The 142,033-nt window shown below is 40.5% G+C and overlaps 3 protein-coding genes across 6 annotated transcripts; 2 read left to right on the top strand and 1 right to left on the bottom strand.

Annotated features, from left to right (window-relative positions):
* Positions 1-24,552: 24,552 nt before the first annotated feature.
* On the bottom strand, positions 24,553-47,723 carry pamr1b (peptidase domain containing associated with muscle regeneration 1b). Its single transcript, XM_067589340.1, has 14 exons — positions 47,498-47,723; positions 39,373-39,549; positions 38,116-38,241; positions 37,420-37,534; positions 34,536-34,753; positions 33,629-33,736; positions 30,941-31,111; positions 30,578-30,769; positions 29,436-30,323; positions 29,173-29,349; positions 28,226-28,292; positions 27,737-27,966; positions 25,819-26,177; positions 24,553-25,602 (listed from the first exon to the last, which is right to left on the bottom strand). The coding sequence occupies exons 1-14, from the start codon at positions 47,655-47,657 to the stop codon at positions 25,033-25,035; spliced, it is 3,558 nt and encodes a 1,185-aa protein (XP_067445441.1). The 5' UTR covers positions 47,658-47,723; the 3' UTR covers positions 24,553-25,032.
* Positions 47,724-67,028: 19,305 nt separating this feature from the next.
* On the top strand, positions 67,029-72,684 carry fjx1 (four-jointed box kinase 1). The gene has a single exon (XM_067589339.1). The coding sequence runs from the start codon at positions 67,498-67,500 to the stop codon at positions 68,773-68,775; it is 1,278 nt and encodes a 425-aa protein (XP_067445440.1). The 5' UTR covers positions 67,029-67,497; the 3' UTR covers positions 68,776-72,684.
* Positions 72,685-93,272: 20,588 nt separating this feature from the next.
* On the top strand, positions 93,273-141,465 carry trim44 (tripartite motif containing 44). 4 transcript variants are annotated; one of them, XM_067589334.1, is made up of 6 exons: positions 93,273-93,381; positions 94,587-95,254; positions 96,759-96,836; positions 105,261-105,551; positions 112,820-112,842; positions 140,002-141,465. In XM_067589334.1, exons 1-6 carry the CDS (start codon positions 93,315-93,317, stop codon positions 140,084-140,086), a joined length of 1,212 nt encoding a protein of 403 aa, XP_067445435.1. In that variant the 5' UTR covers positions 93,273-93,314; the 3' UTR covers positions 140,087-141,465. The 4 variants fall into 4 exon arrangements, with proteins under 4 accessions (XP_067445435.1, XP_067445438.1, XP_067445436.1 ...); XM_067589337.1 differs by having other exon boundaries at positions 93,332-93,381; positions 94,566-95,254; XM_067589335.1 differs by lacking the exon at positions 93,273-93,381 and adding an exon at positions 93,391-93,892.
* The last annotated feature ends 568 nt before the right edge of the window (positions 141,466-142,033 follow it).

Genomic DNA, 142,033 nt, shown 5'->3' with positions numbered 1-142,033 from the left:
CCTGCCTCAGAGGCCCATTACGCACTTAATTGAGGATTTGTGGAATAGTAAAAGGGGGCAAAGGAAGAGGAAGGTGGGTGAGACGGGGAGGGGTAGTGGATGAAGTGGGCAATGACACTTGTTTATTTAAATTTCAACTATTTTAAATATTATTTCAGTCTCTAATTTTTTTCTGTGTTACCAGTCAGCTTAGACCTCAGCTGAAGCAGCAGGAGAATCAAATGTGAAAAAGATATCTAGCCACATCTCTGTCACCATATGGAAACTCTAGGCATCATCAAATCCTTTTTTTTCTCTCTATTTATCCCCTTCCTCTTTATTCCCCATTCGCTGATCCTCGCATTATCCTCATTATGAAATGGTCATAAAAGCAATACTCTAGAAAAGGACATGAGGAGAAAAGCAGCAAGAGCAACTCCTGCAGGATACAATTATTTTTTCAAAAAGCTCAAAAGAGGTTAAAACAGACACTATCCTTATTTACATATTTTAAGTATGTTTTGAATGCTCTTTTGATCCAGTGAGGCCACATGGTCCCGTATTTAAAACTGTCAAACATCTACATTTTTTTTATTTTTATTGAATTATCTCCCTCAAATTCTAGTGTAAGTATTTTATTGTTATATTGTTTTATATTTGTGTCTGTGTGTTAAAACAAAGTTCACAGAGCAGTGACATAAACCAAAGATATCTCCATCTGACCACCAGTGTGAATCTGTCAGACTGCATCTTGGGGCAATTGTTCAGATGAAGTCTTCTATTTGTTTTGAGCGAATCACTTAATGTGCTTTAATTATGATTCTTTTGTTGCTGCACAATGGGCTGATTGTTCTCAGTGGCATGGTCTCTGGTGCCAAGAGAAAAACACAAAACAAGACCCCCCCTGTCCAGCCCCCTTCCCTTTACCAATCACTCTCTGAGCAATTTCGTGACTACCCCTGCTGACCTGAATTCTGATGGAGCAGGTGCCAATGGGATGTGGGTGGCTCAGGGGGTTTTGGGGAGGAGGACAGTGGTGAAGTGGTGGGTGGGATGGGGCCCTCACTGTACCACAGTAAACACTGACTCAACCCTCTCTGTGGCCTTCCACCCAGAATGCAATTGTTAATGTTTGATATTAATTATGAGATTCTGTTGAGTCATATTGAAAAGTTTGAATGAAATCTATAGATTTAAGAAGAGAAACTGTACAGTATGTCTATGTAGAGTCTATATTTCAGGATGTTTTGGCCTATAACCCCCTTATCTTCCTTTGCTTAGCTATGGCAATTTATCCAGGTTGTGTACTGTATTTGGCAGGCTATCAGTAAGCGTGTGAGAATCCTGACCTGTGTCTACCAGATGAGACCAAACTAAAACTTCCCACATGGTCTTTGCACTGGCCTTACAGTTATTTGTAATCTCTTGTTTTGCTTACACTGTTACATGTGCTGCTTCGGTTTCACACGAAAACTAGTAGAAATCACATCTTATTACAGAAAATTTTGTTTTTTGAAATTCAGAAAATTTTTAGTCACAAGAATAAATGTAATGGAATCTGACAACTTACAAACATGGCAAATGACAATCAAGAACGTTTTTAGCTCATTGCCTTCTTTGTAATTGTTTATGGTATTTTGCACTTTATAATATGTTTATTCAACTCTTGAATTGTAAAACTTTGGACCCTTAATGTCTATTTTGTTTTGAGTGTATAGTAGTTTTGTGTTTTTCAGTATATTTTATTCATATAATCGGTTTTATTAGTATGCTGTGTTAGATGATGTCATGTCTGCCAGGCACTACAAGACTACAAGACTTCTTAACATTTGTTGTTACGGCAATAAAGTTAACTCAGCTCAACTGGATGTTCATCTCTATTCACTGTAGTTTTGTCACATGACAGCTGCCAGGTGGCTTTCTTAACTTGTGCTGTGGGGAAATAATAGAAAATCAAATTTCCACACCATGCAGGATAATTCTCAGATGAAATACAAGTTGAAAATGGGATTAATCTTCATCTTAAGCAAACAAGTTGTTACTGAAAAGCGACAACCTAGGAATCAATGGGGTTTATATTCCTTTCCTTACACATCAACACATAGTATTTGGGCGGTTTAATGGTTGCTGCTATCTCATAGCAAAACTGAAGAAGTGCCTTGACCATGGTCAGTGGAGATCTATCGTTTTGCCGCCTAACAGCAGACTCGCTGGTGAATGCTTGTGTTTCTGTTCCTGTGCAGTCATACAGAAGTGAAGAGAGCCAGGCTCTTTGTTTGGTCAACCCATGGGAAAGGCCTCACTCTGTTCAGCTCTCTGAGAACCGAAACACTGATTCTATAGGCAGGACTACAAGAGCGAAAAAGAGGGCATGAATCCCTCATATTGGGAAGATTCACACCAGTTATACAGTTGATGAGAAGATGAATCGCAATTTAAGGCCCCAAAAGCAAAGAACAGGCAAAGGAATGCAGGAAAAAATCAAGTGCAGAAACAAATTGGGTGATATTAAGGTAATTAAGAGGGACTTAAATGAAAGGAACAGCTAAGGGAAGAAAAAGAGGAGTATTGAGAAAGTGAGAAAAAGAAAGACAGAGATAGACGAGCATGAGGGTGGTAAAGAGTGAAAAGAGGAGCTGGATGGCACTTTGGCAGCTTCAGCATGTTCCCAGGAGGATTACTCAAGCACTAGATGCCACAGACTGCCAGCAAGACCACAGAGAAGCTCCATGAATGGATACACACACACATGGACACACGTCTCTGTAGATGTGTCATTGCTGTATTCCGGTGTCTATTTCACCTGTTTCCTCTCCTCCCTCTTTTATCTAGATCTACTGTCCATTTCTCTTCTTTTTACTTTCATTCCTTTACTTTTCCCAGCTTGTTCTCCGCCTCCCCTTTCTCACTCTCACTCTCTGTCTTCATCACTTTCTCTCTTATTCACTCTGCAGGCTTTTCAAGCAGCAGTGAGAGTAGAGGCTGGACTTGGCAAGCCACAGGCAGGTAACATATGCTGCATCTTCAGTCTGCTTGTGCTGCCCTTTTGCTTCTTCATGGGCAGAGCTCTCTGTACACAGAAAAATGACAGGGAGGGGAAACAACCTCACCTTCTAACCTGCTCACTCACTCCATCCTTTGGCCATTTATCTCGTTTCAACTAAAGAGAGAGTTCTATAATTTACTGCCTTTTTTTCTATTTCTGTCACTCCCACATATTAAAGTTACTCTCCCACTCTATCTTGCACCTCTGGCAGTGTAAAATCTCAGTTTGTCTGGCAGAAACAAAAGTGTTTCCACATTGTTCTTTGGTTTTATTATTTTTCTCAGATGCTAAACTTTACTGAAGAACAGTATGGAGCAGTGTACTAATTATGAAGAAAGGAGGGAAAACACTGTCTGCTTTCTACATTGTCTGGTTGCATAAAAATAGAGTTTTTTTAAAAAGTATTTCTCACAATATAAACAAGGCCATATTATCGCATTCTATCTATTACACATTTGAACTTCTTATAGGATTCAATTAATCTTTCGGCTTACTCTGCAGTGTCAATGCAATTTTCTTTTAATCAGTTCATGCCAGCTCACTGGTGATGGCTCATTTGCCGTCTGGCCTACCATTCCAAGGCAACCAATTCCAGTCAAATCCATCCAGTGGATTCTTCTTTTAATCATTCTCAAGCACAACAGATTACTATGATCAATCCATAAAACTGTTGAGATCAATTGGTCAAATTTAATTTCCCCTGTAGAGCACAGTCAATGAAGAAGCTATCAGTTAGTGGGCATATTGATTTTTTTCTTTTTACCAGTGTGCTGTTACTTCCATTTCCTTTCCATATTATTTACCCCTGGCTTGCATACCTCAAGAACTACCCTCCCCCTATTTGTGTGTGTCCCTTACAGTAGAACAGCAAAAGCACACTCACAAACACACATGTTCATGTGAACATCTACTCTGCCCTGAGAACCCTGAGCAATGTCTACCCTAATTAAAGCAGCATCTTCACAGATGGTTAGCATGACAGTTTCTGAGAAATACAATTTTGACTCGTTTCACTTCGAGTAGGAGATCAGCGATGCTGCAGGGCCTTGTCTGGGCATGTGAGTGCCTCTGTATGGTGTGCATGTATGTATGCATTAACTACTTGGATGTATTTTTGCTCAGAGGGGTTGGTACATTTCTGATCATTGAGTCTTGTTTATTCAAAAAACAGTAAAAAAAGAAAAAAACTGTCATCTATATTAATCTTGCTGTAACAAATGTAAATAAATGCTGATATCACACAATTAATTTAAAAGACTTTATTTAAAGACTTAGATGTCTTATTGTGTCTATTAAGACAGAATTCAATATAATTTTGCATTTATTTAGATTGATCCAGTCCATTTAATAAACAGCATGAACTTGAAATCTGTGAACTTATTTGAGCTGATCACTACATAAAATCAAAAAGAGAATGTTGAATAATATATATTTCCTAGAATAGCATATGGAAAAAAAAGCATAAACACAGTGGAAATCATTTGTTTTATGTTATTTTATAACAAATGCAGGTAAGAAGGATTAATGGAGCTACCCCGGATTAAACCCACTGCATAAATTCTCTTACACTGATGATGTTATTCTCTGTAAACAAATGCTAAATATATGCATAATGTGCCCAAACAGACTTCCATTGATGTCGATGTGAAATCTCATTAAGTGAATTGGTTGTTATGGTTGCCTTTCACAGCATGTAACCTCTCACATAATAGACATATACGCTCATAAAAAAAAAAATAAATAAATAATAAAAAAAAATTCCAAGTCCCCCCCCCCCCCCCCTACAAATTCAGGACATACAATTATATATTAAATGACTCATCCTGCCTTTCAGCATTGTGAGCTTGCCTTGAATGTCTGTTGTGTTCATTCATGTAAGGCAGTGAATGCCACAGTACAGTAGTTTGGAGAGCCGCCTCTGGGAAAAGGACAAAACGCATTAGCTGCATGGACACTTTCCTTTACAGATTCTCCCAGCAATTACACTGAAGGCCAAGCCCTCTTCAGATCCCATCCGTGTGACACAATGTACATGGGACAGCCAGTTTCTCTCACCAGGACCACCAGAGGAAGATAACATGTCCAGGAGAAGCACTGCCTCCTCCTCACCAGGTTGCATCCATCAACATGCTGTTGACAGAAGCATCCACAAACACACCCTGTAGCTACACGTTTTTTTTCAAATGACAAGCCAAGAGTAGTGCTGAAGGCGATCAACTGTGGGTGCCAAGAGAGTTGGTTTCCATGGTGACATTGATGGAGCTATTGGGAAAATGTGTGTATGTGTGTGTTTCTGTGTGCGTGTGCTCAATATGAAAGAGGGAAAGGGCTGCAACGATTGGCTCAAGAGGTGGGTGGTGATAGTAAGGTAATAAGCATTCAGTTTTTCCTTCCGGGAGCATTTTCTCATTCTGTACAAAAGTAAAATGCTTCCCTGATGTAAAGCTTTCATGTGTGTGGGGGGGTGTTATGGACACATAGTGGTGCCATGGATTATTCGCTCTCACTTTGATATACAACATGCTGAAAATAAACTAAAGAAAACACTGCAAGTAATCAGAGTAAGCAAGTATAATCATGTATCTACATAATGAATTTGTCAGAGCAAGCCCCAAACAAATTTATCAAAGCAAAGCCACTTTGTGACCTCTAAGCAACTTGTTGACTAATTTATCATCAAAATCACTATATGCAGAAGCAGGTGGTAACTGTTAAGCAATTAACACACAGTCGCACCTGGCTGCCAAGATTTATTACACTCATTGTGTTGCCACGAAAAGACAATGGCTATTTTTAAATTGAGCAATTGAGCTGATAACCAAATTTTTCCCATGGATAGGTTCCTAAAGTTGAACACCACAGGCTAAACGAATTAAGCTCAAAGCAACTTTTCTTTTCATTGAAACAGCCAACACTTGGAAGAGAAAGGGACCGTTGCGCTCTACCAAAGCAAAGGGTTTAGAGAAGGCTGCTTTAGGCACGATTAAACACACAACAACCAGAGAAGAAAATGTTTCTCCCGGAGTTTACATCTACAATACTGACACCAAAGTGTTGCCTAGGGCAGCTGTCTCTACAAATGTGCACAGAGACGCATTTTGATTGTTCCCCATGATGTGATCTGACGGGGCATTAAGGTTGACTTGCATCATTAAATGAACAGCAAATGACTTTAACTTGATGCACGCATGTCTAAGTATATAAGCATAATTTGTGAAAAGAAAGATGTGAGAGAATGCAGCTCTTTTGTTCAACCGTGTAATGTAATGTGCAGCGCGAGCTCATTGTTGATCGTCTACTCTCCGGGACTTTTCGCTGCAGGTTGTCACTCATTTTCATCTATGTGTGTATCTATGGGATGTGAATATTGCACAAAGAATAAACTAAAATTGTATTTAAGGGAGATCAACAAACTGCTGTTTTCAATTTGTATTTGAAATAGTTTGCTTACAAATATTCACTCCAGGTGCACCTGCAGTCATTTCTCGATGATAGCAATTATTTTAATTTAGGCTACCTGTAACTTGTTGGGATAAAGAACAAATTAAACCACGTCATGATCAAGACACACCGTCTATCTGCACATCATCTCCACCGTTTGCGCGTGTAGGCTGTTTATCCTGTTTGCAAGTTAAAATAAAAACAAAACCGCATCTTACCTTTGTTCCAAACCACGATGAAAAAAGTTTTTGGTGCTGTCCCTTTGCAGGGTCTTGTCTCATCCGCTTCAGAGAGGCTCAGCCACAGCGAGCTGCAGAGCGCACTGCGGTCCAGGACAGGAGCGCTTCACAGACCAAACGGAGGGATTTTCTGTTAGTAAAATCCGAGGAGCTCCGCAGCTCAACGATCCCACTGAATGAGCTCTGCCTCACCTCACTCTTCGGAGCTCTACTCCCCCACCCACCTCCGCCTGCTCCCCCTTCTTTGTCTCCTCTGCATGGGAATGCCAACCCCCGTTGGTTGAAGATGCAGCCTACACCTACCTCCCCTTCTCTCTCTCTCTCTCACCCTTTCTTTCACACACCCTGGTTTGCAAATACCGTCAAAGTTGACACAAAATCTGTCCATAAGGAGGTGCAGCGCCATAGAGCTATGCCCTTTCTTTTCTGAAATATTTACCCAGTTGCACGACGCCATAACAAAATACGAAACTATGAACTAAACCATGCAATTAACATGCAAATGGGTTACTGCCGGTTCTCTGAGCCTCTGAACCGTTTCCCTTATTTTCCAATTTGGTGTTGATAGGTTTGTGTAGCCTTCTTCAACTGATTTCATTTCATTTTCATGTCTTGAATAGCATCCAGTATCTCTAATCAGTATATCCTGTACTGCAGGCATAACTTTTATCAGTGCAGTTCTACAGAAAATCACATCTTATACTGAAGTACAAATTTCTTTGAGAATTTTTACATTTCATTTCACTTGCTATAGCCTCTGTCAATCCCTGTAAAACGTCATGAGTGAATGAAAGGCAAGACAAGTTTATTTGTATGGCACATTTCAGCAACAAGGCAATTCAAAGCGCTTTACATAAAACATAAAAGGCATTAAGAAAAGAAACACGATGCAATATAAAAAAAGACATAAAATAGGATTTAAAAGCAGTTAAATAAAATAGAAGATAAATAAGGTAAAATAGAATAAAACAGATTAAACAGGAGAATAAAAATGACAGTGTAGCTACAGTGCAGTGTGAGATATGAATAAACAGTCCAAAAGAAAATTTAATAAAAGGGAGAGGCAAACAGAAAAATCTCAAGCCTTGATTTAAAAGAAGTTCTCCAGATATGTGTTTCCACTTATCCATGTCTAGTTTTAACTCAGGGGACAGAAAGAAGACCTGTTCCTGACAACCTGAGAGGTCTAGACGTTTCATTATATAGCAGCAGATCAGAAATGTATTTTGGTCCTAAACCATTCAATGCTTTATAAACCAACAGTGGCTACTATATTTTAAAATCAATTCTTTAACACACAGGAAGCTAGTGCAAAGATCGGAGAACTGATCCACTTTCTTGGTGGGGACACAAGCAGCAGCGTTATGCATCAGCTGCAAATGTCAGATGTCTGATCAACTTTTTACAGAATCCTGTAAAAAACAACAAGTCCTCCAAATTAAAAGACCACTGTAGGTCGTTTGTACCTGTACTCCAGAACAACCGACTGAAGTGTTTTCAGAATGACCCACTGCAGTGTAATATGCCACTTTCCGCTTTTCCAAAACCATTACAAATCACTGTTAAAGAAAATAATTATGTTTTATAATGTGACAACACTGTGATTAAGGTCTGGTTAGATTTAGGCACAAAAACCACTTGGTTGGGGTTGGGAAAGATCATGGTTTCGGTTAAAATGTTCACTTGAAATGTGGTTACTGCTTCCTTAAAGTCATGCAACCTTTGTCATCATGACAACAGTACACACCATGTTTCGTTTTTTAAAAAAGTGCCCCGACTCACAGTCGGAAATAGAAAGCGAACACTGGTCTCTTGCAGCAATGTCCACATTTTGTTGCTAACTAACTATATACTCATCCACTCAACCCACCACCCACCTCCTAATAAGGAAGTCACCTTATACAGACATCATCTGAACTGCGTTACTTCTCTGAGTCATAACTACTACAGTCACTAAATGGCATCTGTCACTTAAACGTGACTATAGGTTGTTTCTGGCAACTGAATTTACACGCTATAGGGTCGTTTTTCTTGGAAGCACAGGCTCAAGCCCTTTAATTCTCGATATATTCTATGACTAAACCAAGATTTCTGGCTTGGTTTTAACATTACCAATTAAAGCTGAGCACTGACTTTAAGTTGTTCTTTTTCAGCTCCGAAAACATTATCTCTGTCTTATCTTTGTTTAGGAAATTGATTTGTTCGACGCGCTTACTCTTCAGGTACCTGTCAGGTGCGCTCCGCAAGGGAAACAATCAAAAGTCAAAAAGCTATCACACTCTGAAAAATGTCACCTGAGATGCTTTCTTCAGTTTAGCATGTGGATGTTAGAAAGAAGAGTAAGAAATTGCTGTTATTTTACATCGAAATGTCAACAGTATAATCCTGTTATCTTTAAATGCAGTACATTACCATTAATTCAGGTCGATAAAATGGCTCATTTGAAAGATGACGGTGTTTCACAGTATTGAGTGTTTGGAGGAAAGAAAGTACTTAACAGCAGAAAAGCGGCACACATGTGACTTCACAGTGGAGTTTGTCACCCATCTTCATCCAGCAAATTAATAGGTGAGTTCCTTTTTGCTTTTCTTGGTAACAAAATACATTACATTTCCAATCAACTTGAAGTGTACTATATGATTATGATTGGATACTTTTCCGATCTGATGACAACATCCAAGAAAATAATATTTTACTTGTATATATTTCTATCAAGATTCTTTGAGATTCTCTCTGACTTACACTTATTTTTATCTTGATGTTTTGGATTGTCTTTGCTCAAATTTACTCAAAGTTTTCTTGAAATGCATTGTATTCTGACTGAATGTGAAACGCGTGGGACTTGAATTAAGTCTTGTCAGCTACCTACATCTATGCTGTACAAGTATGTCTTGTGCATGGATGTATGACACCGTGGCAGGCATTGACTATTGCACAAAAAATCCATTGTTCAAATTTGCACAGTAAAGTTATTTTCATTTTTAACAATTACTGTTATTTTATTATTTATTTTTTAACTCTCATATCAGTGGCAAGACAGCATGTTTAACACCACATAGTGGAGCTGGACTTCTGATTCTGATGCTCCAAATTACATGATGAGTTTCATTTTACCTACCTCATCTACTACTATGCTAATGTCTCCAAGTGACTTAAATTTATTTAAATAACATCCCATTGCTGTCTGTGTAGTAGTGTGTACCACTCTGTTGCTGCTGAGATTGTTTTCTTTCATGCCTGTCAGCATGTTTCCATGTCAGATACAGTATGTGGACATCAATCTAACACTACAGTGGCCTATGTGAAACACATGAGAATTCACAGAAATATCCGTAACTTAGTCTTTTGCATCCCTGGATGGATGCAACACTGAAGGATGGATATGATACATAAATTAAGTATTATTAATATTATCTTAATGAATAAACATTTTTCACACTCTTGTTTTTCAGGTAGTTCATAAGGATAAACTCTGCGAGAAGCACCACAGCAGGACGGGACAAAGTCCTGTAACAGAAGACCAAGATAGTCACCCAGAAAAAGATGACATCAGTCAATCCTCGTGTCTCCAGTCCACTAAGAAACTGATGGACTTTGAGTGGGACTTCACATAAGTCAGTGAACCAACTAACTCATTAACTCATTCACTCAGAGTGACTGTCACTCACTCAGTCACTTCCTCAGTCATTCACTTCTCAGTCATACACACTTATAACTTGGACAATTTGGTTACAGTATGCATTAGAGGAGCACATCAGTATTTTGATAATGTTTTATGTCTTTAGTTGTGTGCAATGTTTAAATAGATTGCACTACTTGTTTAAGTATTTACTTTTAAAATGACTGAATTTTAAGTTGAATTACCTGAACGAGCTCTATGCTTTGTTTTTTCTATTACTTTCTAATTTTGTACAAATGTTTTGAGCAACTTCAGTCAAAATGTTAATAAAGTGAGACATGGTTTGACCAAAGCAGCTGAAGGTGTATCATTTCTCTTAACATTTTGAGTCACATTTCCAATGGCTATATTTATTTACTGTTGTTTCGATGGCAACACAGTCAAAGAGTAATTTATGAAGTCAAAAGGTTCAGATATTTTTTTTTAATTAACAAAACTCCATGTCGTCCTCATTGTTAGTCAATTACACAGTGGTGTAGCAGTATGTATTGCATCTTACAGTAAAAATCTGTAAGTATACCTCTTGTGAAAAAAGCACAAATTAACAGTAATAAACTGCTAACCCTTTTGGTAGTATAAAAGTAGAAAAAAATAGTTTCATGCTGTATTTATAAAAGCAGTAGCAAACTGTTAATTCTAGCAACAGCAAGACACAGTTACTTTTACAGAAACTTGCTGGCAACTCTGCTGCCAGTTATTTGTTGTTTTTTGATGGAAAAATATTTAACATTGCAGAATGGATTCTTAGGGAACTCCATATGTAATTTTTGTACACTCAGATATATAGAAAGTAGTCCCTGTCCTTTAAATAGGCTTCAAACCAGTTTAGCACTGTGCAGTTTAACACTGCCAGAAAGTCCCACCCAGTTTACCAGTCTGTCTAGCCATCCAGAGATCCAATAATACCGAGACTGAAATTTTGCCACTGTGTGCAAGTCATTTATGACCTTAACAAGAGCAGACTGAGTACTGTGGTGTGATTGGAATCCTGACTGGAAAACGTTTTTTCAGTGCCAAGAAAAAACAGCCTTCTCAATAATTTCACCTAAAATGGGAGGTTTGATATGGGCCTATAATCAGTTCATTAGTGAGGTGTCTAGATTTTTCTGTCTCAAGAGTTTCATGAGACGGAAATTTAATGTGACCACATATCTATGGTGGAGGTGGGTGCCAAGGCGAGAGAAAATGGGAATGAGTGGGGGAAGGGGGGAAGTTTGGTCCTAGGAGTAACCAGCTCTTTAATCTGGTCAGTGAAGTCCAGGAGGTGGTAGGAGGGTGACTGGAGAAGATGGTCACCTGGATAGGGTTCGGGGTGGTGAAGAAGGTGAATCCTCACAGGTAGTACAGTAGTTGCCATGTAGGATGGAGAATCTTCTTCTTGGTTCTGATGTCCCTCATGTTTTAAGCTTTCTTCAGACAGGGAGTGAGGTGATTCTCTTTCAAGGTTTCTGCTGTATTGTGTCATGTGTTCTTGTTGTTTTGGTTCCACTTGTCTCTTCTCCTTGGCAGAAGGAACAGACAGGTGACAGAGAAAGTAAAATAGGTTAAACAAATTTTACTCCTAACTTGTTAATCTGAATCTCTCAACTCTTCTTCTGACTGATGGTAGAGGGTCACTGATAACTGCTTCAGTATCTGCGGAACTAAGAGTTCAACAAATCAATTGAATCAAAGTGGGATTCTTTCTGTCTTGTCAGAGACCATATCCTTGGAAAAGCAGTATATTTTCGTGTTACTGCTCATGCCTCTAACATCTTTTACAACAAAGTCACCCACAATCAGAGTTTGAGGCCCAGTTATTAGCTTTCTCTGTAGCCTTTTCTCTCTCAGACTTACTGTCTGTCCTCACATTGCTGTGTAAAGATGAGAGGTTATCCAGGTCATCTGATGGAGACCGGGGGTCCTGAAACAGTGGAGCAAATCTGTTTTCAAGTTGTGTACTTGGTTGTTGTAGAGGTTTGTTGCCAGTTCTCCCTTGTGCAGCTGCCCACGGCTGTTTCCTACTACACACAGGGGTTGATGAAGCACTCTGCCTGGATGGTAATGCAGGTCAGCCAGTAGCATCACAAATCTCAGAGCGCTGTGCTCTGACTGTCACTCTTCCTCCCATTTCCCAGGGAAATTATTTACTCTTAGGCTTTGCACCAACAGAGTTCCAGGGAAGGCTACTACTATTTATTACCTGACAGACAGGACAGTCCTGCTGTTTCTTGGTAGTCTTGTTTGTGATAATATTATATATTTATAGATTTTAAACCATTTATAATGCTTATGAGGTGGTGTAAGACCCCTATTTGGAAAGCAATGGAGACACCAACTTCAAAATTCAGAGTTGCTAATGTAAAACACTGAAATATATCAACAACAGCTGAAATTTAGATTCATGCACATAGTTTTATATCAATCATCAGAATGACAAAAGGAAAAAGGGAAGGACAGAACAAAAGTATAAGATGGCAGGTTGGCGGGTCATTTTTCCAGAGACAGGGTGATATTTCTAAGATGCTGAGCGATACTGCCTGGTTGACAATTAATTTTACCAGATGGAGGGATATTTTGTCACTTGAAGGTGACCCTGGTCACTGTTCTCACAAGAAAAATAATGGCATCTGTTGTTTGTTCAAATACCTAAAACAACTACAGTATACAGTTTCCATTAACTTGATAAAGACCTCTAGTGGATGTGTGAATCTTGACAGTTGTCTGTCAGGGTCAGTGTGCCTCATCCAAGGTGCTTTTTGGCTCAAACCCGACAATGTAGGCAGAATGTGAACATTTCTCTTCAGGTCTCTTTTCCTTCTTCACATTATTTCCATCACTTCTTATGTTTACAACCAAATGTAAAACCATTCATGTTTTTGATGATTATTGGGGACTGTCAACAATTGTGCACCATTACTACCATTTGAACGACTGTTGTGCCTCGCCCCATCTACTGCATAACGACAGCCTTTTCACCTCACCTTCAAATGTGGCCATTCTGAACAGCAACAAACACTTTCGCTTTCAGATGTGGTCAGACAACTCATTCTGCAAACAGTTTGTTCCAAGCTGGTCTGTATTAACATTGTCACAGATCCACAAAATCTCAAAGGGAGTGGTCAGAGTGAATGGATTTGTCATCAAATATTGTGACATTGCCATGGGAGACTGCTGTTTTCAATGTGTTGTCTCAAAGAAACCAACTTCCCAAAACCCATAAGCTGATGTGTTAGGAAAGAGCTCTTTTGAGTGGGGGAGACTTCACCTGATAGTGATGTAGCAGCACTCCAGGTCACCCACCTTCACTATATTGCAAGTATAGCTCATCAGACCACTCACGAGAGTAGGTAAAACTTTATTGTTATTGCAGTTATGTTAAAGTCAGTGCTCTGTATGCCTTTAAAGCATATTGGGAAGTGAATTAGTGGATGGAGAGTAATAACAGCAACTGCTCCAAGACGTAGAGTCAGACACTAACTAAGCCAAGTGAATGGTGGAGCACCTATTCAACTGAGTTTATATTCCACTAAGTTTGCATCTTTGGATCAAACCCAACTGTTCTAACACTTGGGTGAATGGTTCGGTGCACTTACAGGCTGCACTGACGGCTGTGTGGCAGTATTTGTGAACCACACTAATTAAAGGCTTTACTAATTCTAGTTGCAGCCTTGCCACCATCAACGAGGAACAGGGGAAAGTAAAGGCTATAATTGCAGGTATGTAAAGTGACATCACAGAAAGAAAGTTTTATTGACTACATCTGTTTAATATATCAATCTTGAGTGGTTCAAATGAAAAACTTACCTCTAGATACAGGTCAAGCTGTGGATTAAAAAGAATAGTGATCTAGTGGTAAATTCAGCACACATTAGAAAATTGTTTTACAAGGCCATTTAAGTAACAGCTCCTGCAGCAGCTGCATTCCCATCAGATACAGGAATGAGTCTCTCCAAGGATACCTACATCTCTGTCTGATACTGAGATGTTGAGAGACATTACATTGACAAGATTGAGCAGACAAGGAAAACGCTTGTAGTGGGCAGTGACTGAGCAGGAGTCTTGGATGGAGCAGAACGAGCAGGTATGGACAGGATGATACAGAAGCTGTCCTATTAGGGAGGAACTCCCACAAGAGGGAAACATGACACCAGGAAAAGATAAGTTGTCTGACTGGAATAGCTTGCAGGTGTCTTTTCATTTATCATTATCTTTTATAAAGTTGTATGTTGGATTTTTTTAATTATGATCACTTTAAACCATCACTACATGTTTTTATTAGGACATTAAAACACAGGACACCCCACCTAAACCTAGACACCTTCTGACGTACTACCAGCCATCAATGGCTGATAAGTAATGAACAACCGAAATTTACTGAAGGGCTGCTAAATTAATGAAAACTACTTGAATGCTTTTGGCAATGTGTGCATTGCTATCAGTGGTAACATTATGACTAAAATAAACCCAATTATGCTCGAATAAGAGGTGGTTTATGTAATTTAGTGTCACCTATGTTTCTCTGATAAAGAAATAACTCTATTAGTTTACTTTGTAGTCGTCACCTTCCTAAAATTAGCGTTAGGATATTAAATCACAGCGACAAACAGTAATAACAGAGAAATTATATCCCCACACAAAACTGCCACTTAAACATAGTAACCACAGACAACAGAAGCCTATGTTTGAAATTACTGGATGAGTAAAACAGATGAGATCTTTGAGTCAGTTTGGAAATGCCGTTGTTTCTTTTCTTCTTTCCATCATGTCATTGTTGGACCAAGGATTAATCTTGTCTTAATCCATCCTTTGTCACTTCCTTTTTGGTCTGCTGACCCTCTGCCATAAATACTTTCTTCTGCTTTGTAACAGTCAGTTACGGTAGATAGGCTGTTGCAGTTCCTATAAAATGTTTGTTGTGGTTTCCTACCTTCCTGATCTTATAATGTTTTATGGTGGCTGGCAAACAGTGAAGTGATGCACTTCAGCCATCCTCTGCTATGCAATGTATCATTGGTGTCTTGGCTTTTCCCCCAGAATCTTTGTTTACTCCATGTTTCTTAGGAACAGGTGTGATCGTACTTTCAGCCAGGACATCTGGTCGCACCCAACCATTTAAAAGTAAACTGTATCGGCCAAAACAGAAGTTACATCATTTCACTTTAACTGAGCTGTACTAGTCAGCTAAACTGGTTCAAGTTACCGTAGCTGGTGTTGCAGGCATCTTTCTTGTAAGTGTTTATGAAATTTGACTATAAAGGAAAGTTCCAGTTTATTACATCAGGTTGAAATAAACCGGAATTTTCCTTTAAGAACTTTTGTAGCTCCTGTCATAGGCATCTGAGCAATGGAGCAAGTGGAGCAAATGCATCCCCATTATTCAATTAGGGGGAGCAAAGTTGTGGTTTTGCTACCCTGTTTTTTGTCTTGTTAAAAATAAACTTATCATCTTACAGTCCCCGCAATCAGGTGTTTATATTTTAGCAGTTATATCAATGATCATTTTCCAATTTTCAGCAACTGACAAAAACAAGTAATAAAAAAATCTGATGTTTTCGGACTATCCTTTGAGTTGGTTCAGTCCAACTCATCGTGAGAGACAGACAGACATACAGACAGATATACAGACAGACAGACAGACAGACAGAGCAGAGCTTTCCCTCACAGCTCCAAAGTGTCTGAATTAACAAACAGTCAAATGTTCAGTGGTGGAAAGTACTTGTTTATACTTCAACAGAGCACTCTGCTTCAGTTTCGGTTTTAGTCAGACTTTGGATGGAATTATTTTTTAATATGATGACACATCGCTCCATGTAATGATCTCTCATCCGGCTGCTCTGCCCTGTGCTTTCATTATGATTATTCTCTCATTTTCTCTTACAGGGTAAATGAGAGCTGCAAGTTTACTCTAAGGGGAAGTAAGGTTTAGTCCTCAACTAAAATGGCCCTTTTAAGTCTTGAGGAGCAAAAATCACCCTCTGAGCTGTGCATTAAAATAGTCCTTGATTTGAGATAATGTAGGTTTAAGTAAACTGCTTTTGAAGTTATGATTATTCATTCCTGAATAACATTACAAGTACACCAGCTAGTGGTGCTAATAGCTACCACTAGAATCTGTGTCTGGAATTGGAATTAGATAGTTGTTTTGAGGCCATTTCATTCATCCAAATTGTTTGTATGTTGTTGCAGTTGTTAGACTTTGAAGATGTCTCGTGAGTATCGAGAATAGCAACCCTCAGGTTTAACATTGTTTAACCAGGTTTAATTATACAAATCATATTGTGATGTGTTGTAAGACTATTTCATTTTTATAAATTGTCCTTGTTTAACTTTGAAGATGGCCTAGTAGCCTGCAACCTACTACCATTTTAGTCTACACAGTGTTTTTATGAACATAATTTCAAATATGAAATAGTCATTCTTCTAATAATCATTTCCTGCCCTGATCCACCCGATTATACACTGTTCTTGATGCATTCCTGGTTTTCATAGCACCCTCAATCTAACCAATCTAGACTAATGCAGATGGCTGTTTCTTCACTTTCTTGAATCCAAGAGGTTAGGTGGTGTAGTAATGCAGGAAGTGTGTTTTAAATTACTTTTTTTTCTGGGGGAGGACCCCCAGACATCCCCACCAATTATGTATCAAGTTTGCTCCCCCATTTTAATACATAACAGGTGCCTATGGCTCCCATTTAACATAGTCACTTACTTTCAGAGGAATGATGATGATGATGTGAAAATCTTTCCCTCTGCTAGCCCCTGCCTTGTCATTCTTTTGCTTACTCTTACTCTTTTTCTCCTCTCTCCTCAGATGAAGTACTGAAAATACAAACCCTCATGCATATGTAAATGATGAGCATGTTCTAATTGATATGGTTCCATTTGGTTTAGTTGCTCTCATGTTCACGGTGTGTGTTTCAGGTGTTCATTCAGTGTCTTGTCCAAGGTCCTTGATGAAGTGTTCCCTGCAATTGTTACATGTGATTTTATATACCAAAATAACCCAGGTAGGCTACAGAAGCGAATCCCATTGATATAGCGGTGTCTCCTAACCATACTGTAACTCCCTCTCTAGCTTCCTCCCGGCTGACAAGATGTTCTGCACTGTGTAGGGGGGTCTTTACTTACAGATATCTCCATTAAAACCTGTTACCTTAGCCCATACTTTGAGTGTGATTTGAGAGAATTTGTGATAGGATATGGGTGTTTTGGGGAACCTACCAAAAAATGAAGTAAACTTAAAATGCAAAAGTACATTCAATTTAACATTCATACTTTTAGTAAACACATAGAAGAAACCTGCTCTTTGACAGAAGCTTACAGCTAGTTACACAGGCTGCATAACAAGTTGCAGTTCACTTACACTTTAAGTGCAACCTGAAACATCTTATTAGGCTTCAAATCAATTTTCTTCTGTGGTCTGTTGGTTCTTCTGTCTGTCAAAAGAGTCCTAAAAAATGCATGTTACCTCACAGCAGTACTGTGACTGTGGCCTCTTGTGTTTATCTCCTGATCCCTGTAATATTGTCTCATTTTAATGCTAAGTGTAGTCTATTGTTCGGTCAGTGTAGTGTAGTCTAATGTCAGGTATTGTTAGGTTTTTTTGCAGTACTTTATCAAAAAAAAACCCTCCATGCTCTAAGATAAAATAACAGGAATGAACAAAATCACAACAAGTATTATAGCAAGTATTCTAGGTGACAAAAGACAATATTCAAATAACATTCTTTGCTTGTTCAGTCCTGTGCAGTATGTTGCCCAAGGCAGCCTGTTAAGTTATGCCTATATTGCGGCTCAATGTTGGTGCGCTCCAGTGTGTTTCAGTACTGGAAGATCAAATGTGAGCTACTGTAGGTCTAGCCCCATCTGTATATGGCTTCCAGATTTGGCTCACTTTTGGGAGTGATTAGTTTTTTGTGCTAATCTCTCCTAAAAATAAGCGGTTTTCAATTCATTTGAGCGCCAGCTCTGCTTTGCACTTGGACTAGCCAGTATCACCCAGTGAAATTGATTCTGATGCATCTGGCATGACACCAGCAAACTGATTTAGACGGCTGTTGGGCATTGCATCTTCCCTTTGAAGATAGAGGCACTTCCCACATGTGATGTATGTAAAATATATCATTTCTGTTGTGTAGGGCAGTAGGATGACAAGAGGGTCACATAATTGCACAGTCACACCTTTGGCACCAACAGTTTATATGTGGATATTGTTTGGATTTGAATACAATTATTATATAAGATATTGAGCATGGCATTAGTCATAATTTGTTTATTGTTTTACAATTACTTTGATCCTTGGTACAATTTGCTAGGTAGCAGGAACTGTGCACTATGGCTAGGACTGTTGCACTGGGTCATTGGCTACACACTGCTGCAATTAAGCCCTCCTTAGAGTTCAAGGGAATAGCCAACCATGCCTTGGATTTGGCTTGCCCATGAGACAAGGACAATCATCTGGGCCCCAAGTTCATTATACCAGACTGCACTGTAAAGGATAAACATGGACATGCCAGGATTTTCTTCTATATACAAAGCAGCAGGGAACCCATCTGGGTATTTATTCCCCACCTATTTTGCAATTACTGTAATTTTCTCAGCAATGTCGGCTAATAGAAAACAAACAATGATGCCAAAGATACAACTTCTTGTTATGACTAAAGTAAGCTGAATAATAATAAACATTATTTATATAGCACCCCAGCACCTTTCAGAGCCGTTACAGCAGAGTTACAAAGTGCTTTACATAGGAAAACAATTTTGAAACAAATCAGCACTAAAATTAAATAAATACAGCAAATAAATGTACAGAGAGCATTTGTACAGATGTGAGTTTTAGCAAGTCATTTAAAAGATGTTACTGATACTGCAAACCTCAGATCTTCAGGCAGGGATTTATTTCAACTTCTCATTATCTATGCCTTCCCAATAATGCCAAAAGCCACAGATAAGAATTGGGCAGCAAATGGCCCAAATCAACCAACATGCTCAATGCCATTCATAGGATTTATAAATTTCTGCCATTCAGGCCCATTTTCACCTCAGTCTGTCCTCTCTGTACAGATACTATAATTCGGGAACTGCTCATAAATAATGGTGGAGATTTTCATGAAACTATACTACCTAACAATACAACAGTATGATTTATCTTTTAAAATCTGTTTAGGTAAGATACAATTATATACAGCATTCTGTATATAATTTTGGCCTGCCCTAGTTTAAAAGCTACACTAACCCTAAAGGGCATAGGCTCGTGGTGATGGCCTCTCAGGAGCAATCAGAGAACCTCAAAAAGTGGTACCAGAATGTCTGAGGGTAATAAAGCCAGCAGGTCTTCAGAGATACCCCAGGGAGGTGGGGAGGGTCCTTGGGGGAAGAGGTTAATGCAAGTATTGAACCGTGTGCTAAGCCTTGTAAATTTGAAAGATTGTCTTCAGTGGTGGTGAACGGGATAAATGTTTACAAGAACAGCTAAACCAAAAGAATGTCATGGCCCCCCCGAACAAAGGAACCATACCTGTCCTCATATATACATACTGTATATATACAGTATATATGTATATCTTGCTATCTCTGTATTCACTTTCTCCTTCTCTGCCTTCCCTATCTCTCGCACACTTTCTCAGTTCAGTAGCAGCAGCCAGAATTCATGCAGCCTTTCTGCAGCCGCTGTAGGAGTCAAACAATCAGAGCTATAATAAATCATATTGCCACTTCTGGCTGTGCAATTCAGTCACACACCTGCATATGGATGAAAATAGAGCCAGGGCTTTACATCAGTACCACAAAATTGCTTTGTGTGTTGAAATACGAGTGTGTTGTATATTTATTCAGGGCTGTTGAATGAATAGTTATCCTCCATTTTATAGAGCCATATATGGCAGGTAATGAAGGAATAATTCTTTGATCATTGGTTCATACTGTGTATTAGAGGGCAGAGGGGGATAGAATAGCAATGGCTCTGTGAGTAGCATGATGAGTTGCTCAGGGCATGGGGAGAAAATGGTAGAGGCATAATAGCAGAGGGCAGTAAATACATTACTGCTCAAGGAATAGTGCTAGTTGTCCTCTATATCTTTCTTATTTCTTAAGACCAAAACCAGCAATTAATTGATCCTGCCAACAAGCAGTACGGCCAAAGTCTGATAAAGGCTACATTCACATTACATGCAGAAGTGGCCCAAATCCAATTTTTTTTTGCCTCCATGTGACTCAGATCTGATTTTTTACGGAAGTATGAACAAACCCAATCTGATTTTTTCATATCAGATGTGGGCCACTTGCATATGTGGTCCTAGATCATATCCTATCTCTGACTATCCGACTATCGTTATCATTCAGTGTCGGCACTTCACAGCCCGCTAAAAATAAACATGGAGGATAGCAACAACAGCGATGGGGGTCAATGGAGAGACGAGGAAGTTCCAAATTTATTGGACATGTATGGAGAAGCTTCTATTCAAGCCAAACTGGAAGGAACTTAGCCAAATTTGTAACCGAATACTAGCACAGCCATATCATCCATGTTTATGATTTCACTGTTGCATAAATGACATTATTGTTGTTATTCTTGTACGCTTGCAGCTCACATTTCAGTTAAATCTGCACATGTGTGGCAGTTTAGGACCTCAGTGTTCACACCAGAGCCGGATACATGTCACTAACAAACATGAATGTGAACCATCAACACAGAAAGATCAGATCTGACGATAAAATCGGATTTGAGCATTAAGGTCTTTAATATAAATTTAGCCATAGTTTATTAATCTGCTCCATACACCTTCATTAAAAACACAAATAAGCACACTGTTGTAGTGGGTGACATGTTTATCCATTGCAATGAATTTGGGAATGCAGTTTATATTGAGTTAATCCTGTTCTGGTGCTGTAAGTACTCACTAGTGAAACATATAGTACGTCTCAAACCATGGGTGAAAACATTCTTCAGCAAATGCAGCATTTACTCCTGTTTGAGTAACATTTACTGAAAACTACCATGTCCAATTTACTTATACATTTGTGACCACTTTTGAAGAGTTAGAGGAACGAAGAGGCTTAGGGCTGAGTGATACAAAAAGGATATAGAAGTCAGAAATCTATTGAGAGACAGACTAATGGATAGTTGGCTTTGGTCTTTCGTGGAAGTTGCTGACAATAAGAAGAAAATAGAGCCAAACTTATCCCTTAAATGTAAATGAAAGGACATTAGCATTCCCACATTGTTGCGTTTGACTAGAATACTAACAACAGAGCTGTGTGTGGACCTTTAGTGCCAAAATATTTCATTTCAAAGGGTTCCTCTCCTCATGCTGAGAGCAAAGCACAGGGGGCCTACCAGCCTAACTGGGAAACTGGACTGAAATTTAAACATTTTGTGTAAGTCTGGTGTTAAGTATTTTGCCCCTCCGCCTCTCCACTGTTAACTATGGAGTTCTCATGGTAGCATTTTTTTTTATTATTATCCAGGCACTTTGCGCAGGGTTACATCTCTGTTCCCAGGCCAGTCAGGTTTTGGTTAAGTGTTGCCCATGGTTCTATTGATGATGCCCTGTGAGCTAACCAGGGCCTGTGAACAGACTGTCTCCCAGCCCCAAGTGGACAGGACTCTCCTCTGGGAAACATGGGACTATGCTAAGCTGTTGTTCAACTTCAGTAAATGGGTGGAAGAAAGACAGGAAGTCTTTTATTGATGTTGTTCATGTGGAGTGAAAAAAGGGCACTGTAGCAGCTTTGCATTCCAATTATGATCTTATTAATATAAAGTGTATAAAGTGTTATGAATTGGTTAATATATATTATTTTCAATAATAGGAAGACAAAGAAAAACAAAGAAGTATATTGTAAGGTACTTTTCGAAACAGCACTAAAAAATTATAGTAGTATATAACAATATTACCAGCTTTATAACAATGATAAAATAACAATGATAGATTGGAGGAAAGAAAATAAAAACTAATAAATCATTACAGAGTCCCATCCTAAAATCTGAGTCATTACATATTCCCCCTACACTGCAGATTTATGGCCCTGACAGCACAGACTGCCTCCGGTCAGAAAATTAGACCTGGGAAGAATAAGAAGCAAAATTGCTCTGATGACCTCAGGCTATGTTCAGGCTCATAAGGTGTTGGAAAATCTATTATATATTCTGGACCCAGTCCAAATCATACTTTAAAGTAATAAACAAAAATTTGAAATTGAGTAGAATATTTATGAGAGTAAAATAAAGCCAAGACAGGTGTTATGCAATCCCTTTTTAGCACTTTTCAAGTCTGGCAGCTTTGTTACAGACTGGTTGGGCAGAAAAAGAAGGAATTGCAGTAAAAGAAACAAAGGTAATCTTTACTGTGTCAGTGAAAGACAAGTGTCTGATAGATAACCTCATAACCTCAGTGTACTTTATATTTGCTGTTCTATATTATCATGTGACTATGATTAGTGATGTTTCTTTCCAGTTTTGAGAATCAAGGAATAAATTGTAAAGGAGTTTATCCCTAGAGAATCCTAGAGGATAAACTGATATGGACAGAGAGCACTTCCAGACATTACTTAAGACTAAAAGCTTTAGTTGGAGTCTAAGCACAACCCATCTTTAAAAAAAGACAAGGGGAAATGCATGCTAACTGTAATGAGTTTTAAAAATTTTCACACCAACAGTCTTTGGTGCCAGCAGATTAAAATCTGAGTTTGTTTAATAATACTGCTCAAAGAAGAAGGATTTGAAAATTGTTACATCCACTGGTGGTCATTTTATGAATCAAGATGCAGGGCAGAAGCAGCAGTGATTTTGACGAGCAGCTCCACCAGTTATGACAAAATATGTGACCAACACAAGACAGTGAATTTTGATACAAAAATTGCAGTCTATCACTACAATATTTTGCAACCCCTTTACATGCACCGAGATGAAGCCCCAACCGTCTTATGCTTCCCCTAGAAAACTGCTATTTTTGTTGGCTTCTCCATCATTTACGGTCCTATCATGGGTTTCTTAACAACCACTTCCCTCTATTTTCTTCCTTACAGCACTTTATTTGGTTCTTTTTTTCATCCGGAATCTGTATCCACTCCACAGAACAGTCTTTTCTCCCTGTCTGCATGTCTCAAACCTGCAGCCAGAAACATAATATAATTTTTCACAGTGACCACTCATCTGATGCTTCCTAAATCTAAAAAATATCTTAAAAATTAGGTCTTTTCAGTTTAAGACCTTTAAAAGTCATACAGTACATGCTTTCATGTTATCACACTCAGATTATTGCAATCCCTTATATTCAAGGTTAAACCAAAGATTATCTTTCAGCCTTAAGCTGATATGTAGCTGCCTACTAGGCTGTAAAAAAGTAAATAGAAATAAAAAATAAAAAATAAATCAAACATACTGCAGTAGATCCTTTCACCCATGTACTTGCCTCTCTTCACTGATTACAAATAAGTTTCAGAGTTGATTTCAATGCTGCACCTGCTCTGCAGTTAGTCTCTCTCTTTATAGTCATTGCAGCTCCTTCTTTTGATTTTCTGTAACACAAACTCTGCTCTCATTTACCTTAAAGCCCAGTTCAAGACTAAATGAACAGGCTTTCAGTCAGGGCCCCTCAGCTCTGGAACTTCCTGCCTGAGGCTTGTAGACTCACTCACATCGTTAAAATTGCCTTTCTTTTTTTCTTTTCTTTTCTTTTTCTTTTTTAAAAAAAAAAAAGGATTTTCTTGTGTGTTTTCTTTCATTTCATTTTCTTCAAAGTATTATTTTGAAATTACCAAATGAACCAGCAACCACAGGCATGCTCTTCTATTGCTGTTCCTGAACACAGAATAATGCATTTTTTTTATTGCCCCCTTTTGGAGGGCAAACTAAGCTGCTTCTCCTCCATCTATGTAAACTCTCTTCTGAATAATGGAGGAGGGTCAGAATGGAAGTAATTGATTTAATTTGAGCACAGAGGAGGGAATTGATCTGTGAATAACATGCTCCGTTTATGGTTGTGAAAATGATGCTGCTCTGACCTGGATTCATTTGCTTCACAGCACAAAACTGACTGTGTGCTTCACAGAGCAAGCAGAAGGTGTTTCGTCTCATACCATCTCAATTTAATGTTTAATTTAATTCTGTACTGTAAGTATGGATTCACGTAGAAATATACTGACTGAGTTTTACACTGTGACGAATAATAATCACATTGACAAGCTTTACCACACCCACATTTCCTTTAATTAAAAACGTCATGATTTTTTCTGTCTTTCAATACAATATATACATCTCTTGCATCATATGAATTGATAGAATAATTCAGTACATTACAACATATATACATAGCAATGAGTACAATACCATTACAAAACCATTAACAGCCAGAGACTTTGAATGGTTTTCTGGTCATTTTCAAGTCTGTAACCTCAGGTTGAGGGACCTGAACACTGAATGATGTAAGGTTGAGGTCCGACACATGTAATGTGTTAGCACCCCCTTCAGTTAGAGCACTGTGTTGTCCAGTGTTGCTTCTGCAGTTAGTAAGAAAATGCCCTTGTGCATGAGAAAAAAAGATAAGATTAGAGAGGATGAATAGACTGAAAAGCAGACAAACATAAGGGAGAGGACAGTAGAATATAAAGGCATTTAAATATTTTAGAAGCACTGTGGGAATAGGGTGAGTCATACAGTAGGATTTTTATTTCATATTACTCTCTATCCAGTTTTTGAAGTTAGCTACATGTGTGTAGACCGTGTAGAGGTCTGGATCACACTCCCCTTGGTCATAGCCAAAGCTCACCAGTCCCAAAAGTCTCCACAGCCCTTTGCTCTCCCCCTGCACCTGTGTAAAAGTGAGAGAAGGCATCTGGTTGTTCTCAGAGAGGGCAGGGAGGACAAGGATTCCCCCAGTGTCAGAGGGACATATGTTAGAGGGTCCATAGTCAGGCTTCTGGCTAGCACAGAGCATATTTTCTGTGACGCTGACCGGCACGCCATTACGAGCATACTGCCGCTCACATGGGACTACATCAGCAAGTTCAACAAGCCCAACCCTTGCCCTCTCATCAGCACCTAAACTTGAATCGGGCAGTGGAGACCAGCCTGTCACAAGTCCTTGCCCAGAGGTCACCTCTTCTCCCTGGTTGTCTAAAAGGCAGAGTGGAAGCACTTTCTCCCCAATCCTTGCTTTGTCTAGTAACTTGACGACAGCAATGTCCGAGTCAAGAATATGGGGGTCATAGTTTGGATGAACTGCAATGGAGGCCACCTTAAGGAGAAAAAGACAAACTTATTGTGCAAGTTTTGTTGAAAAGGATCATTAGAAGAAACATAAAAGAGATGGGGGAAAGCTAATCGTTTAAAGATTCAATGTGTTACACAGAATGGATACTATGGGGAATATAATTGTAAAAACAAAACAAGAAGCTCAGCGTTAATCACTAAACTAAAATGGAGAATATAAAGGAGATCTCCAATAGCTTACCCTCAGGTGTTGAAGACCTTTATTTTCCCTTTGATCATCACGATAATGCTTCCCCACCACCACCTTGATCTTGGCTGCATCTAGAGGATACACCTTCCCCAGGTCTGTCACACAGTGGGCTGCAACCACTATACTCCTTTGGTTCACCAGAGCCCCACTGCACACCAGCTGCCAGTCAGAGGCCTGATTTGGGTTGCCAGTTCCTGCTCCGCCATCCTCCTTCAGAGACCCTGCCTGGCTGTCTGCCTTGGTCACCTTGGTCGCAACTCCATTGGTGGAGCGGCGGTAGATGGCTGCCAGCCAAGGCCAGTGAGTCTCTGCTGGCCTCTTTGGGTCAAAGGTCGGATGCTTCCCACACACTGCCAAAGAGGAGGTGACAAGATGAGAGGGCGAAGAGGGAAAGACCATGATCAAGGGGAAGGGAGGGGGAAAAGGAAGACAGGAAGAAATTAGACTTACATTGAGGCTGTGTCAACACAGCGCTGTGGGACCTTCGTTAAATTGTGTTTCCCTTCTGAAGGCTTTTATTTTACACATGCTCAGAAGACTGCTATTTTGAAGACTGTTTGTCAAAATGTAAAGTAGTGCCATAGATGAGGCAACAAATGAATCACTTAAAAGTCACACAGACATGTGAAATATGAGTCTCTGACTCATGAAAGGAGCCTTAGAGTATTGAATCTTTTAAATGAAAACAATAGTCTCTGAACATAGATGTATATCTATTCCACTTACCCCTACAAAATGTTCAGTGCACTCCAGGGGATTCATTCAAACATACCCTTTATGATCAGCCAAGGAATAAATGAACAAACTTAAGACAAAGACTTCAGGCATAAGTTTTTAGACTTTTGAGCTGAGTTTGCTCTTTTGTTCCACAATACTTTGATCAGCTCCCTAAAATAAAATAATCTACTTCCAGTGTTTGTTGACATTGTTACAGATGTGTGCAGAGCTATTTTATTAAAGTTGCTCACAGAGCCATAAAGAGCAGTCCATTGTGCAATTGCTACAAATACTGATTAAAACACCTGACCCAGTGTGCCTCTCTTCAACACTGCACAGAGAAGGAGGCCTGGAGGGTGTAATGAAGAACATGAAGAACTCTCATCAAAGTCTCTTTCCTTGAGTGATTAAATGTGGACGTGAAAGCCTGAAAGAGTACAACTCTATGTCAAAAAAGGAAGAAGGGAAACCATTTATATTATGGTATCAGAATTGTGTAGCTTATATTTTACTCAAAACAACCTAGGACATTATTTCAGCATTATCAATGAATGGAAAGTTTACAACAATTTGATATTAACAGGAAGGTTAGGTGGGAATGCATCTACAGTGCAACAAGACTGTCCCATCTTCTGAATATACTGGATGAAGATGACCAAACTGTCTCAACTTTGCAAGAGTTAAAGCCAAATCATCAGTAGCAAAATGGACACGTGCTCCGCTACTGTGGGGGCTGGTCTGACTTCCAACTAAACTCAACCTGTTACTGAATCTTTGCAATGCATGAATGACTGTTATGTATACCAGAGCCTTTATGTGATCTAACTTTTTTTACATGAGTTGTTTACAAGTCATTTTAATCAAAGATGCTGGTGTTTTAAACTCTCAATGCATATATCACAGTTGTTAGCTTTTGGCGTCTCTACTTAGTAGCTTAGGGAATGCTCACTGACTAGTAATGAGGGCCCTAGAGGTGACAAGAATGCCTAAGAGATGGTTGAAGAAGCCCAAGGTATTGCTCAATGTCATCAATTAGAGGCAACCACTATACTTTTAGAAAGTGCAGCAGTTGTCCATAGTGGACTTATTCAACTCGGTGTCAGTGTATTTTTCCTGTGTGACAGTGAAGGTTATTTCCAGTAGTGAAGCGTTAGAGTGGTATAGATAACTAGTGGTCCTCTGCTGCCCTCACCTGGTGAACAGGAGACATGACGCCCACTCCATTTCCCAGTCTTCAAGCAAGTACGGCGAGAACTGCCAGAGTGTTGGTAGAAAGGAGAAGCACACTCATACTCTATATGTGTGTAAAGGTGATGGAAGCCCTGGGGCAACTGGGAAAGCACTGGAGGGCTACTAGTGGGACCGTCAGACTGGAGCTTTCGGCCCAGCCCAGAGGAATAGAGCTTGTGCACAGGTGTCTTTCTGAAGGGAGAAGAGGCCAAGGGTATGATTTTAGAAAAAATGTCTGACTGTATGACATGAGAGCTATTGCTTCTTTTCTATCTTTCTCCTCAGTTAAGTTTGATATGCACCATACCAGTATATATAGTATAGTATAATAATGGATGTTAAGTTTGGTATGCGCCATACCAGTATATATAGTATAGTATACTAATGGATGTCAAGCTTTTAATGCTAACAATCATATTTGTTATATTGGATAATGCATTGATAAACATACCTGGATGGTGTCTGAGGTGGAAGAATTCTCTGTCTAACCAATTCTGAAACTTTGGGCTCCCGACAGGCTGCAAATACACACACAGACACACATAACACATAAAATACACACACCAAAGTCCCATTAACATCTGCTGTGAGCCAGCTGCTGTGATTTGTATAGCACTAATGTAACTGGACCAATGACTGGGCTGTAAGTGTTAATAGTTCAGCGTTGTGGGAAATACGCTTACTCACTCTCTTGCTGAGAGTTAGATGAGAAGATTGATTCTAATGTCTGCCAGCAGTCAGTTAGCTTAGCTTAGCACAAAGACTGGAAATATGGTGAAACATACAGTATATCTGACTCTGTCCAAAAGAAACAAAATCCACCTACCTGCACCTCTAAAACTCACTGCTAAACACATTGTATTTTGTTTGTTTAATACATATGAAAAAGTGTTCAAATGTGTGCTTTAGAGCTTTAGAGATGCAGATGGATTTTCCTCCAACAACCTTTTGTTACCTAAAATGTTGATCAATGTTTTTACTAAAATGCAAGATGGAAAGTAAAATAAAACAAAAAAACAACCTGGTTTGTCTCATTTTGAATTTACAGTTGCAGATTTGTTTGATCTTTATACTGGAAAAACCCATTACTTACTATTAACCCATTACATACCTTTATTTACTAGCACTTAAAGCTACTAGCTTGATGACATGTTATAAAGTTTGGAACCCATGACCCTTTATTAATTACTTACTCTCTTTCTAATTTAATTCTGAGTCTGCAGTACCGCATGTTAGGACTTATGAACCCTTTAGAAAGGACCTCGTCATAAGGTGGCAGGCCAACCTATTCATCATTGCAGCAATCAGAAAAAAAATGCTGCACATGGCTACAGAAATGTATACTTTTATTTACTGACCATCAGTAAATAAGCAAATTTAAAAAACAGATGACAGTACCTCTAACACAGTGGGGTTGTTTGCCACTCCAGGTACCATTTGGCTGGCAGCTACGTCGGGCGTCACCACTGAGAGCATAGGAGTGGTTACACATGAACTCCACTGTCTCAGTCTCTACCCCTGGCACCAGCTGTTGATAGCCATGGTAGAGGCGAGGTAGAGGCGGGCAACTCTTCTCTGGAGGAGTGTAACAGTTAATATATGAGGGGAAAGTGAAGGCCAAAGAAAATGTGAAATATGATTTATTTAAATGAATCTCTTACCGGTGAAGCTTTGGTTGACTTCTCTCTCTTTTTCTTTTTCTTTCTCCTCCCTTTCCTTATCCAATTCCTCCTTTGTTTTCTCAGCAGAATTCTTCTCTGTGCTGCCCTCTTTAATTGTTGGTTTTTCCTTTGGTTTCCCACTTTCCTCACCTCCTGCTCTGTACATGGTATACTGTGTAATATTGACTCTGGTGGGAATGATTTTCCTCCCCGGCTCTGGGGAACCTATTGTATTGTTTTCTTTCTTCATGTCATTGACATCATATGTAAATGTGTTATTCTTTGTCATTTCCAGTTCAAATATCTCCACTGTGTTTCCTCCCTCAGATATAACCGTCGGGAATTTGGTGTCATTGGGGCCGACTTTGCCTGGATCTTTTTTTCCATTCACCTGCTCCTCTTTCCTCTCCTTCTCTTCTTGTCCTTTGTCTTTTATCACCACTATTTCTGTGATATCTGTCTTTCCTGTCTCCAAGTTCGTGTCTGTGCTGCCTTTTTTTTTCTCAGGGGGCATTACGACCTCAGGTTCTTTCTTTTCAACCGTGTTGAGGCTGTTGTCTGGGTCTTTGGTATCCACTTTATCTTTGCTACCTTCAGTAGATTTTTCTGACCCAGTATTTCTTTCCTCTGGCTTTCCATCATTCGTATCCTCAGCCACAGTTTTCTCTGGAACAGTACCATTATATTTATCTTCTCTGTTGACAGCTGTTGTATTCCCGTGGCCAGTGTTTATATCTTTCCCTCTAACACTTTCTTTTTCTCCAGTTGTGTTCACTTGACCTTTCTCTTTAGTTTTGCTGATATCTTTGTCAGTGTATATTTCTGTTTCTTTTTCTTCCTCTTTTGCCTTGTATTTGTCCTTATCTGCTTCAGTGAGTGTGTTATTCACTGTGGATAAAAAAAAACATTTACAAAGATTGTTACTCAATCGTCAGTTAGCACTTGATTGCAAATGTTTTTGTTTTAAGTTGTTTCGTCATGCCGGGTGGCTCTAGACACTGACTCATTTTTTCTGATTCATTTAGACTGTTATTCTGGTAAAAAATAAAGCAAAATGAACTCTACATCCCTCACGCTATTTCCTCATGACTGCATCATCCATTTTAGCTCTAATCCCAATTATTTAACACACTTTGTCTGACCTTTGGTACAAACAGGAGGAGTCCCACTCCAGGTGTTGTTAGGCAGACAGGTTCTCTGGGAGCCCCCACTGAGCTCATAGGGGTGGTAGCATAGGTACTGTAGAGCAATGAGCACATCGTTGGGTCCATAAACCAAGATGTGGTCACCATGTGTTGGCTTGGCTGGTAGAGGACAGACTCTTTCCACTGGCACTGGAGACAGCAAAAAGACTTATAGAAGCTGCAAATAAGTGTTTTCCACAATCTTCATCATCTCTGGGCAATATGTTAGGCATTCAGAGACAAGCCAATAATATACATAGTTTTCCCTGAATAAAAATTGTAATTATTTGGCAGGGAAAACAAGTCACATCATTGTCTTACCACACTGTGGGGCAGGCGCACTCCATGTGCCATCAGTCAGGCAGATGGCAGTTCGATGTCCCCGCAGCTTAAAGCCAGAGTCACAACGGAAAGTGATGCGTGCACCCGAGTGATGAAACACACCCTCTGTGGATCCATGGGTGGGCACCGGAGGCCTGCGGCATCCCACCACTGAGTGGAAATACAGGTATGCACAGTTTATTTATGAACACATGTTGTCTTATGCTACTTTTCTTAACTAAATGCTGGCTCATCAAAAATGAAGATGTGTTTAGGGAGCATCTACAGCATTCCTCAAACATCAGTTCATTGCACCTTCCTGCTGTAAAAGACCACACAAATAGAACTTCAGTGCCGTCTGGTGTTGGCAGGTCAGACAGGTAGTCCACAAAAAACAAAGTCTCAGCTCTCAGACTCATTACTCTTAATTTAAGAATGTCCAGAGCTTTAATAGCCCACTACCTTAGAGGCTCATTAATGAATTATTTCACTCATTGTGGTAAAGTGTGAACAGTTCACAGTAAGGCTTTAACACAATGTCTAGTAAATGAGGAAGAAATAGATGCAATAAAAGGGTTTTAGTCAAACTGTTAATTTTTCCAGTGTTGTAAAAGTGGATTTTATGAAGTGAGGTAGTAGAGATTGGTAATGTCATTTTGGTATACTGTATGTAACTCCTTTATATGACAACCTACTATCCATACCATAAATATGGAAATAATTGTGTAAGTCCTCTCACAATGTGTGATGTGCTGTTTCTTTGTGAATAAAGTATCCATTTCTTTCCTCTGTAATTTTCAAATGAGCACACAAATGTTGCAGCGCAGGCCTGCACCACCCACAAGTGAGTCCACAAAAACTCAAACACACATGTTAGTACTACAGCTATCATACCATTACAGCACTCTCTGTGAGATGATCTCTCAGGAGGTTTGCTGTTCTGTTGACTTTAAGATGGGTCAGATTCATGAAATGCACTGACTGTGGTTTTATTGCTCCAAACCAAGGAACCCTCCCTATAATCTGGGAGTTTTTGCCTTACGGCATTTCCAACCGTCAGTCCCCTGGGGGATGGAGAATGTTGTTGGCTAACCAAAAGTGGAAAACTAAACTGTAGTTGACCTCCTTTGAATAGTTTGTTGATTTTTTTTAAAAAAAAGATGAACACCCTGAGGTGCTGTGGGCATTGCTGTATTTTGCTAAAATGATCCATCTTCCAGAGACATGATGGGATGAGTCTGGAGTTATTAGGGTGGAATGCTAACATAACGATGCACACTGTAAGTAAATCATCATTCCTTTCGTTAATGCCTTGGAAACTATGTTTAACACTCCAAAACAGATCCAGACTCAAGAATATATTAAACTGTACCAGAGAGTGAAAAGAAAAGGAAGAGAAATTATTTCCTATCTGGGGTTTCTATGATAGCATGTCAGATTCTCTCATACAGAATGAGTTTTAACTCAGCCTTATAGGATATGACAGGTTGATTATTGGAGATAAAATATGTCTGATGTCAGATTCAAACTTAAAATTCTCCATATGACTCCAGGACAGAAGTGTAGACGACATTTCCTCTACAAAATGTCAGACATTAGCGTTATTCCAGCTCTCTTTCATTAAAATTAACAGCTGAGGAGTCCTCTTGGGAGTACAGATGAATGCACACTGTGTGAAATGAAACGCCTGCCTGTTTTTTACAGGTGTCTCCTCCAATGGAAAAGCTGGCTCATGTTATAGAAGTAGAATTGTTTCACCATTAGTTTTATAGACTCAAACTTAACCCCTGAAAACCACACTGCAAGAAAAAAGCTAGCGGGATTCAGGAACTCTGTTTTTGCAGGTTCTTAAGGGAGGTTTATTAGGTACAAAAACACAAGTTAGGGTCCAGACACCCATAAATAAAAGGCCTAATAGGGCCAAAATGATGAACCACACCCTGAGTGAACACTAGTCCACATGACCAAGTGGAGCTCTGCCACAGTGTTGGTGAAAAGGACAAAGAGTGTGTATCTTCAGAAACTATACCAAATTACCAAACCCTAAGAAATACAGTCTACTTTTCTTCTCCTCATTCTTGATACTTTTATCTGATTGTTTTCCTTTCAGTTTGTCCCAAATTACATCAGTCTGTTTCTTTGCCACTCAGCCTATCTGCAGCAATATGGGTTCATGCATTAGTTGATTCAATGCTCCTTAATTCATGCAGACATATAAATTAGGTGACCAGTTGTATTTGCAATACATCTGTTAAAGCTTATTTTATATTTCTTAAAAATCTAATTGGCCAAAACCATATATGGGACTGACACAGAAAGGGAAGGCAGCTGGCCTGAACCCAGTCCAAACCACAGACGTCTCCCTTGTGACAGTGAATCACTGCCTCTCTCTGGGCAACAACAATGGCAGAAGAAAAAACAAGTCAATTCCTGATAAATTTTCTGTAACTAGGTGTGTCGGATTTCCGATCTAAAGTACTCAAATAATTCTGGGATTCCATAAGCCTAAATACAGTATGCACATGTCTTTCAAATGCCTCATGAGATAGAAAATTCAAGTCATGCCTACAGCATGCCGCAAAGACTGGTTTATGCTGATTTTCTTGTTTCTCCACTTTTCTTTTCAAATATCAGCATTTTTACAAGCATGACCATACTGTGGGGAATTCCGTTATGCTACAGACTCACCACTTTCACACCTCTTTCCTGTGTATCCAGCCAGACAGGCACAATGGTAAGTGTAAGAACTGTCCAGGATACAAGTCCCATCATGCAGGCAAGGGGAGGAGCTGCAAGCTGTACGCAGACAAATACAACAAAAGGGAACAAAAATAAATATTGTATTCATTAACAGAGTAGAGATATATTATGTGCACAAAAAGAAACACCAAGCTACATCAAGGGGTTTATAGTAACAGCCGGCACTATTTCAATGTCATTTTCACTTTCCATTTATAAATGTGTGTAGGCTTTTCTAAACAGAAAGCCTGTGTTTACTTTTATTAGATCTGGCTTTGCAGCTTGGAACTTACTTGTATGTGTGTGTCTATTTTTGAGCTTTAGACCTTGTGAATGAGGATATTTCTGGGACAATTTGGTTTGATACTTTCTCAACAGGCTGTTAGCAGGCTCAACACCCTGACTAAGTCCTTTGCCAAATCACATAGGTGTCAGTCATGCACCATTTAAGGTTTTTTCTTACACTTAGGACTCCAACTGTGTCTTGAAGAATTCTTTCTTGTTTGCTTTTGTTGTGGTCCATGACTCCAAAGAGCAGCTTTGTCCATTGAGTATGACTTTTAAAGTTACTTTTTATTTAGTGTCCATAAAGAAAGGACAGACTCTCTCCTTTTTTGAAGGTGGGGGGTAGTCATAGGACTAAAGTCTTATTTTAGGTTTAAGGCTGAAATTAGGTTTAGGTCAGGGTAAGGGGGGGATGGTTAGTGCATTTCCTTGCACTTGTACCATTATCACATGTACTTTATCAGGTGTTGTTCTTCATGTATTCCTCTCTTATTATTAATAGTAGTAGGACTATGTATTATTAGTAGTAATATTCACTTAGATGATGGTGGTATTTGACCTTTTGACCTACCTGAGCTCTCCTGAAAAGTGGCAAAGAAACCATCAAAATTCTTGTAACCATCGGACACAAAGAGGACGTGTAGACTGTTGCCCGAGCTCTGAATTGGATCAGGTCGATTGTTCCCACAGAATCGACCTATTACACGAGAGTTGATGCTGTCACCATCTCGGACTTCCACGTAGTCATAACGACAAGAATGGTGCGTCTCCAGACTCAGCATCATGAACCTGATGGTAGGAAGACCGGTATTAAAAAAAAAGCAGGCAAACAAACACAAGGCAAGGAAGTTCTGCTGTGTTCCTGTTATAATCATGTTTTCCTGGATTAGAAGAGCACCTGTGTTCCCTGGCGGCACCACACCAGCTGGCATCCTGGTACTGACGCTTTAAAATCTTCAGCCAGAAAACAAGTAATGAGCAATAATGGTACTGAATACTTTAACCGCTGGCTGCAGAAGGTGATTTCCCTCACCGTTACATGGCTTACTGCTCTTAATAGTGTGTGAGATATGTGTCTCATTTTTACCGGGTACCACAGCAGTTAAAACATTTAGATTTATGTTTTGTTTTGACTTTATAAGTGCAACAAAGATGAATAGGGTTAGGAATTTAATTGTTCACGGCTATAAAGATTAAAGGAAAGGAGTCACCTGAGATCATGACTTTGACAAGTCGGTGCATTATAACTTTATGCACCTACTTTGAACCGATATCATATGAGCTAAGATGAAATACTTGAGATAAAACACAGTCATTACACATTAAGCCAAAAACTGATGCCTATCTTTGGCTTTGTGGCTTTAGCAAGCTTTGGGAATGTCTTAAGAACCTTTTCACCCCTATGTTTAATACATCATTTACCATAAACACTCATTTTGTGCCCATTAAACAATTGAAGTGCACATATAAATGCCATTAAATTTATGCATTTGGCATTAAGTACTTCTGATAAACAGGATCACCATCACAGTCTAAATAAGCATCTTGTTATTTCTGATCCATGGCTGTTAAATGTCTGTAAAATATATCCATGAATCCCAAATAAAAATTTTGATTGCACAACATTATTTCAAAAACAAGTAGCAGTAATAAGATTTAGTGATTAATGGTACGAAATTTATAGGTAATGTTTTTGCATTTTCAAAACTTGGTGTGTTTTAATACATTCAGGTCATCCAGAAGGAGTGGCTTTAGGGCCTGTTTAAATGTGAATTTAAGTAACTATGTTAACTGTTCGGAGAAATCTACAAAGCTCTAAATTCATGAGCTGTTTGGTTCCTTTGCAGTGAGACTGGGACATTGAGACAACTGCCAGCTGGATTAGGAAAAACACACAGGAGTCTCCTTTCTTAGTGATTTCAGATGTAATCTCCTTGGAACAGACACGAAGGACTGATAAACTTTATACAAGGCACTGGCATACTCTCAAATTCTCAAATGAGATATACAGTAATGGTAAATGTTAGCCTGCAGCAGCTCCCACACAAATGCCAGTTGTAATGCGGTAAATATGTTGCCTGTGATGTGAGTGTACTAAGAGCTACCATAGCTAGGACAAAGAAATACAGAAAATCCTGTTTATAATTCCCAAGGTGCTCGGGGATAAACATAACTTTCCCTTAGTGTATATTTGACATAAGGACATAAATATATGACATGGAAATATTAATCATGCCTATGTCTCACAGTGAATTCAGCCTCACAATCTATGCATATCACAGTTCACATAACAGAAAAAAGGCTTGGAATCATTAAATGTCTTATATGCACCACAATAAACAGTTGCCATATGTCAGCTACTGCACGCTTAGCCTGAATCTAACTGTATGGAGATTTTGTTCTGTAAAAACTCTGAACAAATGCCTGCCTGTAAATGGCTGTGTGTGTAATGGAGAAAATGACAGAAATAGGAAGTTATCACGGGACTGAAATGTAATAACTTTCCAGAAAAAAGGGGTGTTGTGGTTTCCAAACTTTGCTGTAAACTTGCCATCCATCCATGACATACATCTTGCAGAAATATCTGAACCGGGTGGAAATTTGACTTAAGCAGGTCAGATATTAATAACTATTACAGATGGACAATGAAAATCCCCCCCAAAAAAACAGGTGGTTCAATGCCAGATGAAACTGTGGCAGTGTGTGATTTTAACCTTATTGACACAAAGGTTTGCTATATTCTTCAGTTTCCTAATGGCACATATTTAAGCTATGGTCATTATATCCATATCAACTGGTATGCAACCTAACAGACTTGTCCATAGTTTTTTAGGGATTTTTCAGCAGAAAGTTGCTCCAATTCAAACTGTTGACAGTGAGGTCTGTGGATTATTCAGAATAACTGGGACACTTTTTTGCTTTTTAATCTTTTAATGTTATTGTAAGCAATGTTAGCGGCGTGGCTCTAAGGAAGGAAATGTCAGTCTGTCGCTCAATCACTTTGGTCCAGACTGAAATATGTCAACAACTGTTGGGTGGATTGTCATAAAAGTTCATCCATGGTCATCAGAGGATGAATCATACTGGCCTTGGTGATCCCTCACTTTTCTATTCATGTCTCCCTCAGAATGATTTGTAATAAATTTTACTAAATGATTTCCCTGACTTTGGCATGCTAATGTTAGCATTTAGATCAAAGTGCCACTGTGCATAAGTACAGCTTGAAGAAGCTGCAAACATGGCTGTGAACTCTGAGTCTTGTTTGAAATTCCAACTGACAGAAAACACAAACAATGTAACTTGTAGCTGTATCCATCATGCTTTGTGATAGGCAAAATACACTACATTATGACCTTGCTGATGTATCCTAAATAATATTATATCCAAAATTTGCCCTGATAGCACAGGCAGATAAATAAACAATAAACAACTAAGCAGAAGACTTTTGTTCATACCTGAGATCTATTGTAAAGGGACGGTCCACCTGTATGGTCCACTCACACCGAGCATTGTTGGGATAACTCTCCAGCACCAAGTGGCCCTGTCGTTTACGGATCACTCCCCCACACTCTGAAAAACACACAGGACAGAATTCCATTTTGTAAGTTGTGTAGAAACTAGAGTGCTATATAAATTTCAGAGGCTGTTAATTGCAGCTTAACTATTATTTTGAGGGTCCATATTCAGCTGTTTTGGTTGCCATTCAACCCAAAGTAATTGCATTTGACATACCAAAGCCACTGTAAAAGGCCTGGTATGCAACGTAAAGAAGCATAAACACGATACACACAGGGGCAACAAAAGCATTCATTAGCCTTTACAGGTTTCTGTTTTTAATTAAATGTATGCTTGTTCTGCCTTGTGGCAGAGTATTTGCATATTGGCAAAAGCTATGGCGTCTAAATTTTACATGATGCGTTGTATTATGCTACTCCTGAATGTTTACTTTGACTTTGTCATTCAGCGCCTCATGGAAAACCTCCTGGGCATATGGCAGCATTCCAAGCTGGCATAGTCTTCCCAAATGAAGATAAATTTGCAGGGAAGGAAAGCGCATAGAGTTCATGGTATTCATTTCGCTTATAGAAAAAAAAAATTGTTTACAGTAAAGACATGCAGGATCTGCTAATTAAGAGAATGATGAGACTTACTCATGCAATCTCCACCAGACCAGCCAGGGCGGCACTCAGCACAGTATTTGCCATTGACGAAAAAGTTATCCCTTGGACCCCATGTTCCATTGTTGCAGCGCTTACAGTTCTCAAATATACTGCAGCCTGAAAGAAGGAGAGCAAAAAATCAGAGAGATGGAAACAAAATCACAGTAAAGCAGGAGTCAGACTGACAAGACAGAACACAAAAGGGACTAATCATTTTGTGAACACTTTCCCTTGAGCTTGAGCTTGAGCTGTGCCACCCATCTTTACTAGACCTTTGCCATATTTCCTTTAAATCAGCTCTGCTAAACTCATTATGCTCAACTTTCACTACAGCAGTATGCGCAAACATATTGCTGACCTCTGAAATAGAAATCTGGAGAAAAACCTCTGAAATGGTTTCCTGGGAGGATGGATTTTCACTTAAGAGGCTGCTCTGTCCGTGGGGGGGTGAAAAGCAACATCCAACCTGAGGACAGGTATGAATTTTAACAGCAAATGGGCTGGTGATGTACACATGGGGATTTATGATTGTACACTGGGCTTGGTGTACATTTTTTAGAGTTTTACAGTAAAACATGAGGTAGAGGTATCCATTTAATTCTGAACAGCTGTTTTTCCCCATAAAGGAAAAACATAAGCATGTTCAAGCTGTGAAGAAAACATGACATACTCCCATAGGTGAACTGCATGTAGGCAGAAAACAAGAGTGTGGATGCATAAGCTGCAACACATGTGCAGACATCCCCAGGCGATTATATCCTCATGTACTGTCATGCCTTTGTTTCTTACATAGAAAATGACATGCTCATCTCTGATTATAAACATACACCGATTTACTCCCATTTCATTCATAAAGTAAAGTGTGATCACTCCCGTACGCTGCCAATTCAAGAGGGCTCTGCCAGTAAATCAAGAGAAGCAGCCAATGTGCGGTTGGCCTGGAAACAAATGAAATCAGACACAAATACAGAAGTTGTTTTCAGAACATTTTGTCATGCTGCAATGCAAATAGCTTAACAGCTGTTAGACAGCACTTGGTGTTGCATGAAGTACATGACAGATATTAGAGAAAGTTTCATTTCAAGGACGTATTTATGGGCTGACAACAGATTTATACTTTTTAAAACTCTGCCAACTTTTTATTCTGTTCAAGGTAACGATAACTGCAGCGTCAAATCATAGTACTCGCATCAAGTCAACTGAAACACTCATATCTAAATATGGATATTCACAGAAGGTCTACTGTACCTGGATGGATGATGCAGGGGTCACACTCGTTGATGGCATTGCGGCAGCAGGGCACAGCATAGCCCACCGGAGTCCCCTGGATGGGGCACTTACAGCGGATCACATCATACTCACAACAGCCTCTGCACAAAACGTTCCACTCTGGGCCCGGGCAGTGGTTGTACAAATACCTGTAATCTAAAGAAGGTAACACCTCAGGGTCAAAGATGTAATTTAAACAAACACATAGGAAACATTCATGTATGTAAGCATTCCTTTGTGAGTACAGAAATAGAAAGGAAGATGAGTCAAACACAGAGCGAATATGTCAGATGCAATAGTTGTGGGAAAATGCGAGCAGACATGGGTTCTGGTCAGCAGAGGGCTTGAGCAGCAGCAGTGGAAGGATTCTGGTGTGTTTACTGCCTGTGTGTTTATCGGTGCTGCTGCTCTGCACTGCCATATGGTTGCAAGCTCCTCTTTATGGGGACCACAAGTCTCTCAGTGGACCACAAGTCTCTTACCTCCTCTGTGTGTTTGAATACTATAATACATCAGACATTGCCAACTCCGCAACATGCCACAATGGTAAAGTTACGTCATGAAAAACAACCAAATCATTAATGAGAGTGTGCCTTATGAGTGTGAATGTAAACGCCAACCTTCTTCTTTGTAAAGTTTTTACCCAATAAATGCAATGTTTAATTGGATTAGAAACCAGCGATTCAAGGACCTTTGAGCCTGTGTGGTTGTTATTATGTAACAGTGGATTTACAAGCTGAAACAGACAAGTGGAAATTCTCTTGTGGCAGATGAGAACTAACAGAAGCTGCACTTTAAACTTGGCACGGTGTTGTTGCAACATTTGGTACATACTCCCTCCCAGGCCTGCAATCATAACTTCTCTGCCCACGAACCTAGACTTATTCTTCCTGATACTCCCCCACCTAAAAACACACAGACATACTTGCATACTGGTTTCATCTGTGAAGCCGTAGTTGCAGACTAGGTTTATCACATGTTTTTTGGAACCTAGAGATAATCCAGTAGACACTCTTAAGACACAAATGAACGACAAATGGAAAAAAAACAACCATAAGTGATCAATATCTTCGTGGTTGTTTGCAGACGGTCAGCTAGAGAAGAGAAGCACAGATGTCTTGGAATGCTGCGAGTCGTCCCTGCTGCCCTTCTACATTAATGATATCATAAATTGTATCTCAGTCCAGCTGGCCTTCTCCTCAGTTATTTGTCCTCCACTGTAGAAGACATAATGAGGTATGTCATCCACTCACACTAATCAAACAGATTAAACAAATGAATCAGTCTTAAATCTGAAAGTCATGAACCACAGGGACCTCCATCTCTGGTGTAAAGGAATATACAAATACAATGACTTGGCAATAAATCGAGATATTTATTGAACTACCAAGGGATAGGGATGAAAGGGATGAACAGGGAACAGCTAAGCATATACACATATATACAACTAGAATGAATGAATGAATGAATGAAAGACTGAATGGATTAAATTAAATTAACAAGTTTTTGTCAACAGATGGAATTGAGAGCCATCAAAAATGAGTCAAAAGTGCAATGAGGGGGCCAAGAGTTTAACTAAAGCCAATAAAAAAATTTAGAATCTAGCTCTTTTGCATCAACTCTCAGACAGAACGTATGACAGATGGTTATTTTCCTACTGTTTCCGTGGTGATGGATGGATGATGATGAGCTGAACTTCCTTAAGCATGGCGAAGCAGACTCAGTGATCCTCGAACTGCTGCAGGTTCAGTTAAGCACTTTGGTTCAGTGCTTCCCAAGCAGATTGAATCCAATGCTGGACAGTCTAAACTGAGGCCACACAGCCAACACATAGCATAGGTGCGTGTTCCAGTCTTGATGCGTTCAGTTGCAGGCTGCAAAGTTCGATGATGAAGCTAACAACAAGGGCCCTTGGAAAACTTTAAAAAAAATTTAACTATACAATAAAAATAGGAGATTACAAAAATAATTAATATTTAAAAGGCAAAAGGCATGCATCGGCTAAAGTGATACTTGGCTTGTGACTAAAGACATCTTTGCAGTCTTTTGTCTTAGTTTACAGCTTCTTTCTGGGGCCTTCAGTCCTCAGGAAAAATTTGAAAAAGACAACGCCCGAAACCCAATAAATGGGCCATAATGGCTGACAAGGCCAAGAGAAAACCGAAGAAGCTGTGCAATGCCACTCAGTCAATCTTAATGCAGGTTTTCTAAGAACAGAGTTTGCACTGTTGCAGTCGTCTGGCTGTTTAATGATTCCTGTCTGTTCCTAGGGTCATTTATTGTTTTCATAACACAAGCTCAGTTCAATTTGTGTATTAACCTCAAAAGTGTGTTCAGCAAGTCTGTGACACTATGGAGTCAGTCTGCTCTCCCTATGCATCACTGGTACGGCATGTGATAGATCTCTATTGGACGATATATATAGGACTGTTCCTCAATTGTTTTGGACCATTGCGTGCATACACACTAGTGCCTTACGCAACATCCATGTGGTCACACTAACCAGCAGTAATGGTTTCTTGCGGAGGCAACATATGTAAACATACAAACCTTCCACTTTGTTTTTCAATTAAAGCTGGCATTCTTGCATTGTCTTCTTTTGTTTAACTTGGTATCCATCCCAAGAGACAAAAAAAAGAAGCTCATAGTTTCTGTTCAGATTGTCATTTTTGTGGATTTCGTTTTGTTCAAGTACGAGAACCACAAACATCCATGGCATGGGAATGTCTGGCGTGTTTGGACGAAGATGGCACGGTGCAAGGGCTGGGATTAAGGTACCAATATGCATTTTGACAGTGAAACAGACTTTCTTTTTCATCCACAGCAAGTAAAAAGCTATGTTTGGTTGGAATACTATCATTCTACACAATATATTTCTGTAAAATCAGTTTCAAAGACACAATAACACCACCAGTCCATGCTTTTAATCTGGCATTTGACCAAAAAAAAATGGAACAAGTGATGTACTGAGTCTGCTAATTGTTTGATTACTGTAGCCTGACTTTGTTCAGTGTCTGCACACCAGGAGTCCATCTAACTCTTGTCTGCATCCCTGATGTACATTAAAAAACAGTTTGAACCAACAACATTTCAAACAACTATGACCGTTATTATATTTGTAATATGATTACAAATTACATAAATCAGGGGCTGGGTATTGTCAAAAGGACTTTGGATGGACCAAAACCATTTTGAACTGTGTTGCTGGCCAATTTCACCATTAAACCACTGGCAATAGCTACCCTGAAATGCAGACTGTTAGTACAGGATGAAAACAGTGTTTAAAAGGTGTGATGCCTGCCACATGGGGAGTGGGAAGTGTTGACACCATCTCCTCTCCTCATGGGACAGCTTTGCCGCTTCCTCACTGAGGTTTGTAAACTGGCCTGAGAGACTGTGAAACCTGATTTATAGGATATACATGTGAAAGGGTCAAAAGACTTTATGAGCTGACCTGGTAATGTCATTACATAGATCTCTGCTGTGTGTCTTGTCCCTTGACAGAAAAATGACACCCTGTGGTTGCTGCTGCCCTCAGTTCACTCATAGAAGACATTATGAGTGTGAGTGTATGACTGTAGAATAGAAAAAATACAACTGAATAACTTTTTTGCTCAACCAGGGCTGGAAATTCATCTTCAGTCTCACCTCCGACAGTTAGTGACATACATGTGATGGGATTAGTTTCCTTTCCAAATTTCCACAAGCTGTTTTCTTAATGCTCCTCCTTGAGCTTAATAAACACAGGCAGCAGTGTTTTCAGTGTTTATACAACTTGTGCAGATTTAGTTCATTGACCTCTGGCTTTCTGATAAGGCTGTTGTGTTTTTCTCCAAAGCGTGACTCTGAGGTCCCCACCCTTCTCGGTGCTGGACGCATGCTGGAATGTATCTTTTTCTGGACTGGTATCCCCCTTCTCTAATAAGTGTTTACTGATTCCAAACACTGGAGATCATTTTTACATAATTGTGTTCTGGCGCGCACCCTGGCAATCACAATTTATTCATTTCAGCAATAAACTTGCTGCCTTGTAAAAACACATCTGTGAGGCTTCCAGGTCCTCACCTGCAGGCAACTACAGACTGGACAGTAACAGTTTCATGTGTGATTTTACGACAGTTTAGGAGGGTCTGAACAGGTGTGGAAGTGCACATGTGCAAGATTAGGCCCTTCAAGCGAGAGGGCATTTGTGCAAGCATTATAGTGCATGCGTGAGTTGGCCTTCAGGGTTTGAGCTTTAGGTTTATGAAAAGCAATGTTATTTCTTTGCATTGTATTTTAGTGAGACAATGTGTGCGAATGTGTGGAGAAAATAGCACCAACATGCAAATTTCATTCTGTTTATCATTACGCTTTGTTCCTCATACCTGGAATTTAACCCAAGACAGTGGGTGCTGTGTATGCTGTGTGCCACTGGCTAATATTTACTTAATCACAAACTGGCAGTGTTGACAGTTGTCAGAGAGTTGTCAGTAACTAGAAAGAGATTCATTTTATAACAGAGTTTGTTTCTCTTGTTGTGCCTCATAGCTTTTCAGCACCCTTTCCATTTAAACTGTCTGATATTTATGTGTGGTTTCTCAGTATTTCCCTAGTTCAAACATAACTATTATTTGTGTGAGAAGACACTGGCACCAAGCCATAGAAACACAATTTAACAGCAGATCACCAAAGTTTTTTGTTTTTTTTCCACTTCATTCCTGCAGCTAAGCGTGAGGATTTTTGTGTGGGTTGTTTGGCTTTTCTGGTCTTATGTAAGTGGTATCTGCTTTTTCCATTCCAGATGTTGAGCTCCTAAATGTACTCCTCAACATGGATGTCAAGAAGCCATAGAAAAGAAATTAGCAATATCACAGGCGTCATGACAGACATTATGTCGCCTGGTGGAGACCTCCATATGTCACACAGTGCTCCCACCCATTCAGAAGCTTCAAAGGCCCACGTTGTTAGGTGCTGTGGCTCAGCTGCACACCTTTGATGTGGATCCAGAGACTGACATCATTATTACCAAGGGCAGAGGACTGGTCACGGAAATTCAGCCACTTTCCTCCACGGATCACATGAGTCCTGTGACCCTGCATCTAAGCTTACTGCCCTGTTGCCCCAATAACCTGCAAACCCTGACCTCTGTCAAGGACAAACATTGTCACATTATTGTTCAGTTTTGTATAATTTTCACCCAACAAGCCCAAGGTCAGTGTCTGTCTTTTTATTTGCTGTGTTTTAGTTTAGTTTATTGAATGTATTTATATCAGGGACCATGTGCAAAATGCATTAATCTCAAACAAAGAGAAAAGATGCTTTGTACCAGATTTAACTACTAGCTAATTTCCATTTATAGTCCCTGGGCAGAGAAGAAACCTATCATCCCCACACCAGACCAACAACCAATTGACATCCATGCAGGCATACGCACACACAAAATAACACATCTCATAGCTAGAGACACAAAACAAAGTACAAACATTAAAATATTACATACATATATCCAGAGTTACAAAAATAGGTCATCAAGATGCCAAATTAATGCTGGCAAGATCGGTTATTTAAAATCCATTTTTTAACTTCACAGGAGAAAATATGGAAATCTGCTGTCTGTACTGCTATCTGTGTCTAATTTGTCTTTCTCTTGCTCACTGCTCAGAAACAGCATCTTATCAACTTCAGTCTTGTCTTGTCTTGTAAGCTATATTTAACTCCAAACAAAGCCAGACAGCTACATGATACGATGCAGAGGGTTTTAGCATAGACCAGTGAGAACTTTAGGATGAGTTCAACATGCTTATCAAATAGAGCACAGTGTTGTGGTTGTCACCTCTGTTAGACATGTTATATCTCAGGTTTGTCCTCATAACTAGTTTATGTCAGTTCACACAATTTTTTTAAGTTTATTGAGTGTGCAGTAACCAGGACATTGCTTCTGGACATTTTTCAGTGTTTTGAGCACCACAAAAGAAATTCCATTCACCTCCATTAAATTGGGGTGTCAGCAGAGATCTCAGAGACAGTTATCTCAAAACCAAAGCAAATAAAATTACTTAATACCACACTGGGTAAGTGAGAAAATATGTTTCCCTGAAACTTATTTGTAATTTGGGTGAACCAACCCTTTATTAATTGATTATGCTGCTTAGCACAATCCTTGCCAAAACATTTTTAAGTCATACTTGTTCCCTGCCATAATTAAGTAAAGACTTGTGTCAGAAGTAGATAACGTAAGATTACATTATAGCCTATATCCACAACTGAATAAATAGTTTCCTCTTGACAGAATGGTGCTTATTTAATCATGATGTAGGAAAAATAGTTGTTTTTATAGCAACTGAGAGTGCACGTGTGTGCACGTGCAAGTGTATAATTCCTTTTGCCTACTGCCCAGAGCAGCTGTCTGGTATTTTGAGGTCGGAGTGATTTAGCTATCATGGAACAAGGAAAGTCCCACGGGAGCTCTGTAAGCATTGCGTATGTGAATGTAGCCTGATCCCAAGCACTGATCCCAGTGGTCATCCTGTAGATTGCTTTAAATAAACTTCCCTCCGCCAGGAAACCACAAACCCAATGAAGTATCCTATCACTCTATTATCCACTTTGCTGAAATAGTATGTACACACACCACTCCAATATGTAGGTCATACAGGAGTCTGAGATGTGCACATTTGTTTTCAGCATTTAGCTCATAAACCTGGAATGAACCTTTCTGTCTGATACGCTATTTTTCCAAATGTTCAATCAGAAGCCACGTTTTTCTTCTTGTAACTGAATCTCTGTGCCAAGATTTCCCTTTCTCCACTCTGATATGGATTTTTTTTTTACATCTAGCTTTGGTCTTTATTTCCTACTGCCCACAACCCAGTATTCCCAACAGCTTCCCTGAGGACATTACTTAAACACACTATAAGGATTGACATGACAGAGGGAAGCGTGTCAGAAGAAAAGAATATCTCAGGGTTTAGGTGGGTGGGGAATTGTGAAAAGGAAGCCTTACATTGATCAAAAAAAGCCTTGCTGATGTCTCTTTCAGATGGGGACTCTTAAAACATGCAGAAACAGACATAACCACAGGCACACGCATGTACACACTCACATAAACAGACATGTCCTCAAAGTCAGGATTTGCATGTAAAAACCTCCGCTCTGCTTTTTACAATTTCACAATGTTCAATAGAAAGCATCAATCATCAGCAGATTATACACAATTATGAAACAAGCTTCGCTGGAAGACACTCAGCTAACAATAACATAAGCAGGTAAAGTCTGTTAGAGGGACCCAGCTGTGCTCTTCCCAGCGCTTTGCCACAATCACCACCATTACAAATAAAAGGCAGTATTTTACTGCCTGTTGGCTGCGTGCGCTTGCAAAGAGGAATCAGACAGAGGGCAGAGGTTTGGTTAAGAGTCTTGGAGACGGTGTACACATTACCAGAGCCAACGTGATTGACTCAAACATGACTCATGTCTTCCTGCCGCAGTTCAAGTGGTCACCAAGGGTAAACAGGCAGAGCTGATTTCAATCCCTGAGAGAACTCACCCACAACACACTTAAGTATTTAAAGAGACGCTCTCGCACAAAAGAGAACGAGTGCCAAGTCTGAACAGCCCTATTAGGACTCGCACTGCCTCACTTTACCTCAAGGAATGTGTGGCAACCTCCAACTGCTTTTTTATTATTATTATTTTAAAGCAGAAAAACAATCTCACTTTTATTTTGCTGACAGAACAACAATGAGTAGAAAGGAGCATGATGACCACAGTCTTCTTTTTAATAGCACAATAAATAAAGCCATACAGGACAATCCCTCACTCTGTATCTCATACTAAGAGTTGTAAAAGACAAAGATTGCACAAACTTGTCAGTGTTGTTTTTCTTTGCTGCCTCTGTAAAAGCTGGTCTTTACATCATTGTCTACTGTGGGTGTTCTTTTAAAAGTCTGGCTGAATGCTGCTCTGCTATTAAAGAATAGAAGGAAAGAGGGGATGGAGAGAGTGCTGATGCCGGCTTTTTGAGAACAAAGAACACAAACCAGGAGGCTGTGCCAAACATAGAGATATAGAGAGAGGGAGAAAAAGAAGAGCGGTGAAGCTAAAGTCTTTGCCAGTCTCTTACCGTAGGGCCATGATGTCCCTTGGGGTAAGGAAATGAAGATGAAGAGGGAGATGAAGAGGAGCCAGCCCTCTGTCCCACAGATAAAGGTGCTGGTCCAGGGGATTGTGAGGGTGCCCCCGTGGGTTTGCCCCAGCTGCAGTCCCCGTCCCGCAGACAGCATGCTGCAGTGTGGAACTCTGTTTACTTTCTGAACTCAGCTGACATCACCTTCTTTCGGCCCTTCAGTCCTTCCCTCCCCCTCCCTCCATTTCCCTCTCTCTCTCCCTCCCTCTCTCTCTTGCTTTATCCCTCAGTTTCTCCCTCTGTGTCTCTCTCTCACTTCTCTTTGGCTTCAGGTTACAGCTCAGCCTCGCAAGGAGTTCCACTTGCAGCAGTCTCCCAAAAGCTCCGCTCAGAGGACGACGTCACTACTCTTGAATGAATGCAGGTTCCAGTGTTTTATGCTTAACTCATTATGGTGTCACACAGGGCTGCACATACACACACACACACACACACACAGTGAGGGGAAGATCATAGAACAAATATGAGCCTGTCACGGTGTCAAGACAAATGTGGTGATGATGTGAATTTATGTCTGCTTGACTGCTTATGTGATCATGTCTAAAAAATCTTGAGGTCAGTGTTACTCAAGTTCACACAAGTTCACACCTTCCTAAGCCTGAAAACAGCAGCTGTATGTAGTCACAGAGCACAGCATCTGTTAAAAAGCATTTAGTCAGTGATTTTTGTAAGATTAACAACAACTGCACAGCAATACGCACGTACATCATGTGTATCATCAAAAGAGCTCTTTTGGCCATGCTAGTGGCAGCAAGTAACCTATGCTGGGTGGTCGATCAGTTGATCCACCACTTTGGTTCAGACTACAATATCTCAACAACTATTGGATGGATTGGCATGAAATTTTGTACAGCTATGCATGGTTCCCAGATGATGTATTCCAGTGACATTGGTGACCCCCTGACTTTTCCTTTAGCGCCACCATCTGGTGGACATTTGTGGTTTTGAATGAAATATCTTGACAACTAGTAGGGGAGAACGGGGTAAATAGAGCTAGTGGGTAAAATGAGCCACCCCCTTTATCTAGGTAACCATAAGCAAAAGTAATCATGTGATCACAAATTAAGAAAGTACAGTTCACATTACTCAATCTTGGACTCAAGCACATGGAGAGAGTGGTCAGCAAAACAGAGCAAAAAAAAAGATTTTTGTCATGCTAAGTGAATTCATCATGTCACTAAAGTTATCTGTCTTGTATCTTAATTAAAAAAGATACGTTTTGGACATTATTACATGTTAATTTAAGTCAGTGTAAGCTACAAAACAAGGTCATAAACTTAGCATAACTGTGGATCTGAGCCACTGTGTGAAACAGTTTTGTCAAAATGAAGGTAGTGGGGTAAAACGTGCCAGTGACATTGGGGCAAGTTGAGTCAATGGATCAATTTACCGCCAATAATTATTTTCTGATATTCTAAAGACTAGAGACCCTGTTCATGTTAATGTTTGATCACTGTTACAAGTATTACAATGTTGATGAATAAATACCTAATTGTTGACTGATGTTAGGTTTAAGCCACACACAAACATGCTGTACACACAGACTGGTGACAAATTAAAGGAAAAGCCAACATAAAGTGTCTTAGTAAGGAGTTGGGCCACCAGAACAGCATCAATACACCTTGGCATTGATTCTACAAGTCTCTGAACTCTTCTAGAGAGATGAACACCATTCATCCAAAACATTTTCCCTCATTTGATGTTTTGATGATGGTGGTGCAGAACGCTGTCGACACATCGGTTCAAAATCTCCCATATATGTTCAAATAGGTTGAGATCTGGTGACTGTGAAGGCCAGGGCATATGATTCATATCATTTTCATACTCATCAAACCATTCAGTGACCCCTCGTGCCCTATGGATGGGGGCATTGTCATTGAAATGGAAACATATACACTTATGTTATTGTCTTAAGATTATGTTACACTGCCTTATAGTCAAAAGCTCATTGTAAGACTTAATGATCTCTGCTTCCCGTGTGAAAATGTTCCTAACAGGTACTATCAAAAGTGAGGTGTGGGACTCGGTCACTGTAACTTTAGAGAGAATGTCCGGGTAGAAATGTTTGATCACAGGATAAAGGTGATCACCCAGAACAACTTTGTATTAATTCACAGTGACCCTTCCCTCTAAGGAGACAAGTGGACCCAAACCATGCCAGCAAAAGGCCCCCCAAAGCATAACAAAGCCACCAGATCCCCTCACTGTAGGGGTCAAGCATTCAGACCTGGACCAGTTTTTCCTTTAATTTGTCATCTGTCTGTATGCACAAAAGCACATTTACACACACATTCTTTCTGTGGCTAACGCACAAAGATCACAGATTAATCTTTACTGAAAGTGTTTAGGTAACATGTTGAATAACAGGACACAAACATATAATTTTACTGAAAAGTATGAGTTTTTGCCTTTTTTAAATTGATGGCATTAATAAAGTTCAAAATTATCCCCAATTTTGTGTAATTTTTATATCAGTATTTAATGGTAACACTATTTACCCATAGAGCGCTCAATTTACCCCATCCCCATGCTCATTTTACCCCTACCTTGGGGTAAGTTGTGCCATAGGACTAACTTTGATGGGTCATTGTTCTAAAACCATAATAATTAGGTAACTTGTTTTAATTTCCATGGGTACACAACAACCTGAGGTATATATAGCTACAATTATTTGAAACAAATACATTTTCATTTTGCAGTAAAATCATCAAATGTAAAAAGTGGCTCATGTTACTTCATTCTCCCCTACTATTGGATGGATTTCTATGAAATTTGGTACAGACATCAATGTCTGTCTTAGGATAAACTCTATTAACTTAACCCTTGACTTAATGTCTAGCACCATCATCAGGTCAATATGTCAGTTTTACTTAAGTTTAGGACCAAATACCTACAAAAGTTACTACATTACCATCAGTCTTGGCTGCACTATGTTTACCACTAATTAGCAAATGTTAGCGTGCTGACACACTAAGATGGTGAAAATGCAGACATTATACTTGCTAATCAGCATGTTAGCATTGTCATAATGAGCGTGTTAGCATACTGATGTTAGCATTTAGCTCAAAGCACTGCTGTGGTGAAGTACAGCCTCACAGCGTGGCTCTGGACTCTGCACCTTATAATTCTACAAGCTATTAGAAATTCATACACTTCAAAAACTTTTATACATAGGCCCTCTACAACACAATGACTAGTGTCTCATAACTAAAAAAGGGGATGGGGGGGGGGGGCTTTATTTTATTCTGCAAAACTGTGACAACAGAAAGGTAGCCAGTGAAAATAAGTTGCTTTTTTGGGGGGTTGCTATTTTGTACAATCTCCTCTGTGTGTTATATTTCAGCTGGATGCAGCACTGGAATTAATTCATTTGTTGTTCTTTGCCCACTGGGACTCCAAGCTGCATGCAAGAGCCTACAGGGAATACAGATCAAACGACTTAGCAGGAGAATCAAATATCCTTAGCAGTTTCCTAAAACAACAGGATTTAGATCATAGAATGAGCACATGAGAAGCACTCTAGTCTGTGTATGTGTGTGTTATGTGTGTGTGTGGTAGGGAAACAGAAAAACAGAGAGAAATAGAGAGAGTTTATGAAGAAAATACAGGGATGAGGACAGCGGGATATGGACGGAGAGAGCATGAAAAAATGGAAAATCAAGGAAGAGAGGGGGGAAAAGGAAATATTGTCTGCCTCGCTGCGCTTTCTATCCACCTTTCAGCACCTCTCTACTGTTTATCCAGATGCCTAATAGTTTATTATGTGAAACTCAAGACTTTCAGGTTAATACTGGTTTTGCATTTTTTTGAGAGACTACAGCTGCAAAGTCTACTTTATGTATCAGAACACAGAGTAGATTTTGTGCTATACATCTTTTTTGTATTTTTATATAGAAAACATATACACTTTTTGATGATTTTTAGTTTAACATTTCATGATTGTGTACATACAGCCTTTCTATGTGTCCCTAAACAACAATCTACCAAATTTATAAAAGAACTGTGTCTCTCATTTTATCATATAATATATAGTGACAGAGGATTTTCTTAAAAATTGTTAATTTTTTCACTTTCACAGTTGACAATAACTGTGAGCACTGGTGGTGGATACAACCTCCAGGAGGCAAATAATGTCTGACAATGGAGGCCACATGGTAACTTCATCATAAAATTCAATTATACACTCATCCTGTCTGTTTTGTCCACTGGCCGACATTGTAGTGGACTGTTATTTGGTCACCTTGCCAGACAAACAGAAGCCTGCTGATACCTTCATTCATCATGTTACTGTAGTAGAAGGGAAACATTTTCTCATGACCCACAGATCATGCTCATCCTGAGCGATTCAGCTTTGCTTGCTGGGCTGCATTATAGAAACTTCTCAGTTGGCACCACAGTGACTGTGGTTGGTCAAAGAGAATGGGCCCCCTGCCCAAAGCGCACAGTAAAATCTCATTAACAAGTACATGAAGGATGTGGTGCAGTCGGCACAACAAATTACCTAGGAGCCATTACACTTAATGACAGGCAGTGAGAAATCCACTGTTGACTACACATTCATTACAGAAGGTTTTTCAGAGGCTATTTGTAAAAGTAAGCACAGTCCCAAAATGTTGTCTGATTTGTTCAATATTAATAGCTTTAGGTTTTATTTTGTTTGTGTTGTGTTAGAGGTCCCAGGTTTTTAACAGGGTCAGACAAGATGAAGGTGTCTGTCATGGAGCCATGTGGTTTTAATATTAAGGAATCATCATGGCATTACATTCATCCCATTTCTATGGTTACACAGTGTATGCAGAGTTAACACAGGCACCTTTTTTCCAACATTTAATGGTCTTACCCTATTATGGCATGACCTGCTGTCTCCATTAGAAACGATGAATGGAAACTAGGCCGACTGCCTCACAGGTAAGGTAAGATGCCTGCAGCAGCTTTTCAGCAAAACCAGCAACAACTGTTGCCAGGAGCAGAGTGCCATGACGAGGTGCGGTTTAGTAACTTAATAGCGCAGGACAGTGTCAAGCTGGACGCCAAATATCATTTATGTGCTGCACACCACTTATGAAGACAGCTTGTTTTTATGAACTCTTTTAAGGTTAACTGCTCACTCTGCCCAGCCACTGTGTTTATGGATAATTATCTGTCCTGAAAGAGGAGCAATGCCATGTCTGTCCTTTTACCTCACCATGTCACGATTCCTGCCTTAGTCCTGTGTCTCCCTACCTGATGACACTTCCCCAGTGACTCTCTCCCTGTGTGTGTGTGATAGATTGAGTGGAGACAGGTGTGTTGAAGAGCAGAGCCCCACCAGCTGCAACTCATTCCATAATCAAGACCTCTACTTATACTCAGCAATGCCAGATCGTAGTCCCTGCACCAGTCAGTCTTTGCTTCAAGCCATTTCTTCTGCAATTATCCTGTTATCTTGTTGTTGCCTGTTTTCCTGATCTAACCCTGTCTCCTGTTCCCTGCAGTCCTGTCTGCTCTGGCTCCGGTCCCTGTCTTCTGTCCCTCGTCCTGTCTGCTTTGTATCCAGTTCCTGTCTTCTGTCCCACGTCTCATCAGCCCTACTTCCCTGCCCTGGACCCTTATTCTACTCTGCTTTCCCTGCACGGATTCCACTCCAGACCTGCTCCCCTTACCCCAGCTTGCCTAACCCCAAGGTTCCCGGCTACCAGCCTCACCCCCACGTTCCCAGCTACCAGTCCAAGCTTCCCCAAGCTGCATAATGCATTTTCCAATGCTCCCTTTTCCTTGCTTTAAAATAAATACCTTGTTCCTACCTCATCCCTGTCTTCTCGCCTGTGTCTGCCCTTGGGTTCACCTGCTCTGCCTCATGTAACATAAGGCCAAAGACATAAACCCAGCAGACATTTACCTGCTCAGACTGCCAGGTACCTGGGGGGCTTTTGGTGTGCCTAGAGACATTCTCCATGATGAAGAGCCAGATTTTTTTAGGCTCCTCACTGTCATCTGGAAGAAGGATCCTGAGTTTACCCTGGGAGTGGCTTCCTCCAGGTGGAAAGTCATTTTAACCCTGTTCCTCTCAGGCCCACCATTCCAGCCTCCTGTATTTTCCCAGAGTCTCCCAACTCCTCCCTGGAGCTGCCAAGCAGTTCTTCAGCTAGCTGCAATGTGTCTTGTGGGGTTAGCTTCCGTCTTGGCGGTATCCAGCTTGCTAGCCATCAGCCTTCCAGTCTGCTAGCTTTTGGCCTGCTAGCCACCAATCTGTCTACAGGTCTGCTAGCCTCCAGTCTCCCTCTGCCCCAAAGTCATCTAGCCTCCTGCCTGATTCTGCCCCTGAACACCCCCAACATTACCCTTTCTATGGGTATAGCCTCACCATTTTCCCTGGGTAATGGGAAAGAAGAAAGTGTTGTCTCAATGGTTCCCCAGGCTGTCAGCTTTCTTGCCCAGCTCCACTCTGCTGCCCAGCACCACAGAGTTGGCAGCACCACAGTCTCTGCTGCCCAGGACCACAGACTTTCCACTGCCCAGCACCACAGAGCCTCCACTGTCCAGTGCCACAGAGTCTTCACTGCTCAGTGCCACTACTGAGACCCAGCCTGTTCCAGTTCCTGAGCCATTGGCCACCCCTGCCAACGCTCAGCCTGTTCAAGCTCCCGAGTCATCTGCTGCCACTGCCAACGCTCAGCGTGTTTCAGTTCCTGAGCCATCAGCCACCCAAGCCATCGGCCACACCTGCCGATGCCCTGCCAGACCTCCAGCCATCGGCTAGTGGACCTTCAGCAGTCAGCCATCTATGCTGACCTCCAGCCTCTTGGCCGCCCTTCTGGGTGGCTTCACCAATGCCTCAAGGTCTCTGCCCTGAACATCTCTGTCGACCTCCAGAGTGGTCCCAGCTACATTGTTGACCTCCAGAGCAGCTCCGCCCATCTGTCCTGCCGTCTGGTTGACCACCTGAGTGGTTCCTCCCATCTCTCCTGCCTTCCTGTCGCTCTCCCAAGCAACTCCGCTCATCTTTCCTGTCTTCCAGTCGACCTCCTAATTGACTCCACCCATCTGCCCTGTCCTGTAGTCATAGTTTTCAGCCCCTGGTCCATCCGCCTGAGGGTCCTTGCTCTGCCCCTGTTCTGTCCTCAGGCCATCAACCTCCAGTGCCTTGGTTGTGCTCCCTGTCTCCAGTCCCTGTCTCCTGTTCCTCATCTTGTTAACCTCACCTCTGTGTCCTGGACCCTTATTCTACTCTGCTTTCCCCCCATGGATTCCGCTTCAGACCTGCTCCCCTTGCCCCAGCTTGCCTCTGCCCCAGGTTCCCGGCTACCAGCCCAAACTCCAGTTTCCCAGCTACTAGCCTCAGCCCCTGGTTCCCAGCTACCACTCCAAGCTTCCCCAGGCCTGCATTCCCTTTTCCTCGCTTTAAAATAAATACCTTGTTCCCACCTTATTCTGGTCTCCTCACCTGTGTCTGCACTGCAGTTCACCTGCTCCACCCCACTTAACACACCAGTTATTTTCCTTTATTATGTGGTTAAAGAGGAACAAAAAGAGGCAAGATAGGCTTGGTGATGATTACATAATTCTAGATGACACAATATGAAAAAGAAAATGAGGCAAAATTAGCACCAATATACTGGAAGAACATAAACAGTAAATATTTGTATGTGCTTCAGGATATCTGCTGATCCTGTTTACATATGGAACTCATACCCCTGCATGCTTATGATTCTCATTTAGACATTTCATACATGCCCATAGGTATGTCATTCTGATTAAGAGAGATACTTTGCTTCAAGAATTATATTTCACATTACTACCGCTGCCAATCCAAGTCCAGATATTTCAAAGCATTCTCAGTGCTTGAAATTCATATTATATTCATAGTTTTGGTTCACATGTACTCACTTTTTGCTTTTAAGTCACAATCCAAATTGACCCTGCCTGGCTTTGATTTATCTGATCTGATTTATCTATAAGTCAGGTCAAATACATTTCCACATAACTTTGTATGAAGCTCTAAATCTCTCATCCTGAATCTCCACCCAGTGAAGCTATGCAGCAATGGCTGCCCTGGCTGGAAATGACAAAGACTCTGATTTCACATCCCATTACACCCTGTTAATCCCACAGCAAAAGCTCCATCTGCAGGAGATTGCAACAGCAGGGCACCACATTAAAGTAAAGATTATTATAGCATCCTCAAGGGCAACTATAGATAGGATGCTAGAGATATACAGCGCATATCTGAGCATATGCACATGCATGTGTGACTTGGTGAGCTCCACACCCATATAATATCCAGCATGGAGTGTGAACTCTTCCATATGTACCGCCAGGGAGATGCTATACAGTCTAGTTGGTCTCTATTGCATGTACAGTAGTCACAGTTTAAATGTAATGTAAACCTTCTGAAAACCTGTAATCAGGAACTTTTAAGAGAAATGTGGGCTTTTTTCTCTCAATCAGAACACAGTTGATCCTTACTAGCAAAAAAGGTTTTAATGGGAAACAACTTATTTTAATATGAAAGATCTTCATCCAAATTACACCACATGCAAAATATCTGCAAGCCTCAGCTTTTCATGCTTATCCATGCATGTCCAAATACAATATCTACCAGTTTGTGCAAACATTACACATACTCCTTCTGTCTCTAACTGATTAGGATTTGAAAGTTTGAATCTTATTTTAAATATTGTCCAATAAACAGAAGACCCCCCCCCCCCCCCCCCCCCCGGAAATAACTTAGTGTGAGTAGGATTTGTCTAAGAATAGTCTCATGCCAAACGGTGCTGATGATCATAAATCTTGCCTAGCCCATCCGAGTTTATGGGACAACTGTAGACTCATACTGAAGCAGAGTGTAGCTACAAAACATTGAAATTTTCATTGTTGAAGGGGAATAGTGTCCAGAGCTGGTAGCAGTAACACTTGAAGCTCCTTCAGTGGCAGGATTGCTGACCAAGCTCCCTGCTTGGAAGACAGCAACACGCTGGGAGAATGAAAAAAATGTCCCTCTAATGGAAACCTCAGAAAGACATGGAAGAAACAGAGAATGAAAGTATGCATTCAAGGGGAAAGAGGAGACTTTCCATCAGCCCTGGCCACAGGTTCCAGCAGGGTGTCATGAGGTCTCTGACATGAGACACAGTGTCCTCTAGACCTGGCTCGGTTTTTGTTTATTAGACAATTACATTTCCTTTCCTTTGTCTTTGTTTCATGAAAAAGTGACCCTTGTGTCATTGCTACCAAAGAATAGCCACGCAGGCAATGAACCATGCAGACAACTGTCTCACGTCTCACACGGAGAGTTTGTTTTGGTGCACCATGGCAACTAGGTTTCTGTTTTGGACGTCGTTTTTTTGTTGTTTTTTTTTTGTATCCCCTTCCTGTCACCATATCTGGAGCATCAATGCTGCACCATTATGGTGGAAATAATTCAGTTAGAGAGGGTGGGAGAAAGAAAAAATAGAGAGTGTGTTAGAAAAAACATTTGAGGTCAGTGTGACAGACCAGAATTAGAACCAGTAAGCTACTTTAAAGTGGAAAACAGCCACAAAAAGTCCATTAACAGAAACGTTTACAGAAAATTTTACAGCACATCACCTCTGCGCTCCAACGCTCTTATTCCTTTCCAACTTTTCTGCTGGTGAGCAGTTTCTCTTCTCTGTGTTTTGTTATGCGTTTCTACTGGTTATAGTTCCTGAGGAGTCTCCTGACAGAAGCCAGTGATCTCGATATGTTCTCAGTGACATAAGTGGCATTTTGTGTGAGGAATGGAAAACTTGACAGGAGGAATTCACAGTTTTATAGAACAAAGCCACTTAATGAGGCTTCACATGCAAAGCAAACAAGAGAGAAATCATGCTCATTGTGCAAGATGTCAGCATGCAGGGTGTGGATGTAAGGCTCCATCCTCTCGATACTTGATCCCTTGTGTGTATTTATAGTGACATTAATATTGGATTTAGTTTTATGGGAGGGTTTGTTGCTCCGCAGCCGCCACAATAATGTTGGATCCAGGGTGGTATCCTTTTCTGCCGTGCCAAATATTAAGTCTGATGATGTAGTATGCCTCAGTGCAATTAAATGGGATATGGTTTAGGAAAAAAGCAAATATTGGGATCATGTGGACTATATAAACAATATCACGAAATATGTATTAGTGAAAGGAAATACATCATTATTACCCTGCTGTTGTTCGCAAAACCTTTTGAGTTGTTGCTTTTGTAGCAGCTGACCCATATGAAACTACATACAATACCAGTCAAAAGTTTGTACACACTTTCTTATTCAAGTGAATGTGAAGACCATTGGAAATTTAAAGTAACAGTTTAGATCATGCTTTTACTAACTGGCTTTTAACTGGCTTCTGTTTTCACTGTGCACGTGACTATGTGAGGGGTAAGTGCCTTTTTTTAGATTTTATTTTTGTCTCTCAGTATCCTGTGCAGCACTTTAGGTCAATAGTTTTGTGTTTAAATGGCTAATAAATTAAGTTAAGGTAATCTCTCTTAACTAGCAAATAATGACAATGTATAATGTAATACAGACTGTGTGCAAATGGAGACAATCCCTCTCATTTTTTGCTGTGGGTAGTCTTTCTTTATCTTCCCTCTTCTTTCCTTTCTTTCATTTTAGCCCCAAGTCTTAACCTTTATCTGTGCTCATACTTGAAGTCTGAGCAAAAAGAGCAGCAGCAGACTACATAAAAACAGCTCAAGCACAGTGCTCTGTCAGCCAAAGTTCTACAGAAGAAAGATGACATGTGCACAGCAGCCTCTTGTGGTAAAGCATGGAAATGCATAAACTTTTGGATCAATGGGCCAAGGTCTTGACCTTACAACAAACCACAAGGCAATGTGTACATCAGGGCGGTCTCATTACATAAATCCCAGAGGTTTAAGGCACCCAAAACCTCTTGGACTGGTACAGTTTGGCTGTGGTGGAGAAGGAAAATCTGTGTACATCAAAACTACAGACTAGCCTACTTAAACTCTCAAATTCTCAGATTTCATAATTTCTCAAATGAGACATTATGTTTCAAGGCATTTTTGCACAGCAGTATGTTTCATTTATGTTACAGTTATGAATTCTGTGTGAATCAAATTTTGTACATCTAAGAAAATATTTCTGCCATGTTACTTAGTTCATCAGCACCATATTTAAAATAAAACGTACAGCAGCCTTTGGGACATAGGTGTCCCTGTTCAGAAATAGGCACATATAAAGTATCTGGATTTGTGATAGAATTTACATAATGGAATGAGAGGGACTGTGTAAGTGTATGTGTGTGTGTGTGTGTGTGTGTCCATAAGAGACGGAGGCAGACTGAGAAGAAGAGGGAGCAATTAAGTTTTTAAAAAAACACCATAAATTAAACTAAACAAGAACAGAGAGTGTGGGAGCTCTTTTAAATTGTTAACAATTTCTGAAAAATGACTACAGACTCTCACTATCAACATTGTCGGCTCTGCATTTGTAATTTCGCTGGCATTCAACTGCTTTGTCTGAGATAAAGTTAATTTCAAAAGCCTTTGATCCTCACAAATTCACAGCTCTTGTTCCAAACCTTGTAGAGTAAAAGCCGTGGTATTGAAAGGCCTGGACTTAATTAGTAGAATGTCAAAGAGAGGAGCATTTATCTTGGATCAATCCTCAAGTAACATAACCATGAATTTAGAAAATAATCTGATCTTGGATCAAAACATGTTTTTCCAAGATATATAAGACGTTTTGCCAGAAATAGCACCATGCTCTCAAGTAACTGATAAATCCTCCTGATAGCTGAGGATGTGCTTCTGTCTCCAATAAATTTACCCTTACAGAAGTGTTACATCATGCATTACTCACACTGATGTCTAACCTCCTACATCGTTGGCAGCAGAAGATGTAACACATAGCGTGGTGTAGGTTGTGTGACTGTGTTAGGTACATGTATCCTCTCTTCAGTGAGTGCAATGTGTGAGTAAATGTGCAAATTTGGTCTTGACTATAAGAGGGACATTGTAGACTGCATGAATGAATAAGTTTGCTATCCTAACTGTTAAGTACAAATGCAGGTGTGGGTGGATTTAATGGTGGAATATTTAAAGTAAAGATCAGTGAACAATTCATTGAAATTCATTCATCATCCTAATTTGGAACAAGAAGCCAAGGCTGGACATCAATTGTCAAGCTGTCAACTAATGTAAATAAAAGAGTACTTTGAATTTTCTGCAATATGCAGTAGCAGTTTATGTCCTTTCATGTCATCACTGAAAATAAATTTGGTGTAAACTGCTAGGAATTTAAATATTTTAAGAGAGTGGGAGTGTTAAGAAGAAGAAGCATGTTGTTGTTTTTCTTCTGTTGTTAATCTTTACTCCCTCTAGAGGGAGTCAGACCCCACAAATCTATGAAAACGCCTTTCAAGGAAAGCATGAGAGGAATCCAAAGTAGCCTTTAAAGACTCATAAGGCAGCCTAATGTGGAAGAAATCTCTTTTTTTTCTCTGGTCTTCTGCAGCCAGATCACAAACACCTGCACAGATGAAGGTGAAAAGAAAAAAGAGAACCATGTGCTGCAGCACATCACTTTCTAGGATTTCACATGAAGTGCTTCCCATTGTTCTTACCTACATCTGTTATGGAACGTATTGATTTGCCGTTGCAAGCTCAAAGTGGAATCGAGATGTCCACAGCTAGAATCTCAGTGAGAGAGGAATGTGAGTAGTAGGCACCGGACTGGAACAGGGTACCACAACTAATCACTCTGATCTCATTTTATTATTTATATTCCCACAGCTGGGTGAGGGCTGTTTGATCAATTCTCTAGTCCCTTCTTTTATCAGCAACGAGCCACTGCCACTACCCACTACGCTAAATTATTCAATTGGGCCTGCTTTGTTGTTAATAGGAGTGATCATTCTTGCTTAAACGGCATAATGTATGCACTGACAGCCAACAGTGATACAAACTTGTCCCAGGGGACACAAATCTATCAGTGGCAAGCGTCTATCTGCCATATTAGAGATTCCAGGCACCAGTGAAGCATAGGCAAGTAAAATACACTCAACATCAAGGCCTACGGAAAAAGCCTCGTTCCACAAGGCCGAAGCTATAAATGATCAGGGCTCTATCCGCTCTGCAGCCAACTTCCAGTGAAATAAAGCCGATATCAAATGGCCAGAGTGTTGAGCCTCCTCTCTGGGGAGGGGGAGGGTGGGGGGTTATATGATGGAAAAGCTTTTTCTTATCCAGTTTTACTGATTTTAGGCACAGAAAGACAAGCAGGATGTTGTTTTTATGCTTCGCAGTTCAGGGAAATAAACAAAGATTAAAAGATAAGAGGGATTATTCCTGATTTAGACACTATGTGCTGAGAACATGAAACAGTGCAACTTGATAGATAGCAACTTGATTTTATATTTTTTCATAACAAGATTCACCTAACTCAAACAGTCCATATTGCATGTTAATTTGGAGCAAGAGGCTGTGTGAGAAAGGCTTTCCGTATTTTTGTTTTGCTTGCAGCGGTTGCCTGGAAGACTTTTCCATGTGGCTCGTTTGTTTATTTATCCTCCCCCCTGTCAACACTACCAGCCTTGCGGGTAGAAAAAGGTCGAAATGGCAAGGGGTCACTCATGTGTCTAGGATTCTGGTCTGTTCTTCTCCTTAACCCACTAACACTGTTATTAGTATCGCTAGGAGACGATAAACAGAAAAAGGGGATGCAGGTGCGAGGAAGACATATCGAGAAAATTTTCTGGCTTTCATTTCAAGGATGCAACAGAAGCATTTCAGACGCTGCTGGGTGATAAATGTTTTATTTACGTCATTAAAATGCAATTTAAGGTGTGGTCAACCGTAATAAATTTAACCAACATGTCTACATATTATAGGATATCTTAGATCCTTACATCACTGGTTGCTAATGGCAATGGACTTTTTTTTTTTTTGCATTTAGTCACAGCACATGTTTATGCCCCATGCATATAGCAAATAAATAACCTACTGCACAGGCCTGGAAATTTAGACTGTAAATTTAGCCATTTGAAATATGGACTGTGTTTTTTTCTCCTATCTTTATTCTTACTACTAACATTATGATCTACAGAGCAAAATGCCCCCAAGTCAATTTAGCTTTGCCGTTAACAACGCTGAGCATGGTGCAGAAAGAAGAAAGAATGGCTTATCCGGTGATTATCTGAAGATTCTTTTAAAATAAATCATGCTGATATGCATCTTTATCCATCTGTTCAAAAGAATGTGACTGAATTCCCTCTACACTCTGTGTAAGATAGGGCCATATGCTGAAAAGGCTAAATGTTTTCCATTAGTGGTTGCTTAAACTGGTTTGAAATCTGGGGAGGAGTTGAGAGAGAAAGTGCATGCAAACCGCAGCACTCCTCCCTCACATACACGGAAGATTTATTCCAATGTGATATGATGAGACCAAGCACTTCACACGCTGTTCGCCCATTAAACTTGAAGCTGCTAAATGTTTCACTGAAATGTTAGGAGGACATTCAACCACCATCTCTAATCTTAACTGACCGTGTGACCCTCAGAGAGCTGGAGCAAAACCATATCACACAGTGCATTACATTTCAAAAAAAAAAAAAAAAAATACACCAAGGCTTTGAATGTCATGACTCTCCTAATAATGATCAGATGTTCTTAAGCTCTCGCTTTAGCCAATTTAAAGGCGAGCCTCGCCACAAAGCATTGAGCAGTCTTGAGTCAATAAGCCAGTTAGCAGAAGGGAAAATAAAAAGAATTCAATTCTTGACTTATTTAATAGGGGATTTGGCAAGGCAGGTCAAGGGGTGTAATCCAGGAGATTGGACACTGATTCTTTAATCGAGTGGCTAGACAGTACATCTCCTTCCTCCACTCCTGATTTCTCTCATGCAGGAGTGTCTCCCCTGTGTAGCACTGAATTTCAATGGCCCACGCCTCAGCTGGTTAAAAATCCCCCCAGTTTTACAGCTGTAGCATGGAAACCAGATGGAGATGAGGAGTACAGTACGTAAGCCAAGACTGAGAGAGTAAATCAGCATTCATTAACAATAACACATTCATTAGCAAATAGCAACTGGCCAGTCATTTCTAAAAAAAAAACAACTTGAGACTGCATATCAGGAAATTGGCAAAGGCAGACTAATGAAACTGCAGTGAATGGTAGAGGGAAAAAAAGGCAGCATTTGGGGGCTGTGTCATGCTCAGGTCCCAGCAGTGCAGCAGATCTCTCGTTCTAGCAACAGCTTCAGGTTAATTCTGCATAGGCTGCTTGGTTCTGCTTGCTGCCTCCAAGACCCCACTTTCTGTCTAGAGAAAGCCAGGAGGGAGAATGTGCTGTGGCTTTTAAATCTGCATCAACCTGGAAATACTGTGGTTGAGAATTAAATTGCATAACGTTTTACGTTCATTCACCAGCAACATCTTCCCTACTTATTGAAGCGGAGAAAGCATAGCGTGCATGTCCATTTTGTGCAATTTATGCACATTTATGCTATTCCAAAGCATTAGTTGAGATAAGTGCCGAGATACGTGCTGACAAGAGCGTGTCTCTGCTAAAGGAAATGTCTTATCTGTCTCCAGAGTCTTTATTGTAATGGTGCATCCTCTACTGCAAGTCTACCACTAGCAAACTTTGTCTCTCTGAGTCGAAAGAAGCTCATGCTGGGTTTTTTGAACAGATGGCAAAATCCCAGTTCCTGGATTCAAGGCAGGTATTGACAGTACTGTGTGCATATGTAGGCTACTCACCACTAGAATACTAACTCAAACCACCATATCTCCTCGTCTTTATCTGCTGCACTCACTTTGTTTTAGAATCTAAATGTGCACACACATCTAAATGTGTCCAAAGAAAACACACCCCAACACGTTGACATCTTCATCATACATATAAACCGGGAGACGATGAATTCATCCCGATGGATCTCCCCCTCGCCCTGTCCCTGAATCCCTGAGCATGAGTAATTGTCAGGCCCTGTGAAATAATCGTAGCTTTCAACGCTAATGGAAGCCCTGCACATTCATTATTCAGTCCAGGAAACAGAGTGCTGCAAAGTGTCAAGGGACCTATGAGTTATTGCTCAGCGTGAACTAACCTTAGACTATGAGGGGAAGTGACAGAAGCTCACTGCACTTTCTCTTCCTCTGTCCCCATCCCTTTATGTCTCATTTGCCTCCCCCTGTCCATCTGCACTGGCAGACAGGCACCACGCAGAGAACCCGAGATTGTATCACAGCTGTGGTGTGGTCAGACGACCAGTGATGGATGTACTGTGTCTTTGCGGACAGAATGACAGACGGTCTGGGCTCTCTTGTGTCACTGCGGCGCTTGACCACGGACAGCCATGACTGGTGTGGAAAAGCTTTCCCTGTGTTACGGCCCTCTGGGGACTGCTGTGGGATTTACGAGGAGAGCAGAGGGAGGAATGCGGCAGGAGGTGGGAGAGGGAGGGCTCAGAGGTTCGCTGACCTGCAGATAACACATGGCAAGAAACAGATAGGTTTGATATGTGAACATGCCCGCACTTGTGCTCAGGAAAAGCGACACCCAGAGCTGTGCTGCTGCAGACTGAGCCAGTCAATACAGTTACTCTCCTAAAAAGCAACACACATCAGACAGAATTCCAGCAATGCACTTAAGCCTTCTTCATTTCCCATGTCTAGACTTTGGAAGTCTTAAGTCTTGTTACTTAAGCTTTAAAGTGAAAGTGAAGGTGGACCAAGGTGAAGCAGGATTTTTAAAATAAGACTAGTACAGTACATACAGTACAGTACAGTAGATGTGAATTCATTCTTGCATTCAAACTTGCAAATGTTCTTTAAATATCCTTCTATTTGTACATATTTATTATGGCTATTTAGTGCCCTAACTATCTGTATTTCTGGGACACAGGCACAGCATGCAACTGGCAATGGCTAATTTGTTTTTTGCAGCTTTTAACACTAGATGGAAAAACCACACCCCCTCAAGGACCCACTCTTTTGTCTACCATGTTAGAAAAACATGCTCACCTCTGCACCACTACACAAGCCACTTCTCAAGATTCTAGGACTTATAAATGCCACTCCACTCATGCACAACCAACCCAGGGATTTTTTTGTTCCCTCTGCACTTCCACTGCTGCCAATCTGCTTTGCAGAGTCAAACCCTGGCTGGGAATTGAAAAAATGATTCTGCTGATGGCAAAAAAAACATCAAACTTGCAGAGCAGAAGTGACAGTTACGTGAGCAATAAGACCACATCAGAATCATTTCACCTGTCTGCCTACAAGAAGTCGATTCCTATCTACTCCTGCATATTATCAGATGATAAAGGCTATACTAGTGTGGATAGGTTGCTCTCTTCGAGCTATAAAATAACATGAATATCAGCAAGAAGATGACAGTTTCAGGGCTTCGGGCATTTAAAGCATGCATTAGTGGACCTCTAGTTTACTGGGTGCAATTGAGTATTCTTGTCTGCAGCTGTCTCAGGCAATTTAGCATGCCAGCATGTTGCTATAAAAATGACCCAATTAATTTGATTAGGAAACTATAAGGTTCAAGATACAGAGTGCGAAAACATGAGACGAATGGTAAAGAGTGTGGGTGGATGCTAATGAGGAATCATTTAATGAGGCAGGTGTATAAAGGAGTTTGTGTGCATGCATGTTACATTTGGTTTAACAAAAGCCTTGGACAAGGATGAAACGAGCAGGAGCTGACTTTATTGTGCCCCGGGTGTTAGTAGGAAAATGATCAAATACTAAGCAGTAGAAAATGAAATAATAGATCTTTATGAATACAAAACAGGGGTGTGAACTATTAAATACTGGAGCAAATGTGTTACTTAGGACTATTTCATGACAGAGAAAAGTTGAAAGCTCTGGAAAAAGCTAATGAGTGGGCCTTGTGTTGAGATTGTTCTTTTTTTTTGTCAAGGCATTTAAGATAGCTGTTTTATTATTTAAAGGATAGGTTCACAGTTCACAGTCTGTCCTAAAACAATAGTCAGATGTTGCTGTAATTACTCCTGTTCATACTGGCCATTAAGAGATCCCTTCATAATGCACGTTCAATGTGAGTGATGGGGGACCAAATCCACAGTCCTCCTTCTGTGCAAAAATGTATTTAAAAGTTTATTTGAAGCTAATGTGAAGCTCCAGCTGTCCAAATTAGTCACATCAAGTCAATATCTTTAAGAGTTACTATCTTTTTAGCACCAAATACTCTCTTGTTGTTATTATCCTTCCACTGCAACTGAACAGGAAAACACTGTCCATTGAGACACAAAGAAGAAGAAAAAAGACTTAAAAGACTGTAACTGTGGAAGATATCGACTTTATTCAACTAAGTCAGACTGCTGAAGCCTCAGATTAACTTCAAATAAACATTTAAATACATTTTTTTCTTAAAACAATGACTGTGGATTTTGTCCCCCGTCATGGGATTGTCAGTATGATTAGGACAGGAGGAAATTACAGTTAGCAAAACCTGTTACAATGTTTATATGGACACCCTGCTATTGTTTTAAGACTGGCTTAAAAAAAAGGTGAATCTATCATCTGAGGGTCTTTCCACCCATATCAGAGGAGCAGTGTAGGAAATAACTGACCTTTTAATACACAGGGCCAAAAGGTATTTGTCTGATTAAAGTAGCTAAACCTAAATAAAGTATAGTAGTATTTAGTTGAAATCATTTTCATTCAGTGAGTGATTGAAATCAATGACTCACAAACAGCCCTCTGTTGCTCTTATCTTCACTTCTTGCTTATTTCTTCCTGACTTTTTGCCTTCAGTCTGGTCTTCAGCAGTGAAACACATGATCAGCTGAATGAAAGTCAGGTGACTGATTTGGGCAGTCAGGAACATTCCACTATTTGAGCATAAATGGTTGCTTGTCTGCATGTTCAGGATCACAGCCCTGCTATGTTGTCTTAAAATTGGAGGCGTAAAAGGAGCAATGAGTCTTACACTGAATGTGAACACCCTAAGACAAGCTTTAAAGCTGGAAGTCAGCATTTTAACCCCACAGTGATACTTTCTTTTCAAATCGAATGTGCTAAAGTACAGAGCCAAGCAATAAAGAAAAAGTGCTGATACTACTTAGTAGGATACATTTTTGTGATCCATAATGACCTCATGGTCACCATAAATTAGAAACTGATAGAAAGAAAAAAAAATAAAGATGGGCGAATGTTTCGCACAAATTTTGACTTCAGACAGACTCACCCTCCACTCCATCCCCACATACATTTGCCTCACTGACACAGATGTTCCGCTTAGTAGCACAAGTACGAATATAATTTGTTAAAAATTGTGACATTATTTCTAAAGTATTTCTGCCCTATTTATCAATTATCATAATGACTGTCTTTGCCAATACCATACAATCCACACACACACACACACACACACACACACACACACACACACACACACACAAGCACAAGCACACGGGCAGAACACGGCGCGGTGCACTTGTTCTTCTCCTCTCTGAACCCTCCTTCCCACGATCCGCCCACCATCTCGGGACTGGAGTCACGTGTCTCATCGCCTAGTGTCTCTCTGTGAGCCGACACCACCACGACTCAAACTCACCCAGCGCCCGGTGGAGAGAGAAAGGAAGATGAGAAACGGAGAGGTGTCCGCGGACAGAGAGCCCACACGACGCCAGTGGGCTACAACAGAGAGCTTTCAATAGAGGATATCCGCTGCAGTGACCCGAAATGCTCGTTATGTTTCCCGCAGAGGAGGGATATGACAAGGCTTCTGAACAGGACGGGAGATGAGATTCACACTGTTTCGGCGACCCTCTTCCTGTGATCTCAAACAGTCCGCCTGTGAGCCGCCGGGCTTGGGGGTTGTACGGGACACGGAGCGCACAGATCGCAGCCTCTCCAGCTCAACTGTGGACTGAAGAAAATTGGTTCTTTCTGTACTATTTTATTTCAATCTGTTGGAGCTCTCTGTGGGGACGGGTGGTCTTCACCATGAGGGCTGTTTCAGCAAACTTCTTCGCTCTGCTTTTCCTGTGCGCCTTTGCAAGTGTTTTCTACGTCTGGAGCGCACTGGAGAACCGATTACAGCGACACAAACGGAGGTTCTCGGTACCGGGTGGAGGGTCTTTCTATCCAAGCCTCCCTGTGGACCTCTCCGCCAAAACTTTCCGGGCATTGCTCGCTGTCACAGCGGCACAAAGACCGCACTTGGGGGGCAGACTAGAGGCTCTGAACCTCACTGATATCTCAGTAGGAAATCGAAATTACCATGTGAATGGGGATAACAAGAGGTCAACGCAGCAGGAGGGCCCGGTCAAGTTAGGCTCCCCCGTGGAGGATGGGATATTTTGGAGTGAATGGCTGGAAGAACTCCTCCCTGTGGGCTTCACAGAGGAATATGCTCAGGCTTGGCGAGAAAGAGCGAGGACACACCGGATAGTGAAGCTAGAGTCTGGATGCGGCAGGATATCCAATCAGCTCGCTACTTTTGCAGATGGGACCAAAGCGTGTGTGCGTTACGGGATAAATGCAGATCAGGTGCAAGGCGAAACTTTGACATATTACCTTGCCAGCTTACTAGGCATCACGAACCTGCCTCCTTTAATACTGTCTCAACTGAACACTTACAGTGAACAATGGGCGGCGGTGAGGACACGGATAGATGGTTTACAGTGGAGTGACCGAGCCGTGGTTTCTCTCACCGAGTGGGTCTCCAACCTGACCGGGGTGGTCACACCTGCGCCGCTTAGACAGGAGAGCAGCGGGCTGCATCCTGCGCTGGAGGAGCTCCGGGACAAGACGACGGTGGAGCTGCTGGAGCTTATGCAGTGGACCGACCTGATCATATTCGACTACCTGACTGCAAACTTCGACAGACTCGTCAGCAATCTGTTCAGCCTGCAGTGGGATTCGCGCGTAATGGAGAGAGACACCAACAACCTCCTCAAAACACCCAGTGGTGACCTCGTATTCATTGACAACGAGGCCGGACTCGTGCACGGGTTTCGGGTGTTAAACATGTGGGAGAAATATCACAATACAGTATTGAGTTCCGTGTGTGTGTTCAGAAAAAGGACCACGCAGCGCGTGGCGGAGCTGCACAGGCGCAGAGACTCCAGGAAAAGACTGCTGGAGCTCTACAGAGACAGCGAGCCTTTGTCCCTGGAATTAGGATTTCTCTCAGACGAGCACGCCGGTGTTCTCCAGGACAGGATAGACAGATTATATAAACACATTTTGCATTGCAAAGGGAAGTACAGCCAACTGTGAACATCCAGCACGCACAGGTGATGGATTTGTTGTCTGCACAGTATAATGAGTAATGCAAACGCACCTGTGCTAAACTGATGCGCATTACACAAAACTGTCTTGAATATCAAGCTGAACTACCTCTTGTGGACAAAATGTGATGCCTACTTTATAAATAAGAAAATTTGACACATGTTTCTAAGCTTCCTGCTGAGATTTTCACTGTATATCTCACAGAGAGGAATGGTTAAGGACAGTTTATCCTGTCTTACTTCACTCCACCTGAATAGGAATAAATGTTAAGAGTAGGCTATACTTGTGACTAGGGTATCATAATGCAGCCCTTCATATGTGTGTTTGGATTCTTGCCTTGTGTTCAATAATCTTAAAGATAAACTCCTAAGCCTTAATATAAGTCTCTCGAATACTATATTTCTGTTGACATCTGGCTCGCTTTTTATAGAAAATCGTTTGCACAGTCAATTGTCATAGCCAGCACCTGCACTCCTGTAATTGTGATTGGATTATATATTCAGCCTTAAAGTCACAGGTGTAACATATCCACTGTACATGTTGTAAGTATGTTGTAAATATTGTCTGCCAACCTGTTTTGGGAAATTTGATGCTCCACTAATTTAATGTGCATTGTAACATTCCAAGATCTCTTGTCCTTTTTGATAAATACACTGTAATTTATGTAAACTGTTGTCGGACTATGTGTTTTGTATGTGGTTTGTACTTAACTGCCTTATTAGGGTGCATCAAATATTTACCTAGTTTGTGTGAAGCACTGGGATTTTTCAAGCCTCTGTACTTGCCCATTACAGTGCTCTCACTGTGCTGTAGAAATATCTTGTACTGGCACAGTGCTCCCCAGGAGCCATTCTGTCAGCCACAGGCATGCTACAACAGGAACCTCTAATCCCCTTTATATTCTTTCCCAGAATTGATGAGCTGAAGGAGACAACTGACATCATTTGTCATCCTTTGAAAAAAGTATTTACTGTTCCCTAACTATATCAAAAAATGCTCCTTTTGAGAGCCAGCAGACAAATTATAGTATATTAGTCATGCTGGTAATATAAACAGTCAACCTACAGCCAAGGCTGGATCACTTATTGGTTCAGTCTGTACAGCTGAAAAGTAAGAAAACTCCATTAGTGGGTGCATGCTGAGAGGCCAAGCCCACAATTAATGAGAGCTCTTCTCTCAGAGGAGGCCTTTGTTTAGCATTTTTCAATGGTTGAATTTGTAGCGACCACCCGTCAGAATGTAACTGTGAGAAGCATTCAAGAGTTGCGAGTAAAGCACATGTATATACACATAGCGTCTGAGGGTCAGTGTTATTTGGCCTTACATGCTTTCACTTCACATCACCACACCAGTCTTTAATCTGGCCCTTTTGGAAGCACCCTTTCCTTATTAGTTCCACCACTGGCCCAGCTCTGTGTCTGATTTCTGGTTCTAGGCTTACGAGCACATCAGAGGGAGTGCCAATGAACAAACTTTTGAAGGCCTAATTCTTTCCAGCCTCTCACTATCCTGCACATCATCTGGTTTCTTTTGCAACTTTATATATGGCCAACTCAAGGGCACGTCACTACTGTTTGCACAGCTCCATAGAGTGGTATGAGCCAGGGATTAGTGCATCTTGTTCGAATAGTGCCTCAATTCGTACTCACCCTTCATTTCATGGCTTACAGCACGTGTCTCAGTGTCAGTGATTTGTACTTTACCCTGCTAGGTCACTACACAGCGGCAGAGATGCAGCACAGGTTTAAGCAGGTGTAACTGGAGGTTTTTTTCCAGACTAAGTGCCTGCTGCAGCTGCAATAGGGATTTGGAGATCAATATGTGCACTGACTGTTGTATAGGGGAAAGCAGGTCATGTTAATGTGCTTGTTGCCGGGTGTATGGTTAGTGTGTGGACGTGTGTCTCAGGGAAGGGGGTTGCAAGGACTGTGCTTGCAGCTGGGCATCGTGCTCTAAGCATGTCTGTTAATGCTGAACACTGCAAAGAGATTTACGACAGGCTGCAGACACCAGGGATTAAACACAATGCCAAACTGAGGTCTGCATGTCTAAACCAGACTCGCAACCCTTCCTCCTTCCCTGCCTTGCACGATTTCCCTCCCTCTGTATTTCACCCACATCTCGCCCTTCCTGCCATGCATCTGTCTTCACTGTTAATATCACTGTCAACTTCATGTTTTAGCTAAATGGAAAATGAAAATTTCATTTTCCTAATTAGTTTTTTTTTTTTTTTTTTTTTTGTGGATTCCTCCGCATAGGCAAGCCATTTTTTTACCAGGGACCATGCCAGCTGTAATCACACTAATGGTGGATATCAAAGAGGTTGTTGAATCACCCTTTTAACTATTCACATATGTTCCTCCCCCACCCTTCCTGCCTGGCTTATTTCAAACTACCACACAAACTTGTCCAAGTCTGCACCCACCCTACTTTTCACCCTGAGGCAACAAAATCCTCATGCACTCAACTTTGTGACGCGGTCTAATGAATATAACTTGTTCTAGCTCATGGCACCAGCGCAGCAGTATATGGCAGTTAGTTATGCCCTCACACATGCCAGTGTTCTATGGTTCTCCCCAGATGTGCTTGTTTTTTGTGTCAGTAAACTGAATGACAGGCTCAGACAGTCCATACAGCTAGGGGCCCACAGCAGGCCTGAGCACAGACCCCAGGTACTCAAGCCGATCGTCTTCTTCTTTGTGAACATTGCAAACATTCCAGAGGAGCTGAGGGAGGATCATCTCCATGGACACGCAGAACGCACACAGACACTTCTCAGACGGGCAAGTGAAAGGAGACCCAGCTGTGTACACAAAACTGTTGTCAAAGTTGAATGTTTTAACTTGAGATCCTATGTTGTGAATTTTAAAACTACAAAAAGTCAGTATTATCTGTGGGTCATACAAAAGGAGAACAATTTATACTGATGCAACATTTTAACAGAATAATTCACTTTAACCGAATGAAAAACAAAACCCAAAGAATAGTGATGATGGTGATCAACTCTTGATATTCTGTGAAAATACTGAATAGTTGTTTGACATATTTATTTTTTAGTTTGGGGTAGAAAATGGTCAAGTCTAAAAGACTGGGTGCTTTGAAAAAATGTTTTAAAAGATTGTGTGTTTTGCCAAACACCAGGTGACTAAGTGACTTAGGCTGTCCCTCTCCCAGCGTGTCTGCCATGTGTGAGTGGACGGACGTAACTGAAATTCTTTCATTTCTACACAGTGCAGGGAACTTCCTGTGCATGACTGAATGATTTCATTATGAAACACGGCACATAGTAGGGGGAGAGTCACTTAGTCACAGCTGAGTGGATACGGGCCATGAAGGGTAAACCGGGGAGCCAGGGTAACGACTGGAGGGGCTTTGGCAATGTAAGGGCTGGACATCTAGGCTGTGGTGTGCCTGGAGAGCTGGCACAAAGCCTGGCTTTGTCCAAACCAGGGGTGCAAGCATAAGGTCAGGGCCTCTGGGCATTCTTGCTCAAGACAAAGTAGAAGGTAATGAGCAACAGAGACAGGCAAGAAGTGGGCTGTGCATATCTCAGCTAACAAGAGAAGAAAAATGTGTTAAATGTAATGACCTCGTCTATTTTTCCCCTCAGCATGTGTGTGTCCAAATCAATCAAGTTTTTCTCCTCTGTCTTTTTCTCTGTCTTTACTTATTACATAGATGTCTATGCCTATGACACAGATGTTAACAGCATCTAGTTTTTCACTTGGTAACCATCCATTGTTGTGAGATTTGCATGTAATAACATTTCATAACAAGAGTGTGCACATGGAAGCATCACGAGGGACACTAATTTCTGCTATACAGATTTACTTTTAAAGCCAACTATGTGATAGCACACATGTATTTGAAACATGAGAGTGAATAAAATATTAAAAAGTCACAGAAAAAAAGTAACAAACAGAAGGTGAAGGTGTCTGTGTGTATGTGTGCTCATGTAAAACTCAGGACAGTGACAGAGGTCTACTGTCTTAAACAACAGACTTCCCTAAACTCTGATGGCCAAAGTCTTTAGCGAATAAACTTGCATCCTTGAGTGGGAAATTGGCTTTTGTGGGGCTCTGTCACAGTAAGTCATACACAGGGGACAGACTGATACATCTCTCCAGCTGTTGTCCACGCTTTCAGTGCTGCCATGCTTGCAGATTAAGGAAAAGATGACATTCGACTTGTCCTTTTCCAACACAGAAGCCTGTAGTTTATTTTTTCACTGTGTCAGGACTACTAATGAGTCAGATCTTTGATGAGTTTATGTTGACAGAAATATATCAGATAACACAGACAGCAAAGGGAATTCAGATGACATATTTTATTATATTGCTCATTATATAATTTGATGTTATTATTAGATTTGGAACAGTAATATAGCCTACAGTATGTAGACATAGTGATCTACATACAGTATAATCCATTTAACAGTTTTTGAAACAAGAACTGTTTAACCTCAATTTGGATTCCCTCTATTTTCCCTTAATACGATTTGCTTCATGCCAGTCATAGCACACATAAAAATAAATCCTGATTAATTTCGCCACTTAATTCCATCCTATTTGTTATGCTTCATCCCTCAAGCTCTGTCTCCAAAATGTCAGAGCATAGCCTGCAGAAAGTCATAAGATTTGTTTAATTTCATGTAAAACATTGGCATTTTACGACATAAAGACAATATGTCGACTACTGCTATACTTCAGAAGGTAAAAGACTATTTTACGGTTAAATTGTATATGCTGTGATGCCATGAATGAAATAATTGTATTATGATTGATTGCTCTCCACAGTCTAAAACTATTAAACAAAATACTTTACCTGGATGTAAGTAAAAGGGACACATGAAGAGTTATTTACAGATTTAGCCATTGTAGCACATGTCTTACAATTCTGTCGTTGCTTTAATCTGGGATTACTCAGGCATGGCATTAGTTTCCTTGTAAGGACCTTGTTGTGTTCCAGTGTTTTGCCTTGCTTTTCCCCTCCTTACTTTAACTGAAATGTTGCATGGCATTTGATTGACATGCTTGATGGGTTTTGATATTCCTCTGGGTGATGCCTGTTGATGCCTCAGTGCAGCCAGGGGACTTGTTTCAAGTACACACTGTTTTGCTCATTTGCATCTGGGTTCATCTCTATGTAAATGTGAATTAGTATGCTTATGGAAATGACTGTTTTTTTCTGTTGTTTTTTTTTTTTTTTTTTGCTTTTTTTGATGGAAAGAATAATTGATCACATTCACAAGGAGATAATCTATCGTCTTGCTGTTGAATGCATCTCTCTCATGGCCACTGCACCTGGCTGAGATTGTGGCCATAATTAAGATATTTCTATGCAAATGTTGTGAAGAGAGGTTATGAATCAGTCTCAATGCCAGAGAAAGAGTTGATTGGTCCAAATTAGCTGGCTGGATTTATGCCTGAGGGAATGACTTTTCTAATTCTGGGAAGGTGTATGCTGCACTGCTTGACACATCTTTTAGATTTAGCTTCTGAAGTAACTTTTATAAAAGCTTACTAATACTCAACAACCAAGACATATCTGTTGTTTTTTGGAGTACTTGTTTGTCAGTGAAGTTTGAGGTTTTGTGTTTTTTTCTCCATTGGCTGTGACTATGTCATAAGGGTTTTGTCCTCTCCTGCCCCAAGTGCAGAGAGAATCGATACACAGAAGGGCAAGAGGATGTGTGATACTTGATGACAAAATACCTACAACCTGCTGAAACAGCACATTCCTTCCTGCTGGCTGACCACTAGCTCTCTGAAAGTTAGTGTTGGCTGGAGGCTGTACCCTATCATAGACCTGTGTGTGGTTTCTTGCAGTAGTCGTTTTGAATTATAGCATCCATTGGCTGTGCCAGTGCTCAGTAATTTGGTCATTTCTATGTAAATTGCGCTTTGTGCCGCCATAGTAGGCTGTTGTACTGCACAAATGCTCCGGCTTGCCTCGTTCTATAATGGTGAACTGTTACAATGAAATGATTAAAACTAACTGTGAGAAAATGTCATGACAGTCAATCAGTTAAGTAGATAGGTTGACAGTAGTACAGATAGAAGAGAAGAGCACTCAAGCATGCAGCGATGAGGACAGGCATAACAGGCAGTCATTTTGGGTTGCGTCCAGGTGCTGGCCTCTCTCTTTAGAGAGGGGAAAGAGGGAACAGCTCACTAGAAACAAACATTAGGCGGCTTATGGCTGATTCTGCAGTATTATTGTCATTTGAACAAGATTGGACATGCCTTGGTGAAGGTGAGATGGGACTAACTCGTATACAATACAAAAGAATGGGGCAACGTATAAAAATTGTGACAATTACATACATATCATGGCTATTCTACCTCCGGATTTTATAAATGTAGGCTTGGTACAAACTTTGGCAGCATTGTGAGCCAGACAATCTCAGCCCTCATGGTGCAAGACAATGTTATTCCCTCTGCCCTTGACAACAATATCACTTGATGGCATTGCTACCTTGAATTATCCTATAAACATCACGTTTCCTGTGAATATGGACAAGCTGTTCATAGATAAATTTCTCTTTTGTAATTTAACACAAAAAGTGCAATTATTCAGTCCTCTGCAATACCTGTACAACATTTTACAATTTAAAAAAAATGCCTATTGCTTGCACCCTGATCAATTCAAAACCTCATAGGACCAGCCATGATTTTAAACATTTATGTTACCTGGTTTTAAAGAGACATTCTAGGTCATTTGGCTGGACTTTAGTGGTTAAAATGTTACAAATAGAGGGCCGAGGTAGAGTAGAGTTGAAATACTGCAAGTACCTTAATTGAAAGTGGTGTTTTTGATGACTTGCAGCGCTATGGGTTAAAAGGTCTGTTTTGTTTGTGCATGTGCATGATGATAAGCATGCAAGCAATGAAATATACATTCCTAGCACTGGTTTAACACTGATTAAGAGTTGGTGGGTAGTAATATGCAAGAGGATGCACGACAATACAGTAAAGCTAGTAAACAATGCAAGATTTTAAATATTCCAAAAATTGGCTTTGCAGATGTTTCTTAATGTATCTATGATCACTGAAGGAACGTTATCATCTTCATCACTTCTACATCAACAAAATGGCTGATAATGATAGGACCATATGAATCAGGAATCAGCTATGACTAAACCGAGCTGGAAAAAGTGGACAAGAACATTAAAAAAGGCAATTTAAAAAACAGACATACTGTGTTTTCCTTGTCTCCCAGTATAACTTTAATTACATGGTATTATGTGCACTTTAAAGCCATTGCCTCCAAAGACATTCCTTTCTTTTCTCACCTGTAACTTGACTCATCTCAAATAACAAGTCTGAGACATCCAGGCCTCCCACGCCAGCAGCCACAGCAATTATGCTTTGACACGACTGCAGGGCGAGGCTTAGTGTCTAGCACTTCATGACACCCCTAACCAAAGGGGAAACAATACAGGGTGTAGTGGTACACTTCCTTCCTTCTCAAGAGGCAATTCAAGCAGCAAACCTTTGTGTTTTAACCTTATACTTTGAATAACATGCATCCCTTTGGCACCAGAACTGAAATGTTGCATGAATAAGGTTTCAATATCCTCTCAATGAAAAAAAAGAGCAATTGATAGACAAGGCGGGGTAACAGGAAATTTGGAGAGCCATATCATTTTGTGAATCAGCAAGGTTGCATTCAACAAAAACAAAAGGCTTTGATGTAGTGATGTGGCCCCTGTCCTTGTCTCAGTTTTATAAGGTCTTCTCTCTCTCTTTTTTCTCTTGCACCCATTTTCCTTGGTTCCCCTCCAATCTTTTCCATTCTATTTCTTCACATCTATTTGCCCTGTGTAAATATTGCCATTGTGAGATCCTGTGGGCATTGATTGATTGCGGGTGGGGGCTAATCATCCGGGCTAGTTACAAAGACATCTTCTACAAAATCAATGCCACTGAAAAAGAAACTAAATCTTTTTAGGGTCCCACAATCCTTCGTAATATAGCACTGTCTACCACAAGGGGAATATCTAGTATTTTGCTCTCATTTTGTCTCCTTTCATTTTTTCCCACTTCTTCGATTTTTTTTTTGAACCAGCTCATTTATTCTATATCATTTATCCTATAAAAGAGAATAGAGGGGGTTTCATTGGACACTTGGGGTTTGAAATATATCATCAAGATCAGCTACTGTATATAAGTCAATTTTAATGGCAAAATTTATGGCCTCCCATCATGAAATGGAAAGGTATAGAGATTGGCAGTGAGATGCTCTAAGACAGAAAACAGACATCTCCAGCAAGGGCAAAGAGAGTACAGAGCAGTGATTTATTCATTTGTGTGTGTTGACTTAAATGATTCTCCTGCTTTGCCTGTCATGTGGAAGCAACAAGAATGTCAGTTTTATGGTTTCATTCAAGACCCTTAAAGGTGCAGTGTGTAGAATTTAGTGGCATCTAGTGGAACAGACTTGGTAGATGGGTGGATGAAATATAATATTCATAAGTATGTTTTAATTAGTGTATAATCGCCTAAAAATAAGAATTGTTGTGTTTTCGTTACTTTAGAATGAGCTCTTTATATCTACATAAGGAGCAGGTGCTCTTCCATGGCGCCTACCATGTTACACCACCATGTTTCTACAGTAGCCCAAAATGGACAAACCAAACACTGGCTCTAGAGAGGGCCCTTCGCGTTTTTCATGAGTTCAGTGGCCACCGTAGGTCCTCACCGTAGTTGGTTGCAATCTGCAACCTTACTACTAGATGCCACTAAATCCTACACACTGCACCTTCAACATACAAAAATGAAATATGATTAACAGATCAACAGAAAATTAATTATCACCAGTTGTGATCATTTGCATTAATAATTTAAGTCTGTTTTAAATTATTGCAAATTTAATATCTATGGGATGTGGACTGTTGTTCATACACGACAAGCAATTTAAAGATGTCAGCTTCGGTAATTCAACTGTTCGCCAAACCCCTCCCTCAAATCATCATAGCTTAGCAACCATAACTAGGCACTTTAGATTTCTCCCCGTGTGCAAGAGACTGTAATAGCAGTGCGACTCGGCATTTAAAGAGTCAGGGGATAGTTCCTTTTTTTTAGTCTACAAAAATAAACACAAAAGAAAAAGTGCCAAAAATGGATTAAACAGTGTGTTTATCTGCTCTTACATAAGCTGCAAATCTTTGCATGTCTGGCTGACAAGCTTTCTACCAACAATAGTAAACGAGCATTACCTTCAAGGGCATCATTAAATGACTGTATTTGTTGCTTAGCTTGGGTTTAAAAAAGACCAATTCATGACTAGTACATTTACTGTGTGGAAGAGGTTTGTTTTATAATTGAGTCAGCATTATCAACCAACCCAAGGCTCTAACGTTAGCGATGGTTGTCATTTCTGACTGCAAAATTGAAGGTCATTGGTTGGTAAGGGGGGCCTGCATTCATCTACTTGAAATCAAGTAACTATTGTTTCAAAAATTACAATTTCAAGTGGTAAATCTACCACCATTAACATTGTAAACTGCAAATTTGCAGGCATACAGTGCAGTAATAAAGAGGGGCAGGGCTTAGTGAACAGTCAATTGTGAAGGGCATTTTTTACTGTTTTCTAACATTTTATAGTAGACTGAACAATTAACCGAGCACTCAAAAAAATAATCGACAGATTAATCCATAATGAAAACAATAGTTGCTGCCTTACTCTCAACACATGTGCACAACAAATACTAGAGCAGGGGACTGAAAGACAGCCAAAGGCACACCTGGTACACAGATTCAAATCAACTTGTGCTCTCACTGACAGACAAACAAATGGAGTGCATTGTAGTGATTCTGCTAGGACACGCAGGGGCAGATGGGTGACTTTGAGCGTGCAGGCTTAAAGAATGTGATCTTGCTGTGCAGGAACGACAGAGTCAGGCCAGGCCATGACCCTAGCCATGTTCTGTTTTTATAACCCACAGCCTTTTAAAAAACACCCCTCTCTGCCATCCCCGAATTCTCTGCAATTTCTTTCCATCTGAAGTTGCCACTGGGCAGGCAAGTATATTGCATGCTCATGTTCCCATCTAGTAAAAACAATAAGAGTGAGTGGCTTGTATTCCATGCTTATTCCATGATTTAAAGACATATTACCCACACCTAAGACAGTTGACCACCAGAACTAATCCATCAGCCTTGTTGGCTGTCAACATGTTGCCATTCATAGGTATAAGGATGCCTGAATCCCCCCTCCTTTTCTCTCCCTGCCTGTCCCCCCTTTACCCCTCCCAGGTGTTCCCATAACTCACCGAGCCTCAAATCCCATGCGGGCATTCCTGAACTTCAGAGGCACGTCGGCAGATGAGAGCCTGGATTTATGGTTTGCTGACGGACAGTGGAGGGGGAGTGGAGCAGGGGTGGGAAGGTGATAGGGTCCACTTCAAAGAGGAGGAAGCTTTTGTTGTTGTTCTCTCCTACGCTCACTGGTGTACACATATGCACAGCTCTCTCTCTCCCTCTGTGCTTCTGACAGCTGGAGTGCTCAATCACTGGTTTACATACACAGTTTAGTTTTGATTTCATTTTTTTTTTTACCTACTGTGTATGACTGGAGAGTTTGCGTCATGCCATATTTAAAGTTTGCCTCTTTTACACATCGACGGACACACAAAACTATTACAGACAAGATTTAGCCTCTCATTTTTCATGATATCAAAGGTGACCCCTCAAAGATTGCCTCCAAGCTTTTTTATTGCACCTGCATAAAATATCCCCCTTGATCTTAAATGCCACCTTCTTTTGAGCTATTAGAATTTGTTTGTGTGACTTTGCATATAACATCATAGGTCACAGATAAATGTGCGAGTGCGCGGATGTGTGCGTCTATCAGTATTTGTATATGTGTGAGTGTGTTTGTATTTACGTGCACGTGTGAGTGCACCCTCCGTTCTCAACCAGCTAGTGTTATATTGCAGGGGCCCACCGTGTGTGAGGTTGATGGATGTGTGGAGTGGTGTCGTTTCTCTGAGCCGGATGTGTAATGAACCCTGCTTTACTCCTGTAGCATTTGGGCTGATTGATTACAAACAAAAGCCATTTAACATGCAGGGGTGCTGCCTCTTAACAATGCAACATAGCTTCACAGATGAGATTACACATATAGCATGGGAAAAGACGGCCTGTTTTTGTCCACAGCGTGCTGCTTGTTAAATTAAAGCTGTGCTGTTATCAAGCTTTTTTCCGCCCACATGAGGGTAACCACCCAAGACGAGGATAAAGAAGCATTGATGATTCATGTACAATTTTCACATCTTCATATTGCTCGAAATTCACTACTTGCTGTTATGGAAGAGAGGATATAGAACTGTACTTGTTGCTGCAGCTTTAAATATACAAACAATCTCTGTTTTATTTCCTTTCCTCATTCCCTCCACCCTTCCTTTTCTATCTTACAGTTTTTTTCAATTGATAACATGCTAATATGACAGATAAAGCACAATTATTGAAACTGACATTCTGAGAGCAAAACCTCAGCTCAAGTCTCCAAAACACTAAACACATTATCTGCTTTGCACCCAATTTGCAATTCAACATGGCACTTTTGGAACACACTGCACACGGTCCTCTACAGCCAATCTGACATAAAGTCACTTGTTTGCCATTTCAAATTACTGCCATTCAAAATGCCACAACCATGGATTGGCCAATACGCGTGCCAACTGGCCAAACACCTTATTGCTTAATTGTCGACTCATTAATCAGAATGTAAGCACTATAAAAAAGACCACAGGTGAGTATCTTTTATTGCTGAGATAAAGGGGTTGAGACAAAGAGGAGGAACACTTTCTGATGAAATCCGGGCATGGGTTGACAGTTAGACTTGAACTGATTTACTGTTGTTGTTGTACTGTTAGACTTGAGCATAGGCACGTAACCAAATTTTCATTCACTCTACATAATTCAGGACTCCACAAATCATACTGTATACATCAGTTGTTGTGTGATACCTATTTAATTCATGAGTGGCTGCCATGTCATACACTCTATAGCTGTACAAGAATCCTGCAACATTTACTGTGGAAAAAAACTTCTTTACACTTACCAATTACTATATTTTTGTTTTTTCCAAAGGACTGAGAGACATAAACATAATGGCGGAAGGTTTTGAATGTTCAATGTTCACAGGAAGCCACAATAATCAACTTGGTTTTGCCAGATAATGCAATTAGACTTTGAGAGATTCAAAGCCACATCATAAGGGACAACACAGTTTTCAACAACATCTGGCAAGTCAGCCTTACTACATTGGGGTATATTCTCCATCAAAACCAAGTGCACATGAAGCAGCTTTACAGGATGTCAATTGAGAGAAATTCTGAATGATTCAAAGATCTGAGACATGAATATGTGGATGTAAGGACAAGATTGACTACAGTACACTACACACAGTACAGCATTTTTCCCCAGTGTACTGGACTACACCATATCGACTGATTTTTTTTTATTTTTAGTTTTCAGAGAGCACTGGAAATGGATGCTAATATGATCCAACATTAGTTTACTTTCAACCTGACAAAGACCAGGAGAAGGGGAAGGAACATCATTGGCCACAAAGCCATTGTAGATGTTCCTGGCCAACATAGCAAAAACATAGATCACATAGAACGGTGTCCTCCATTGCCATGCCAACCTTAGTCCATACAACACAGCCCACATACTCATATTTTTGGACAGACTGCACAACATTTCAGTACCGGACCATATGGATGACGCAGAGCAGCACAGATATGTTGTAGTATGGGACAATGTCAGCTTCCATCATGTTCCAAAACTGGTTTGTTGACCACCCACAATTTCTTGTCCAATACCTCCTACCTTACTCTCCATTTCTCAATCCAATTGAAGAGTTCTTTTCAGCATGGCGATGGTAGGTGTATAACCGTCAGCCCTATGTGTGCATGCCTTTTCTGCAGACAATTGAAGAGGCACATGACGATATTGATTTGGGTGCTGTGGAGACGACACTCAAGGCACTTCTTCCCTTGATGTCTAACCAGGGAAGATATTGCCTGTGATGTTGATTAGATGCTGTGGTCAGACCCAGCTAGACAGCGAGATGGAGCCTAAGTATTTTTCTTTCTTTCTCTTTTCTTTTTCTGTAATTTATACTGTATGTGCTGTGCATATGTCACACTGATTTGTTGCGGAGAAAAATAAAAAGGTTTTGTTTCAACAGTATATTTGTGTTTCTGCAAATATTTCTGTACACTTGAACAATCTCTTTCTGCAGAATTCTCTACATACAGAACTATTATTATGACAAAGCCCACCAAAGATGAAAGTGCTTTTTATTGAGCACAACAGTGTGTAGTTGGTTAGGCAAAAATACGAATGAAGTGTGGGTCATTTGGTGCAAAAGTTTGTTTATGTAGTTTTGAATGCAGTGCTTCATTTAGCAGGATATATGATGCATTTTGCACTTTGGGTGTGTGGTTTTGTGAATTGTGTTCAGTATTTTGGGAAAATAGGTGAAAACGTGTGTTAGCAATTGCAAAAAACTGTACACTCACTAAAATTTTCCTCTTTGGGTTTCCCAATTCTAGACATTGTTGAGGTGGAAAGCTGATGTAACTTGTGGCTGTTATTCCCAGTAACCAGGGAGATCCAAAAGTTCCCCATTGCTTAATCAGACCACTGTTTGTTCACTCTCCCTTTTCTCATGCTGTGGCCTGCCAAGCTAAACCAGCCAGGCATTAATGAAAAGTAAAAACTGCATCTTTATCTTCTATCGCATATGAGTTTTTGAGGGAACTTTGAAATTGAAAGTCCAGCACGTCTGCAGACACTCGATATCCATTCCATCTCTACCCATTGCAGGGAGCCTCTCTAACCTGCCTCATTTCAGTCATTGCAGGAGAGCTGCAAAAGCCTGATGCTAGATGTGTGTGCGTGTTGTGAGTGTTGCGCTGGCCCTGACGTGACACAGTAGGGGTATAAATAGAGCAGGCCCACAGATCACTGTGCCAGACAGAATGTGGCATCTGCTGTGCTGGGAGTGCAAAGTGTTTGAGAGCCTCTAAACTCCTCTCCATTTCTCTTCCCTCCCCTCTCCCTCTCTCATCTTTTTTCCTCCTCGGCACTCCTGTCTGACTATTCCCTTCCTCCCTCCCTCTCTCCTTCTCTTTACTTTTGTCATCTCTCTCTTTCCTCGTCCTACTATTCCCTTTTCTCCCTCTCTGTTTCTTTCCCTCATTCTCTCCATCCCTCTGTGTCATTTTCCTTCTGCCCCCACCCCCACCCCCCACTCCCCTCACATACAGCCACACATCTGCTGCCATGTGTTGAGTGTTGTGGAGTAGTCCCATTTTCAATTTAGGCTACATAAGATCCTATTTCTAAACACACAGTTGGAACTGGAGAGGGGGTACAGATAGAGAGAAATGAAGGAAAAGAGAAAAGGATGGCAAAAAAAATGGCTGATAGTTGGCCCTGCAGTGGTTAACATCAAAGCCCTGATTTCATATTTACCATGGTTTTTCCTCTGCTGCGATGCTACACATGTTCTACGTAAAAACAATTTAATCCCATGGGATTATGTGATGTACTTGCAAGGCAATCTTGAGTGGGACGGGCAACTCTGTGAGCTCAGGAGATAAAAGCAAAGTCATTGTGATTCTCTGCAGGTTATTTCCCACCCAGAGACGATTATCAATCCTACTGATTTAGCGATTCATTTCTCTGCTCTCAGTAAAGCCATTACAAAGTAACGGTCACCTCTCTGCCCCGTCTTCGTCACATGGTGCAACATACTGTGGTATATTATGCAAAAAAATACATATCCACACCAAACAGCTCATTTATATTGTACACCCATACTCCCCCTACATGCATACACACACCAAGTTTAGTAAAGAGTGACCTTCTTCTGGCTTCATTGAATTTACTGTATTCATCCATCTACTGTACCGTTTATTGTTTTTTTTTCTCAGAAGCACACCACTTAATCTCATAATCTGCTTTCACTGTGACTAGTGTTGTATTCCCTCAGAGATAGGGGACTAACAGTAGCACACATATATACAGTCGCAGTGTCAACCAAATTAATGAGAAGCTTTTAAAATGATTCATCCATTCTTTCTACATGCCTCCCCATTTTCCTTTTCATTCTATACCCTTCTCCTCAGCCGTCCCCGCGCCCTGTGACAGGTAGTCTTCCATGTCTGTTTGCTGACTCAGCGCTATGTCCACCCTCTGGCAGTCCAATAATTGTTTTAAGAGTTGATATCGGACACTGGCAGGCAGCGGGGTGACTTGCAGCAGGAGAGTGAGTTGGAGGGAGGGGTAGCCATCAGGAAGACGGGGGACTGTCCAACCGTCAATCAGAGAACAGCGGCAGGTCATCTTTTCATCCTTTTGTTTGCTCGCAGGCAGTGTTCTCGTCTGTGAAGATGAAATTCAATCTTCATCCTTTCACTCACTTTTTTTTCCTCCCCCCATCCACATTACCTTGCTCTTTCCCCAAATCTATTCTCTGCCTCTATCCTCCTCTAACCTGCTCTTCCATTTTTCTCACTCTTCTTCTGTCTCTCTTTCTTCTCCTTTCTCACCACCAAGTCAGTCACATCAGCAACACACACAAAAGACTCTTCTCCATTTTGTTGGCCTCGGGCATAGTTGTTTGAGCGAACATTGTGTGAATCTCTTTCTCCTTTAAATATGTAATTACGTCAGCGTTTGTGCCAAATGCAGTCTCATTCCCTCGTCTTCCCCCCCATTTCCCCTCTGTCAGGGAAAGGAATAAGGTTTACGTTGGCACCTTTTGACTGGCAGGTGCAGTTATACCTTGTGATCAATGCTAGAGTCTGATAAATGAGTTAGAAGGTCATCTTCAACATGAAAAGATAATAAGAGGTTTGTGAAAGCCCTTTCTTTAAAGACCAGTTGTATGGTTTCTTTGGGGAATGTGTTTCCTCCTTCTTTTCCAAACAGCAAGTGTGTGGAAACCCTTAAATCATCATCAGCACACTCAAAATTGTGAAAGCTTGATTGGTTTGGCAGCCAAATAGAGTATTTCTCGCCTAGTTGGAACAGGCCAGTTTTAAACTATTCAAAGGTGGCTCTTTATTATTATTTCTCTCACATGCTCTGCCTATCTCACTAAACACACTCACCTTAGAGTTCTCTCTCTTTCTTTCAGCGTTTTATAAACTGAGTCCCGCACAATCAAGCCTGAGCCCCAGAGGACGCCATCCGGGGATTTGGAAGGTTCGAAAGCTTCTGGCACAAATGTTCATCCTGAGAACTTTCCAGGGACACATCAGTGCCAGGATGCCATACGTCAGGGGGCACAGAGGAGCATTGTGAACCAGCGCCCACATTTAGGGGCCTGCTGAGAGGGGCCACAGAGGAAAACACTGAATGTCATTGTTATAAAGAAGCAATGATCTGCTCTGTGTCCTCCAATATGATGTCATGGCAGACAGTGGTCCAGCTGTGGCCAAGCATGCATGACTGTTGAAAAAGGCCGTTAGTCTCAGCATTGTGTGTGAATGTTTATTGAAGTATTCTAGCATGCAAACTATATTTGATGTAAATCGCACTTTGCACTTATGTTTTTATTTACATTTACATCACGTCCTCGATTTTTGATGCTGGTGGTCTGAACATAGTAGTGGTGTGCTCTCTACTCTGCAGAGCATGACTCACTGGCGAGTAAGTACTTGTTTGCCACTGATGAAGCACAGATGTAGCCGGGAAATGAGCATGTCATGGGTTATGCCAAGACATGACAACCTGAGACAAGCCTCCCATTGTGTTTGACTCACTTTTTCTATTCTGTGAACAAAAGATTTTAACCGGATTAGGGCAATGGCCTTTCATGAATAAGGAATCTTCTGTTAACCTAAGGGTAAAAAAATGTAACACTTAATTCTGTTGTTCAGTAAACCTCTTGCTACTAACCAAACATGATAAACATGACATGAGGTGCAAAATGTTTTCTCCTCGCCTCTACGACATGGCATTTAGTTGATAGATAGTCGCTCGTTGACAGCTGGTATTTTAGGGATCGCCATGCACACACGGTAAAAGCAATTTCATTGGCAAGCTAGAAGTGCACCTCATCTTTGGTGTCAAGATTCACAATGTTTTCCCTGCTTACATTACAAGCACCTGTTACTCTTTTTGCGACAGTTGGTGGAGGTCAAATCATACATCATTATGCACAGATAAGCTGACCAGCCATAATAACCACCAGAATTTCAGTCCAAAAACTTAAAAACAGACATCGCTTAACTGTGGCAGTTTATCTGTGCTAGCATATATTAATATTTGAATTGCTGCACTGTATATTCACCATTGCAACTCCTTGACAAGAACACATTCCTATTACTTGCTGCTCTGTACTCACAGTTCATTACCAAAATCTCTCTTTTGGGCATAAATCCAACAGTAAGCTCAAGGAAGGCCAATTTCTAAGATAAAAGCTACAGTCCACAAAAGGATCACCTTTCCAAGCTTGCAGACTGAATTTACCTCTCCCGCTGATAACTGGAGAGGACCCACCCCAATGTCAGCCCTCAGGACACATTTTAACAATTCAGATAGCAGAATTAAAATATTACCTCACTCAAGAAAAGACCAAAAAAAAATGTATGTACTGTAAATACCTCAGCAGCAAGCAGTCTAGTTGTTGCCCCATGATGTTTTAAATTTTTACTTTTCAGTATTTCAAAGAAAAATGGGAGAATGAAAACCAAAACCAAAAAAACAAAAACTTGACAATATGATTAAAAATGAATCAAATAAGACACATGAGCTGTCTGTGCAGGAGGAAAAGGTCCCCATGCCACCAGCAGAGGTGTAACACATTGCCATCACATCTGGAAACTGGATATTATGTGGTATTGCTGATTGAACATGAGATCATGTTTCTGTGACTCAATGACTCATTTGTTCACTCACATTCTTTCTGTTGTACATTAATGTCAAGTGCAAGACATCTTTTTTTAGATGTGTTGTTATTTTCTGTAATTTAATCCCATATGAGATGGGCCTCTCTGGTATAAAACGAGAAAGAAAATAATCCAGTCATTCATATAAAAGGAAAGGATAACCACATGCAGGTGTGCCTTGTTGCCTGCCTCTCACCACCTCCGTTGCTGAAGCTAAGCTATATGTTCAAAACCAATGAGAAACGTAATATATCTATACTGCCTGAAATTTTCTCCCATGTGTAACCAATGAATGAAAAGACTACTGATGTATGATTCATTCCAATTTGCTTCAGGAATACAAGTCTAAGCTTAATTGCTTCCACACACTGAAGTGTGTAGTGAGAATTCAAAGTCATCATATTAGCTGAGCTGGATGTTTGATTCTGAACAACGTTATTACCGTCATCCCCTGACACCCTATTTCTGCAGCACTGAGCAAAAGTGGACCGTGAACGCCGCAGGAAACTGCTGGTTGCACATCAGCGCCCTATGACTACTGGTGTAAGACAGTTACCCTGGTCACAGAGTGTGTGTAAGAGGCTGATAAGGGTAATGTTTGGATCAAACAGGAGAGGCAGGGGTGGGGCATGGTGAGGGAATATATGCCAAGGCAGATTGTGCTCCACTGGTTCATCTCATCTACACTACTATGTGTTTTCGGTCTCACTTCATGCCTGCCTGTCCATCTAATATCATACTTCAGTGTAGAGCTGCAACTAAAGATTTAGTTTTATTATCAATTCATTATTTTTTCGATTAATTGATTAGTCATTTGGTCTATAAAATATCAGAAGATGGTGAAAAATGTCCATTACTGTTTCCTAAATATCAATGTGACATCCTCTGATGTCTTCTTTTATCCAGACCAACTCTCCATAACCCAAAGATGTTCAGTTTACTATCATAGACAACTAACTAGCCCAGAAAATATTAACATTTGAGAAGCTGTATTCAGAGATTTTTATGTTTTTTTACTCAAAACAATAAACTGATTATCAAAATAATTGATTAATTTTCTGTCGATTGACTAACCGACTAATTGTTGCAGCTCTACGTCAGTGTGTGGGGAAAGTATTTTTGCTAGGAGTCACTTCATTGACACTTGGAAAATATGTTTTAATAAGGCTACCTAACAATCAGTGCGCAGAACACACGCACATCTTTCATGTCCAGGTGCTGAGTTCATAAAAGTTTGGGGAATTTTCTAAAAGCAATAAATATATTTTTAGAAGTTGGCCTTTTACAGTTTTGCGAGTCCTTGGAAGGCAGATATTAAGGCTACATAAAAAAAAAAAAATTATTACTTTTCCTTATTGGTCTTCTAAAATATTTTTTAACAACCTGCTTCATGGTTTTATAGTTCTGGCAATCTTCAGATAGAATATTTTATTCGATAGTTTCATTGCTGGGATCTGGGGACGCACTGGACGGACAAGAAGAGAGATCATCTGAGTGTAAGAAATCACTGGGTGATCACAATTAAAGCTGTTTGATTTCTAATACACACAAGCCCAAAGAGTCAGAATTGAATAGTTTGTTTCAGATAACCCAGCGATTTACTCTTCTTTTTTCTGTCCATTTGCTTTTAGTAATCTAGTCTAAGGTAGAACCTGGGTTTATAAAGACAGACATGAGGGAGCACTCTTGTGGGATCATTGATTAAATGACTTATTGATGGAAAGCCGCTGCCCCAAAGCTCGGTATTGATTCTGTGTTTCTAGGGAATAGGGGAGAGGGCCATAAAGAGATTTTGTAACTCATAATGCCCTTACAGAGGTCAAGAGAAGACTGTGAATAATGTGGTATCACCATCTGCGAAGGGCTATATTGAGTCATAATGTCAGAATTTAGTAATGCATTTACACACACACCTTGTTACCTTTTGTATCCTTATAAGAAAACTTTTACCATATTCACTCCTTAAATTTGGACCCAGAATCCTATCTGCAGCCCCTCGGAGAAGCAGGGACCAGCAAAATTCTATCAATTCAGAGAAAAAAAAAAAAGTCTTCATCCTAAAGGTCTAAATTACAATAATGCTGGAAGTGTGAGAGCACACACACACACACACACACACACACACTTGTAAGTGCACACTCTATTTTTCAAAGCTCAACTCAGATTCACCTTACCACCATCATGGGAGGTGGTATTCTTCTTAGCCTCTATCCTCTCTGTCTATTTTCATGAGGGAGTTTTCAAAATATGTTTTTCTCCTACTCGCTGAAAGAGAGAGAGAGAGCAGGGCGAGACAAAGAGAGATTAGTCCAGATATCCCTTTGGCAGCAGACAGTAATGAGTTGGTACTTTGTGTGATATATATGATGATGCATTCTGGATGTATTAATTAGAGAGTCCATTCGACAGAATGTGAAATAAAGGCTGCAATATAACAATTTAGAAATGGATGACCGTAGCTCTGAGACAGGCATTGACAGTTTACATTATGTGGGGGAAAGTAGAAATAGGAACTTTAGGAAGACTATGCATGTATGTATGTAATCAGATCACAAACAACTGTACTGGTTTATAGTTTACCCTGATAGTGCCTGATCATTGATTAACATATGCTGTATGATTAAAGAATCACTAGGAAAAAGCTACGGGCCTGTTATTGAACAAGTGGGCTGGGATGCATGCTGGGATAGATTCCAACCCCCGTGACCCTGAATAGGAATTAAATACAGGTAGAGAAGCAGGTCATTTCTAACTATTTCTTGAAGCAAGAAGTTGGCTTAATGATGAATACCAGAACCTGGCTTAATGATGAGAAATTGTGCCTCAAGGGCAAAAGAGGTATGCTGAGTTTCATGAAATTTTAGAAAGCCCTTATTGACAAATATGCTTATAAATAAATTCATAAATCTAAGCATACTTCAGTGGTTTCTTATAAAAATAAGGGTGTATATGTACTTTCATGTTACCAATTTGGACCATTTCTGTCAAGTTTTCGTTTCATACTCATGTAATTATGAGTGCAAGCTAAGTTTTAATTATATCTGTCTCAAGCAAAAACAATGGAAGTTTAGCCTAATTGGCTTAAAATCCTAAACAACCTATTTTGATAGGCATTAGAGAAGGTTGCACATACTGTATATAACATAGTTTTCCTTCAGATTCAAGCACTGATTGTGCTGTGGGTACATATTTATATTCTTGGGAGAATACTGTAAGATCTTGATCTTGCAATGTTTTGGATGACAAGATTTTTGGAAAAAACACTCTTTATCTCTGTCCTTCATATGCGCCCTCCCTGCACAAATTGTACTTTTTTTCCCTCTTCCCTCACCTGTATCTCACTGTTCATTGCCTCTGATCTGTCTTGACGGCTGTCCTTCCCCTACCATGCCCTACATACAGACACGCACACATAAAACAAACATTAAAGGGGAATTGCAGCACTATATGGGGGCTATCTCACTCAGTAGGATTACTAATACACCCATTACTCTTGACTTAAGTCCATGTTCCCAATTTGAAGGGGTTAGTCAGCGAAATTTAGTCATCTTACTTCTTGAGACATGAGTTCAAGAATCCACAAACAACCTTGCAAAACAGCATGTTGATTCTGTTTTATGATTCACAGCTATGACAGGCTGGGGGTGTTGTGGAAAAGTCAAGAGCAGAATGATGCAGAAGGCAAATGAGGAGCTGGGAGACAGAATAAAATATCAACAGATAAAGGGGGGGAGAGAGTGAGAGAGAGAGAGCTAACTCACTCCAAGAAGTGTTCCTTTGACAGCGCTGTTAAAGGACATTCTATCTTGAGACGAACAGCTGACCTCAAGCCAATAAAACAATGTTAAAACTGAGGCATTAGGTAAGTGTTTTCTGTCTGCTCTGCTTGTCTGCCAAAGCTCCCCTCGTTACTCTTGGCTAGCATTTCTGAGAGCTTGATGTTCTTTGTGTTGCCAGCTTCCATGCACAGGCTTTTCTCAGCTGTAGAAACACAATTTTGGTAAACAAATTTAGCTCCTATTGCATGTCACATTTTCTCTGCAATTCCCGGGTAGAGAAGGAAAAAGTCAATGTTCCTATCAGTAGCCACATATTGTATTTATATTGGGTGCTTCTTTAATGAACTGCAAGTCAATGAGCCTTTTAATTGTTTCCAATTTAATGCAGTGTTCAAGATGATGCTGCCTTTCTCTGTTCAGCAGAGTTTAATGCAGTGGAAGATTTTAAAATAAGTCAGGTGAAAGTTTAGCATCACACTGACCATTTAGTGTGGTACAACAGCTGACAATGGTTGGATGTGATCTTGCTGTGATGTGTGTGGTAAAACGATGTGTGCTCTGGATTCCAACTACAACTCTAATCACAACCATGACATCTGTTACAATTAAATGTCCTCTGGAAACATTTTTAGTCATTACATTAGTATGGCTTAAGCAAGTCTCATGCCAAGGCAAATTTGATTTTGCCAGTGACATATGTTTTCATTGAGTCATCCTTTCTGTTTACAGTCTTATAATAAATCTTGTCTCTTGGCAATCTTTCCATAAGAGCAAACCTCTTCAAAACAGCTCATAAACTTTGGCAAAAGCAGCGCCATCATCCATATCGAGTGGATGCTCAAGGCTTCCTTGGACCGCGGTTTATGGTTATTTATGGCGTGCCACTCAAATCAGAGTAACAGTCAACAATTATTTGCCAAATACTGCTGGTATGAAGCCCAGCTCAATAGCCTCTTTAGATCTCTCTACAGAGAACAGCTTGTTTTTCCTCATCTCTTTGTCTCTCTCTCCAGACCTCTAATCCTGTTCCATTGTCCCTCAGTGCTGGTTTATGGAGGGTAAGGACGTGAACAGAAGGGGAAAGCATTATCAACATCATAATTAGAAATTTCCGTTAGTGCCAGTGTTAAAATACACATTTTGTTTACTCTTCCAGCAGAAGCATTCCTAAATTTTCCTGTATATAGATAATAAATACATCTTCATTCGGTTCCAAACTGTCACCTCTTTGTTGTAATTTCTCATAAATTTATGCAGAACCAATAACATGCACTTGTTTTAACATCACTTAAATGCTCATTGGAAAAATAAGATTACATTGTGTGATATGAGCATGTATTGCTTTTGTTCACTTTCCCAAACCCTAAGGAAACCATCTCATCCCCAGAACCCAGTTATTGCCATTGTTATTTTTACATCTGAGGCTTTTGCATCCCATGATTATATTTATTTTAAATCTTATATTTTTAATTTAGAGATAAACCACTGTTTATGTCAAACATAAACAGAAGACTGATTTGGAAAAACCTAACTGGTCATCTGACAACACCTCATTTTTGAAGGCATGTCAATCAGAGCTTTTTTTTTTTTTTTAATTCTTTTGGGAAAAGTCTCAAATCAGATTAAGTATCACTTCAAGTCCAGTCAAGTCCAAATCAAGTCTCATAAGCAAATTACTGTTCACGACACCAATATCTCAGGTCTCTGAATACTGCTCATGCTCCTAAATTACTTAGTTCTTTTAAACTGTGCAATGAGTGAGACCAGGTTCCCTCAGTAGGTTGGGCTACAAATTTGTGCTATAAAAAGAAACAACAGGAGTAGGCAGCTTTGCACACTTGATATCCAACACTTTAGCAGATATGACCAGCTGAAGTCAGAATAAAATGGTTTAGGTAAAACCATGTGCATACATGTGTCCAACAACACAACAAAAGGCAAGGTTGCAGGTGCACTGTATGACTTTTCAGTGCAATAAATTTACAATCACATGTAAAGCATATTTGCACTTGGAATCTCAAAGTCTATAGCTTGGAAAAATTCTGCAGGTCTGATGTAAATATGGCAAGTAACCGTGGTAGACCATAACAATTTTCTAGTAGAGAAGAATCCAAAACCTTTGTTTAAATTTTGGCAAGGTATATACACTGTGAAATGTTTAATCTTGTATTGTGCTCTCCTCTTTTAATGCAGTAATAAAACTCTGGAAAATATTTTTGCTCTGTTTATTTATTTATTGTATTTTGAATCGGTTCAATAAAGACAGAGGAAAAAGCATACACATCTACTTACATGCACACTGGACATAATATTTTTGATAATGTCTTAACTGTTTTCAAACAATTAGAAGATTATGGAGGTTATTTCTATTTAAGAGAAAATTATTATCAGAGGCGACCATAGACTGTATATAAAGAGGCAACACGAAGGCACGAGACACTTATCGAGCTGCTGATTGGCCTGTTATTATGTGGCATTCATGTCCCGCCAGAATAATCGGAAAAATGAATTCAAGCTTGGGAAAATTCACGCGCACGCCCCCTCAAATCGGAGCAATAATTTGCGAAGTGAAAATTTTGGTACACGACTTGCGGAAAGTTGATATCAGAAACGTGGGGGACAAAAGTAAATGTTTGGTTGATGGCAAGAAACGTTTTACTCATTTAGTCAGGTAAAGCAATATTTTAGTAGGTTTAGGGAATGTAATGGTGCAGCAACAAGACTGGGACAAAATACATCTTCTTTTTAGCGTCCACATTGTTTCCACATTACGGCTTAAGAGCTCATGAACACACCGAAGTCGAAAGAACGACTTCCCGACTCCGGAAATGGGACCATCCGAGGAGCACTTGAATGCAGCATTACCCTGCATAAGTCACTTTGCGCAGTTGTGGGGTAAGTTCAGCAAATAGTGACACACTTACAGCCTTATGCCTCTGCAATTCAAAACAAGTAGCTAATAACACAAGATTTATTTTAACGTTACAACTGTGCGAATCCTTTATTTCCTCATACGTCAGGTTTTGAGTTGTACTCTTTGTTGTTGTTGTCAAGCGAGTTTTCTCTCTTCAACCTCTGCGTGTCTCTGCCGTTCACACATACACACACACCTATATCCATGACACACATACAGAAGACTACAAGCAGGAAGTGGTGAAAAAAAACAGGCAGCAGCAGATGAAAATAAGGAAGTAAACGTTGTCGGGTTGGAGCTGGATCCCCCTCTTCTACTGTAAAGTGAAAGTGGATCAGTCGACAGCTCAGTAATTTATTTTAAAGCACAACGGCTGTGCTAAGGAAGTTAGCAGTCAAGCTAACACCTCTACTGACTCCATAGTGTCTTAAAAACAAGCCCTAGACAGAAAAACAAAAACAAAACAGAGGGGCGAGAGGAAGACAAAGACGAGTAAGTACACACTGCAGTGAGCTGCTAACTGTCAAGCCCCACAGGATGAGGAAGAAAATGCCTGTGTGTGTATGTGTGTGTATGTTTGTGTGAGTCAGATACAGGGAAATAGCAGAGCAGGAGTGTTGAAAGAGGGGATGAGGGGGAGTTTTCTCTGCATTACAGCACTTTTTTTCTAACCGGTTGTTTGTGTGTCAGCAGTGGGTAAAGAGTACACAAACAGAGCTCTGTGCACAGGCATGCAGCGGGTCTCTCCAGTCTTTCGGCTTCACTCCCGCAGAGTGGACTGAAAGGAGGGCGAGAGGGTAAAAAGATATTGTGTATCAGGGGGAGGTGAGAGAACATGCTGAGGGTACGGGCGCACACACCCAGCACTTTGTGCTTGTGAGTCATTAAACAAAGCGAGTGTGTTTGTACACAAAGACAGTTCAGTGTTCAGTTCCTGTTTTCTCGCGTCTGTTGTAGAGTGATGCGTTTTTGTGTGATAGTGTTGCTCCGGATGTTGTTTACTGTGGACTTTGGCGCCCTCCCTACATCATCTGTTATGGGAATATTATATCAGAGGGGATTAGTCCTGAGAATCTTGGACTTTCCCCCGTGCAAATATGAGAACCTTTCACAGAAGGTCACAGCTATTAATAACCTGTCCTCTACTCTGTGTGTCCCCTAAAAGACTTACTCCTCTGATCCCCAGAATTACTTTCAGCAGCCACCATGGACCACAAAGGGGAAACCCAGGAAGGAGGCATGGGGCTGAAACGGGAGGAGCTGCCGCAGATGGATGGATCGTGTGATGCGTGTGAGCCCGATGAAGCCCAACCGGCCACGCAAGTGTGCCACACCTGCAGCTTCGCCTTCTGCCCTCTCCATGCTGACAAACACGCCAGCAGCACACATCACCCGCTAACCCCTTACAACCACGAGGGGACACAAGCAAATGATCTTGGCTCAAACGGAGACCCCAGAGTTGCAGGTGGAGCCAAGGATGAGGATGGGGCGGAGAGGGGAGCTGAGATGGGTGTGAATCAGGCGATAGCAGCACTGAGAGGAGTGGCGATGGCTGGTGCGGATGAGAGTGGTGATGCTGAGGAAGGAGAGGGAGCCAAGAATGGTATGCCGCTGGACGCTGAGTTGGGTGAGGGAGCAGAGGGTGCAGAGGCAGGGCAGGAGGCCATGGCTGCTGGAGAGGCCGGGAAAAGGGACACTGTGACTGTGGAGAGACTGCGTTGCAAGGAGCATGGGCAGGAAGGCTCCCTCTACTGTAAACCAGACGAGAAGATTATCTGCGTAGTGTGTGCTGTACAGGGTGAGCACCGTGAGCACGAGATTATCACCCTACATGAGGCCTACGTCTGGCAGAAGGTGAATCGCACACTAAGAACATGACAGGCTTATAGTATACAACAGAATGCCACTGTGTGGTTCACTGTTTTTCCTATACTGTATATACATACATACTCTATCATATCTACAGCTGGGTAATGTATAACATAATGTATTCAGAGCGTTGCCTATCTGATTTGCATTTCTAATTCAGTATTAAGTAGTATGCCAATAGCTGTAGGCCCTCTAGTCTTTAAGTCAACTCACTAGGGCTCTGTAAGCGCTCTGTGTAATATTTTAAACATAACAATGTCTAATGATTAGCCATATGACATCATTAACAGATTGATTCAAATATACAGCAATGTAAATAATTTCTATGAAAACTGTGAAAAGGAAATCAAACATCATGAATATATTCCTGTGTCCATTCGGCTTTTGGCGCCAGTTATGGCTTCATCCTTTCTTCATTCCCCTGACGGCTTTTTGCTTCAGCCGATTTTAGTAGGTCCAGTGAGTCACCAGTCGTTCAGTGCAGTATTACAGTTGGTCCAGTAAGCTGAGCTAATGTTGTGCCGGATTTTGAGAATAACTCGAAATCAGTTCAACGGGATCAGTTCTGCAGAGCATAGTGTTTGTGATGATTATAGTCCCATTTACAGTCAGATGTTTTCAGCACACTGAACACATTCAGACTGTGCTATTGTGCAGATGACCAAGTAACAGGGATGTGACACAGATCACAAACCTGGGATTTAGTTTTGGATAAATAATTTGAAGAGTCAGGGGTTTTGTTTGTGAAGAGGAAGAGTTTCATTCAAAAATCGTACAACAAAGCCAATGCATTTGTCTACAGTAGTAATGACCCTCATCGTGTGCTGACTGTAGTTTGTAGAAACACAGCGTTGTCCTTTGCCCTGTGGCTATACAGCTGAAAAACAAAAGTAGACCACATGGGGCTATGCACCGCGGCACACTTCACTGGCTTACTCTTACATCAGGGCAACATATGGATTGACGAGAAACAAAGGGGGTCACACACATATACACAGCCCAGGGCCACATTATTTACTCTAAACCGTGTCTAGTTTTTATCCTGCTTCCTGTGCCAGCTCATTCATGTGAATGAATCCTTTCTCTGGGAGTAGCGATATGATTCCCCCTTGCATGTAGCAGTTGTTGTGATATCAACTTGTTACACTTTAACTCGATGGATTGGGTGGATTCAAAGGTCTGGACCAGGCAAATGTAGCATGTCAGTCTTAATGTGTCAAACTGTGGCCTGTTCACAGTGTACCTTGGTCAAAATATTCTTAAAGTATCATAAAAAATATTTTGAAGTTATTCATACTGAGATGTTGGTTCGATCAAAGATATTGTAATATTTATGTCCATCAATGTGCCCATCCCTTCACTGTATAGGCTTACAAACTAATCAGTAAAGCATAAGGAAGTGTGGTGTACTTCAATCTTGGTGTAAGTGTTAAATTTTATGTGTTGGCATACTCTCTGTTTACCGTTTGTTTGTCTGCTCCACTTGTAGAACAGGCAGGGTTATGACCTGCTGGGCTGTACACAACAGATGGCTGAGAAGATCAAGACCAAGTGGACCAACCCTGAGGTGAGTCCAATCTCCTGCATACAGAACACCGAGTCGAAGGCGAAAGTGAGTCATGGGGGCAATTTTAGAAAATCTCTTAAAAAAGATTTGCTCTTGTACTATTCTCATTTAGTAATGAGCTCCAGCCAACTCTTATCAAATGAAATGAGAATTTCTCTGCAGCAATAAAAGGTGGATTTGACCTCCTTGCGGTAATGACAGCGTACTGTGTTCATATTGCATTGCTATTCATTATATGGTTGTATTGAACTTGCTGATGACCTTTTACTGAGATATATCTCAGTGCAGCCATGATAGACAAAGCTGAAGAAGTACAGTGAATATAATGGCTGCAAAGAACACATAAAACATAAATATGGGAAGCTGCTATCGCTGTGCACTTGCTCCGTAGTTCATGAACAGTTAGAATTATACAATATTAGTTGCTTTAGGGTTTGTTACTATGGATTCTAGGTTTGTGTGCAGCTAAGGGAAATATTGGTTGAATTTGAGTCATATCTGTGTACATAATTAGGCCAAGCAATCTCAAGTCAGCCTGAGAAATTAACATTGCAGCCCTGCAGAATCCAATTCTGTATTTTAAATCAGTTCTATATTTCAGTTGCCCCAGTCAAGGACTTTCCTAACTACCAAGTCCTGTAGGGATTGCTTATAATCTAATTTAAAGACAATATTATCTGCCATAGTTTTGATATAATTTGAAAAGGCAAAACATGATTTTTTCTCAAATGGCTAGGTTATGCCTATAGTATTATTGCATTTTGTTAGTTGTGTAGGTTTTTGGTAAGGTTTTACCAAAAAACATTGGCTGATCCTGGTTTCAAGCCATATAGAGCAAAAAAAAAAAGCTATTACTCATTTCTAATTCAGTAGGTAAAGCAGTAAGCACTGCAGCAGTATAGACACTGCAGCCGTGGAGACATAAGAGTCTAGAATGAGATAAAGAGGGATTAAAAGGAGATTATGTCATAAAGGCATTGGGTAGTAAACATGAGAGCCAACTATTTCAATCCATATATTCATCATGCCGCCCCATTCACAGATGACAGATCTCGCCTATTTCTGCAGATGTAATTCTACTTGAAGCTTAGGAGTGACGGCATCATTGTGTGATTACTGAGTCATGTCATTTTCAGGCTCCAGTTGATGTCACTTTTTTGACTCAGCACTTCTGCACTCAGTCAGAGGTTGTATTTTCAAAGTGACTGTGATTTAGGTATTGTCATATATAAAATAGAAAGCAATACTGAGCACTTAATTTCCTCTACTGGCTTTAGTTTTTAAACCCTTGTTGACAAAAAATCCTTGTATTCAGTCTAGGATTTAGAGGGTAGATTTGGTGTACTATACACAGTGTTAAATTGTTTTTAATATTTCTCGTACCTTCCATATAAATAAGTGAGAAGGTATTAAAAACACCTTTTGATTTAATGCAGTCTGATATGACACTAATACAGATTACACCCTTAACAATGACCATAGATAGGAATCAACACTAACATTCACAACATTAGCGTTTATTACAGGACTGCTGTATATTTATTTCACTCTGTAAATCCTCTCACACATCCCTTTGATACTCATATCAGCGCAATTGACCTCAGTTTTGTACTGATGGCAGTTGAGCCGTAGCATCTGATTAGTGGTGCCCTGTTCAAAATCAGACTCCATGGTAGTTAAGGTTCTTTCAGACAGCAAGCACTTTCCGCAGCAGCCTCTATTGTTTCCGATGTAAATGTAACAGCAGCAGCAAGGAGAGAGAGAGTGCGACTGCCGCTCCTCTAAATGCGCCCGCCGATTTGCCGCCACCGTCTGAGGCGATGTTAGTTCAATGTTTTCAGCTTGTCATCATGACTCACCGTGTGACCATGGCAACCACGGAAATTATAGCAAGGAAAACGATACAGGACCTAATACTACTGGTGTCTGAGTTTCCTGAATTATACACCTCTTCACCAGCAACAGACGTATCAGTAAAAATGAAATGGTCTTGGAGTAACGTCAGCTTCAAAGTTTGATTTTCTGGTCTGGGCCAAAAGGCAACATTCGCTGTATGACTTTAGTCAGCAGAAGTTGCTATATTAATCGTGTCATATTGATAACCATTTCCTCTTTTTTAAGGTACAACGTGCTATACTTAGCTATGTGATGAGATTGCAGAAGTGAGATAGTATCAACCTGTAGTGTATGGCCTGCCCGTTCAAAATACCGACATTGCCCAGTGGCAGGTGCTGTAGAAACCACTCACTATCTCAAAGCACCTTTACTGAGTTACATTGATTTGTTTGTGCCACTCAGATTGTCCCAGTCACTCATAGGAAATGAGGTTGTGAAAGAAGGGTCACAATCTGAAATGATGATCACAACCTTATTTCAGACCTTTTGGTTAACCTTCATCACAGTGCTCATTGCATCCTGTAACCTTTCTCTTGATATCAACCTAAACAAAAGCTGGTGAAGTTGAATTTTCATGACAAGCCAACCTTGAAAACAGTGGCTGTATTTCCATTACAGATGCCACAGTAGGGGCATGTTCTGCCAGTGAAAATTAAACCTGACCACCGACTGTTACGTGTTGCAGTGTGAGAGATGTAACAGTAAGCGGCAGGAGCACGGTTGTACAGCTACAGTTGGTCTCAGCTATTATTTACCATTGACAGCAACTGCACCTGCTCTCTCAGCCACCCCTGCAGCCTCAAATCCGCCTTATACTCTGCCTATATATCTGTGTCTGAACCCATTGGAGAGCCGTGGCACACAGGAGCATTGCTCAATACCTGCAGAGGTATGACCTAAGCACAGTGGCATAATGTAGAAGGTTAATTTGACTGGCCTGTGAGAGGCAACACTTTTGCTGGCAGCCGGCACCCCAGCCAAGTTCATGTCTATTATCATACTGAAATATCAACGCTGCCCCAAGGACTTTCTACACATTAAGTCTTCTGCTGTTCCACAGTAGAGGCGTGGTGTGCTCGGTGAAAACCACTTACCTGCTCACTCACAGGGCACTGTGTTAGAGACCATTACAGTATGCGGATTTGTCAGCGTGTCCTCTCTGCTCTCTCAAATGTCAGTGTTTCTTATTATGCATGACAGGCAACCATCAGAGTGACTGCTGCTGGTGAGGAAAGTTGTGTGTATGTGTGTGTGTGTGTGTGTGTGTGTGAGAGAGAGAGACAGAGGCAAAGAGTGAAAAAGATAGACAGAAGTTGGAGGAGGTTAAATTGTATGGTATTGACATCCTAAAAGACTTGAGAGACGAAGAGATGTGAGAGGCTGTCAGTGCGGAGGTGAGGGGTGGGTGTAAAAATTTTAACCCTTAGCTGGTGTTTGCTTATTAAATCTAAAGTAGCTTGCATAATTATGTACTTTGCCCCAGGTGTGGGGATTTTAATCTCTCAAAGCTCATATCTCCATCCCCCGCAGGGGAATGGAACATAATGCAAAAAACAGTGATGAGTCTGCATACATATTAATGAGGGACCAGAGGCATAACGTAACACGGGGGGCCTGGATGGCTGTCTGTCATTCAGCAAATCAGCTAGTGTTACCTATCGTCAGAGAGAGTATGGAAATGACATGTGAATCATGTTGTGGCTTCAGACCAGGACAGAAGGTAGTCAGCATATTTACCGGGCTCTCATGTTTTATTTACTCACTTTCCGCTGCGCAGGGTGTCGTCTCGAGGCACACGCAGACGCTCTCTGCAGCGACAGAGAGAGAGGAGTCCGATATCTGGAAGCAGCAGCACGGCAACATCAGCCCAGTCACAAATGTATGTGTGTGTGCTGTGCAGTGGCTACATCCATTTTCCCTGCCTCATAAAATCTACAAGAGCAGCAGACACATTAAAGCTGTCTTAGGGAGCCGAGGCTGAGGAACAGACGGGGAGAGGAATGAAAAGACGTGGCTTCTGTTGTTAGGTTTATTCATCCTCTACCTCATCCCTTTTCCTCTTCTTCCTCTCCTACCCCCTTCTCGCATTGCTCTTTAAGTCTGTCATTCCCTTTCTATCTCTGCTCACAGAAATTTAATTGAATTACTCGGTATCATTCCCCAGAAAGTTGCTTGGCTGACATTGCCTTACTTAGAACCAATAAAAAGGTGCTGGATATTGAAACTCTGTTATTATAAAACCAAAGGCCCTCTGTCTCATTTTGCCGTTCCCTCTTTTAACTTCTTGTACTTCCCCATTTTATATTACTCTATATGACTTTTGAAGAGCTGGTGTTTTTCCAGATTAACTTTCTATGTATTTCTGTGTTGTGTTTGAGACTAAATTGGAGAATCTAATTTCTGTAAGAGATAAAATAGAGCATGAGCTAGAGAGAGTATTCACTTGGAACAGGGCCACTATTGCCAAGGGCAAGGACAGTTCAAATCCATTTACTCTTAATGTTCTATTAATGCTTTTTAGGCCTTTTTAAAAAAGCATCACACAAAACAGTCCTCTGCATAAGCAGCAGGTGGGGCTCTGATTTGATTGTGAGAGCACTGAAGAAAGTTAACCACTTGAACTCTTTGAACTCCCAATATTCCCCTTAAGAAGCATCAATGTTTTCCTTTTTCTCTCTTCTGTATCTGTATTTTTTTTATCATTTTAATGAAGCTGCAGGACACTCGAATTGAGGGAAATATTCAAATTAAAAAAGCTGTCATTTTGTCTGCACCATTACAACAACTAGTAAGTCCTAGATGTCATATTCTTCAATAATTCAGAATAACACGTTTGGTATTTGCTCTGGCAGTTCATTAGAAATTAAGATGCATTTTCCCACAAAATACACGGGTAATAATGGACCTACTGAAGTGTCTGTGCAGTTAGAGGTTAAGATTAAAGCTAAGACTACTTTGATATTTTGTTGTGAGGCATTTTCTGTTTACTTTAGTTTTTTTTCCACTGTAGTGTGTCCTGATGTCTCAGCAAAGTAAGGCGACACATTGTTTTTGTAGTTTTTTTTTTTCTACACTGATCACTGATCTATTTTCACTCCCAAGGGCTTTGGTTCTTGTTCTGCGTTTTTTTTCATTAGCACTAATGAGTAGCACAACCTCTTTTTGTAGCCAGTCACAAAGAACAGTAGTGTGTGAAGTTAATTCTATTTGAGTGTCTTGCTATATTGTAATCATGTGAGGTGTTAGTGGAATGTTTAAGAAGTTTTCCATTTTTAGCAAACCACAGATCCCAGCTCTCTGTGTCTGAAGAGACATTTTCAGTCACAAGCAGCCTTTTTTTCCCTTGGAATTTCAACTTTCAGTTCACCTTTCACAACTCCCATTAATTGCACATAAAGTAATACTATCAAGGTGAACTTCAAGTTGACCACTTAGGCATGACTGGGTCTGTACTGACAAAGGCCTTTTTAGTCTTTCATTTGCTTTTATTACCATCACACCTGAATTTCTCAGATAAGAAACATTCTAATACAACGCATGTTAGAAACATGACTTAAGATTTCTAATCTTCTTACCTAATGTCTTAACTTTGCTTGAAAAATAAATTAGCTTTCTTAATCTGCTAGCCCTGATGTCCTACCTCTGCCTGTACTCTCTCTCACCCCCCGTCCTTACTCCAAGTCTGCCCTTGTAAGCAGTGTACCGCTGTCTCTCCTGAGGGTTCATTTCGTGGCCTCAGCTTGCAGCAATGCAAATGAAGATTAGCACGCATGAATGCTTCTTCTTCGCTAGCAGGACAAATTCTCAGAGAAACTCTGTCACCGAGTAAAAGGTCTAAGGGCAGAGGGCTCCGGCTCAACAAACACAAAGGGCACTGATCTGGGTTCATGGCTCCCATCTGCCACTGAGGCCAAGGGGACTCGATGAGAGGGCAGGAGGCTTTATGGAGGTCCTGGAGATTGGAAGATGTGGTGAAGGAATGTGTCAGATTGATGACAGATAAGATAGACGATAAGTTTTATGTTACAATGCTGTCCGCCCCATTCATATCGTAGCTTCTCTCTTGGGAAGCAAGTTCTTTATGATTTATTCTAACTGCTTTCTTTTGATGTGCATTTACATTCTCTGAAACTTGTTGTGACCACAAAAGAACAAAATATGCAGATCCAGATTTTCTTTTAATTTTTTAATTAATATGTACTGAATGACTTAGTTGTAAATTTGATCTCATACCACATTAAGTCAGCAAACTGACTGAAATGTAAGTACAAAGCAACATCTATGTGATGTTTGCTAACATTTGCTAATGTTCGAAAACTTGGTTTCAAAATTACTTTTTGTTATTTATAAATTCAACTTTTCATTAGTAAGAGGAAGATTATATAATTTCTTACTTCAATAGCTACAGTATATAGACTTGCTTTAACTAATTGATAGACTAGCCATCTAAAAGAAATGGATAAAATGTAACATTTCTTCAGTATTCATGATGATAGATGAATACTAATGCTATGCCTGACCCGGATTTAGCTAATGAAGAAATTACTTCTACTGTCAGCTGAATGATTTCATGAATATTATTTGACAAACAGATATATTCAATTTGGCTAATGTATATGCATTCACAAACTGCAGGTTTGGAAAGGAAATCAAGGAAACCAAGGAAACCAAGGATAGGAAAGCTTGCCAGTCAGAACAGAGTGGGCTCATAGGAGCTAAGACTACCTGTTAGAGACAGAGGCTGAACCGAGGGGCTTCATAAACAGCCAGTATAAGATAAATAAGGAGTTTTGTGAACTGTGAATCATGCAAAGCTACTCTAGTGAAGTCCCAGAATAAAAATATAGAGCTGGAAATGAGCATAATAGGTCCCCTTTAAATGCTCACTGCTCATGTTAAAAATGATCATTCTTCTGGAAGATTTAATCAGCATATATATTGCAATTTTGTAGGATTTATTGTGTTTGAGCGGTTCCTCCTATTGCACTGTGTGATAAAATAGAACAACGTCATTCCATAAAAAGTGTCTATGGACAGGGAATAAAACATGTTGCTTGTGCAACACAGCTGTAATCTATTGTTTCTTAACCAACAGATATGTATTTAGGGCATTGATTCTGGTGAAGCAAAATGAGAAAACGACTCTTTGTGTTCCAATTAAATGTGAACACTGTGTCTGATTCAGAATGAATGATGTGCATGGTTTTCTCTGCTCATACAAAGAAAGTAAATTAAAAATGTTACTTTTTGAGTTTGGTTTAATGGGCAATTTGGAGAATCTGATTGCTTGTGCAGAAATGGCAAATACATGATAGAACTTTGGACCCCTAGGGGCTATGGCTCTGCCAACCTCAGTAAAGACTGATGATTCCTTGCTTCAGTGGAGAGAGCAAGACTGAGGGGAAACAAGATAAAATAGATAGAAAGGAAAAGAATTAAGTTCTGCTCAAGGGGAGAGGAGAGACCAAGCAGCTGATGTACGTAGATTGAAGCAATTATAACAGTCAGGAGCAGAGATCATGACAAGGGACTTTGGGGTGTTTTACCTTCTGACAGCAGCTGTGTTGGAGGTGGGGCCATCTCAGCGGGATGGATTGTAGGGAGGCATCTTGTTTATTGAGATGTTTTAACGTAATGAGTCATAGCTAAAGAGATCCTCTGTGGGGAAACAGGGAAACGGATTAAAAAGGTATCTCATTGAGCAGTTCAGTTGCCTTGAAAGTCAAACAGATGGCTTGCTTTGGTAGAAGAAACCTCTGAGGTCTATATCTACAGATGGGATGCGTGGAGTGTGCCTCCAGGGGATCTTCTTCATGCTATCAATCAGCTACTGCATGATAAAGACCAGTGGGTTTAGCAAATTAATATTCACATGTCACAGTAAAAGACTGAGGTCTCTGTCTGGCCTCTATACTGTGGTCATTTCATATGTATTTATTTCTGTCTATTTGTTGCATTTTGTTCTTTCTATTCCATGTTTATTTCCAACATATTCTTAGATGTACATTATCTTTGTGGTTTAAGATAACAATTAGGAGACAATGCAGGCTTCAAATGACCAAGATTTTTATTCCATGTCTGTACAATGGCAAAACATATCTGTGAACAATTTAATAATTTATTATTAATGAGGGCTGCATGTCTCTTTGTTATTGTTTGTAGTTTAATAAACCAACATGTTGAAGGATGCATAGTCAGTTGAGTGTCGTAGGGAATTAAAGCAGCTTTTGGGATGTTCAATTCGTGGTTCTTCTGTAATTTTATTGTTATCTAATCTCTATTTTTACTTACTTACTTTGTACTCACTTACATTTTTGTGTTCAATGTCTGTCTCTACTTCTCTATTTTAAGAGTTCATCTTAGTGATTCATATCTACACTAAAGTAGATCATTCAGGTTAATTTGGAATGACGGCTCAGTATCTCTTTCCATCTTGGTAATTATTTGACTTCCTCCACTGAAATTTTCTCATCCATTAACTCTCCCTCTCTCCCTCTCTGTCTTTCTTACGTCATCTACCTATCTTAGATGTCTACAGAGGAGTTGGAGGCCTACGTGAATGACCAGTTCGATGAGCTCCGCAGATTGGTGCGTCTGGAGGAGAGGAGGACCCTTCACCTGGTGGATCTCAAAGAAGCATTTCTGACAGCGTCAGCTGCTGAGAAAATTGCAGAGATCACTGTCCAAACTGAGCGCCTGCAAGAAGAGATGGCCAACATTACACACCAGCTTTGTCTGTTGGAGCAGGTTGAGGCACAGGCGGTTGGTCCTGCAGTGGCAGCAGAGGTCCTCGTAGCTGGACCAGCCCACAGAGTGCCGGTGAGAAGAACCTTCCCTCCTTCCTCATTATCCTTATTATGCTTCTTAGACTGCTTACACAATCAACACTGTATGTCTTAGTCACTGCAGGAGAAAGGTTGTAATGTCACAGAATCCCACTATGACTGACATTCAGCATGCTGGAATTTATATAGTGTTTGTTTTAAGCTTGGAGGTTTTAGCCACACAATTTCAGCTCAACAGCCTCACACTGTTTGCTTTACATATAGTCTCAAACACTTTTTAAGTCTGACGTAGTTAAGGTGTCAACCTTGCTCAAATATGACCTTCTGTATCTAATCTAATTTCTCTGAGGACGAAGTGAATGGGATATTTCCATCCCAGTTACAGCCTGTGCAAGGCTATGTAAACGTTCACATTTTTACCTATGTGCATTTTTCTGACCAATTATACTGGATCCACTGCATTCTGAGGTTGAAGTTGGTTTAAAACTGGGCTGCAAGTCACTTAACTTAAATACTAGTCTTAGCTTGTGAACCAGAGATAGTCACAGAAATGAATGAAAAACACATTTATTTTCCTCCTCAGTTAAAATTGCTTCAAATCCAGAGGCCCTTATTTGTGAAGCTGACACACTAAATGACAATATCTCATTAAATCACAAAGTCTGTTGACAGCACTTTGAAAGAAGTGATTTATTCATTTAAACTTTGAACACAGTGGTCGACTGCCAATACTAAGGCCAGCCTTGTAAAAACAGGTGCTGTTGCTCTTGTCAATAAACAATTACAAACAATTGGCCAGCCAGCACAAAGACAATGACTACGGCACCTGCTGCATAGTCATTACGGTAAAATGACTATAGTAAACAGGTGCCACTGTGCACAGCTATGTTCCAAATGAATGGAGAGACCATACGTTATGTTTGTGTAGAGAAATGGAATTTTTCCTCTCATACAGACAGCTGTGTCAGTATGATAGAGGTAGTAACATATAACTAAATCCTGAGTGTTGGCTGAGGTGGCATGAGTGTAACTATGGGTACGTCTCAAGTCTCTTATTTTATGGCTCCTTGCTCCTCGCCTAAACCGGAAGTTATTCCTGATGCGCCATTTTGACGAGCGTCCCAAGTCTCTTATTTTGCTTGGAGGAGCGAGGAAACATGAGAGCAGACTTCACAGAAGTCATTTACCGGCTGACACGCCCCCTTATTGGATATCAGTTATTGATTGGACGCTGCAGCTGATCAGACTGATCTGATACATCACTGCAGTTTCATACCGAAGTGGAGACAGATTACAGATTAAATTTAAGTGTATCGCTCCCAAGTTTTATGTTTATTTATATATTCATCATATAGTTAAAAATCTGTTAATTGTCAGTCTGATCAACAAAAGAACCATAAACAACTTTCTTCATTTATTAGAAAGATTTTTTTTTCATGATGTTATTTCCTCCATTAAACTGTTTCTGGCTGACAGACAGACTCTTCCTGACTCTAACTTTATTCATACTAACAGTTAAACACATTTATATTTTACATAATTTATCGTCATTTCCATTCAGTCACATGTGAAGCTGAAAATTCCTGAGTGTCGAGTTTGATATGAGTTACATCATTTCCATTTGCCCTGAAACATTTAACCAAATACATATTTTCCAGTGTTCAGAAGACACCCTGATCATATTCTGGGTAATTGAATGATGAATTCACTATCAGGGTCATTTATCAAAAAATAAATGATCAATAAATAGTATAAACGCATTCTGCGAGTAGAAATGGTTTCTACAGCTGTTAAAGCCGACTGACATCTCACGTCATCAGAAACGGACGTCGCTTCACATGACGCTTCAGAGGAGAGGACGTCGCATGTCTCTTAAAACAAATTTCCTCGTTTCCTCTCTCCTCACTTGGTTTCCTTGCGTCTCTCCTTGCATCCACGGTGGGAGGAACTAAGACACAAGGAAAAGACACAAGTGAGGGAAACTTGGATGCAATTTAAGAGACTCGGGATGCACCCTATGTTTGTCCTCTGGCTACACAGCAGATGGGTACCCTGTTCCTTTTCATTCTACTTACCAGCCCCTCGGTCACAGTTAGTTTCCCATGCCAAAGTACTGTTCACACCAGAGCATGTGTGCAGTTACAGTCTACAATTTATATAGAACATACATGTACATTAACACAACCAAGCCACGTCAACACTTCACCCTCACCCTCTCTCTTCTCTTCACTTCATCTCTCATTTAAAAAATGTAAGAGGAGGCTTGTACTGCTCTTAGGCCCCAAATTAAAATATCCCTTTGGTCTACTTGTCACTTTACTGAAGTCACCACAGCCAGGCAAGGACTCTTGAGTGTTCCCTGGTGATGTTGCGCAGGGCTGTGAAGGCTGCAGTAATGGTGGTATCTGATGTGCTTTTTTGTTTATTTTATTCTGATGGCTTTTTTTAGCTGAGAAATCAATCCATGGTGGGCCAAGTTCATTAAGAGCCTAATTGAATGCTGATGGTTGCCCTGTTTGTTCTCATGTGTTAGTAATGTGCAGTGTTATTTGGAGATGTACAGTCACAGGAGAGGGTTGTGTGGGTGTGGAGTGGCAACAATTCACTTACCCAAGCAAATGTGTATCTTATGTTGGTATACACAACAAAGTGAGTTGGACTGAGTTGTATGTGTGAACGGTGAGATTTGAAGTGAATGAATCCACGGTCACCGTAACAGTTGTTGGGAGGAAGAGTAGCATCAAGTAACTCACCAACACTTGCAGTAATTTGTTTTGTTTTGTGTGTTGCACCTCATAGGTCCAGAGAAGAGCTGAATCACACATTAATTCTCTTACCAGCTCACTGCTCTATCACTTTTAGTCTCTTTGCCTCTTAGTGGCTGTATCTGTCTACAGATGGCACATTGAACTACGATCATCCAGCTGCCTCTTTATTGCAGTTCTGCTGAACTGTATAGAGTATTCTGTGTCTATGACACCACGGCTGGAACTAACAGTTGTGTTTGTAATCAATGAATGTACCAGTAATTGTTTAGATTAATTACTTAATTGTTTAAAATGTCAAAAATGACAAATATGTATGAAATTGCCAGAGCCTACAGTGATGCTTTGTCTTGCCAACAGCTAAAAAACACTTAAGCGTTTATTATCGATGTATGAAAAGAAGCAAAGCCACCAAGACTCATATTTGAGGAGACTTATCGATTAATCTGTTGTTTGAGCACTATAGCCAACTACCAACAATTGCTGCTGCAGTGTTAACAGTAGTCTGTAGTCATAGGAAATGTACGGTGATGTGATGAATTAGTGTTTGGGATATGAAAGCCATGAATGAAATCATGATATAAGCTGATTTAACACTGGAATAAACACAAATAGAGTATGCTGAATCAGAGCCATTTCCACCTTCAGCTCTGTTTGAATGAAAATGCATATTTACAGATCAAGTTAAACTTTATTATAATCCCAGAGGGCAATTGTTTCGCAGGCCAAGAGCAACACAGCAATAGGCAGCACAAAAAAGAATACAGAAGTTTAAAAAAAGACAACACACATCGCAGTGGGTTATAGTCTAGGGTAAATTGCATTACAGTAAAGCATTACCACAGCAAAATGCGTGTACCTATCTATTCAACAAGCTAATAGCTGATGGAACAAATGAGTGCTCATGTCTGTTTGTTTTAATCCTCGGTACCTTGAAACGGGTACCCGAGGGGAGAGTCTGGAACTCTGAGTGTAGTGGGTTGACCCTGTTTACTGTTCTGGCATTTATTTCTCTTCCTGTAAAGCAAAATCTAATCCTGTTTGCCAGAGAGCTGCAGTTATAGCCTCCAGCACTTTTGGAAGTAAATCCCTCATTCCAACTTTTTTAAAAGAGAGACTAGCAGCTTTGGAGCCAAGTCAGAAAAGTGATTGCTGCTTTGTAAGCATAGCAAGCTCACATACTGCAGCCATGTAACAGCAAGCCTGTGGAATGGAACGACTGTAAAATAAAATATTTCTCATCCATAGAAAAAAAAAAAATCATAATTGAGGTCAGTCTTCCCGCTCGCGGTCAAACAAACAAATTACGACTGGTTCTGTTGATAATCTCCCTTCTTTCTTTTTAATGCAGCCACAGGTAGACACACATACACACACAAACAAAGGAGGTTAGGAAGGAATAAAAAGGCATCCTGAAAATTGACCAATCAGTGGAAGCCAGAGGGAGAATATATTAAAAGATTTTGTCTCAGTTCAGTCCATTTATTACCAACATTCTCAGTCTCCACATTTTCATTAAAAAGTGCCAGTAGGTACTCATTTGTACAGCCACACACTGTGTTTACTTGAACATTCACTAATGACTGTACAGTTATTATAAAAAAACACTGATTATGTCACCAGGTAAGTGATTTTTCTGCCAAACTGGCACAAGCACAAGAAATGTGTGTCATCCCAAAATTCATACAAATACAGAACAAGAATAGTTCTACAACCGGTAACATAAACCATGAAAGTACTCTTATCATAGAGATGTGGGTGACATCCACTGTATGTTCCTATGAAACAAATGTGTTGCTACCATTACGGTAGGTCACATTTTCACATGTATGACAGAAGAGGTTCTGCAAGGTTCCTTTAGTCTGTGATTATGTTTAGAAAAGTTGAGGCGGAGGCTCATTGTTGTTTAAGCTATAAAAGACTTTTATACTTTACTTTTACTACAAAGCCAAGATGCCTCATTAGTCAGGCATCAGGGGTCTGCACCACTGACCCAACCCTGACTCAGTTGTGACCCAGGTCACAATGAACTACTCAGAGGCTGATTTGCAACAATGCAGCCCAATAGCTATATCTTTAATTAAGCTGAAGCTTTTTGTTCACACTCTTTTTGTCTTTGTAGTTTATTTTTTCTTTCAGTTCAAGCATCACACACTGCACATCCTCATCTGTCACAAAGTAGTGAGCACTCTTCTCCTCAACTATTATGATTATAGTGTGAGGTGAATTATGGTGAAGAAGAGTGCGGCTATTGTACACCACATACTGAGTAAACCTCTTGAGTTTTCACTCAATTCATTAACTGAACTAATTAAGTGTCAAATGAGACATTAATCTTCATTTTTTTAAGGTGGATATCTATTATATCAGGATCAGGACAGTATATAATAAATAATAAAAACATGTTTGCCATCAGGTTCTTTGTAGGAGGAGTTAACAGTACACTTTTGAAATAAAACTCAGCTCTTATTTGAAAAATTCAAGAACCAATCATTCTATGAAGTCAGTGTTGTTTTTAAATTATGAATGATGCAGCTTCAGGTTGCATCGTTTTGTGACAGACACCAGAGGCTAGGTTGTTTGTAGCTGTGAGAGAGCAGTTGTTATGTGTGCACATATTTATTGAACTGCCTAAGGCCATGTGAGTAATGTAGGAAAAGTTGAATCTGGTATTATTCAGCCCTGAAGGCATGGGGGGCGGGGGGGGTTTATATTGTTGTATAGGTAACTGGTAATTACAATGGGAACAAAGCTCTGTACTAGTCGGCTTCTTTCAAACGGCATATTTCATTTGATCTTGTGGGCAGTGGCACTGAAAAACAAAACTAAATTTAACTAAATGAAAACAAAGCACACAATTGGGACTATAACTTTACATTTTCATTGTCGTAAATTAACAGAATATTCACAACAAATACTGAAGAAAGACAGTAAGCATTACTAATTCAACACCATCCATCTGACTCCATCTGATCACCAGTAATGACTTCCCTGATTTTAATAATAATGATCTCAGTGTAGTCATCAAGGCACCGTCAGGGCATCACAGACAATCCCTGTTAGTGGGATAAGGTCATTGTCAATTTTGGTCTCCTCAGGGGAATTGTTGATTTTTAACAAAAAAGATGAAATAACACCATTATAACACATTTGTATACAAATGTTTTTCTAAGGTGTAGCAATTACTTCTGAATAATGAATTAATGATATCAGATATATAGTCCACCTGTTAAAGGAGGTAGACTAAAATCTATCCATTAAGAATAGTTTTATCCAGCAGCATTATTAGTGTTCATAGTTTTTCTGTGTTTCTAATGCATTTAATCAAATATATTTAAAAGGCAACAGTGGATTTACAATTTTTAATTTTAAGCAGGCTTTGACTAGGGAGTTTTCACATTTCTTCTTCCCTTTGGTAGTCGTAAAACCCGTCAGTCAGTTAATTAACCAAGGATTGGAGAAATAGAAGTAAGGCAGCCTTACAGAAACCAGTCAAGAGCTTCTTTAGTGAACGCCAGCTTTGCACCCTGATTACACAAATTGACTCTTGATTCTATTGAGGTGTTTAACAAGGTAAACCAAGTAAAATCTCACTCAGTTCAAATATTTGAAACTATGTATTTGTCCAGATCTGCAGCTAATCAAATTTAGAGCTGAATCTTCAGTCAGTGAGGCAGACAGCCAGTCATTGCTCCACAGCCTCCACTCGTCAGCTCTCCTCTCATCTGCTGTGCTGCCAAGGAGCTACTGCCTTCAAGACACTGTTACTTACACAGTGTCAAAATCCCTTTCTGGCGCAGCCATTTTAGTGCTGGTAGTCAAGGTCCAGTGCTACAGTACAATCAATGCTGAACAGAATATTATGAGGTAACAAGAAAAAAGCCGTCTTGTACTCAAGGTCCTCTTGACTGAAAACAGAACAATTGAGATCAGCAATTGTGTACCAAGAAGTTTGGCTGTATATGACAGCAATTTCAAGTGTGCTGCATACATACTGAAGCTGTGTGTTTGATATGCTAAATACTGAATATACATCTCTTTGTAAATTCATAACTGTAATTTGAATATTATGGGTAAGCCTTGTGAAATAATGCCTTTATCCTCCAGGAATTGACATAATTTGAAATGTGACTCAATATCGCGTACTGCATTCGGTACATCAATACCATTTTTGCTTGCAGTGTTTCTGTCACATACTGGCAGTCAACAAATCATGTCCATCATTTTGACATTGACAAATCTTTTGAGACCCAGTTAAAGTGAAAAAAGAAAAGCCTGCATGTTCGCAGCTCACTCGATGCTTTGTTCCAGACTGTTCCTTTAAAAGCTCATGAATATACATGAGCACAACTGGTGGATGAAAGTGAAAATTAATTGGTCAGATTTAGAGCCACACCAGCTGTGGACCAACTTGATGTAAATTATGCTGTTTACCTTTTATTTGTTAGCCACAACACCTGTGCTGCAAAGATTTTAAATGTTTTCTTCTTTCTCTCTGTCTTTCTCTCTCTCTCTCTCTTTCTCTCATTGTTTTCAGCACGACATTGAGGCCAGGCCAAGGTAAGACTGCCAGTGTGATTCATGTTCACCTTTTTATAGCGCTGACTAAGGACCCTTCAAACTCTCCTCACTCAGGTCCTTCCGCCATCAACCAGCATGAGACTGTCGAGTATTCATCTTGCCTAATATCACACAAGTCTTTGTCCCTGTTACACTGCCACCTTTCAGTGACTCTCTCAAACAACTCACATACTCACTACAGAGACGGGGTCACCTATGCACATCCACCCTCCCAAATGCCTCCAAACCTATCCGGTCACATGCGAGTCACGTTGGTGCCCCAGCAAGGCAATTAGTAGCTCTCATCTGTGTGTGCCCGCTGGAATCAAAAGAGGTGACAATCTGCCTGGTCCAATAAGAGGACCCTGGACAGTGGCTGACAGGCTGGAGCTGTGTGTGTACGTGTGTGTATGTGTTTATATGCTCACATACTCTATATGCGCGCCCTTGTGTTAAGGCAAGCTGTTGTGTCATTAGTGGAGTCAAGTCTCGCCCTCTGATACAGCGTAGTATTTACATTTGTACTATCTCCACACTGATTATGTGTGCCTTCAGGCGTGTGTAAGGGAGAGTTAGAAACAGGTCCAGACAGATGCAGCCATATTATTTTCCAGCTGCTATTACAGTTTGTTTGTGTCATTTTTTTGCCTAGAGTACATCTTTCACCTTTATCTCCATCTGTGTCAGACAATCTGAAATGGATAGTCCTCTCCCAGTCTTACACTTGTTGATCTGTTGACACGAACACCTCTCTGCCTCTTTCACCTGGAGCAGGAGCAACTCACCTACCCTACCTCCCCCCCTGGCTGTCTCTCTGGGCTTTCATCTCAAAGTACTGTTCTCCTCTAATGACACACATGCACAGACTCAGACACCTTCAGCAAATGCCAGCACATCTGTCCTCAGAGAAAAGAACCTTATTCTCTTTGAGACTTTATTTAAAATGAAGGCTGAATACAAAAATAGCCCTGTGTGCCACAAAAAAAAAAACACTTTTGATTGACAACATGCTCACTTTGCTTGTGCTTCTGAAGTCTAAGAAACAGAAATTGAATTTTTAATTTCACTTTGTACTTTTGTTATTGTGATGCTGCGTGCTTTTGGGAAATGTACTGTAGTTCCTCTGCGGAGTGTGATGTGCCAAGAAAGTCATGAGCAGGGCTGGCGCATGGTGCCAACATGTAATATGTTATTGATTGGTCAGCCAGTTTTATGACCTCTAAGCTCTGGAGCAGATGGCAGCGAGCTTGGACCCAAGGGTGAGATGAAACTAATAGTTTGCCCTTGGTCAAGGTTACCCTCTACATCTCTACACACACACACATGCACACTGATATAATTACTCTCAAAGGTCCCCCATATCGCCCTGAAATGCAGTGGGTGCAGAATCTTATGCGGCTAGTGGAAAATGCCTCACATTTTTGGAAAGGAATACTGGGAGGAGGGAAGGTTTGGAAAGCTTCATGTGTGAGTTTGAAGGTAAACCAATCAAAAGGGTGAACAGGAAAATGAGGGATGAAGTGAAACCAGGGGGGGAAGAGAGAAGGAGCAGAAGGGGAAAGATTCTGCAGAATCAAGCAAGGAGTGGATGTTTAGGGTTATGTACAATGGGATCCAGACAGCAAATTGATTATGGAGCAGAAACACTAATCCGCTGTCTGAGCCCCATATCGCTGCCGTAGACAGAGTATCCCCATGGGACCGCAATCCTGCACCCACACGCATCTTTCCAGGACCTCCTCATCAATACGATCCCCCGCCTCTCCCCAAGCCTCTTAACATAGGTTCTCCATGCCTGCCAAGATTTGTCCTCCTCTGAATATAAATCTTCCTTTACTCTCCTCAGCCCAACCACCTCTAAGCACTGCTGCCTCTAATGGGATGCATTTCAAATTTCACTTTCATTCCCCTGCTTTAACCGCCACACCCTCCCGTCCCTGACTTTGCATATGTATTTATTCATGTGTTTGTCTTGTGTGTAAGTGTACAGAATTTGCAGTATGCGTTTGTGTGTATCTGTATGTACCATGTGAACACTCCTATTAGGCAAATCAGAATATTTATCGTCTGGATCTAATGTAGCTGTTGCAACATCTTTATACTTTATACTGTACATGCATAAAATAATGTGCCTAAATGTGCGAACTTATAAGATATGCTAGTATCTTAGGGCGTATTATGACATTTAGTGTGTCTGATATGAACATTGAATTTAAAGGTAAATAATTAAACACCTCAATTAAATTTTAAATTACATTAATGATATTCTGTTTCTCTTTCCTACTATGAGCACATGCGACTTTACCTTTCTCAAACCACTGACACACCATCCATTTGGTTTCACATTTTGTAGTCTACACACACATAAACACAAAAGAAGGATGGGGGAAAAGGGGCTTATTGCTGCAGCAATGCTTTCAATCCAGAAAGCCATTTTATGTTCTCTCCCGAGACCGAAATATCGTACATAAGAGGGAAACAGATGCAGAGACAGTCAATGAGAGGCAAAGAGATGTACACTAAGGATTCCGTTGCTAGACTTAAATTTGTTGGTCTGTTGGGACTTGGGAAATTTATTTTTAGTAGATATGTAGAAGTATTTCTCTGTCTTTTGGCCTCTACAACTGAAAGCTTTTAGATTGGGAGCTTTGACTGTCTAGCCACTAAGAGGGAGTCACTGGAGCACTCCTCAAAGGAATATAAGATTTTTATCCTTATCACTAGGATTTTAATGATGGGAGTAACAATCAGTAATGGTTCATAGTGTGCCACTGCTCCCTAATATGCTAAGGCAGCCAATACGGAACACCTCAGATTGTTTTTGGCGAGATATGCTGAAAAACAACAGAAACTAATAGCAATTCCCCCCTGTCAAACAGCAATAGCAAGCCAGCATATGGAAATTGGCAATCACCCCATGTGGCAAAGTCCAATTTGCTAACAAGGAAGTGACAATGTGTCTAATATATCAATCCTGTCACAGAGAAATTATGTTTATAAACTACAAATATGTTTTGGAGGCAACGTGATGTCGCCCAGAATACATTTTCTATTTATATAATAAGGAATAAGGATTTTTGTCAGATTCTGTCTAACAGAAGCTCATTCATTTTTCAGCATTATATGACTATACGCATGGTTACCACACAACATTGTTTGTTTAGTTGCTAAATGTGGCTATTGTAGCAGTCAAGATAGCTAGTTTGCTAGTTATACAGTAATAGTTATAGGAATTAATATAGAATTGTTCATTATTTTGACCCCTCCCTCCCAATAGCATGAAAGGAGCTATATAGTTTGGCTGTTACACATTTGTTAGACAAACAGAAATTAATACTTGATGCAATGCAAATTTAAGCATGTTGAAATATTAGCCTTGTGAACAATTGGAGTCGTAGCAATAAGTCATGGGAACCGTTGTGTACCACAGCCCTGAACACAGAGGTTGAAATGAATACTGGGTATCGCAGGAACAGTCAGGAAATTAAACTGACTATAAGATGGTATGGCTTTTTCTCTACCACTAGTAGGGAAGTTTGAATTATTTATAAAAGTGCAGTTTAACAGTCAAGATTGGCATACCCTCATATCCACCAATAAAAGAAGTGAAACATTTCTTTAAGGAGAGGAAATTCTAAGTATTTTTTGGAAACAGTGTCATCTTTAAGTTTTCTCTCTCTGGGAGGCAACTCATTGTTTTCTTTGCCTCCCACATTGAGTCTTCCCTTGTGCTTTCATATCCTGTCATTCTGACCATATAAAGGATAGCAGTGAAGATGAGAGGGCTTAAAGAAGAGACATTCTAAAAAGGAAAACTCAGAAAAAAATATTTCAACACTTGTTAGTTGTCATTGTTTGGCTAGGTTCTCCATGGAGTTAAGTCATTGTATGACTTTATTTTCTATTGCAGATTTTCAAGGAAATGCACAAACACTTGCCTACAATAGTAAAAGCTTATTTGAAGCAACTTTCCCCATATGTGCCAAGTGCTTTTCTTGTATCCATTAGCACGCTGCCTCATCTTTACCTTTTGGAAAGCTATACTGAGTAGTGTAGATTATGTTATGTGTATAGTGGTTAGACAACCCTTTATACAAGACAATTCATACAAAAAAAATGTGGACTATAAGGGGCACGTCTATATGAGCGAATCACACTCACTTACTTTGTAACCAGACCCTGCTTGATATTCTTTTGAAAATCTGCATGAGGTCTATTTTATTTGCCAATGCAAATTATTAAAACATAAGAGGGATGGAATAAGAACTATATGTTTGTAAAACCCCAGGGCTTACTGTCTAAAAAAGTATCACCCAGAAGGAAGAAAGAGAAAATGATGCACGAGTAGAATGGTGGAAAAACAGCTAAATGCAATATAACAAATAAAGGAAATAAAACAGGCAAAAGTAAGTATGATGCCAAGAAAGTGGAATCTTCAGGTGACAGTAACTGTGTCTGATTCTCTAAACAAATAAAAAAAAAAACACCATAAAACTCAATAACTTCATAATGTGCTTTGTCTCTCAGCTCAGACTCAGTCAAAACCGCTTAATGATCGGTAAATCTATAGTAGAATAGAATATAAGAAGAAGAAAAAAACATCTGAATCAAGAAAAGTTAAAGCTATGCGACATGCGGCAAATTTACTTAGCAAGAGTGATTGCAGCCTTCTGAGCATATAAATCACATGGTGTAATCACACTAAAATGGTAAAGCCTGCTGGAGAGCGTAACACTTCTAATTACAATGCGAGGTCCCCCCGTTCATTGCTCCAATCACTCATGTCTCCACTGTATCTCAGGAGCTCCTGTCCTCTGCTTCACTCACTTTATCATGCATCTAAGGCCCAGAACACACACACACACACAGCTGGTTCTCTCTTTATTTCCTTCCCTGTTCTTTATACTTTTACAATTTTTCTCTAACATGCACACACATACTGTAGGTTTACAACAGTAATTTATACTTGCATATGATGTGCTCTCTATTTTCCTCACACTACACAATGATCTAGCCTAGTAGTAATAATATAGTGTTGATCTAAGAATCCGATATAATTACAATTGATCAGTTATATTTATACATGTACATATTTTATTGTTAGTTAATTCATTTGAAACTTACGGTCAGAGAGTTCATCCGTGTCAGTTTTACCCTTGTGTATACCACCATGCGCACACACACACTGGCACACACACAGTGAATGGTACAATATGGTGTTTCTTTGGTGGCTTTTAACTAAAGCCATACTGGTTATTTCAAAAGGAAATACATTTTTCAATGTTAACATTGTACTCTTCAGCTGCATCTCACATCATCCCCTGATCCTCCAATTTCAACATTTGTAGTGCTCTACATCCAATAATCCCCCACTATAATCTAACTGTATAAATGGGGGATTACGCCACTGTAATCTCAACACTGGAAATGGGAACCGACACTCAAATATCACATCTCGCAAATTTTCTTCTTTCTCTGTCCAGGTGAGCCTACAAGTTTTGCGATACGTGCTATTCATGAGTGCTGGTTCCTATTTCTAGTGTAAATTTGTTTATCATTATTGTGCATCTGATCTGTTTGTGCGTCCTATACCCGTGTATCTTCAATTCAGAATTTTTCCAAAACCCTTCTTGTGATGTGCCATCATTGTGCGTTCATTGACAGAAGGGGCAAGGGCCAAATCGTCCGCAATATCGCACTGAGTGAAGGCTTCAGACCGCCCTCGGTCATGGTGTACGTTCACATGAACTCACAAACCGAGGAAGAGTGGGCTGACAGGGAAGTGAAGTGGGTACTTTGGGACACAGCTTATCAGTCAGTCTGAGCTGCTTGCCCTTCACTGGGTCAAATAGATGGGCTGAGTGAAGCAGGGAGGTGTCAGGGGAGCATGGCCAGAGGACACAGGACAGAACTAAGAGGAGCATGGAGGGAGTGAGCTGCATTTCCTCTAATGAAAAATTTACATCTCCTGCTACAAAAGGAGCCACTACAGGCCCTCTTGCCCTTATGCCATTCTGTTTGTGTGTGTGTATGTGTGTCAACATGCCCTCATTTAATAATTTAAAATGTTTCAGCTAGATGCATCTGTATCTGTTTTCCTGTGCATGTGTGTTTGTGAAGCCCAGCTGCTTGTTATGACCATACACTAAAACCTTTTCATTAATTCTCCCTCTCTCTCTCTCTGTCTTTCTCTCTCCGTCCCTCTCTGCATCACTGTGTCTGTCGTCTTGTCTCCTCTCTCTCTTGGCTATCACCATTCCACAGGGGTGGATCTGAGGTCCCAAATGAATGCAAAGCACATACAAACCCAACTGACAAATAGAGAGACATGCGTTTAGATGATAAGAGACTATAAGCATGCATAATTCATACCACATGCACAAGGTTCCCTCAGTTTTTTAAGATGTCATTCATTTGTGTGTATGTGCGTTTTTGTTACCTCATTGGGACCTTTTCTGGTATAAACACCAACCTTCTCGGGACCAGTAGTCCACATGGGGACCAAAGCCTGGTCCTAATGAGGCAAAACATCATTTCTGAGGTCCTGGTTAATGTTAGTGTTAGGCATGAATTGGTTATGGTTAGGGTTTGGGTTAGGCTGTCCACAATGAATGGAAGTCAATGCAATGTCCTAACAAGGATAGCTAGCTAAACTCTATGTGTGTGTGTGTGTGTGTGTGTGTTTGTGTGTGTGTGTTCATTTTTTGTCTGTGGCCACATGCATGTGTGGATATTGTCAACACCACCATAACTTATATCAAATACAGTTTTCAGAGGGGTGTGTGCAGAAGTGTTGGGAAGAAGGGAGAAAATAAGTAGAAAAAAGATTATGTATGTGTGTGCACGCTTCTGTTAGCTTTGTCATTTGTGATGACTAATGGCAGTTTTGTTTCTTTTGAAACTTTTCCTGAATACAAATTTACCTACAAAATAAAAACACTTCAGATTTAGAGTTGTGGTGGCTTCAGCAGTGTCCATTCATTTTACTTTTGCTTGTGGGAGCCTCCAGATTCTTTCCAAGCCTTCTAGTGCAATATAATGGTTCAAAGAGCAAGTTGGGATAAAGCGGCTGTCTAATTGAATACTTGTTTAAGTGGAGAGTATGAATCATGACTGTATACCACCTGTCAAAATGCAAAAGAGACCAGACAGGTAAGAATGTATTTTTGTGAAACAGACATGACAGGTATGAATGCATTTCCAAACAGAAACTGCCTCTTTTGATATTGGGTTTGACTGCAGTGGGGATTTGCCACCTGATAAGTTTGATGTACTACAGGATTTTGAATTTCACCGGAGTTCTAGTGGCACTGCTGCTGAATCCTGTGGTCGTTCAGTTCCTATAGACTTGTGCTTGAGCCAGGGACACAGTGTGTAGAGCTTTTGACCAGAGCTTTAAGAGTGCTTCTTGTATTGATCTGCCTTGTGGATGGATAGATAGGAGAGCAGTGCCGAGTGCTGTGTGTTGTTGTCTGTGATACCAGGGAGCAAAGAGTCGGCATTAAGTGTCTGCGATGCATCCGAGGCTGTAGTGCAGTGAAATCGGGTTACTGCTGTGTTTGTGTTGATGCAATGAGCCTGTAGTGTCCATGAATAATGGATTGTTAATCCATGTGTGTAAAATACATCTCTCTCCCACACACCTTTCCTTGCACTTCTCCCTGCTGTTTTGTTATCTGTGTGTGTGTGTTTGTGTGTATAGAGCATGTGTGCAAAGGTGTGTTCGCAGTCATATTGTACTGCATGCACGCTCATGTGTTATGTGTGCTGAAGTGCTTTTCTTCAGAGATCAGTGTCAGCATAGACACTTTATACCTTGAGAAAAGGAATGATTGTCAGTTTTGTTCTGCTGACATTGAAAAGCTGATAAGAAAAAAAGGATTTAACAATTTAACAAGGAGCACCACAGGACTCTTTAAATATTCATATTTGTTGAACTCCGCCTTTAAGTATGAAAAAAGGCTAAATTTAACGCAAAGTAGTGGGGTTCAGAACCTTTTGCAATTCATATTTCACAAGTAAGGCTGATGTTCTTATCCAGAGGGACAAGTTAAAATAGAAGACATTTGTGTGTTAACATTATTCTAAGCAGCATAGTAATAAAGACATACAAGGAACAAAATGCTGCTAGGAAAGAAATGATAAAGGCAAAGTATTTCTAGTGGTGAATGTAAGAGGACTGAAGTCAAGCACAGGTATGGTGTATCCAGGCTGAGGGGAGATGTGCATAAGGTGTAGCCTGTAGAGATGTATTACCACTCCAACAAGGACGATGTGGGGTGACTGCTGAAGAGGAAATGAGAGAAAAAGGGGACGTGCATGAAAATGGGGAAACTACAGTAAGCTTTCTGGCTAGGCTGGTAATACAGAAGGGAAAAGCATGAAAAATGAAAAAGAGCATAGCAAATAATATTTCAGAAGGCTCTAGTGCACAAAGCAGCAACAATAGGTTAGTCTCTGGTGGCAAACTTCACCAAGTTTCTTGGTATGAGCATTTTATCTCTTCCAGTGGTCCATATTTTGTTATATCTGCTTCAACAAATACCCTTCCTGATAACCTTGTGCTGTTGAACATCATACTGTGTCCCTTAGACTTGGAAACCATACTCGTTTTTTTGTTTGTTTTTTTAGTAGTCGTCTTCCTTTACTGTCTCTGCAACTGTAAATTGAGGCAGAACATGCCATATTCATGTCACATCGTCAAACGTGTTGATGTGTTATTATCTACTTCGTTATTTATGAATACAGAGCAGCCTTTCTATGTGCTGCACTCATTTTTTTCCAGACTGTCTTGTTAATTCTTACTCTCTGCACCTACTCATTAAGTTACCCACCCAGACTTCTCTAGCTGTCCCATCTAATAATCACATTGTCATGGAAGCTTCTTTGGCTTGTGCGTTCTGTCAAGAGAGAAGGCTGTGAGGAAGTAGTATGAGAAATAAAAAAAAATGAATCAAAATGTGTTAATTACAGCTCACTTTCTCCCCCCTGAAAGCAGATACTTCTGTGGTGAGTGCATGTGTGTTGTAATGTGTTGACATGGGTGTGTATTTGTGCTCTCGAGCAATTATTTGAAAAGAAGAAAGCGACAGGACAAAAATAAGTGAGAGAAAAGTGATTGAGGAAGTGCAGTGAGGAAGAAGTTGGCAGACAGCAGGAACTCCAACTGTGCAGATGTTGTGGTATTTCATCACCATGGCAAAACATATCTGGCGGGATGCAGCTCTCCCGCCGTGGTGTAGAAATGACCTTCTATTTCCAATTCTGATAGATTGAGTAATATTTTAAAGTCAGTCACACGCAATGCCTTTAGGCTTTTTAGCCGCCTGACTGTAAAGCACCATCTATCTTGTATAATGGCCGTAACATGATTGTGAAATAAGGGTAAAGGCACATTTTAAATGTTCAAATTTCAATCAGAAATAAAAATCAATGTATATTCTTTTGACAGGACTACGGGCCCTATTTTAACAATCTAAAGTGCATGGTCTGAAGCGCATGGTGCAAGTGCATTTAGGGTAAATCCACTTTTGCTTTAACAATGGAAAAATGGCGCATTGTTCAAAGGGGTTGTCCACTGTCTCCTAATTAATCATGGGTGTGTTTTGGGCGTAACATGCAATAAACCAATCAGAGTATCATCTCCCATTCCCTTTAAAAGCCAGGTGCGCTTGCACCTTGGCGGATTGCTATTATGATAGCGCATTTGCCAAGTAGTAAGAAGGAACGCTTCCCTGCAGAGGAAACGGATCTGCTCGTGCGCAAAGTGAAAGCGCACAATCCATAACGAGCACACTGGCCCCTGCTGCTCCTGAACCCTCCCGCGGGCATCCCCAGACCACCAGTTTAGGACCCTGTTCATTAATTTGTTGCAAATGTATTTGTATCGTTTGATTTTTGAAAAGGTTTATTTTTTTAATTACAGCTTTGATTTCTTTAAAATAGTTTTGTTCAGTAATGGAGTAACAGGTCAAATCAGCAGGGTTTTAATGGCTGAAAGTATGGAAACCTGATCACTGTACTCTCAAAAATGTTAAAGAATATTTGTTAAATATTGCTCAAAAATTAAATCATTAATTTTGATCATGTAAAGAATCATCAACACAGTTATCAGTACTTGATCAGCTCTCCAAGGTGCTGATCCTTTTGCTGGCAGCAGCTAGAAGCTGTGCAGATTTATTTCCTTTGTTAGTTTAATCATCGTTTTCACCCCATTTATTTCCTCATGTGTTCCTCATGCAGTAGGAAAGTCGATCTGTATCTGATCTGTTGTTGTCTGTCTGTTTAAATACCTACGTGTATTGCAAAGATTTGGTTAAATAATTAGAAAATTTTATTCGTCATTACGTCTTATAGTAACAAAAGCACTTGCGTCGCGTTTGGTGCCGCTTTGTGCGGGGCGTAAGATAGGGCCCTACGAGTCTACAACTATGCTAGCAGTGCTTTGAGATAAATACCAACATCAGCATGCTAAGATGCTCACCATGACAATGCTAACATGCTGATATTTATCAGCTACCATGTTCACCATCTTAGTTTTGTTAGTTAGCATGCTAACATTTACTACTTGGCGCTAAACACTAAGTACAGCTGAGGATTATGGGAATGTCATTATTTTGCAGGTACTGTATTTGGTCATAAACCTTGTCAGGGTGTCGCCAAAGTCATTGCAGTTCATCCCAAGAGGTTCATCAATACCTGGACACAACTTTATAGCAATCCATCCCATAGTTGTTGAGACATTTCACTCAAAACTACAAATGTCAACGTCATGGTGACACTGGACAAAAAGTCAGGGATTTTCCAAAGTCATTAGGATACATCATCCATCACCATAAATGATAAACATTCATCCTTTGTGCATTATGGTCATCCATGCCTAATTTCATGTTAAGACATTTCACTATAAAGCAAAAATGTCAACCTCATGATGGCGCTAGAGGAAACGATATGAGATCACCCAAGCTAGTTGGGTTCATGCCTGGGTATCATTAATGTCTAACAAAACTTCTGTCCCTCTAATCATTGTTGAAATATTTCTCTCTGGACCAATGTGGTGGACCGACCTACAGACAGACATTGCCATCCCCAGAGACATGCCATTAGCCTGGCTAAAAATAGTTGTGGCATTAGCAGGGATGGTGATTTGCCAGTTCAGACCGCCATATTCTCATTTGAACAATCTATACAGTCGCTGGTGTGCGTTTTTAGGTTACATATTATCCGATCTGAACATTTAACAGCTGGACTGTAATGATCAGCAAATGTCAATGTTGTCAGCTCAAATCATCACCATGGGAAACTGCCAATCAGCCAGTTGCTCATTGGTCTGATGGGTATGTAGCATGCTGTACAATCTACCAGCGCTTGTGAGTTTTGTTTGCATTTGAGAATAACATTATTTGGCTTGGGTATGAGGCTGATATGACTAGCAGGACCTGGACAAGGCCATTAGAGCTCCCTCTTCTCCTGTCTTGTTTCATGTCAGGGATTTATACCCATTTACAAACAGAAGAAATAGGTTCTATGGAAGCTGCATATTCTCTCTCTCCTATTTCCTCTCTCTCGCTCTTCATACACACTCGTCCTCTCTCAGTGTTCTATCTACAAGGCAGATTGTCATACTGGATCTGTACAGACTTTGCCTTGCACCCTATCATGCATGCAATGCTCTCACACACACACACACACGCACACACACACACACACACGAGTAAAAGCACTCAAAAAATGTCACACTCTGTATAAACATTCATTATTCATTCCAACACCAACACACACACTTGCATGGTTAGGGTAATTAGAGGAAAAATGGAAAGAACAAGGCAACTGTCTCTCCACACAGACAGGAAGATGCTTACACTCACAGATGCTTCACACTGTCTCACCTAGCATGTCCCCTTTAACCACACACACACACGCGCTCATCACAGTGTGTTAGCCTTGGGTTGGAATTACAGGTCTGATTTCAACTTGGTGGAGATGTAGGAAGACGATAGTGGCAGGCTGAACCACAGGGCAATGAATCAGTGCCTTATCAAACCTCTGGCCCTAGGTATGAACTGTCAACACAGAAGATGCACAAGCGCATACACATACACATACACACACACACACTATTGGCAAACATCTCCCTTTTCCGCAGCTCCCGCAGTTGGACACAGCAACAACGTCACAGCACATGTTTGACGGCTCAGCGGGGCGGTTGTCAGGGCACTCTCTCTCTCCTAGTCCACAGTTCGTCCCTCTGCTCAGTTATTCTGCCAGTGAGGGGAAGGGGGAGTGTTGCGAAGGTTGGCATGTTTAATTCAGCAGCCCCCACGACAAGCCCTGTCACCATGTAGATTTATGGTATTGGCTAGAGAGGAATGAGGAGATGGTTGGGATTTATTACTACCCCAGGATTCTAATGGGAGATTTAGCATGCACTTTACAAAATCACCTTAATCCAGCGATGTTCTGCGAGGGGAGGGACGTGAACCAAAAATTAATTGCTTTTTTTTTTGATGGAGGTCCCATTTGCATGTCTGGGTTTCCCTGTTGAGCAGGATAATTGCTTACATTTTTTAAAACTATTACATATCATTGCTTTTGATTTTTGTGAATTTTGTGCACATATGTTTTAAATTGAAACCTCTTGTGATTACAGATAAAAATGCAATTTCCAAGGATGGTCAATTTTTTTCTCACCGGTTTCCTGACGATTAAATATCTTACGGGAGCATGTCACCTTCAGGAGAAGACAGTCTTTCATGAGTGATGTTTTACAGGATGCATTAGTAACACATAAAAGTTTATTAGTTAGGCAGTACTGGGGAGCTGTCAAGTCCCATGACTGTATTTCACTGTGTTGCAATCCTGCATCTAACTATGCTGCTGCAGCAGGAACAAAAATTCCAGTTCAGACTTAATAAAACCCAAACTAGTCTCAGTTTGTGCAGACTGGCATGTAAAGTCTGATGCTTAGCCTACATGTTTGCATTATAGCGCAAAATTCACTGGCAGGACTTTTCTTTTATGCTGGTTTTGTTGTTGAGATCACAGCTGTTAATCTTTTTGTTTGTTGCAAGAGAAAGACTTTTGTGCTGCACCCTGAGGGAAGTCCTTTATTCCACAGCGTGTTTAACATTCTGCAGAGGAAGAAAGGGGGAGGGACGGATGAGGCATATGAGACTTTTATCAAGCGAGATGAGAGTTGTGACAGTCTGGATCCCAGGTTTTCTGGGCTGTCTGTCTGGGTGTCCTTCACACTGAGGGCTTGGATGACAGGGATTAGATGCAGGGGAGGGGGAGTTTTCATATGACAGAAGGCTTTGCCTAATAGCCAGTCTGTTCTCCAGCTCTGTGTGTTTGTCTCATAGACGCACACTTTTTTTTTCTCCCTCTCTTTTTTCCTCTGCTCCTCCTCCTCTTCTCTGACCATATGTGCCTCTGACATCCCTCCATCTCTGATAGAGGAGATTGCTGACAGAGGAGGAGTTCGTATCATTGCTCCAAGTGCGGTGTAAACAGCCTTTTAATTTTAAAATCTCTCCAGAGCGATCCAGATTCTGGGACAGCTCGTCGAGGCACCTGGGCAGCCCACTGATTAAGGTGGCGCCGGCATTCTGCTGTCAGAGAAGGGGCCGTTTGAAAGAGGCAACAGGGGGCAGCTCTGCCAGCCTGCCAAGTGTGTGGGCGCTGCTGTGACCAGTCAGTCTTCATAATGGCTGTCTGGCCCTGGGACAGAGCCAGCACAGTGGTCACATGACTGACTGTGCAGATCAGGCTAGGAAGGACTCCCTTCAGTAACTCTGGATCGATGGTGCCTATGGCGACGACAAAAGGCAGAGAGGGACAGAGAGAGGTCGGCGGGGGCAAATGACTTGAGGAACAGGAAGAGAAAAAAGGAGAAACCATTGAAAAGCAGATACAGGACACGCTGAGGGACAGAGATTGGAAAAAGTAGAAAAAAGTCTTAAGTTAAAGTGAGTGTGGGGACAGCGTAGGCGCTCACTATTCATTACCTGTAAGCTGATCCTGTGTGCTTTCCAAAGGACAGATAAAAGTTTATCTCTCCAATGTGTTTTCTCTCCATTTCTCACTCTTGTGGGCTTGAGATTCAAACTTCAAAGGAGTATTAGATACTACAAAAATTTCAATTTAAGCCAAAGATATAATCTGCATTTAAAGTTTGCATGTTTTTAAGGAAACATTCAGGAAAATTAGGGTTTGCTGTACTTAGCAAGTATCAGTTATCCCCTGACCTGGGACCTGTATAATTAAGCAAAATCAACACAGTCTGTGCCTCAGATATGTGTGTACAGTATGCCTAATATTAATACTTAGATAACTGGTCTGACAAAACAAGTGATCAGCTTTAACCAGAGAATATTTCTGATCAAGCTATGTGCATTTAGACATATAAGAGGTGAGGTTTGAAATCACATGCAATAATGCCAGTGCAACAACAAAAATGCAACTAAATAAGAGTATAAGCACCTAACAATAACACAATATCAGACAATGGCACTGTGCTAAAGTGTGTTTGAGAAGGAATTTAATTATTAAAAGTGCTTTTATGTTTTATTTAACTATCATAATGAGTATAAACAGAGGAGCACAACAACAAGAGAACAGAAGGAGGAAAAGACTGAAAGACTGCAGCTGCACTAGCAGCCCTGTGAGGCTGCAATGCTCTTTACACACCAGAAAACAAATTTGTTGTGTGGATGCAACATGGAAAGACAACTTTGCTATTATTAGATGCTTACCACTAAAGGGGCAAAAATATAAAGTTTGGCTTGAGAGCAGTGCCAGAGGAAAGGGCATGTTGTTTCCTAATTGAAAAGGGTTTGAACACGAACATGGTTTGTTAGATTTTTATAGCAGTCTCTCACATTATTTTTGGCCTGAAGCTTGTGCTGAAGGAATCAACTATATTGTAAACCACTCATGAGAGTAGTTTACAATGACATTGACATGCTTTACTGATGATGACGGTATTATGATAAAGATTTTATAATACACGATATTTTGCAATACAAATAGCTACACTATATCACAGAGTCCAGATAAAAGTCGAGGAAAACATACCTCTGCAATGTAAGTGGTCATACACTGTGTTTACTCAGTGTAATACAATTCTGTTTGACAGACTTGTTCAGACGGCTGAATTGAACCACTGTGTGATTAAATTGTGTCGCTTCATGTCAGTTTACTGTTTATTTTATGTCAGCGTTCTGTAAGAATAGTGACTCAATTTATCCAGACATTTGATAGATGAGTTTACACATTTTGACCCAAACAGCTGAACTTAACCATGGTGGTGATCAAAGGCTAAATATACAGTATTACATGCTTTCACATTCCTGATTGAGATGTGGCCAGAAGACTTTCATGTTTTTTTGCTTTGACGGTTTGAGTAACACTGAAAAGGGGATGGAAGTAACTCAGGTGCAAGAAGTCAGATTTCTGTTTTCCTTTTCTTTCTTCCGTCCTTCTTCTTTGTTTTCGGGAAAACAGTACACTGATAAACCACACAACAACACATAATATAGAGGGTAGGGGGAGTGGGCATAACTAAAGTACAGTACCACATATTGAAACATATATTATATATATATTATATATATTTGTCATCAAAGGGTTTACCTGAGCTTTAAGTTTCTAAATCATCTTAGATACAGACTCAAAAACAAAGAGAAGGTATGATGGAAAAGATAATACCACTGTGAATGTGTAATTTCAAAACTCAGCTCTTCATCTGATCAAATTAAAATCTGAATAGTAGTTGATATTACATGTTATAAATTCTTCCCATACTATTAAGATAAAAAAATCAAGTAAACAGTTGTGTTGCGAATTGTCAAATTCAACAAAATCATTCCCTTAGCAGCCAAAAACACTTGGCCTGCTATCTTTCTATCTTTACGTCCTTTTTGGACACAGACCCTAAGGAAACAACAAGCCACGGTGGGAGGTTTATAGTCATAATTACTGGTATTGAATTAAACATTTCTGTCCAGAAAGACCTGACTATGGGGCAGTGCCACAGTGTACGAATTAAAGTCATTTGTCCACAATCATGCCAGCAGAGATCAGAGGAGCATGGATCCATTTTTTTCAAGTCTGGAGGGAATGATATAAGCTCTGTGTAAGTTTTTGAACTGTATAACTCTAAGTCTTACTGACTTATTACTAAAGAGTCCCTCCATATTCTTTCCTACGCTGCAGAGGTGAGTGAAACACCTAAACCTTGTTCCCAATAAGACTAAGGCTTTTTTTTCTTCTTTGCAAATGGTCCCCCCCCCCACTCCTTTTTTTTATTAAGGTCCATTTCACTTTTTGAACTATCAGTTAACCTTTTAGCAGTTTGTCCAAGCCTGTCAGGAGACAGCAGCCCATTACATCAGCCTTAACCTGTAAACTGAGCTCAGGTTGTCATCAGTTCCATTTTGAGCTTCACCACTCGAGGACTGGGTCATTTCTCTGTTGCAGTGAAACACCAAACAATAGCATTTACTTTGTGTGGTGAGAAAAAGCAAGGATAGTAGAAAACAGTGAGCCATTTATCCTGTTTCATAACCACCCACTGGGTCTCTTTATGGATCTGGGTTTTACTATGTTTTAGAAATGAATTGCTGCACATATTTGTAAGAATGGAAAATTAATAATACTATGAAATGACACAATATAAGCCCCCTAAGATTGAACTTCTCGTTAGCAGACAACAGCCAACATGTCTGTCCTCACTCCCCTTGCTCTTTGTTATACAACAGGGAACCATTAAGGTGATTCCATTATCTCCTCCTTGCTCCCCTCTAAGGGATCTTCTTAATGTCGTTCATAGCCATTTAATTTGTGACCAAGAGTATAATGGCTCTGGAAAATTGGAAGGCACAGTCCTGTGCTACACAGGGGTGTTACCCATTCAGGGTAATTGTTGATTGTCAGATTGCATCTCAGTGACGAGGGGCTTTAAAGGAAGCATTGTGGTGTATTTTCCACACTTGATGGTCCGCACACAATTATATACCTGAAGTGAATAACAACCCGGATGCCTGTTCAGGTCAGATTTAATTTCAAATTTACACTAATGAGCAGTTTTATTTTTGTGGGCTACATGGACAGGCATACTCGAGTTCTCCTCAATTAATTCCTCAATTGCCCCAGTGGCCACAGAAATGGTAAAATCACTAAATGAGCCAATGTAAGATTGAGTCTTCACAGTGGTTTAATACCCTTATCTGAATGGCTCGACATTAATTCCTCTGTAACGACGGGTACCTGTGTCGAAATGAGCAAGACATTAGTTCACGGAGGGATAACGGTTTTCATCCAACCTCCTCGCACCTGCTGCACTGCAGACAAACCTGTGTGATTATTCTGATTGGCTGAGCATCAGCACAGTATTTTATTCCGCATCACTGACCTTTCCACCGAACTGTTCACAGTCTGTGTGCAGGAGAAGGCGTCCTCAGGATAATAGATGCATCATGAAGAGAGTTGACTGCACGCAATCCTTGGTTGGAGTGCTACGCCCCGTGCTTCCTGATGCACATTCTAAAACAATGGCATGAATGAACATACGTTTGAATGGGGCCTACTTGAGGCGATACAACTGGTAGATGATGAGATGGGTTTATCCTCGCCTCTCATTTTGTTCTGATGAATAAGCTGCAGTTCACACAAAGGGTCGTAGTAAACAGCCCCTAGCTCTGTCCCCTGTACTATAATGCTTTGGCTGTTGTTGCGCCTTGTCTCTTCTCTTCCTCCATGAACTGATTAAGTCTTTGGAACAGCATGGAAACACCACAGGGTGTTGCATTGTTTTTCCGGGGAAGACAGTCCCAGTGAACAGTAGGGATAGACCAGTGAATCTGAAAGAGGCAGATTGTCATTGTTTGCAGCAATTATTCAGTCAGCTCAGAACACATGACAGTAGTCTCTCTCTTTGGTCAGTCCGTTGTCTTCACTCTCTCCCACTAATTTTCAGGCATTTGGATACAGTCAATAATTAATTTCATGTAAATGCGCATGTAAATTGTACACGTCTGCATATTTGTGTTTCATCTCAAAATGCGATGTAATGACTGAGAAAGACTCATGTTTGATTCATAATTGATAAGATAAATGATAACACTTTTTTTGCTTGATCAAGCTGTCAGTTTAGATATTAAATTATCACCACATTTTCCTTCAGTGTATGCAGTTTGCTGTGGTCAGCCCGGATATCATGAGCAGAGACAGTTATGTTTCTAGGGAAAAGAAACTGCTCAGTCCAATAAATCACTATGTAAACAAAGCCAATACTGCTGCGACTGTGGCTCAACTGGGGGTTGCTGCACAGACGCAGGCCATAAAGAAATTTTACGGATTTATCATTTAAATGCCTAGGGGGATTTTGACACCCACGTAGATTATTCTCTCATCTCATGGAGGAAGAACAGTGTTGTGGTTGTTTTCTTTGTCTCAAGGCATATTGCTAACATCATGGATCCCTATGTGTCTGCCTTGCAGAGTATGTGTGTGTGTGTGTGTGTTACTGCATCAGAGAACATTAGACATGGCTTCAATTTTTGCTTAAGGACGACGTTTCTAGTAGGTGGGTGCATGTACTATATCACAGTTCATTTAATAATCTAATTAAAAGGCTTAGGCATTACAGAATCAGTTAATCAAACAGCCATCTAATGCAAATCCTTGGTTTCAGTGGTTTAAAAGCAAAGTAGTGAAACAGTCATGAAAGTCAGGCTGTGAGTCATCCAACCTGCCATCCACCTCCAACACCTGCACAGCTGGTAGCACCTGTGCCCACATAGCAGCCTCTCACCACAGAGTCTTAATAGAGTCCTGGCTTCTCAATAACTGCTGTCACACTCTGTGACATTTTATCTCTCCACCATGACAGGACAGAAAGTCTGTTAGCTGAGGATAATGGTGTTTTTTACAGAAGACGTCTTAAAATACAAATCAATCAGGATAGGGTAAAGGAACAAAAATGAATGAGGCCAAAATTGTTGTAGACATCAACAGATTAAAAAAAAAACATCTACACGTAAGATAAATTATAAAAGACAAGGAGGTTATCAACATGAAGAATTTATTTAATAAGCAAGCCTAGACAGGATTGATAGAAGTGACTTCAAACATTTTACTGACCTCCCTAGCTTGATCTCAGTCTGTGCACTAACTGTCAAAAGGTCTGTGATGTATCATGGGGCAGACCCAGTCATGCTTTTAAAGTAACTCAATCGCTCAAATTTTAAAATAGTCAGTTCTAAAAATAACAGGTAACCAGTGAAGTGATAGAAGAGTCGGAGCAAAATGCTTTTGTATCTTTTTAGCAGTTAAAACTTGAGTAGCTGCATTTTGAATGAAATGAAGGGATGCACAATTATGTCAACAGTATAAAGAATACAGAGCTACAGTATGAATGACTCTTTCAAAGTTCTGCTAGCATGGGACAGCAGAAATCTGTTATATTATACATATATGCCTTTGTATGGTGCTGTTAAGAAAAAAAATTACATAATGAGATAATGAGCCAAGATTGTTGATGATTGGAAAAGCTATACAGTCACAGACTATATATGCACAGAATCTTCTGGTGTATTTGCATTAAACTGTAAAAAATTTCAAAACACAATTTTGATGGTTCTGAAAGTAAATGAAGAACATCATTTGGGTACTTAGGTCACATATTATGTGTGTTAACCATATACAGTGTGTGGAAACTGAGATTATTTGTTAACAGGGTAGCCTAATGGTAGCATATGAATAGAAAGAAGAAATGGGCCTAGAACAAAACTCATAGTGCCAACACTGAAAGTCTTCTCTTGAAAATCAGATTCTAACCAGTTTCAAGCTCTTTTAGAGATACTGACTCAACATTTAAGATGGTTATCAACTATTTAAATTGTTGCACCTAATTCTGGGAGGAATAACACTGATGATTCTCTTGGATCAATTGCTAAATTATTTGCTTACATTTTATTTAACTTAACTAGATATCAACAAAAATTGATGTGACTCTTCTAGACTCTTACACCTTTTGTTGTCTGTCCCTACAGTGCTTGAACTACTCTCTGCAGTAGAGCATGAGAACAAAAGCACTGTATCTGATCATGGTCTGAGTAACCTTTAATAGAAAAAATGTATTTCTCCGTCACGGCTTCCATATTCACCCATCACCTCTGCCTTCTCATGTCTGAGCCTCAGCAACAAACTCAGATCATCATGATGTCACTTCCTGCCACCACTCCGGATCTTCTCCTTTTGTTCTGTGTTCTTTGTGTTCTTGAAACTCTGATAAATTGGCTTTTCCTTCCTTAAGTCCCCTCCACCTCTCTGTGTCACTCCTTTGCCCTCCTTGTTTTTTCTCTCACATTTCTTCTCATTAAGATACATCTATATCCCAAATTCTAGCTGGCAGGATCATTGCAGTGCAAAGTGTTGGGAAGATCACAGGGGTGCTCTTAATGAAAGGTGTGTGCAGGGGCTATTTCTAAATTACACGTCCCTAGACAGGCCTGTGAGATGAAAGGAAAGGAACATAAATCCATAGAGAGAAGAGGGGAAGTTGGCAGAGAGACGGCAAAAGAGAGAGAAGGAACCCTTCCAGGACAACGGCCAATTAGATCCAGCAGAGCATCAGCGCAGAGAAGCTAAATTACTCATAATAGCCTGCAGTATGTCTTTTCTTTTTATTAGATTGCCATCTACAAATTAGTTATTGTTTTTTAAACATTCACTTTCCTTTTTCCCCCAAGTCATTAATGCTTTACCCTCAGTCTTTCCCCCCTTCCACTCCCCTATTTGATCTATTTTTCCATATCACGGTCATCCCTTGTCATGAAGCTGTTTGTAGTGTTAAATCATCCTGCAGGAATGACAAGTTTTACTTCGTTAAGTAGCGGCAGAGTGCAGTGCTTCACTGGAGAGTAAGGGTAAGAGTCTGTCCTCATGGGCTCTATCAATAAACATTAAGGTTCCTCTCTCATTAGACCAAACCTCATAGACCTCCAGGGCTTGAGAAATGGGCCCTGCCATCTTATGTGATAGAGTACGTTTAGATGGCATCACCGGTGTTTGGAAATGCAAATTGCAGTAGTTATTTTCCCCTGCAGATGATTGCCACTAGTGCTGTGTACACAGCCTTATTCTCATTCAACCTCTTTGCTTAATCAAGAAGAACCCTGCTGCCCTATCTGCAAACCCCAGTTTGCTCTTCATCTCCACCCCCTTCCTTCCCTCCATCATTTTACACATGTGCACTCACATACACACACCTTAAATCCATTCAGCATATCCAAACTACTGCAGTATGATTATTCATATGGCAATGAGGCTGGATCAAGCTGGCAAGGCTGCCACGGCGTGATGGGAGTGTTTCCGGATGATGACTTAGGAGTCCTGCAGCTTCTCTGCCAAGAGCAGGGAATTCAAACTTAATCAGGGCAAGGACCCCTCCCTCCTCTATCTCCCAGAGAGCTCCACGGGGTTGAGGCCAAAACAGGAATTGAATGAGAGAGACGAAAGTCAAAGTCTAGGCAAGATCATGCACACTCCCTCCTTCTGTTTTCCTCATGAGGAGGTAGAGGTTTTCTCCTGTGAGCGATGTGTTCATTTTAGGGCTATTGGAGAAACTTTTCTGTTTCACACAGACAGGGGACATTAGTAAGATTAGCTTTGTTCTACTCTATCAGTCCTATCTAAACTCTTATCTCTCCCTCCCCACACACATACACAGAGTTTCGAATTTCCACACACTAAAGCTGTTGTCCATCCATCACCAAAGGAGCACAGCCAGTGTGTTTCACTGAAGCCCAGACGGAGAGCTCTGCAGCAGGCCTCCCAGCCACAGCTCGCCTCTGTCCGCAGGCCATGGTCACACCAAGTGGAGGAGGCAATGATCGGTCCTGATCAATAATACATTGACTGCATTAAAGCTTATGAATAAGTCATGGTAGGAAAGAACCCAGTCGTCAGGAACAAGCCGCCCATTCGCACAAACACACACACACAAACACACACGCACACACACACACACAAACACAGCAAAGTGATCTTTTACTTAGGCCAGGGAAGATGAGCAGACAAAAAAAGAGAATAAAGCAAGGGCTTTAACTTGTAGGGAATTTATCACCCACCCGCTGACATTTTGTTGCATGTCAAAGCTCCACTCTCTTTTTTCTCTCTACCACCCAACCCATTCACTGCCTCTCTCTCTCTTTCTCTCGCTCTCTCTCTGTCAAGTAATGGCCTTTTTCCTGCGGGTGGAATAAATAAGTTATTACATCCATGTGTCCTAAGGCTTAGCAAGGACCGTCTGAATATAAATAGTTCATTTGCCTCCATAGTGGAGGCCTCACTTTGTGTCATATGAATATATTTGTAATTACTTTCTTTTTTCTTTTTCTTTTTCTTTTTTTTTTTTTTTTTATGAAGAGCAGGGTGACTGTTTTGGTTGACTGGAGATGCAAGATGAAATTGCCTTACACAAATAAGTCTGCCAACGTTTTACCCCAAACACCATCTCAGACAGGAGGGAGCTGCATTTGAGAGCTCAGTGCAGACTTTTGTGCTGTGCTGACAACGAAAAGACTGAACAGCCTTTCCTGTGTGATATAGTAGACAATTTGAATGCTGAGTAAAATCAGTGTGGTGGATGAAAGTACATGCGGTAACTTTGCCAAGAATTTGAATGGGATCAGCACTTTTGAATAATTAATCTCTCGAATGTATACTTAAGAGAGATGGCATACCTATGTAGCAGCTAAACCTGTATGCATATGTATACACTCTGTCCAAAATCGTCGTTTCTTTTGGCAGTCAGTTACTTGACACTTGCCAAGGTGTGTGTGTATATGTGTGTCTGCTGCTTTGTTAAAACTTAAAACTGCTGGGAACGAATACCAGTTTACCATAAATAATTATATTGAACATAGTATGAGTTATACCAACCTTGGTATAACAATGGCAGCATCAGGGAGTTTCAGCATGGCAGTGAATGCACTAAAAGAAAAAGCTGAAAGAGCTCTAAATGCTATTAAAAGAAAATCTTTATAATTTCCAAATTTTAATTAAAATCTGGTTTAAAATATTTGATAGTGTCATCTTGCCGATTGTGCTGTATGGTAGTGAAGTATGGAGTCAGTCATTATAGCTATACCCGCTGGGACAAACATCCAACAGAATCTTTACATGCAGAATTCTGCAGATGAGAAAAACACCAACAAATGCATGTCGAGCAGAATTAGAACAGAACAGAATATGGTGTCACTGTTCGACAGGTGAGGTTGAGACAGAGATGCACGTCCTCCTACAATGTAAAATATTCAATGAAATAAGGAACATTCACTTTAACAAGTTCAACTCTGTAGTTTCAGATTTCAAAATAAAAATACTCCTGGGAGAAGGAGACAGGGCATATCTTGCTGCTTAATATGTATCAACATGCCACAACCTGAGGGACAGTGAATAATCTAGACACACACAACACACATGCATTCACACACACAAACACAAAAATACATAGGATATACTGTATATATATATATAATTAATATATATCAATCTTACTGTTGTGTTAATATTCATATTATTGTCAATATTCATATTAATGTGTTGTTCTCAAAAGCCCATTTAATTAATTGAATTGATTTGTGTTTTTAGCTTGACCACTGGGCATTTTTGAGGTAATATATTTAGGTCTGAAAAGCCAATAGGTCATCAAAATGTTTTACGACTGTACATATATGGTAAATGGACTGCATTTATATAGCGCCTCTCTAGTCTTCCGACCACTCAAAGCACTTTACACTACATGCCGCATTCATACACTGATGGTGCCAACCTGCTCATAAGGAGTAGTTTCTAATCATTCACACACACACTCACACACCGAAGGCACAGCCTGCGGGAGCAATTTGGGGTTCAGTATCTTGCCCAAGGACACTTCACCATGTGGGCTGGAGGAGCTGGGGATCGAACCGCCGATCTTCAGATTAGCAGACGACCCGCTCTACCTCCTGAGCCACTGCCGCATTTATGCATGCTCACATTTGTTGCTGCTCTTTGATAAGATGCCCTGTTGTGAGTTTGTTCTGTGGTGATGTGCTCCTTGAGGAGGTGCAGGAAGGGAGAGGAAGCAGCTCTTTGTTTCTGCCAACAGAAGTATGTCAAACAGGAATACTCAGGGAGCAGCGCTCAGAAAGATATTGCAGTCTATTAACAGATGCGTAGATTTTTCCTCAAAGATTGTACTGCATTACAGCATGGGCAGGAAAGCGGAGGCGGCGGAGGCGGAACAGTGTTTAAGATAGTGCCGGAGAGAAGCTTCGGCGTCAGAGAGGCAGAGATGGATGGAAATTGTGTCCTTGAAGGAGAGACAGGAGATAGAGACCACATAATATCACTAGATAACCAACACAAAACCAACAGGTTTATCTAGCATTTATTAATTTTCTGCTTGATTGAAAATTGTATCATTCTATGCAGGCAAGTCTCAATTCTGTGTCCTGAAGCATATTCAGTTCTTATGACAACTGTTCAGATATTGCATGAGAGATTACAAAATTATAGGCATGGTTGTGCTCTTATGTTTTGCAAGTACTGTATAGTGTTCATTTCAGCCAGTGTTCATATTGTGAAACTGTTTTGTATCCACAAACCCTGTAAAGAAGGTTTAAGCATGCATGGTAAGAATACCAACAAGTTGTACGTTCCATGGTTGTAATGGATGATGCAGGGACTGAGAATGGGGGGTACAACTTGTTAGGTATTATCCCTTACTGAATACATATGATTTGATAGCTTGATAGACAGTGTATAGTCTTGAGTAGGGCTGCAACTAATGATTATTTTCATTATTGATTGATCTGTTGATTCTTTTCTCAATTAATCGATTAGTTGTTTGGTCCATAAAATGTCAGAAAATGGTGAAAAATATTGATCACTGTCTCCCACAACCCAAGGTGATTCCCTCAAATGTCTTATATTGCCCCAACCAACAGTTCATAACCCAAAGATATTCAGTTTACTACTAAAGAAACTAGAAAATATTCACATTTGAGAAGCTGGAATCAGAGAATTTAGAAATTTTCTTCTTAAAAAAATGACGAAATTCAAAACGAATTCATCAATTACCAAAATAGTTGACGATTAATTTAGTAGCTGTGACCAACCGCTTAATCATTACAGCTCTAGTCTTGAGATTCGAAGTTCAGCAGTTGAGAAAGTCTTATTTGAGCTGAATTATCGGTAACAAGGTTACATGATGGACTTGGAGGTATATTTTCAGTTTATTTTTATTATGTAGCAAAAAAATGGCTATTGATAGCCATGTTAGCAATATGGCTCTATAACCAGTCAGTCAGTCTACCACTGAAACCCCAACTGAAATATCTCAACCACTATGGATAAAGATAAAGTTTTCTACAGACACTCATGGTCCCCAGAGGGTATATCCTAATAACTCATATGATCCCCTGACTTCTTGTAGCGCCATCATGAGGTTCACACTTGTGGTTTTGAGTGAACTGTTTCTATTAGATGGGATTGCCTTAAAGTTTGGTGCAGAGATTCATGTCTCCTTCAGAAGGAATTGAAATAACTTAAATGATCCCTTAACTTTTTCTCTAGCACCATCATCAGGTCAGAATTTTAACTTGTCCACTAGTTTCATATATGACCAAATACCTGCAAAATTAACAACATTTCTGTGTTCCTCAGCTGTAGTTTGTGTTTAGAGGTAATAAGCAAATACTAGCATGCTAACATGCTAAACTGATGTGTGTTAGCATTTAGCTCAAAGCACCGGTGTGGTTTTAGTGCCCAAGTACGGCCTCACAGAGCTGCTAGCATGTCTTATTTTAGAGGAATCACTTACAGATCATGTTGACTAGATCCTTTTGTCTTTCATTCCTTGCTCTGAGCACAACAAATCTTACTTAAACTTAGATGTTGAGATGTAATATTTTTTGATGAAACATTTTTGTTACATCCACATTACATTTAGCTATTTTATCCTCTGCCCACCACTTTTAGATGCTTTCCATACAGTTACATTTTCTGTGTTTGTATGTTTTGTTAATACTCACCATGCTCGTGGGGGAAATGATTTATTCATTAGATCCACTTTGTTTTGTAACCATTTGTATGAGTGATGATATTGCTTAATATACAAATAATCTGTTTCTTTATTGGTTGCCATGAACCACTCTCCCTCCCAATGTAATAATGAGAACAAAGCATCTGCGCTATGGTTACATACTGATGTAGCTGCTTAATTGACAATTTATCTGGTTATGTGATTTTTTCATCCAAGTAACAGCTTCATATGTAACAGCTATATCATTTCTGTCCCCAAACTAGAAGAATCAGTAATACTACTTTTAAGCCCAAAAAAAGTGTACAGTAAGTCAAGCTGCCATAGCAGTTAACTTGACCTTCTTCTCTTCCAGTTTGTGCATCAGTACGACATTAAAGATTTGAGTGGAATAATCTATTCTTTGTTGATTCTTGCTCTGATAAATGACAATAAATTCACAAATATAAATGCAAACTAACTGCCGAAGGTCATAGGAAACATTTGAATGGCGGAATTAAATGGCATAGCTCTAAAGTGAATTGAATCTCATTGAATTAAACAGCACCCCCATATCATAAGTGTGTGTTTAGGAAAACACGCTGACATATAATCTTTTAAAAATGGATGTGGTAGATATGGGGGGGAAATCATAATAAAAAAAGATGGAAGGTGGAATGGGAGAAGTTACAGAGGAGAGTTGCTTCTCAGGGACTAGCAGTGCTCTATCACCCTTACGACATTGTCCAATTAGAGCATATGATTAGTGTAGACTGTCTCCAGTGAAATTGAATCTATCAGCCAGGCTTGGATTGCTACAGGTCCCTGCAATTTAGCTATCACTTTGTCTCTGTCACCACAGAGCTGCTAATATAAAACTGACAGAATGGATGATTTCTACTTAAGGCGTAGCTTGATTGAAGCCGATTACATTTCACAAAGGTTTATTATATTTCCATAATATGTGTGCATGGTGGAGGGTGTGTGGTTGGAATGTGAGTTTGTGTGGCTGTATTCAGGTGTTAGTTACAGTTGGAAGACTCGAGAAGTCATCTGATTTATTTCTGTTTCTGCCATTTCTCTTCCAGGCTGCCAGAGCCAAGGGCAGACCCCATGGACCCACGGGACTTTGGAGACAATGATTCTGGACCATCCATGGACCACGCCCCCTGATAACAGACTCTTACCGCATCCACCTGTCCTTCAGTTTCTGCTTCAGTCAGCTGTCAGCCCTGTTGAGCTGTCAGGCTGGCCCTCTCTGTCAGCTGTCTTCCTCTCACCCGTCTCCCCTCCCCTCCCTTCCCCTCCCCTCCACTCCCCTCCACTCCCTACCCCTTCCCCGTGCCTGCTGGCAGTGAGCTGACCTTGAAGAGGACTGCTGTGACAAATATGGATGGCCACGTCTTTTCTGCTCTCAAACTTTTTAATCCCTCACTAGCTACTAACTTTCTTTAATTGAAGCACGCAAGTTATGTGCAATCAATTACCATCAGGCTCAATTTCCACAGCCAGTCAGATCCTTGGCTTACTGGTGAGCCTGGCTGACTCAGAGAGGAGCCTGGGTAGGCAGCTGAGCAGAGCATCTGTTAAGCCCAACAGATGTCAGAAATGGGAAATTCTGTGACACGGTGTGCTTCACTCTTCATTTATTCGCAATATCATTTTGGTTCTGTCGTTTTGACAAATACTTTGGACACTCTCAGACACAGAAAGGGAACATTTGTCATATGCCCCAATGCCTTACGTCATTGAGAGAATATATCACAAAGGTGTTTCTGGGTATTATATTTTGATTGTAAAAAAAAAAAGGAGACCTGTCTATAGCTTATTTTCTATAATGTTGTCTATTGTGCTTTCCCTCATCCCACTGTCTTCAACCCTCCTTTCCCTACAATCCTAACTTTCTGCCCTACCAGCTGATTCTTTATTGTAGATTTGTGCATGCTTCCTCATATGCAAGTACTCGTCAAATCTATTATCAGAAGAAGGGAGCATTTTGACACCCATTGATTGGTGAATGTTGCTGAGTCTTTGTTAGGTGAAAATCGAACTGTAATTTGACTGTGCAAAATAGCCCTCTCGCAGTATCTGCTCTCTATGTACTGTAATGTAAAGGCTCATTACTCCCGGCCAATCTGCGGCGTATGACGGATTACAGTTCAGACAAGCGTATGCACTTTCTACCTTGACCCGCTCAGCCATAGCTTTCATTCATGATGTACCGCTGCAAGTCTGTTTGTACCAGCAGTTTGTTTTTAATGTGATTGATTCTGTTGCCTTAAATTCAAAATTGAAAGCAGTGTCACCCATAATATGTGGGGCCTGTATGACAACAACCTGACTTTGCTACTCTAGCACTGCACTAAGATGCACTGAGATTTGTGTACCCACCCAGGGGAAATGTTGATGTGTCAACAGACTATTGAAAAAAAAACAGCTCATTCTTTATTCTTGTGTAACAACAGACAGGAAGTCAGGCTGTCTGATGTTTCCTCTGTTTTTATTTGTCTATTTTTGTCTTAAATCTATAAATAAACAGCCTGTTTCTTAGAGTGGATGTTGCAGATGACATTCACGTTTTCACTTTAAGAAAAATTCCTGCATTATTTGTCTCTTGAAAAACACCACAAACACCTGAAAGCTCAGACATCAGTCATCCGTGACACTATTATCTGAAAACCTTACAGGCACGTGACGATGGATGGAGACAGGAAGAGAGATGAAGTGTTGTAAAGAGAATATGGGAAAGGGGCAGATTTCTGGTTTTTCCTTCATCAAAATTCAAAGCAGCAACTCATCCAGATAGCACTGGGAATAGGAGGTTTGGGAACAAAAGGGGATTGGGGGGGTGGATGGAGCAAGAGAGATCTTTAGGTTCTCTGCTTCTCCACAGATGCATTTAAATGCTGACTGGTTCATGCCTACAGGCCCAGACAAACCCGAACCCAGTTTCATCAACTGGCTGCCACAATCAGAAAGCCTTTGTCTCACCGCTGCTCATTTTTCTTTCTCACTTTCCCTCTCTTGCCTTCTCAGTATCACACCATGCGGCTCACATTGGCTTCACACCTGTTTTTTTACCTGAGATGCTTCATCAAGCCAAGAGTGCTCTCTCAGCAT

The sequence above is a fragment of the Thunnus thynnus genome, chromosome 5 (genome assembly GCF_963924715.1).
Source record: "Thunnus thynnus chromosome 5, fThuThy2.1, whole genome shotgun sequence".
Taxonomy (NCBI): Eukaryota; Metazoa; Chordata; class Actinopteri; order Scombriformes; family Scombridae; genus Thunnus; species Thunnus thynnus.
This window is presented reverse-complemented; position numbering and strand designations above follow the sequence as displayed.

What these genes read in the sequence shown, in the direction of transcription:
- pamr1b (XM_067589340.1), bottom strand. Translation starts at nt 47,657, where the DNA reads ATGCTGTCTGCGGGACGGGGACTGCAGCTGGGGCAAACCCACGGGGGC. An exon ending in AGTCAACCAAAGCTTCACCG is followed by an intron (nt 29,350 to 29,435) that starts GTAAGAGATTCA and finishes ACACTCCTCCAG; the next exon opens with AGAAGAGTTGCCCGCCTCTA. An exon ending in ACAACCCCACTGTGTTAGAG is followed by an intron (nt 28,293 to 29,172) that starts GTACTGTCATCT and finishes GTGTATTTGCAG; the next exon opens with CCTGTCGGGAGCCCAAAGTT.
- fjx1 (XM_067589339.1), top strand. Translation starts at nt 67,498, where the DNA reads ATGAGGGCTGTTTCAGCAAACTTCTTCGCTCTGCTTTTCCTGTGCGCC.
- trim44 (XM_067589334.1), top strand. Translation starts at nt 93,315, where the DNA reads ATGGGACCATCCGAGGAGCACTTGAATGCAGCATTACCCTGCATAAGT. An exon ending in AGGCCTACGTCTGGCAGAAG is followed by an intron (nt 95,255 to 96,758) that starts GTGAATCGCACA and finishes CTCCACTTGTAG; the next exon opens with AACAGGCAGGGTTATGACCT. An exon ending in GACCAGCCCACAGAGTGCCG is followed by an intron (nt 105,552 to 112,819) that starts GTGAGAAGAACC and finishes CATTGTTTTCAG; the next exon opens with CACGACATTGAGGCCAGGCC.